Below are 144,179 nucleotides of genomic sequence, written 5' to 3'. Positions count from 1 at the left end.
CTGAACATGGCGCCAATGTAAGCTGAGGTTTTTGGATATAAATATTAACTTTAAATCGAACAAAACATATGTATTGTGTAACATGAAGTCCTATGAGTGTCATCTGATGAAGATCAAAGGTTAGTGATTAATTTTATCTCTTTCTGCTTTTTGTGACTCCTGTCTTTGGCTGGAAAAATGGTTGTGTTTTTCTGTTGATTTTGCGGTGACCTAACATAATCGTTTGTGGTGCTTTTGCTGTAAAGCCTATTTGAAATCGGACACTTGTGGGATTAACAACAAGATTACCTTTAAAATGGTATAAAATACATGTATGTTTGAGGAATTTTAATTATGAGATTTCTGTTTGAATTTGGCGCCCTGCACTTTCACTGGCTGTTGTCGTATCATCCCGTTAACGGGATTGCAGCCATAAGAAGTTAATCTTTAAACCTATGTATAACACTTGCATTTTTTCAGAATTTTTAATCAGTATTTCTGTTTTTGAATTTGGCACTCTGCAATTTCACTGGATGTTGGTCAGGTGGGACGCCGTCCCACGTACCCTAGAGAGGTTAAATCCCCCCCCCCCCCGTTTGGCGAAGTAGGCTGTGATTCGATGATAAATTAAAAGGCACCGCTTTGATTATACGCAACGCAGGACAAGCTAGTTAACTACACACATGGTTGATGATATTACTAGGTTAACTAGTGATTATGTGAAGAGAGATTGTTTTTTATAAGTGTAATGCTAGCTAGCAAGTTACCTTGGCTCCTTGCTGCACTCACGTAACAGGTGGTCAGCCTGCCACGCAGTCTCCTCGTGGATTGCAATGTAATCGGCCATAACCGGCGTCCAAAAATGCCGATTACCGATTGTTATGAAAACTTAAAATCTGCCATGCCGATTAATCGGTCAACCTCTAATCTGGGCATTCGTTATGAACCTCTTGTTTAGTTCCTCTCACAGATCAGACAGACATAGCTACCGATTTGTCTGATTCGTGGTCACAGACTTCCCAAAAGATAGAGAGTTACACAAGTTGCATGTGGGCTGCATCATCTGCTGCACTTAAGGTCATCTTTTTCTGGTCTTCATTTTGGTATTATTATATCAATTAGTTTAATCCTTTATCTACTAGGGAGAGATGCAAATGCAACATTGACACTGGGAGTCAGATGCATTGAGCTGTGATGCAATTAGCTGACGACTTATGCTAATTCCCAGTCCCTAATTAACATAAGCGTACCAGAACCAATGAGATGTATTACCTGCTGAAGTGGATAAACCTGACAAGATTCTTTACGTTTCCATCCAAGTGAGCCTCCATTGGCTGCTAGTAAGTGTACACAACACTTGTGCTTATGTAGCCCCAAAGATGATCTGTATCGACCATTGCAGGTCTCTTGCGGGCACTAGCTATAAACGTTGCCATATGTGCCACAGGGTTGCAAGGTTACTCTGCTACGCATCAAATGTGATCTAAATGGAACAGGGCCCGGAGTGGGTGCATACTGTTAATCGTAAACACATTTACAGGACACCAATGGAACCATTCCTTTTCTTGCTTCACCCTTACGAGTCAGGGCCATGGACTGATGTGTAGTTTGAGAAACTAAATGCATTAGCTGCTTCTCAAGAAATGTCTGTTTATGATTCATTCCTAGGGGACTATTATGTATAAGCTAAGCTGACCAAGGGTCATTTAATATGAAAGGAGCTGTAGAAAGTGAGCCATACTTTGATGTCCACTGAGAGCCATGTTCTCTTCACAAAGTGGTTACGAGTCAAGGTTGTTGTGTGAGAAACATTTTTCACTGTAGGCCTATATTTCAGCATTGCACCATATCTTGAAGATATTGCTATAACACTAATAATCAGTTCCTGGGAAGCAGAAGATGCTAGTAAAAGTATGCAACTGAAATTATCTGCAACGTTGAGGGCAATGCAACAAAAACAAAAAAAATCTGATACAAAGGAGTCCACTTAATTCAAATTAACAGCAAGCTATAGGTTAGCAAACAATTGATTAATGCCAAGTTCATTATTGAGCTCGTGGGGGCGGCAGCTAGCCTAGCGGGTAGGAGCATTGGGCCAGTAACCGGAAGGTTGCTGGATCGAATCCCCGAGTTGACATGGTAATTCTGCCCTTGAGCAAGGCATTAAGTTATTTTCATGCTATCCAGATGACTGCAGTGAAAGACACCGAGGAGCCACTTCTCTGTCAGCCAACAGTGGATTCTGTTTCCTTTCCTGGAAAGCAGGTAGAAGAACCAGAGGTTCTTTCTGTGGTGTTTTCTATTAATACCACTAAAACGCCAGCGTTTATGTGACAATGCGCGCACTGCCTGTACACAGCATTCCAGAAAGGTACATTAGCCCACCCCCACCAGCCCACCTCTTAGAAAGCCTCACTCCTTTCTCAGACCCCTTGGCGCTTGTTATGCAATTGTTGGGCCGGTTGAAAAGCCATGCAGTAATATGGGAAGCTTCAGTGAACTCCTCTCTCTTTCCCCTCGCTCAGTCTTTCACTCTCACCAGCCTGAGGGCTGTTAGTAGTAGTGCATTGCCTGCGGGCAACAATGGGCGGTCTTCTTTATGCCAATCTGATGGAAAGGGCTACATTTCCCCCCCCCAGGAGGTTAATTTTCTTCTGATTTATTATCATAATTTTTTGTAGCAAGACCAAAAGGTTTCATTTATGCACAGGAAGCAACTTTATACATCCCACAAAGTGATACAAAATGATGAGCTCTTGGACTTTAAAAAACACATTTCTCAAATCTTACCAACTCTGTCCTGCTTTTGATAAATATTTGATGAGGTTATTTCCATCTCAACATATACCTTTTAATATGTGGAGAGAGGCAGATATTTGGCAAATGCAGGACACACAAGTTTATCCATTACACTGAGTCAATGTGTGTGTGTGTGTGTGGGGGGGGGGGGGGGGGGGTATTAAAGCCAGTCAAGCTACTTTGACCTGGCCCAGACAAGTTGCAGTTGTCAGATAATCATCGACAAATGTCCAAGAGACTTGTCACCTGCATTTGGTCACATTACTCTGATACAGGCTCTCCTAGAAGATTTAGAAACAAACAAAAAGCAAATCCCCCCCCCCTCAACTTATTCCAAGCAGTCTTGAACAGTTATAATTTTCTTTAGGAATTCACAATGTTTCACTACATAGAACAGTGCCCTGATTCTTTCGACAGCAATATCAAGATTCTAATCATTAGCCTACTATTACACTGAACATTCAATAATATTCAAAGACAGTGATTTGCAATTTATTTTTCGGCATTACACAATGTCTTGTAATAGGGCACTTAACTGGATTGTAATGGAAATCGGCCCTGCTACTGCAGCTAAGAGGAAAGAGGACCCAGTTCTGTCAACTTGCATGTCTTCAAACCCCATTATCTTTCAGTGCAGTATTTTACAGTAAGTTGACAAACAAGTCGTTCTGGAATCAGACAATGAGTAAAGCACTCATTTCCCTTTTTCAATTGGCTTTCCCCTGACATAACCTGGTAATTTCAAATTTTCCATGGGAAGTTAAACCCGGGAAAATCTGGGAATTTTGATTAAATTAATTTTTAAAACCCGGGAAAATCTGGGAATTTTGATTAAATTAATTTTCAAAAAGTTGAGAAGTGATCCTTTTTTGTGGGATACACATAAGGCAATTCTAGGTCTTGTGGCATATTTTGGTTAAACTATCCCCAATTCAATGGAATTGCAACCCCTTCCATCACATGTGCAGCTGATTCTCAAGATCTTGCACACTAATGAGATGCTATTGAGCCCACACTACTACACTGTCTGAGCCAAGGACTACATACTTTCTGGTAAGTTTTGATTACAATACTGGGTGGGGTGAATATATTTTATATGGCACACCAATTTTTTTTGTTAACTAGTAAATAGTAGCCTACAGCAAAGTGTGTTTAAATCATTTCTAACTTGTTAACAATTTCTGCTGGTTAGTTTTTGCTACCATGTGGGTTTTAGCTGGCTTGAGGAGTATTAATTCACCTGTTTCCATACAAGTTTCATTTTAAAACATGTATCTTACAAAGGAGTTGTTTAATCTAACTGCTTAACTATTTATCTGTACGTGGAATTGTATTTGTTTGTGTTTTTACAATTTTTCCCCAAATCTTTACAGGGAAATGCCACTGGCACTATCTGATGTGTGGAGACATTTCACTGCAGCTAATGTAGAAGGAAAAACTGTGTACATTTGCAAATACTGTGCCAAATCATATGTGAAGAATGCAACAAAGATGCAGAATCATCTGGCCAAGTGCATAAAGTTCACTCAGCGCTCACAACAAGCAACCTCTGACAAAAGTCCCTCTACTTGTATTTGAGGTGAAAATGATGAATCAGACACCTTATCGATAGCAACTGCTCATGGTCCTCCTGGAATCAGAAGTTTTTTTGACTCAATGGAGAAACGTAGTCAGAGAATTGCTGATGAATGTCTTGCTCGAGCTATGTATGCAACTGGATGACGTCTGATGCTCACAGGCAATGTGTATTGAAGTAGAGGTCGACCGAATAAATCGGCATGGCCGATTAATTAGGGCCGATTTCATGTTTTCATAACAATCAGTAATCTGCATTTTTTGGACGTCGATTATGGCCGATTACATTCCACGAGGAAACTGCGTGGCAGGCTGACCACCTGTTACACGAGTGCAGCAAGGAGCCAAGGTAATGTGCTGGCTAGCATTAACCTTATCTTATGAAAAACAATCAATTTTCACATAATCACTAGTTAACTACACATGGTTGATGACATTACTAGGTTAACTAGCTTGTCCTGTGTTGCATATAATCAATGCATTGCCTGTTAATTTATCATCGAATCACAGCCTACATCGCCAAACGAGGACGATTTAACTTCTTATGGCTGCAGGGGCAGTATTGAGTAGCTTGGATGAAAGGTGGCCAGAGGTGCCCATAGTAAACTGCCTGCTCCTCAGTCCCAGTTGCTAATATATGCATATTATTAGTATTGGATAGAAAACACTCTGAAGTTTCTAAAACTATTTGAATGATGTCTGAGTATAACAGAACTCATATGGCAGGCAAAAACCTGAGAAAAAATCCAAACAGGAAGTGGGAATTCTGATTTTGGTCGATTTTCAACCAAGTCCCTATTGAATACACAGTGGGATATGGATGAGTTTGCACTTCCTAAGGCTTCCACTAGATGTCAACAGAACCTTGTCTGATGCCTCTACTGTGAAATGGGGCCGAAGGAGACAAGAATTAGTCAGGTCTATAATGACCTGACCATACTCTGACCATGCGCGTTCACATGAGAGGGAGCTCTGTTCCATCGCACATCTGAAGTCGATGTAATTCTCCGGCTGGAACGTTACTGAAGATTTATGTTAAAAACATTCTAAAGATTGATTCAATACAACGTTTGACATGTTTCTACTAACTGTTACGTAACTTTTTGACATTTCGTCTGCTTTTAGTGAACGCGCTTCCTGACTTTGGTTAACAAATCCAAACACGCTAACAAAAATAGCTATTTGGACATAAATGATGGACATTACCGAACAAAACGAACATTTCTTGCGGAAGTGGGAGTTCTGGGAGTGCATTCCGACGAAGATCAGCAAAGGTAAGTGAAGATTTATAATGCTTTTTATGAGTTTTGTTGGCTGCACAATTTGGCGGGTAACTGTATGGCTTCCTTTTGTGGCTGAACGCTGTTCTCAGATTATTGAATATTGTGCTTTTGCCATAAACCTTTTTGAAATCTGACACAGCGGTTGCATTAAGAACAAGTGTATCTTTAATTCTATGTAAAACATGTATCTTTAATCAAAGTTTATGATGAGTATTTATGCTATTTGACGTGGCTCTCTGCAATTTCTCCGGATATTTTGGAGGAATTTCTGAACATGGCGCCAATGTAAACTGAGGTTTTTGGATATAAATATGAACTTTATCGAACAACACATATATGTATTGTGTAACATGAAGTCCTATGAGTGTCATCTGATGAAGATCAAAGGTTAGTGATTCATTTTATCTCTATTTCTGCTTTTTGTGACTCCTGTCTTTGGCTGGGAAAATGACTGTTTTTCTGTGATTTTGCAGTGACCTAACATAATCGTTTGTGGTGCTTTCGCTGTAAAGCCTATTTGAAATCGGACACTTTGGTGGGATTAACAACAAGATCACCTTTAAAATGGTATAAGATACATGTATGTTTGAGGCATTATTATTATGGGATTTCTGTTGTTTGAATATGGCGCCCTGCACTTTCACTGGCTGTTGTCATATCATCCCGTTAACGGGATTGCAGCCATAAGAAGTTAACAAAAGCGCATTCGCATAAAAAGCATATTCGTTGCACGAATGTACCTAACCATAAACATCAGTGCTTTTCTTAAAATCAATACACAGAAGTACATTTTTTTTTTTAAACCTGCATATTTAGTTAAAATAAATTAATGTTATAAGGTAATATTAACTAGGGAAATAGTGTCACTTCTCTTGCGTTCATTGCACGCAGAGTCAGGGTATATGCAACAGTTTGGGCCGCCTGGCTCGTTTCAAACTAATTTGCCAGAATTTTACATAATTATGACATAACATTGAAGGTTGTGCAATGTAACAGCAATATTTAGACTTAAGGTTGCCACCCGTTCGATAAAATACGGAATGGTTCCGTATTTCACTGAAAGAATAAACGTTTTGTTTTCAAAATGACAGTTTCCGGATTTGACCATAATGACCAAAGGCTCGAATTTCTGTGTGTTTATTATATTATAATTAAGCCTATTATTTGATAGAGCAGTCTGACTGAGCGGTGGTAGGCAGCAGGAGGCTCGTAACCATTCATTCAAACTCTACTGCGTTTGCCAGCAGCTCTTAGCAATGCTTGAAGCACAGCGCTGTTTATGACTTCAAGCCTATCAACTCCTGAGATTAGGCTGACAATACTATAGTGCCCATAAGAACATCCAATAGTCAAAGGCATATGAAATACAAATCGTATAGAGAGAAATAGTCCAATAATTCCTATAATAACAACTACAATGTCTTACCTGGGAATATTGAAGACTCATGTTAAAAGGAACCACCAGCTTTCATATTTTCTCATGTTCTGAGCAAGGAACTTAAACGTTAGCTTTTTTACATGGCACATATTGCACTTTTACTTTCTTCTCAAACACTATGTTTTTGCATTATTTAAACTAAATTGATCATGTTTCATTATTTATTTGAGACTAAATAGATTTGATTTATGTATTATATTAAGTTAAAATAACAGTGTTCATTGTTCATTCAGATTTATAGTAATTGTCATTATTACAAATATACACTTCTCAAAAAAATAAAGGGAACACTAAAATAACACATCCTAGATCTGAATGAAATATTCTTATTAAATACTTTTTTCTTTACATAGTTGAATGTGCTGACAACAAAATCACACAAAAATGATCAATGTAAATCAAATTTATCAACCCATGGAGGTCTGGATTTGGAGTCACACTCAAAATTAAAGTGGAAAACCACACTACAGGCTGATCCAACTTTGATGTAATGTCCTTAAAACAAGTCAAAATGAGGCTCAGTAGTGTGTGTGGCCTCCACGTGCCTGTATGACCTCCCTACAACGCCTGGGCATGCTCCTGATGAGGTGGCGGATGGTCTCCTGAGGGATCTCCTCCCAGACCTGGACTAAAGCATCCGCCAACTCCTGGACAGTCTGTGATGCAACGTGGCGTTGGTGGATGGAGCGAGACATGATGTCCCAGATGTGCTCAATTGGATTCAGGTCTGGGGAACGGGCGGGCCAGTCCATAGCATCAATGCCTTCTTTTTGCAGGAACTGCTGACACACTCCAGCCATATGAGGTCTAGCATTGTCTTGCATTAGGAGGAACCCAGGGCCAACCGCACCAGCATATGGTCTCACAAGGGCTCTGAGAATCTCATCTCGGTACCTAATGGCAGTCAGGCTACCTCTGGCGAGCACATGGAGGGCTGTGCGGCCCCACAAAGAAATACCACCCCACACCATGACTGACCCACCGCCAAACCGGTCATGCTGGAGGATGTTGCAGGCAGCAGAACGTTCTCCACGGCGTCTCCAGACTCTGTCACGTCTGTCACATGTGCTCAGTGTGAACCTGCTTTCATCTGTGAAGAGCACAGGGCGCCAGTGGCGAATTTGCCAATCTTGGTGTTCTCTGGCAAATGCCAAACGTCCTGCACGGTGTTGGGCTGTAAGCACAACCCCCACCTGTGGACGTCAGGCCCTCATACCACCCTCATGGAGTCTGTTTCTGACCGTTTGAGTAGACACATGCACATTTGTGGCCTGCTGTAGGTCATTTTGCAGGGCTCTGGCAGTGCTCCTCCTTGCACAAAGGCGGAGGTAGCGGTCCTGCTGCTGGGTTGTTGCCCTCCTACGGCCTCCTCCACGTCTCCTGATGTACTGGCCTGTCTCCTGGTAGCGCCTCCATGCTCTGGACACTACGCTGACAGACACAGCAAACCTTCTTGCCACAGCTCGCATTGATGTGCCATCCTGGATGAGCTGCACTACCTGAGCCACTTGTGTGGGTTGTAGACTCCGTCTCATGCTACCACTAGAGTGAAAGCACCGCCAGCATTCAAAAGTGACCAAAACATCAGCCAGGAAGCATAGGAACTGAGAAGTGGTATGTGGTCACCACCTGCAGAACCACTCCTTTATTGGGGGGTGTCTTGCTAATTGCCTATAATTTCCACCTTTTGTCTATTCCATTTGCACACATATGTCAGAGTCAAGGCCCGCGGGCCACATCCGGCCCGCGAGAAGGTTTTTTACGGCCCCTGGGATGATCTTGATTTATTATTAGAACCGGCCCGCAGACCGCAGCAAGCCGGCAGCCCGCAGATCTTTTACACGCACCAATACTACATTTCCCACAATGCAACGGTGACGCACCGAGCAGTAGGCTGCTTCATTTCAATATTTATTGGCACAGCAGTCGTCAGCATCACAGTAAAATTAACTTTCAGATACCCATCAAAAATGGCAAAACGGAAGGTGGACACTGAGAACCGGGGGTTTCAAACAAGGTGGGAGTCGGAGTATATGTTCACGGAGGTAGCTGGAAAACCTGTGTGTCTTCTGTGTGGAGAAAGTGTGGCGGTACTGAAAGAGTATAATCTGAGACGACATTATGAAACGAAACACGCGGACAAAAACAAGAATATGGACATGGAACAAAGGCTACAAAAGGCAGAGGAATTAAAACGAGGCCTCAAATCTCGACAGGCTCTGTTCAAAAAAGCCAAATCACAAGGCCAGGCTGCTGTCAAGGCCAGTTTTATTTTGGCAGAAGAGATCGCTAAATCAGCCCGGCCATTTACGGAGGGGGATTTCATCAAAAACTGCATGATTAAAGTTTGTGACGAAGTTTGCCCAGAAAAAAGGCAACTCTTTTTAAATGTGAGTATGAGCAGAAACACCATTGCCGAGAGAGTAGACCAGTTGTCCATCAATCTAAAAGAGCAGCTTGTGAAAAAGGGAAAAGATTTCATTGCATATTCCTTGGCTGTGGATGAGAGCACCGACATTTCTGACATTGCCCAGTTGTCAATTTTCATCCGCGGAGTGGACTCCAGCCTAAGCGTGACAGAGGAGTTTTTGGCTTTACGTCCTATGCATGGCACAACTACGGGGCATGATTTGTATGAAGAGGTGTCAAGATGTGTAAATGAGATGGAGCTGCCTTGGGAAAAACTCGTGGGTTTGACAACCGACGGAGCACCTGCGATGTGTGGACACAGGAGCGGACTGGTGGCGAAGATACGGGAAAAGATGCAAGAGGAAAACGCGACAGGTGAGCTGACAGCTTATCATTGTATCATACACCAGGAAGCGTTGTGCGGTAAAGCCTTGAAAATGGAGCATGTAATGAGCATCATCACGCGCACAGTTAACTTTATCAGAGCCAAAGGTTTGAATCACCGCCAGTTCAAGGCATTTCTGACGGAGTTAGAAACGGAGCATGGTGATTTGCCTTATCACACAGAGGTGCGATGGCTAAGCCAGGGAAAGGTGCTTCAAAGATGTTTCGAGCTTCGTGAGGAGATTTGTCTGTTCTTGGACAGCAAAGGGAAAGACACAACACAACTCCGAGACGAAATGTTTCTGTGTGAAATGGCTTTTCTGTGTGACATTACGAGTCATCTGAATGCAATGAACTTGCAGCTGCAGGGTCGGGATCATGTCATCTCTGATATGTACAGTACAGTGAAGGCATTTAAAACCAAACTGACTCTGTGGGAGACGCAGATGCGGAAAGAAAATTTGAGCCACTTTCCCAGCTGCCAGACCATGAAAGAGAAGCTCTCTACCAGTGCGTTCCCGAGCGCACAGTTGGCTGATAAAATAGGTATGCTTGCCGCTGACTTTCGACGCCGATTTGCTGACTTTGAAGCACAAAAAAGCAGGTTGGAACTGCTCGGTAACCCATTTGCTGTTGACGTGGAAAGCTCACCACCAAACCTCCAAATGGAGTTGATTGACCTCCAATGCAATGATGCACTGAGGGCAAAATATGCGGCAGTGGGTGCTGCGGAGTTCGCCCGTTTCCTCCCCGACACAATGCCCCAGCTGCGCATCCAGGCTGCTCAAACGTTGTCTATGTTTGGCAGCACATACCTGTGTGAACAACTGTTTTCTTTGATGAACCTGAACAAAACATCACACAGAAGTCGACTTACTGCTGAACACCTCCACTCAATTCTGAGGATTTCCTCAGCTCAGAGCCTTACCCCGAACATTGATGAACTTGTGGAAAAGATGGGACACCACCAAGTATCACCCTCAACCTCAAACAAGTGAACATTACTGTGCAATCACATATTTAGAGTTTTTACTCAGTTCAAGTTTAAAAGTTAAAGTTTAATATTTGTTTTCACTGCATGTTACTTCTCCTTAAACAAAGTGTTGTTTTTGATTAATAGATTTTTGCACTTTATTTTATTTCAATCCAATTATATTTTAAAAATATTTCAGTTGAGTGGATGATAGAAAATTGCTATTATTGTTTTTTTCTTTGAAGTAAATTTAGCCCACTTTTGCTAAAATAGAAAATATAGGCTACTGATGGTGCCTTGAATACCGGTTTCTTTCATTTAATGTTCATGTTATGGGGATTTTTATATAAAGGAAATTTGTCTTTTGTGTCTGTTGAAAATTAAAGATTACTGACAGAGCCATAAGAAAATATTGCTTTATTTATCTGATCATATTGGAATATATTTGTTAGGTTTTCAGTAGGTTCAATTAGGTTCACTAGACTATATGCGTCATTTAAAAATTTTTCAATGAACATTCGAACAGTCCGGCCCTCGGCTTGTAGCTAAATTTTTTATTTGGCCCTCCGTCCATTTGACTTTGACACCCCTGCATTTGCACAACAGCATGTGAAATGTATTGTCAATCAGTGTTGCTTCCTAAGTGGACAGTTTGATTTCACAGAAGTGTGATTGACTTGGAGTTACATTGTGTTGTTTAAGTGTTCCCTTTATTTTTTTGAGCAGTGTATATAAATAGACATTGGCCGATAAATCGGTATCTGCTTTTTTTGTTCTTCCAATAAAATCGGTATCGGCGTTGAAAAATCATAATCGGTTGACCTCTAATTGGAAGAGATTTCTGAATGTTCTTCGCCCAGCATACACCCCTCCAACCAGACATGCTTCATCTACTCATTTGCTGAATGCAGAGGTCAACAGGGTTCCAGTGAAGGTCAAGCAAATCATAGAGAAAGCAAAATGTATTGCAATCATCTCTGATGGGTGCTCGAATGTTTGTGGGCAAGCAATAATTAACTACATCATCTCCACCCCTCAACCAGTGTTCTACAAGAGCACAGACACAAGGGAGAATAGACACACCAGTCTCTACATAGCAGATGAGCTGAAGGCAGTCATCAATGACCTTGGACCACATAAGATATTTTCACTGGTGACAGACAATGCTGAGAACATGAAGGATGCTTGGTCTAAAGTGGAGGAGTCCTACCCTCACATCACACCCATTGGCTGTGCTGCTCATGCATTGAAACCGCTCCTCAAGGACATCATGGCACTGAAAATAATGGATACACACTACAAGAGAGCCAAGGAAATGGTTATAGCAGTAATCTTCCTCACCAAGCAAAGTGAGAAGAATAAGAGCACCACATTGAAGCTGCCCAGCAACACCCGTTGGGTGGTGTTGTCATCATGTTTGACAGTCTCCTGAAGGGGAAGGAGTCTCTCCAAGAAATCGCCATATCACAGTCTGCCGAAATTGGACAGCCCCATCAAGAGGATTCCTCTGGGATGATGTATCTTGGGAGAGAGTGGTAAGAAGCCTGAAACCTATGGCAGTAGCCATTGCACAGATTGAGGGAGACGATGCCATCCTGTCTGATGTTCAGACTGCTTGCAGACGTAAGAGAAGAAATCCTTACTGCCCTGCCCACTTCACTGTTTTTATTTATCCATTATTTTACCAGGTAAGTTGACTGAGAACACGTTCTCATTTACAGCAAGGACAAATGAATGAGGGGGATGAATGAGCCAATTGTAAACTGGGGATTATTAAGTGACCGTGATGGTTTGAGGGCCAGATTTGGGAATTTAGCCAGGACACCGGGGTTAACACCCCTACTCTTACAATAAGTGCCATGGGATCATTAATGACCTCAGAGTCAGGACACCCGTTTAACGTCCCATCCGAAAGACAGCACCCTACACAGGGCAGTGTCCCCAATCACTGCCCTGGGGTATTGGGATATTTTTTAGACCAGAGGAAAGAGTGCCTCCTACTGGCCCTCCAACACCACTTCCAGCAGCACCTGGTCTCCCACACAGGGACTGACCAGGACCAACCCTGCTTAGCTTCAGAAGCAAGCCAGCCGTGGTATGCTGCTGGTTTGTTGCTCCAAGCAGAGGAAACTGAAGTTCTGAAATATATCAAAAAGCGTGAAGACTTCTGCCTGAAGCCCATACATGTTAGATCCCAAGTATGCTGGCAAGAGCATCCTGTCTGGTGCAGAGATCAACAAGGCCTATGGTGTCATCACTGCCATGTCTCGCCACCTTGGCCTGGATAAGGACAAGGTACTTGGCAGTCTGGCCAAGTACACCTCCAAGCAAGGGCTTTGGGATGGAGATGCAATCTCATCAGCCACCTGGTGGAAGGGACTTTGTGGATCTGAGGCTCTTTCCCCTGTTGCCTCCATCATCCTCCAAATCCCACCAACATCAGCCACCTCAGAGCGCAACTGGTCCTTGTTTGGGAACACACACACCAAAGCACGTAACAGGCTGATCAATACAAGGGTTGAAAAATTGGTGGCCATCCTGACAACGAGCCATCCTCAATAAGGTTGGAAAGTGACAGTGAAGATGAGGCCTCAGAGTCTGATGTTCAAGAGGTGGACATTGAGGAGGCCCAGAGAGAAGACATGGAAGCCTGAGAGGAAGACAACCAAAGCTTTAGTTTCTAGACTATCATTTTACAGATGTATGTTGAAAATGTTTTTGGGAGATGCGATTCAATATTCCCTTTCTTTTGTTGTTCAGTGAAATCATCCCATGTGAAGAGTCAGCTCATTTAATTAAAGTTCAATTCGTAAGTACATTTTTCTATTAGAAGGATTTAATCATTTGCAATTATGTCTACTTATGATAAGGTAAAAGATTTATTTTTCTGTCGCCATATGATATGGTAAATATTTCCAACGCAAAAAACATATACATTTAAATGGTATTCATATTAATTTGCATATATTTCCATTCATTCCCATATATTCCCACAGAAAGTATCCACCTCTGAATATTCCCCAAAACGAGCAACCCTAGTTGTAGGCCTATTAACCGTGTCATGTGACATTCCAAAAGAACGATAGAAGGGTTCAGAAAGTATAGAAAATCTCCACAATACCTATATTCTCACAAGTCAGTCTAGTGTTTATAAGGCAAGATTCACCCATTTTGAACGTTACTGTTTTTGTGCATCTCTGAGTGAAGTTCTATCGATTCCCTGGGTAATTTAATGTTTTCATGTGTATCTGAGCTATTCGCCGTTCAAGCAGGCAGAAATACAGCCGGTATGACGAGTTTTGCGTCATAAAATATATTTGACCATTGGCTTTCATACTTTACTAATTCTGCGCACTGCCCATTCAGATGAATAGAAGTTGCGTATGCGAAGCTGCATTGGTTGGGAATTTTGGAGAGGTGTGCATTCGGGCTGGGCATTCCCCACAGACAGTCTCAGAGGCACGTAGCTATGTCACAATGGGACGCCAGACTATCACCTCTCTGCGTCGGTGGACTCTGAATTACGCTTTACACGTGGTGCCAACAGTCATTCATTAACCTGCACAATCGCAAACCCTTTTCTCAGTGACAGTTTAAAAACTTGACTGGCTTCATTATTAAAGTCCAACTGAAAGCATTTTAGCAACATAAAATCTTGTTAAAAATCTGCTCATACACCCCCAGGAATAATGACACTTTTCTAAATTTTCTGACAAGCGAGCACTTTGTCATTTTCACGTTTTCATAGAATGTTTGGGAATGACGTATGGGAAAGGCATGATACATTTCTATAGATTCATAGAGTAGGAATCAAAGCAGCAGTGCTTTTGGACAATTAATAAACAATGCAGTAATTAAAACCTAATAAAAAAAGCATACGTCTTGTCCAAGACTGTAGTCTACATAGACCGGTGCACCATAGCCAATCATAGCTACACTAAGCCTATAAGCAAACAAGCCATTTGCCACATGGCCCTGCCATCATTCACCTTGAACTAGACTGTTTACAGGCAGTAGCAACAGCGCAACTTTAGATCATTACAAAGCAGTCGCCAAAAGCCACAAATACACCTGAGTGGATTTATGAAAATATATGAATACAACAGGAGTCCTCTTACATTAGGGAACTTTTACAGTCCTATCGATGAAACAACCATGAAAAGGTCGGCTCGCTCTCCCTCAGTTGCCTATCAACAACAAGAGCAACAACTAATGTTAGCCAGAGAGAGATGAGCTAAAATCTAAAAGAGGGAACATTAGATGAGCCCTCAAACTTTTCAGCTTGTAGTTGGCCGTCAAAATTGCACTGATAAATGATAGTTAATGGTAACCTGCTCGCCCTTCTGCAGCTTGCCTGACCTAGCGGTTAAGAGAGATGGGCCAGTAACTTAAAGGTTGCTGGTTCGAATCCCCGAGACGACTAGGTGAAAAATCAGTCTATGTGCCTTAACCTTAATCGCTCCTGTAAGTTTCTCTGGATAAGAGCATCATTTTAAATGACTTCAAATGTAAATGTCAATGCATGCTTGTTCCAACCAATGATTTTTATACACATTCGATGACTAACAGGTGGCACTGTGTTGATGCCACCATGCCTCCATCTTGCCACTCCCCCATCATTGTAAAAAAATATTTTGGAAGCTACAGAAACACATTTATAAATGTCTACATTGACACGTTTATTATATTACAGACACCTTAATGCATATGTTTAAATTATATTATGTGAGCTAAACTTCAAAATAAAAAATGATAATCTTAAAAAAACATGACATTCTACTGTCCACATCAAAAACGTTAAATATATGTAATTTTGCCTTTAAAACATTTCATTTAAATAATGTAGAATTCCATTCATTCCTATGGAGGACTGCGCCTACCGGGGAGTGTCAATATGGCCGACCGGTGGCTTCAAAGCCTGTCAATGGCCAATACATAGGATCAGCAATCCAGGGTTTATATACATCATTGGTCACACAACCTACGTTTTGACATCTGAATTTTCAAACTCATAGACAGCTTTGTGGATGCAGACTGACCATCGATGAGATCAAAATAATAGTTCCATGTTTTGAGTGTTTAACAATGACATTGTTACAAACAGGAGTAAAAGCTTATATTTGGGGGTAAGACAGTTGAACTAAACTCATGAGGCATTTAGGAGTTATATTCTTAAAGAATGAATGGGTATTTAGCCTATCATTAAATTACAAGTCAAAAAATTGATGTAAAAACTAGACCTACCTGTAACAACTACCTGAAAGCCATGTAAATTGTCTTAAATCAAAGCAAAATGCGTCATTAAAACGACAGTACGACAGACGATAATCATTCAAGGCACTTACACGGCCTGCTGAGCTAGATTTCTTCCCGCACGTAGGCCTACCATGATCTCAAAGTTGAGTCACAGCTTTTGAACATAGTCAAGATCTAATGTTGCAGTAAGCTAACAATAGCAATTGTCCTATGCTATTGCACATTTTAAAAGCGGCCTCCTCCAGAAATGGAGATACGTTGTAACTTTGGCTGTTATAAATCAGCGAGGACCGACAGACACAAGGTAACATTGTATCGGATTTGTAGGCTACGGTTTCCCATACATAGATAACCGAAAGCATCAGAACACATCCTTTAGGACGCAGTCTTCCACGCAGACATGGCCAAATTCTAGCTACAACTATGAATGTTTACGTGTAGTCTTATAGTCTACAATGGCATGCGTAAAAATTGATCCGACGAACGATTTCAAATGCTATAATGTTTAAAAAAATGACAATGGCAGAGGATGGGTAACGTTAGCTAATATCCCTATTGCCCCAGTGGGCTATGCGGCTAGCCTGCTGACCGATAGGTTACACAGACAAGCCCAATTTTAGCGTTATGATTCACACGTACCACCACACAAACTCAGCCAAAAATAATATCGTACTTAGAAAAATATAAGCCATAGGGAAGAAGGAACATTGGATACTTACATTCTCTGTATCACGCTCATTCACTGTGGGCAATGGCGTTCTGGTCGACATTTTGTGTGTACAGGCCGCTAAGCACCGAGCTTGGCAGCCGCCGAGAACAGTGCGACGAGTGAAAATATTAAATTGGACTTTTTTACACCACCGGCATTTCCTACCCGACGGTCCAAACAGCAGTATTCCAAACTACAGCATATCTACCTCAAGGCCCGCTCGGAGCCAGCGCAGGTCTATCTATGCTGATAGATGCGCCCCCGGGTACGAGGCAAGCGAGTGTAGCGGGCCGAAAGAACCGATAGGAGTTCGTATGAAGGAAAGAATCCAGCATTGATCCACCCTGATATATAGGCTGACACACACACTAGGAAAAGGAACGCGAGATGGGGGAGTAGTAGTAAAAGGAACACCCTACACAGGAGCGACCTTCATTCCCCCCCAAAGGCTTGGACGCATACATGCAGGGTAGCCTACGCGGGTACAACCAGTGTTCATGGAATATCTTTTATAGAACGCATGCAAGCAAAAACATTATATTCCTTCGCAACGCTGTACGACAAAAGAACGTGACAGTGGCAACGCCAGGTGGCGAGAGAAGGATCGAGCAACCTCGATCAAAGGGAGTTTTTTTCCCCCAATATGAATTGAAGAAAATGTTTATGAGGACGTATTTGTGGTAGCAGGAGGAGGTTCTTGATTGTTGACATATGCTGCCAAGGATATGCATGCATGCGCGAACTGTTTTGTTTGGAAAGCATCATCATGATCATCATTCTTTGGCGGTAAATCATCTCGAGATTTAAAGAATGACCTTCCTAAACATTCGAAGTACCCTATTTGTAAGCATACCATAATTTCTAAGCAAATTGGTCATTGATTCCTGGTCAAAATGCATCGACTTCGTATACATTCATTAAAAATAAAAGGAAATTATCACCTCGTTTAGTAATAGAACTAAAAAGCCATACCTAAGACTTTCGTCTATTATTTGCAATGTCAAAAACTAGTGAAATGTGCCAACGTTGCCATCTAGCGTTTATAATTCGGAATTGCATTATGTTAATTTGCCTTTACACTGTACCCTAACACGCCTGAGACTGAATCTATATGCTAGCGTTCAGTTATACAAGTGACTAGGTATCCTATTCCCTTTCCGCCAATGTCATCATCATATGTTATGCTACATTTCTGGTACCCCGTGTACATAGGCAAGTTATCGTTACTCATTGTTTTTCTATTATTTCATTTTTCCCCTCTGCATTTTGTAAGTAAGTAAGCATTTCACTGTTCGTCTACTTTACATCTAGTTGTTTAGGAAGCATGTGACACGATTTGATTTCAGGTCCTATGTGTAATTTGTAAGGTAATGAAATGCACTTACAGTTGTGCAATGGAGCAGAATGTTGTTTTCTCTTTTCAAAACTGGTTGAATGGCAATTGTTTACCCTGTAGGGTACGTTAGGCAGGGCTGGGGAGTAACGGATTTCATGGAATCCGTTACATGTAAGGGATTACAAAAACGGTAACTGTAATCCGTTACCAGCAGAAATATTGTAATCAGTTGAGACTTTTGAAAAACAAGATGATTACTTTGAAGATTACTTTTAAATTCAGTAAGGATGTTTGCGAGAAAACAGTAGTGTCAAATGTTTTTTTCTCAATGACATTCAAATCAGCATTGAAAAAGGCGCAAATGTAAATTTGAACCACCAGAGCGAGTCTGACCACAAGTCAGAGACCACTATGATGACACACCAAATGTGTTTGATGAATCGCGGGAGAAGAGCACGAATAGGCTTTTGTAGGCTACAGAACAAGTAATGTCTTCCAATGGTGTGACTGCTGTCGGCATCCACAGATTATCTAACTTTAATAATCGCTTGTAGGTAAAGGATGACAGCAGTGGTGTAGTCTATGGCGATACGAATATCACTTATTATTGATATCTACAAAGCGCATTGATGTGAATCACACTGCTGCTCTCTCATTTTGCTATTTGCGCCTTACGGATTGTGGTTGTTGTGGATGGCTATTCACAAATCTAAGTGTGTATTTGAACCCAATAATGATTGAATTCAAGAAGTTCAAGGTGCCTATCAATCATGGTCTTTGAAACCAATGGACAGCCAGTGAAAATTGCGCTCTTGCAACAGCTGCATAGCCTCCCAGCCTATGAGCAATAAAAGCCCCACTTTTATTCCAATCTAATTAATGCTGATAAGAAAATCCATAGGCCTAATGGATACATGCTCAAACTCACACACTTTTGACTGTCCCTCTAAGTCTATCTGTAGTTGGTACATCCATTTTTGGACTTCTAAATTATATATATTAATGTAAAGATATCATTTAATTGTATTATTGTATGTAGTAGAACGTGATGGGTTAGAAGAAGCCTACATAACCAACCATAAAGTAACATTTAACATTCATATATGGCCAGGTATGTAAACTTTAACATTGATTTATCCTGCAAGAGATGTTCAATTGGTAACATGCAAAAACTTAAACACCATTTGATTTTTGCCCAAAGTTTAGAAGAAAACTCAAACTAAATATTAAAGATAATACACTGAACAAAAATATAAAAACACAACATGTAAAGTGTTGGTCCCATGTTTCATGAGCTAAAATAAAAGATCCCAGAAATGTTCCATTTGCACAAAAAGCTTATTTCTCTCATTTGGTGCACAAAGTTGGTTACATCCCTTTTAGTGAACATTTCTCCTTTGCCAAGATAATCCATCCACCTGACAGGTTTGGCATATCAAGAATCTGATTAAAACCTCTACCAGATCGGTGTCCCTAAACCGGGACGGTTGTTGCTAATGTGACTAGAATGATCTAAGTAACAGCCAACATTCCAGGACATAGACGTGTCTTATATGGATAGGAAGCGTAAATTCTTGTTAATCCAACTGCAGTGCCCAATTTACAGTAGCTATCATTGAAAAAAGTGCATGCTGTTGTTTGAGTGCACAACAACTCAACACTTTTAGCACGGGAACTAGTTTACCTTCAGAGGTTGAATGTATCAATGTGCTTACGTTCAGTAATCTTGCTCTGATTTCTCAACCTGAGCATCCCAAGATGTAGGATAGTTTTGTTTGATAAAAATACATTTTTATATTCAAAATGTAGGAACTGGGTTCTACAGTTTGAACCCCTGCTGTCTCTGGCCCCACACCCACCACACCTGGCCATCTAGATGTGTGAAGGTTAGTGTCTTTTCTGTCGGGAGGTTAATTATCCATCATGTCTGACATTACTGGGTGTGTGTAAATACAACAACAACAAGGAAGCATAGGAACTGAGAAGTGGTCTGTGGTCACCACCTGCAGAACCACTCCTTTATTGGGGGTGTCTTGCTAATTGCCTATAATTTCCACCTGTTGTCTATTCCATTTGCACAACAGCATGTGAAATTTATTGTCAATCAGTGTTGCTTCCTAAGTGGACAGTTTGATTTCACAGAAGTGTGATTGACTTGGAGTTACATTGTGTTGTTTAAGTGTTCCCTTTATTTTTTTGAGCAGTGTATTTTATTTTAATACCATAGCATTTTTGTATATTCTATAGTTATGTACTTAAATGTATTAATTGACAAATTCGGCACATTTGGGCAAACTCCTGGCAGACTTGATACAAAATATAGTGTAGTAACGCTTCACTGGATCAGTCTGAAACTTTGCACACACTGCTGCCATCTGGTGGCAAATTTATTGTATGGCCTTTCTCTTGCATTTCAAAGATTGAAGTTTTTTTTAATTATCTTTTACCAGATCTAATGTGCTATTCTCCAAACGGTATCAAGAATATCATATCCTTGCTTCAGGTCCTGAGCTACAGGCAGTTAGATATGTCATTTTAGCTGGAAATTGAACAAAAAGGGTCCGATCCTTTAAACATCATAGTCATTACACAGGTGTGCCTTTTGCTGGAGACAAAAGGTCACTAAAATGTGCAGTTGTCACACAACACAATGTCACAAGTTTTGAGGGAGCATGCAATTGGCATGCTGACTGCAGGAATGTCCACCAGAGCTGTTGCCAGAATTTAATGTCGTTCCATGAAATGTTGTTTAATCCATTTAAAAGGTCATTTTTCTGTTTGCTTCAGTAATTGGAGATGAAAGGGAGTTCCATGTGATCATTGCTATGTGTAATACAGTGCGTTGCCGTGAATTCGTTTTGGACTTGGACTGTGAAGAGACCTCTGGTGGGATGTTTTGTAGGCTATGTATGAGTGTCTGTGCTGAATGTTATTTGATTATGCAGTAATATTTCCCATAACTAGGAGAATCAGTTAATCTGTTGTCAACCCTCAACCAGGAAAGACTGGCATGCATGTTGTTAGTTCTGTATTTGCAGTTAAGGGTAAGGCATGCTACTCACTTTTGAGCCAGCTGCAGCTTTGCTAGTTCTTTCTTTGCTGCACTTGACCATATTACCGGAGAGCAATCAAGATGGGACGAGAAAGACAGTTGATTTGTGTGCCAAAAATGCAGAACATCTTTTTATAACAGACCCAAACAACTTTGTGAATGTGATTTGACCATGATAATTGACCATCCAGCGTTATACCTAGGAATTTAGCTTCCTGAACGACATGAAATCGCAAAATTGTGCACCACACCATACACAATCGCCCTCTAGGCCACCATAACTACTCCATTCTTCAACTGGTCATTCAGTACAATACCGTTCCCGCTGAATTAAATCTTGAACACCATGTTGTCATACTGAATGCACCCCTGAACAATATGAGTGTGGCCAGTTGAAACCTCAATATGCAGTACAGTACCGTTTCCGTAGGTTACTGTTGATATAAAGCCACTTAACAGGCACAAGTTCAATCACATTCAAAGAATAAAGAGACAGGAAACTCTTTCCGAGGACAGGCTTGAAGCATATCGGTGCTCGGCTCTACATGTTGCAGATGTCAGAAGAGGTGCTCTGGCCACAGAAGGCTGGTACCAGTCTCCAGGTTCTGCAAGAGAGCAATGCAAGTAAGATTCTTTGTGATAATTAAATATCAAGTAATGTCTACATGCAAAGGTTGTCGAATACCTCCATCTGAAAAATAATCCAATACTCCCCTCGACTGGTATTTTGTAATCTTTCACAAATTCAAGAAGTACTACACTGAAACGTATTCATACAGTATAATCTATTCATCTTGCTTTAAGTTCTCTCTGCAGACCAGATAGCTGCAGTCTAAGGCAGGGACACTGTTGCTTTGGCTCTGCAGTCAGGCAACTACTACATGAAAGCTGGACTTAATCTACGACATGCAGGATTCAGGAGCAATTTTTTTGTTTTTACCTTTTATTTAACTAGGCAAGTCAGTTAAGAATAAATTCTTATTTACAATGACGGCCTAACCCGGACGACGCTGGACCAATTGTGCTCCGCCCTATGGGACTCCTAATCACAGCTGGTAGTGATACAGCCTGGAATTGAACCAGGGTCTGTAGTGACGCTGTAGTACTGAGATGCAGTGCCCTAGACCGCTGCGCCACTCGGGAGCACTCATCTTTGAAGGACTGATGAGTAAGAACTGCAAGCTGGAGAAAACAGATTGAGCATTGATCTTTAATATCATAAGGCCTTTACTAATTTTTCCAAGGTTGGAAGGGTGTAATCTCACAGAGAGTAGTTGCAAAGATCTAACTGAAGTCCTACAAATATCCATGCTCCTGTTGACAAACAACAACCTGCAGGACTCAGGGTTGAAGAAGCCCTCTGCTGGACTGGAAAAGCTACATTGTAAATTACAGATACTGGTCAAAACAGTTGACTATTCTCATAGGAATTACATTCTGGACAATGTCTGTCCTATATTGTTTTGTTGCGTCTATGTGTCTTGTCCTTTCACTCCAGGTTAAGAGTGTGCGGTTTCACAGAACTGGCATTGGTGCCGTGTTAGCATGTCTTAGGTCTCTTTATGTAGTGTTGTGATGTGTGTTTTGTCCTATATTTACATGTTTAATCCTAGCCCCCATCCCCGCAGGAGGACTTTTGGTAGGCCGTCATTTTAAATAAGAATTTGTTCTTAACTGCCTTGCTTCGTTAAATAAAAATGACATCGTTCTAAACAAGACCTGGTACACTACACGGGCAAAAGGCCAGTAACCGAAAGGTTGCTGGATCGAATACCTGAGCTGACAAGGTAAAAGTCCGTCGTTCTGCCCCTGAACAAGGCAGTTAACCCACTGTTCCCCGGGAGGCCGTCACTGTAAATAAGAATTTGTTCTTAGCTGACTTGCCTAGTTAAATATATTTTTTAAAGAATGTCAAACATCTCATTCCAAAATCATGGGCATTAATATGGAGTTGGTCCCTCCTTTGCTGCTACAACAGCCTCCACTCTTCTGGGAAGGCTTTCCAATAGATGTTGGAACATTGCTGCGGGGACTCACTTCCATTCAGCCACAAGAGCATCATCTAGGTCTGGCATTGATGATGGGCGATTAGGCTTGGCTCACAGTCAGTGTTCCAATTCATCCCAAAGGTGTTCGATGGGGTTGAGGTCAGGGCTCTATGCAGGCCAGTCAAGATCTTCCACACCGATCTCAACAAACCATTTCTTTATGGACTTCGCTTTGTGCACAGGGCCATTGTCATGCTGAAACAGGAAAGGGCCTTCCCCAAACTGTTGCCACAAAGCCCAGAATTGTCTAGAATGTCATTGTATGCTGCAGTGTTAAGATTTCCCTTCACTGGAACCAAGGAGCCTAGACCGAACCATGAAAAACAGCCCCATACCATTATTCTTCCTCCACCAAACTTCACAGTTGGCTCTATGCATTGGCCCAGGTAGTGTTCTCCTGGCATCCACCAAACCCAGATTCGTCCGTTGGACTGCCAGATAGTGAAGCGTTATTCATCACTCCAGAGAACGTGTTTCACTGCTCCAATGGCGGCGAGCTTCACACAACTCCAGCCAACGCTTGGCATTGTGATCTTAGGCTTTTGTGCGGTTGCTCGGCCACGGAAACCCATTTCATGAAGCACCTGGCGAACAGTTCTTGGTGCGGACGTTGCTTCCAGAGGCAGTTTGGAACTCGAGGCGATTTTCACGCGCTACGTGCTTCAACACTCGGTGGTCCCGTTCTGTGTGGCCTACCACTTTGCGTCTGAGCCATTGTTGCTCCAAGACGTTTCCACTGCACAATAACAGCACTTAGTTGACTAGGGCAGAAATGTTCAAACTGACTTTGAAAGGTGGCATCCTATGACTGTGCCACGTTGAAAGTCACTGAGCTCTTCAGTATAAGCCATTCTACTGCCAATGCTCGTCTATGGAGATTGCATGGCTGATTTTAAACACCTGTCAGTCAGCAACGGGTGTGGCTGAAATAGCAGAATCTACTAATTTGAAGGGGTGTCCACATTTTTGGCCATGTAGTGTAATCAAAATGAGCTGAAACGAGCCCCCTAAGATTCCCCACATGGCAGCAGCTTGTCATTGTTGCCAGCTATCTGACTGTTCAAAATCGTTAAAACAAATCACTTCTTCCGGCCACATCAATGCGCGCGGATCATTTGTGAAGTTCTCAGCCTATACGATCCTTAAAGAGATTGTCATAATGACCAACCGTCATGCCCACCGGCACAATCAGTTGAAATGGAATTCTATTTAACAACTGGCTTCCCGCAGACTTTCTGTGCAAAGTATTCAGACCCCTTGACTTTTTCCACATTGTTACGTTAGCCTTATTCTAAAATGTATTTAAGGTTTTTCCCCCTAATCAATATATTCATACACACACACACACACACACACAATACCCCATAATGACAAAGCAAAAACAGTTTACACATTTATTTAAAAAACAATCACATTTACATAAGTATTCAGACCCTCAGTACTTTTCTGTAATTGCTGCCTAAGGTGCTTCAGTCTTCTTGGGTATGACGCTACAAGCTTGGCACACCTGTATTTGGGGAGTTTCTCCCATTCTTCTCTGCAGATCCTCTCAAGCTCTGTCAGGTTGGATGGGGAGCGTCGCTGCATAGCTATTTTGAGGTCTCGCCAGAGATGTTCGATCGGGCTCTGGCTGGGCCACTCCAGGGCATTCAGAGACTTGTCCCGAAACCACTCCTGCATTGTCTTGGCTGTGTGCTTAGGGTCATTGTCCTGTTGGAAGGAGAACCTTCACCCCAGTCTGAGGTCCTAAGCGCATTTCACCAAGGATCGCTGTACTTTTCTTTCCCTCGATCCTGACCAGTCTCCCAATCCCTGCCGATTAAAAAAACATCCCCACAACAGGATGCTAACACCACCACCATGCATTACCGTAGGGATGGTTCCAGGTTTCATCCAGACGTGACGCTTGGCATTCCGGCCAAAGAGTTCAAGCCTGGTTTCATCAGACCAGAGATTTTTGTTTCTCATGGTCTGTGCCTTTTGGCAAAGTCCAAGCGGGGTGTCATGTGCCCTTTACTGAGGCGTGGCTTCCGTCTGGCCACTCTACCATAAAGGCCTGATTGGTGGAGTGCTGCAGAGATGGTTTTCCTTCTGGAAGGTTCTCCCATCTCCACAGAAGAACTCCCTGACCAAGGCCTTTCTCCCTCGACTGCGCAGTTTGGCCGGGCGGCCAGCTCTAGAAAAGAGTCTTGGTGGTTCCAAACTTCTTCCATTTAAGAATGGAGGCCATTGTGTTTTTGAGGACCTTCAATGCTGCAGACATTTTTTGGTACCCTTCCCCAGATCTGTGCCTCGACACAATCCTGTCTCGGAGCTCTGCGGATAATTCCATGGCTTGGTTTTTGCTCTGACATGTGTGCCTTTCCAAATCATGTCCAATCAATTGAATTTATCACAGGTGGACTCCAATCAAGTTGTAGATAAATGGAAAAAGGATGCATCTATGGTCAACTGAGTCGCATAGCAAAGGGTCTGAATACTTAAGGTGTTTTTTTTATTTGTAATAAATTTGCAAAATGTCTAAATCTTTGTGTAGATGAGTAATTTATTTGATTTTTATCCATTTTAGAATAAGGCTAACATAACAAAATGTGGGAAAAGTGAAGGGGTCTGAAAACTTTCCAAATGCACTGTAAATATACCAGCGTGGCTAAAAGCAGCTAGGACTGCAACTGCTCTCTGCTGTGCTGGACGATCCACACTAGACTGGAGACGCTGAAGTAACTGTGGGCTACAGCAGGGTTGGTCTTAATGCCTCGTCTGTCTTAGTCCTCTAGAACCATTGTGGAGAATTTTGCAACTCAGTAACGGTTAACATTTTTCCACCTTGTGGACCATTTGATGCTGGAACAAACCAGGGCTTATGGAACGTGAGTTCAAAACTTTGTCCTAATATAGCTGGGGGAAAACGTATTTCAATGAGCATAACTCTTCAAAAGAATGTTATGTATTGTTACAGATCATAGGGACAATCTGTCTTAGGCCTAGTTATGACAAATGATATTAGCAGTCTGATAGAGAAATCTGTCCCTCGGATGCCTATCGGCTGACACTGTAGGACAGAGGAAACCGACATCTCCCGTTGAACCTCAACAACCCAAAGGGATTCTATGTCAAGAGCAGCTATTGGGCCACTGCTACTGGGAGGGAGAGTGGACTGGAGGAGAGAAACCCAGAGCCATATCAGTGGGGGTGATGTCTAAACAGACTCAGAAGGAGGAGTAGTGAAGGAGTACATGGGGCAAAATGCAAAGGCTGGGGGATCAAGTTCGATCCTTCCTCTTGAGAGCTGGCCTGCGCTCATCAGTCAGTTTGGGGTGTATCTGAACTGGCCCAGAGACGGCCTGTGATTCTACCGAATCGATTCACGTGGGTCAAGTGTTCCTCTGCATGCATTCCACACCACGGAGCCACACAATGCTGGGTTTAGGATTCGCAGATCTTCATCCTCCACTCTCTGCAAGCTGGACTGACCCTCAAAGACAAAACAATACAGACTTGCCGAGTTTGATACCAATATTACCTTTGGATAAATATCAGATTTGGACAAAGCTTGAATATCCTTGCAGAGGGTTATTTTTTGTTCAACTGTTTGAAAAAAAAAAATAATAATATCTAAGGTGTACTCTTACTCAAGCCACACGTCACCAGTGAGATCTTATATTTCTTAATGATGCTATATGCACAATATTTCCCAAACGGCGTAAACAGAAAATGTACATTTACAACAAAAATATTTTATTGGACCAGCGGCATTATGTGTTTGTATAAACATACTTAAAATAGAACCAATATCCAAATTACTACAATTCAGATGATAGATGGATTTTGTACATAAAAACAAAGGGGAAAAACTGCAATGTATAAAAATGTTCAAGTAAAAAAGTAAATATTAAAACAATAGCAAGACTGATGCAAAGTCCTTCATTTGCCAGGCACTTAATTTTTTTAAATTTCAGGAGAACCTTAATTCCATATATTTTGGTTCAATAAATGACAAATGAACTATTCCACACAAATCCTAAAATGCCTTGCACATTAATAAAAAATGATATCAAAGAAGCTTAGTACCTTTCTATACAGTGAAAACATACAAAACAGGACCTTGAAAATAAGTTACAGGTCCCCGAAACAATCCTTCTAGAATACAAAAATGTATAGTTGTGATCAGTGCATGTTTTAAACATGTATACAAAGAAAGCTTTCTCCCACTCTGATTGGAAAAGCTCACGTCGCGGTCGGATGATTGATGGGCAAACGGAGCAGTAACATTCAGACATCTTTGATAGGAGTACAAAACTGTCCATGACAGGATGGCCTATAGCTAGCCTATAATGCTACAGCTCAGATGGCCTGTTACCTTAACTCAAATAGCATGTTGAAGCTAATTCAGGGTCCATACTCTCATGACTATACTTTAAATAAACCAAAGATTTACCTTCAAGGCGAGGAAAACTAGTGTTGTGAGCGTTGATTCCATCCACACTCCAGCCAAACGCCACACAAGTTTAATATTGCCACCGCTGGCCCTTTACCTTGTTCTGATCATATCTAACAGGGTGAGACACATTCGATTTTTACACCTGAAGAGGTTGTAAACTTAATGTCCCGTTTGGCTCTGGGCAGAAAATGTCCCTTTTGTCGTGTCCATTCGCAAACATGAGCAACAGAAAAGATCCAATTGGGGTGAAAACCGTGCCAACATTAACTGTCATTAGTTTCTAGATTAAAATGTTATAGACACCATTTGACCTGCTAAGGCACAATATAAGTCCTCATTGTAAAAAAAGAAAAAAGGTCATTTTAATCCATAGAGACGTGAAGGAGAAGCTCGTCGGATGTTGATCTCTTCTCGGCTGGGTCCTCATTTGGGACCAAAGTTCCTTGTTAAGAGACTCTTTCTGCTCTTGCAGACTCTAACTACAGAGGTCAACAAGGCAGAGTAGGAGAGTCCTGGAGTGCGACACACACAAATTCAAAAAGGCCAAAACATGCATGCTCACGCACACACACCAGCACCTCTATACGTCCTTCACATACACACTGATCCACCGGTTTGTGTGTGTATGGACTTAATCACATTTGTACACAACTGCTCTCACACACACACACTTGTCACCTCCCCCCATTCCTAACACATTTATACCCTTACACAAACAGTGCACCTGGGCCGTGTGTGTGTTACACCTTGCTCTCGGAGGGCAGTTCGCTGAGGGCAGAGACGATGTCGCTAAAGCAGGAGCGGTCCTTGGGGCTGGAGGCCCAACAGCGAGTCATCAGCTTGTACACCCGGGAAGGACAGCCCTGGGGCAGGGGCAGCTTCCCCCGGCCCTCTCTCAGCTCTGGTAGAGGGGAAGACGTGAGAGAAAGACACACACATGGGGTGAGCGAGCGAGATGCAGGGAAAGAGGTGAAAGATGGAGGGATAGAGAAATAAAAAGGACAGAACAGGAGAGAGCAATAAACCTTAAAAGGGGAATTTCACCACTTTTGAACCTTGTATTCATCTCCAGCATTACCGCAATGTCAACATATGTGAAAACAGCATGTTATGTACAAAGTATTTTTTTGGATAACATCTTCCAGTGACATTGGTGACGTCATCTGGTGTGCATTGTGTGGTTTTAAACAACTATGAGCAGGCAAAGGTTAGTAAACTAACCATTAGGAGGGTGACAATGTGTGATCCTAGAATAGTGGACTTCTACCCCCATCTGGGGTGAAGTAGCATCCTTCAATAACACTTCCAGGCTCCAGTTCGACTGGCCTCACCTTCGAGGACCTTGTCGTGGTCGAGGGCAGCGTGCGGCAGCTCGCCCAGGCTAAACACCTCCCACATGAGCACGCCGAACGACCACACGTCCGTCTTGGTGGAGTAGTCGTCCTCGAACACGGCCTCGCTTGGCAGCCAACGCAGGGGGATCCACGCCTGCCGGTAGTGATAGTACTCACTGGAGGGGGAGAGAGGACACACAGGTTAGCACCAGGACTAAGGTAACCTCCACTTTGGGTGTTTGGTAGTCAGGCCACTGGGTGACGCCACAATTTAATCTGTCAATTCATCAAATCAATCACATTTTATTGGTCACATTAACATGGTGAGCAAATGTTTATGCGAGTGTAGCGAAATGCTTGTGCTTCTAGTTCCGACCATGCAGTAATATCTAACAAGTAATAAGTAGTAGTCAGTATGTTGGCAGCAGCCACTCAATGTTAGTGATGGCTGTTAAACAGTCTGATGGCCTTGAGATAGAGGCTGTTTTTCAGTTTCTCGGTCCCAGCTTTGATGCACCTGTACTGACCTAGCCTTCTGGATGATAGCGGGGTGAACAGGCAGTGGCTCGGGTGGTTGTTGTCCTTGATGATCTTTTTGGCCTTCCTGTGACATCAGGTGGTGTAAGTGTCCTGGAGGACAGGTAGTTTGCCCCCGGTGATGCATTGTGCAGACCTCACTACCCTCTGGAGAGCCTTGCTCGGAGCAGTTGCCGCTCTCGATTGTGCATCTGTAAAAGTTTGAGTGTTTTTGGTGACAAGCCAAATTTCTTCAGCCTCCTGAGGTTAAAGAGGCGGTGTTGCGCCTTCTTCACCAGCTGTCTGTGTGGGTGGACCATTTCAGTTTGTCCGTGATGTGTACGCCGAGGAACTTAAAACTTTCCGCCTTCTCTACTACTGTCCCGTCGATGTGGATAGGGGGGTGCTCCCTCTGCTGTTCACTGAAGTCCACGACCATCTCCTTTGTTTTGTTGAGTGTGAGGTAATTTTCCTGACACCACACTCCGAGGGCCCTCACCTCCTCCCTGTAGGCCATCTCGTCGTTGTTGGTAATCAAGCCTACCACTGTAGTGTCGTCTGCAAACTTGATGCTTAAGTTGTTGAGGATCAGCGGGGTGGAGATGTTTCCTACCCTCACCACCTGGGGGCGGCCCGTCAGGAAGTCCAGGACCCAGTTGGCAGGGGTTAATGATGAGTTTGGAGGGTAGTATGGTGTTAAATGTTGAGCTGTAGACGAACAGCATTCTTACATAGGTATTCCTCTTGTCCAAATGGGTTAGGGCAGTGTGCAGTGTGATTGCGATTGCGTCGTCTGTGGACCTATTGGGGCGGTAAGCAAATTGGAGTGGGTCTAGGGTGTCAGGTAGGGTGGAGGTGATATGATCCTTGACTAGTCTCTCAAAGCACTTCATGATGACGGAAGTGAGTGCTACGGGGCGATAGTCGTTTAGCTCAGTTACCCTCGCTTTCTTGGGAACAGAAACAATGGTGGCCCTCTTGAAGCATGTGGGGACAGCCGACTGGGATAGGGATTGATATGTCCATAAACACATCAGCCAGCTGGTCTGCGCATGCGCTGAGGACACGGCTAGGGATGCCGTCTGGGCCGGCAGCCTTGCGAGAGTTAACACGTTTAAATGTTTTACTCACGTTGGCTGCGGTGAAGGAGAGCCTGCAGGTTTTGGTAGCGGGCCATGTCGGTGGCACTGTATTGTCCTCAAAGCGAGCAAAGAAATAGTTTAGTCTGTCTGGGAGCAAGACATCGGGGTCCGGGGCTGGTTTTCTTATTTAGTCCGTGACTGACTGTACAGTCGTGGCCAAAAGTTGAGAGAATGACACAAATATAAATTCATAAAGTCTGCTGCCTCAGTTTGTATGATGGCAATTTGCATATACTCCAGAATGTTATGAAGAGTGATCAGATGAATTGCAATTAATTGCAAAGTCCCTCTTTGCAATGCAAATAAACTGAATCACAAAATTACATTTCCACTGCATTTCAGTCCTGCCACAGGATTGAAATGCCAGCTGACATCATGTCAGTGATTCTCTCGTTAACACAGGTGTGAGTGTTGACGAGGACAAGGCTGGAGATCACTCTGTCATGCTGATTAAGTTTGAATAACAGACTGGAAGCTTCAAAAGGAGGGTGGTGCTTGGAATCATTGTTCTTCCTCAGTTAACCATGGTTACCTGCAAGGAAACACGTGCTGTCATCATTGCTTCACAGGCAAGGATATTCCTGCCAGTAAGATTGCACCTAAATCAACCATTTATCGGATAATGAAGAACTTCAAGGAGAGCGGTTCAATTGTTGTGAAGAAGGCTTCATGGCGTTCAAGAAAGTCCAGCAAGCGCCAGGACCGTCTCCTAAAGTTGATTCAGCTGCGGGATCGGGGCACCACCAGTACAGAGCTTGGTCAGGAATGGCAGCAGGCAGGTGTGAGTGCATCTGCACGCACAGTGAGGCGAAGACTTTTGGAGGATGGCCTGGTGTCAAGAAGGGCAGCAAAGAAGCCACTTCTCTCCAGGAAAAACATCAGGGACAGACTGATATTCTGCAAAAGGTACAGGGATTGGACTGCTGAGGACTGGGGTAAAGTCATTTTCTCTGATGAATCCCCTTTCCGATTGTTTGGGGCATTAGGAAAAAAGCTTGTCCGGAGAAGACAAGGTGAGCGCTACCATCAGTCCTGTGTCATGCCAACAGTAAAGCATCCTGAGACCATTCATGTGTGGGGTTGCGTCTCAGCCAAGGGAGTGGGCTCACTCACAATTTTGCATAAGAACACAACCATGAATAAAGAATGGTACCAACACATCCTCCGAGAGCAACTTCTCCCAACCATCCAGGAACAGTTTGGTGATGAACAATGCCTTTCCCAGCATGATGGAGCACCTTACCATAAGGCAAAAGTGATAACTAAGTGGCTCGGGGAACAAAACATCAATATTTTGGGTCCATGGCCAGGAAACTCCCCAGACCTTAATCCCATTGAGAATTTGTGGTCAATCCTCAAGAGGCGGATAGACAAACAAAACCCCACAAATTCTGACAAACTCCAAGCATTGATTATGCAAGAATGGGCTTCCATCAGTCAGGATGTGGCCCAGAAGTTAATTGACAGCATGCCAGGGCGGATTGCAGAGGTCTTGAAAAAGAAGGGTCAACACTGCAAATATTGACTCTTTGCATCAACTTCATGTAATTGTCAATAAAAGCCATTGACACTTATGAAATGCTTGTAATTATACTTCAGTATTCCATAGTAACATCTGACAAAAGTATCTAAAGACACTGAAGCAGCAAACTGTGAAAATTTATTTGTGTCATCCTCAAAACTTTTGGCCACGACTGTAGACCCTGCCACATACCTCTCGTGTCTGAGCCGTTGAATTGCGACTACTTTGTCTCTATCCTGACGCTTAGCGTATTTGATTGCCTTGCGGAGGGAATAGCTACACTTTGTATTCGGTCATGTTTCCGGACGCCTTATCCTGATTAAAAGCAGTGGTTCGCGCTTTCAGTTTTGGGCGAATGCTGCCATCAATCCACGGTTTCTGGTTGGGGAAGGTTTTAATAATCACTGATGCACTTGCTAATAAACTCGCTCACTGAATCAGCGTATACATCAATGTTGTTGTTTGACGCTATCCGGAACATATTCCAGTCCACGTGATCGAAGCAATCTTGAAGCGTGGAATCAGATTGGTCGGACCAGCGTTGAACAGACCTGAGCACTTTTAGTTTCTGTCTATAGGCTGGGAGCAACAAAATGGAGTCATGGTCAGAGTTGCCGAAAGGAGGGGGAGGGAGGGCTTTGTATGCGTAGGCAGAAGTTAGAGTAACAATGATCCAGAGTTGCCGGCCCGGGTCGCGCATTCGATATGCTGATAAAATTTAGGGAGCCTTGTTTTCAGATTAGTCTTGTTAAAATCCCCAGCTACAATAAATGCAGCCTCAGGATATGTGGTTTCCAGTTTACATAGAGTCCAATGAAGTTCTTTCAGGGCCATCGAGGTGTCTGCTTGGGGGGGGGGGGGGGGGGGGGGGGGGATATACACGACTGATTATAATCAAAGAGAATTCTCTTGGTAGATAATGCAGTCGGCATTTGATTGTAAGGAATTCTACGTCAGGTGAACAAAAGGACTTGAGTTCCTGTATGTTGTTATGATCACACCACGACTCGTTAATCATAAGGCATACACCCCCGCCCTTCTTCTTACCAGAGAGATGTTTGTTTCTGTCGGCGCGATGCGTGAAGAAACCAGGTGGCTGTACCGACTCTGATAACGTATCCCGAGTGAGCCATGTTTCCGTGAAACAGAGAATGTTACAATATCTGATGTCTCTCTGGAAGGCAACCCATGCTCGGATTTCTTCTACCTTGTTGTCAAGAGACTGGACATTGGCTAGTAGTATACTCGGGAGCGGTGGGCGATGTGCCCGTCTATGGAGCCTGACCAGAAGACCACTCCGTCTGCCCTCTGCGGCACCGTTGTTTTGGGTCGCCTGCTGGGATCCGATCCATTGTCCTGGGTGGTGGACCAAACAGAGAATCCGCTTCGGGAAAGTCGTATTCATGGTCGTAATGTTGGTAAGTTGACATTGCTCTTATATCCAATAGTTCCTCCCGGCTGTATGTAATAAGACTTAAGCTTTCCTGCTAGCTACTGCCCTCATTCAATGCCATTTTGACTATGCTAGTACTTCCTGGTTTGAGGGCTTATCTAAACTTATGAAGGGGAAGCTCCAGATAGCCCAGAATTAGCTGATCAGGGTAGTATTGAAGGTGAGTCCACGTACTCACATAGGCAGGAGCTGCTTTCAGGAACTAAACTGGCTGCCTGTTGAGGCTAGGGTGTCCCAGATTAGACTAGGTTTGGTTTACAGGAGTATTTATGGTCCTGCGCCCAGATATCTAAGTGATTACTTTCCTCGTGTTAGGGATGCACACAATCACAGCACCAGATCAGGTGTTGCTGATGTGTGCTTATACAGGTTCAGGAGTAATGCTGGGAAAGGTACTTTCTTGTATACTGGAGCCTCAGAATGGAATGAGTTGCCTCTGCCTATAAAAACAACGTCGTCTCTGGACAGCTTTAAAAAATAAAGTAAAAATATGTTTGATGTCCTCTGTGCCCATATGAATAACCCCTATGATGTAACTGGAATGATGAGATAGATGTTCTTCTATATTTTTTGTTTGATTATTTCACTGCCATACTGTGTTGGATCTTGTCTAGCCATCTTGTCTCAAGAGGACCACAATGGAAATAATTCCCAGACTTTGTGTGTTATCCTCAATTTTATTCATGTGTATGTATGGCTTTCTCAAAGTTTTATGTGTGCTTAAAAAAAAATGGTTGAATTAATAAACTCAACAGTGTAAGAAATAATACATAAAATAAAAAAAATACTGCATAGTATCCTAAGAGCGCGAAGAGAGGTGGCCATCTCTGTCAGTGCCTTTTTCACTATACATATCACAGGTCTCTTTAAATGGAGACTTTGGGAAATCTAAATTATCGATACAATTATGCTGTGACTGGATTCATTGAAATCGATAAAAACCTTAAATGTGGTTTTCAACCGCAAGGGATCAATCAAGATGAAATCAAATGTAATCTTACTCGTTGTAGACATCTTTGCTGAGCCCCAGTGCAGACACCTTGACCTGTCTCTTGGCGCTGATCAGACAGTTGCGGGTGGCTAGGTCCTTGTGGACGAAGCGCTGATTGGATAGATGCTCCATCCCCCGGGCAACCTGCAGACACACCCCCACCTGAGGGAGAGAGAGAGTGGAACATACGGAGCATTAAATCACTGTGTGTTTTCAAGCATATGTGTGCCTTCAAGTGAGTGAGTTAGTGCGTGTGTTTAAGCATTTGAATGGCTTTTTTTTTTATTACATCTTCTGGTTAATCTGTTTCTCCTTCTGAGTGGTCCAACAGACAGTGAAAGCCAGTGGCATGATGCCACAGGAGAGACTTACTGTAAGCACCAGCTACCAAATCATGGCCTACTGCACCGAAGCCAAGACCTGATTAAGATGCTAATTTATGCCTTCTTGTGTGTGTGTAAACTGACCTTCTGCTTGGTGCTGAGGTGATGGGACTTGGGTTTCTCCTCGTTCTTGGACATCTTGAGGTATTGCTTCAGGTCCCCCTAGGAACATATACACAGGTCTGGGGTCGATGCTAAATCATGGATGATTTTTTTTTAAAGTACACCCGCACACGTTTTTCAATGCACTGGGGTCAGTGTGTGCCTACGTAGCTCATATTTTAAATTGTCTTTATTGTATCAAGGCATTTGCCCTTAATACCCATGTATTTCAATGATGCAATTGACTGCCATGTAGGATACATAAATAAAGTGTGTGTGTGTGTAGGATGAAGTTAAGTTGCCCGAAGACACTGATCTTGGGTCAGTTTAGCATTTCCCCCACTAATGGTTAAGGTTTGGCGGAGGGGAAGCTGATCCTAGATCTGTACCTAGGGGAAACTTCACCCCGGAGCGTAAGCAGGTAGCTCCCTCCTTACCAATTCAGCGTACTCCAGTATGAGGTAGTGAGGCTCGGCTTCTCTACACATGCCCAGTAGGCACACCAGGTTGGGGTGGCCCAGCTTGCCGAACATCTCGATCTCACGACGGAACTCCAGGTGCAGGGTCTCGTCTCGCGTCTGCAGACTCTTCACCAGCACCACTGTCTCCTCCTCATCCTCACTGCCTCTTGCTCCTGCCGACATGATGCCCTTGGCTTTGGCCAGGAACACCTCGCCAAACTCACCTTTCCCTGTGTAGGAGAGGGGAATCAGTATCATTTTGTATAGCCTTTATTTATACAGGTAAGTCAACGAAGAACAAATTCTTATTTACAACGACGTGTGTGTGCGTGCACATGCATGCGATGCTCTATACCCAGAGTGGTGATGGTGGTCAGGTTGGCGCGGGGGTAGTGCCCTTTGTCGTGGCTGCTGTTGCGCTTGTTGTTGGCGCTGCTGGCCGTGGTGCCCATGTTGGTCAGTGCCACCTCCTCCTGGATCTCAGCGGTGGCCTGTCCGTTGGTCTGCACCGTGCCCCCTGTAGTGCCAGGACAAAATGGCATCCTTCAATACCGGTAACTAAACATGACTGCTTGTACATACTCCTCTTCTTATTTCTAGGTACAGAAATGTTTAAGAAATAGAGCCACGGAAATGAAATGAATCACTTGAAACGGTTCCGTTTTAGAGCCCAACTCAAGAGAATGTGATTTTAGTCATTTATTGATATCGTATAAATAAATAAAATGCTGACACCAATATTGACTTCACATATCGGTGCCTGTCACTAGTAATACATGTAAACGTATAGTTGTTGTACTGCATACCTGTAATGTTTTCAATACATTTCACACTACCAGGAAAACCAGACACTATTGAATTCAACTGAATGAAATGGACTGCGAACGCTGACCGTTGAGGTGCTCCGTCTCGGCCTCCTCTCCCTCGGGGCCCTTTAGTCTCTTGGCGTTGCGTCTCTTCTTGCAGTAGAACATCAGGCCCAAGACGATGATGATGTAGGCCACGGCGGCGCCCACCGATAGGCCGATTGTCTGGATCATCTTGTATGGCGCCTTTTCGTCGTCCTCCAACGAGTGGAGCACAGGCTTCTCTGTTGACACACACACGAAAGAGTCAGAGGTGACGTGATGTGCTTCTCTACTGAATTAAAGTCTTCTGTTGGAGTCTCCACTGAATCACCATCTCAACCTCAGATGCCAAGTGGACAGCTCAAGATGGCACCTCTCAATTACATTCTTTCAAAATGAGACGTTGCAGTGCTGAACTGTGATTCATTTGTCTTGACCCCGCTACTATCATTACACATTCAAGCGCCTAAAGAGGTATTTACAGTTTGGTCCCCCCCCCCCCCCCCCCCCCGGTGTCTTACCTACGACATAGAGCTCTGCCGACGTGTGGCCGATATTGCAGCTGTTGCCAGCGATGCACGTGTAGCTTCCCGTGTCCTCCACACTCACGTCGTGGACGACCAGAGAACCGTTGGGCATCTTCTGAAACCTGGAGAGCAAACGGCACAGGAGACAGGGGTGAGGCCGTGGCTGCATTCAATTCTTTTCCCCTCGTTTACGCCCATTCACAGTTGATCCGGTTCTATTTCACTTCCTACCCCTTCCCCCTGGCCTTAACCCTTTAATAATCAGAGGGGTCTCGAGGCATCAGCAGTGTAGTAAAAGCACTTCCACCATATTGCATTTGCCTTATTGTATTTACCAAACAATGAAGGGATAGGCCTACGGGAAGGGAATTGGGACTGATGGCAATATGGCAAAGGCTAGATATTTTTTTTTATCATGGTAGGGAAGATGTCACTATCCAAACATGCTGTTTAGCACGGTGTTCAGAACGAAAAACACACAAATGAGAAACCAAAATACTACAAAATGACTTTGGGCCTTAAAACAGACAGCTGTGGTTCTCCACCTGCTCTTGCGAGGCTCCAGGAACTTGTCTTTCTTTTTCCACTGGATAAAGGGCTGGGGGTCGCCGGTGGCCTGGCAGTGCAGAATGGCTGTGTGGCCCTGGTAAACAGTGGTGTGCTCCGGCTCCATATTAAACGTTATATACACTGGGAGAGAGAGAGAAGGAAATAAAGAAATAGTGGAAGTGTTGGTTAAGATGGATTTAGTTGTGTTGGGAGTCTAGAGATGGTGGCATTAGCACTGTTGAAATCAGATAACGTAGTTCTGCCGTTTTTGTTTCTAAACCTAACCCTGGAACCTAATCAATTACTGTCACAGGTTGGCTGGAGCACACACACACATTTTTCACAGGTAGAAATCAATCTCTGGTTAAAAGTAGAGGGCGACAACCGGAGGACCATTGGTCTGTGTGGTGTCTGGTTGTATAGGTGGCAGCTTTGTGGTGCGTCTGTGACCTGCATTGGTGTGGTTGGCATTAGTTCCACTAGTGTTAGTGAAGGGATACCTGCTACGGTGAGCTGCACAGCAGCTGTGATCTGGCCCTGCAGGCTGTTGGAAGCCAGGCAGGTGTAGTTGCCCGCATCGTCCCTCGTCACCTTTGCGAAGTGGAGCACGCCGCCGGTCTGTACTACATGCTCTGGCATCTCACTGCCATCTGCAAGGGGGGGGGGAATATTAGAGATTCAGATTCACATTTATTGTCCTACAAGTGGAGCACAGCTCACACATTAGATAGACAAAACTATTTAGAAAACACACCAGGAAGCAAAAAATGTAACAGTTGAGAGAGAGCAGTCCAATATCAACCCCCTAGCCCAGGCTTATTCAATTCCATTCCTGGAGGGTCGAATACTCTTCTGGATTTTATTCTAACCTTCATGTGTCGGAGACTGACTTATACATGGGATAACATGTACGTGCAACTTCCATGGAGAAGTGGAAGCCCTCTAGCACCTCGATTGAATAGCCCCTCGACCCTACCCCTAAAACACAAGCTAGGAAGTTATTACCATATTGCTTACACCCATGTTATCCTTTGAGATCAACTAGAAGCATCTAGGTACAAGGGGTAGGGGTTAAGAGTAGATTTTGGATTGGCTTGAGCAACATAGGACTCAGGCACACACGTACAAAAGGCAGGCAAGGAGGTCCGAACACCCACCTGCTTTGGTCCACTGGATGGTGGGGATCTCGCGGCCCTTGGCGGAGCACTGCACAGTGCCCTCCTTGTCCAACTCCAGACACTGGGAGGGCTGGGGGGTGGGGGTGAACTTCAGCTTCTCTGGAGGAAGGAGACAACCGTGTTGGTGACAGAACGTGGAGTAGAGTAGAGAGACACAAGCATACACATCATCTCCAAGCATTTACACACACCAGTGTTTCCGTTAGGCAAATTTGGCGCTGGCCAAATGACCAGGAAGAAATCATTTATCGGACATTTGATACATTTACCGATCATCCATATGCATTGGACGCGTAACCCATTAGGTCTTCCAGCCAGCGCCATCAATAAATTAGCGATATTGGCCAAAAGAAACACGTCGATGTCCTTAAACAGCCTATAACTAATTACAAAATATTATTTATTCCTTGTGTTGCGATGTGTAGCATATGCAAAACAGAATTTTTTTATACTTGTCAGAAAGGCGACTGTCTGCTGTACAGATATAGCCGTTCAGAAGGGGGCTAATTCGTTAATTTTCTAACAGATAAGCGTTTATTGTAGTAGTCTGGTAGGCCTAAAACATTCTTCCTCACCTCATATGTCGAAGTCAGTTGGAGCGCACTACCTTCATATTATAGGCCTGCAGTATAATAGGCTACACAACACCAAACCTTCACAAAAACTTCTAAACTTTATTAGGGTAATATCAAAAGTAAAAGAAAATGGCTCAACAGAATGAAACAAAACACTTGTCCAGAAAGTTTTAAAACAGGCTATATTGCAGCAATTACCAAGGCAGGCTAATGCCTACCGTACCCAACAAATGCAAGCAATAGGCTACTGATATTTATATTTATTTTACAACAGGCCTACTTAAAACTAAATACAGAGCACACCATTAAAAAAAAGACAGATCAAAATTAAATTTAGCCAACAAAAATGTCTCAACAGAATGAAACAAAACACGTTTTGCATATTTAAAGAACTGGTTTAGATTAATAAATAAGCCTACAATAAATACATATTTCAAAATTGCATCCTACCTGGTTATCAAGTTGCAGCCTGCATTTGGCCATGCCAACATTAATCTCATCTTTGTCCACTACAATATTAGAAGGGATCCAGACTAACATTTTCCCCTGGTGGCACTTGTGCCACTAAGTTTTTTCAGTTGGTGGCACCAACCCATGATTTGGTCACACCAAAAATGTTCACAGCATCATGCAATAGAAAAACAATTGTAGGCCTATCATCTTGTAAAGTAATTCAGTGCTTTATTAAAATGTGTATTAGACTACTGAGATGGTATTGAAGTAATAAGTTGTTTCATCTTTTCATGCGATTCAAAATATTTATGTCCAACCATACTCCAGTGATTGTCATGCATTTTGGGTAGAAAAATTATACTATTATATTTTACTGTTAATATTTTATCATTTTTGGGGGGTTCAAAAGAGATGACTTTGCCTGCATCTTTATGTAATCTAATATCAGACTAATTTATTTTGGGACAATTCACCACCTGAGTAAGTGGAAACTCAAAACACATGCTAGTAGCCATGTATCAAATCCAACAGTACATTTAATGTCCCCAAAAAACATTGCACTTGTAGCCTACTGCCCAATGAGGCCTATGCACTCACAATGGCCAATGCGCAGCTCGTGCGCTCCGTATCACACAGCCATATCAAATATCTTATTTGTAAAATAGTTGCTATTGAACTCAAAATTGAAAGTTGAGAAATAAAAAGTATATCTACAGAAAGCTGAGAACATCCCCTCTCCACCTGTGACAACAGGATAGCTGTGTTTTTAAAATGTTATACAATCAGAACACTTCATTCTCCTGGAGCATTTTTCCCCCCAGGAAAGGAAAGAGTGGCCCGCTCGACACAGCAGCAGGCTCCAGCGAAACCAGTACAGGGGCAGGAAAGCAGACACTTTCATTACAGGAATCATGAGGATAATGCACTTTACTGTTTGGAGTGAGGTAAATGAATGTGCAGCTCGCACCGATGCGACCAATAGATTTAAAAAAAACTCGTACAGCCAAGTCAAAGGTCCGCAATATGCGACTAAATGGTTGCAGTCTGGAGCCATGCCTTCTAACTTTCGTTTTACTTCAATGAAAAAGGCCCAAATCTTCATAATCAACAGTAGCCTAAGCCAAGTCTCCTCTCTCTCTCTCTCTCCTCAGCGGGGCAGCCCCAGGCACTTTGGCCGACTCCAATTTTATTTACCGGCATTTCATTTATTTGAAATCGGCCACAAGCCGGCAATTACCAGCCAACGGAAACCCTGATACACACATATATAACATGGCACTCCCACACAAAGTTTTTTCTCTCGCTCACATACATACACTCACACAGGGCACACCACAAACACATTACGGCACTAACCACACACTTGCATGCTGTCTCTCTTCTCTTACAAAGTCACACCTAGGCATGTGCGCGCACACACACACACACTCACCAAGAACGAAGACCCTGGCCCGGCCCTCCACCCTCCCGGCCTCCGTCTGGCTCCGACACATGTACAAGTGGTTATCATACACCTCCACGCTGTTGATCCTCAGGGTCCCGTTGGGGTACAGCTTAAAGCGAATGTCCTACAGTCAAAAGATAACAATGGGTTAACAATAGGTTTCATAGAAATGAAAGTTACAGATTGCACCTTTATGCATATTTATAGTTCTGGGCATTATAAAGTTCATCTGTATTGCAGCACAGTAAAAAGTTTATGTAAATGCACCGGCAGGGGCATATTTGAGAAATGCATTTCATGACATGGAAATTCGTTGATGATTCTTAAATGAACTTGACACTGCAAGAGAATATCACATTAACAATGTCCAGAACCGTATGTAAATATAAGGATATACACGCAGTGTACAAAACATAACATATTGAGCTGCACCTCCGTTTCCCTCAATTCATCGGGGCGTTGACTACAAGGTGTCGGAAGCGTTCCACGGGGGCGCCGGCCCATGTCGACTCCTGTGATTCCCCACAGTTGTGTCAAGTTGGCTGCATGTCCTTTTAAATATTTTGCCTTACCCATTTACCCTCTGAATGGAACGCACACACAATCTACGTCTCAAGGCTTAAAAGTACTTATCTCCTCCCCTTCATCTACACTGACTTAAGTCAATTTAACAAGCGACATCAATACAGGATCATAGCTTTCACCTGGATTTAACTGGTCAATCTATGTCATGGAAAGAGCAGGTGGTCCTAATGTTATGTACACTCGGTGTGTAGTAGTTCTTAAGTGTATATTCCCACTTCTTTTCAGAATGATCAGGACACACAGTTCGGACCACAGGACTGACCTCGGCGGTGAGGGGGATGAAGTTGCGGTACCAGGTAACCTCGGGCTGGGGCGTGGCGCGGGTGTGGCAATGCAGGTACCCAGGGAGGCCCTCCTCCAGTTGGCTGTCCTCTGGCTTCGTCACCCATTCCGGAGGGGCTAGGGGATACACACATTTAGCATCTCTTAAAAGTAGTGTCTACACCCAATACATTTCAGCAGGTGCAGGTCACAACGAATGCCACAATCCTTCCAAGTTTTGTCCAACTCCCGCCTCAGCAGTGAAACACCTGAGTCGTGTTCATTAGGGTACACTGTAACAAAATGTTACACAACGGAAAATGGAACTTAGGTTTTTATTTTTTATATATATATTTTTAAATCGGACAAGTTTACATACTGCTTCCCTCGATTTTAGACCGTTTTCATCCGTTTTGACCACAAATACCCTTTTCACACCATCTTGCTGACCTGGTCCAAACTGTGCTAGCTCCGATATTTTCATTTCACATTGTGCTTTTCATCAAAGTTCCAGAGACAATTGTGGATGTGTAACCAGACCAGCTTGGCTTGGTTCAGTAGTATGAAAAGCCTTTAGGGTCTTGAGGTCTATACTCACTGGCCACTGTGACGGTCAGCTCCTGTCTCCTGGTACCGGCCTTGTTCTGGCCCACGCAGGTATACAGTCCAGAGTCTTCCCCCTGGGTGGGGCTGAAGACCAGCTCCAGTCCGTCCTGGTATACCCTGCCCTCTGAGGGGACGCGTTCTCCGCCCCGCTCCCACCACACATCGGGCTCCGGGTGGCCGCGAGGGGGGCGGCAGGACACCCTCTCCAGGGAGTTTGCCAAGAAGACCCGGGTCTGGCTGGGGCCCATCTCCTCGATCTCTGTAAGGGGTGGGAGGAAGTATTTGAAGTGATAGTCCATCATGACATCAGTAATAGAAAACAAAAACCATGAATTAAGACTGCAAAACGAATATATTGTGTTCTAATCATGAAGGCAATGCAGTATACCACTCAACTGCAGAGTGGAACTGTTGACCATGCAGTGCAAATCCAGTTAAAAATAGTGCAGATTAGTGAGGAATAAAATGAATAAATGGCATTATACTCTGACAGGGTTCAGTGAGTTAGACACAAAGTGAAGGATTCAAACATCTGTCTTGAGACAGTGTGTCAAAACGGTGCATGTCTGTGTGTGCACTCCCTTACCTGCTAGGTTCACGGTGGCCTCCAGAGTGACAGGGAGTCCGCGGGACCATTTGGCTACACATTTGTAGAGCCCAGTGTTTCTGGGTTTCACCTGGGTTATGAGTAGGGAGCCATTGTTCAACATCACCAACCTAGGGAGGAAGAGAAAGAAACGCCAAAACAAAAAACACTGAATATTTTCTGGAAAGTTGGCCAACTCAGGAAAGAGGACTTGTTTGTTTGACTTTTTCTGTATATTTTTACATTTTAAAAAAAGGACTCTTGGAAGAGATACTAATAAACAATAAAAATTTAGCGGACTGCAGAATTAACCTGAATGTCGACATGCTTCCAAAACATTCATAAACAACATGCACACATCCGCATACGCACACACAGCCGTAGGGTGGATGTATATAGCGGAAACCGTACTTCACATCTAGGAGACGGTACTTAGTCTTCACGCATCTGGTGTGTGTAATTATATACGCATACACGTCTAACTCACTGAACCATGTCACAGTATAATGCCATTTATACATTTTTATCTCTCGCTAATCTGCATCTTTAGCTGGATTTGCACAGCAGGGTCTAATTATATATATAATATATAAAGTGGTGATCCTAACTGACCTAAGACAGGGAATTTTTACTAGGATTAAATGTCAGGAATTGTGAAAAACTGAGTGTAAATGTATTTGGGTAAGGTGTATGTAAATCGCTCTCACACTCTCACACCCTGTTCCTGGAGAGCTATATATAAATTAGACCCTGCTGTGCAAATCCAGGTATATATATATGGCCTGGCCAACCCTGTTCCTGGAGAGCTACCCTCCTGAAGGTTTTCGCTCCAACTCTAATCTAGCGCATCTGATTCTAATAATTAGCTGGTTGATAAACTGAGTCAGGTTAGTTACTACTGGGGTTGGAGCGAAAACCTTCAGGAGGGTAGCTCTCCAGGAACAGGGTGTGAGAGCGATTACATACACCTTAGCCAAATACATTTACACTCAGTTTCACAATTCCTGACATTTAATCCTAGTAAAAATGACCTGTCTTAGGTCAGTTAGGATCACCACTATTTTAATAATGCGAAATGTCAGAATAATAGTAGAGAGAATTATTTATTTCAGCTTTTATTTCTTTCATCACATTGCCAGTGGGTCAGAGGTTTACATACACTCAATTAGTATTTGGTAGCATTGCCTTTTAAATTGTTTAACTTGGGTCAAACGTTTTGGGTAGCCTTCCAAAAGCTTCCCACAATAAGTTGAGAGCTGGTGTAACTGACTCAGGTTTTTAGGCCTCCTTGCTCGCACATGCTTTTTCAGTTCTGCCCACACATTTTCTATAGGATTGAGGTCAGGGCTTTGCGATGGCCACTCCAATACCTTGACTTTGTTGTCCTTAAGCCATTTTGCCACAACTTTGGAAGTATGCTTGAGGTCATTGTCCATTTGGAAGACCCATTTGCGACCAAGCTTTAACTTCCTGACTGATGTCTTGAGATGTTGCTTCAATATATTCACATAATTTTCCTATCTCATGATGCCATCTATTTTGTGAAGTGTACCAGTCCCTCCTGTAGCAAGGCATCCCCACAACACGATGCTGCCACCCCCGTGCTTCACGGTTGGGATGGTGTTCTTCGGCTTGCAAGCCTCCCCCTTTTTCCTCCAAACATAACGATGGTCATTATGGCCAAACAGTTCTATTTTTGTTTCATCAGACCAGAGGACATTTCTCCAAAAAGTACGATCTTTGTCTCCATGTGCAGTTGCAAACCGTAGTCTGGCTTTTATGGTGGTTTTGGAGCAGTGGCTTCTTCCTTGCTGAGCGGCCTTTCAGGTTACGTCGAAATAGGACTCGTTTTACTGTGGATATAGATACTTTTGTACCCGTTTCCTCCAGCATCTTCACAATGTCCTTTGCTGTTGTTCTGGGATTGAGTTGCACTTTTCGCACATTCATCTCTAGGAGACAGAACGCGTCTCCTTCCTGAGCGGTATGACGGCTGCGTGGTCCCATGGTGTTTATACTTGCATACTACTGTTTGTATAGATGAACGTTGTACCTTCAGGCGTTTGGAAATTGCTTCCAAAGATGAACCAGACTTGTGGAGGTCTACAATTATTATTTTTCTGAGGTCTTGGCTGATTTCTTTTGATTTTCCCATGATGTCAAGCAACGAGGCACTGAGTTTGAAGGTAGGCCTTGGAATACATCCACAGGTACACCTCCAATTGACTCAAATTATGTCAATTAGCCTATCAGAAGCTTCTAAAGTCATGAAATCATTTTCTGGAGTTTCCCAAGCTGTTTAAAGGCACAGTCAACTTAGTGTATGTAAACTTCTGACCCACTGGAATTGTGATACAGTGAATTATAAGTGAAATAATCTGTCTGTAAACAATTGTTGGAAAAATTACTTGTCATGCACAAAGTAGATGTCCTAACCGACTTGCCAAAACTATAGTTTGTTAACAAGAAATGTGTGGAGTGGTTGAAAAACGAGTTAATGACTCCAACCTAAGTGTACGTAAACTTCCGACTTCAACTATATGTATGTATGTATGTATGTATGTATGTATGTATGTATGTATGTATGTATGTATGTATGTATGTAGTGCCAGTCAAAAGTTTAGACACACCTACTCATTCAAGGGTTTTCCTTTATTTTTACTATTTTCTACATTGTAAATTAATAGTGAAGACATCAAAACTTTGAAATAAAACATATGGAATCATGTAGTAACCAGAAAACAATTGTTAACAATTGTTAACAAATGTTAAAATATATTTTATATTTGAGATTCTTCAAAGCACTTGTTGTCTGCTTTTCCCCTCACTCTGCGGTCCAACTCATCCCAAACCATTCCAATTGGGTTGAGGTCGGATGATTGTGGAGGCCAGGTCATCTGATGCAGCACTCATCACTGTCATTGGTCAAATAACCCTTACACAGCCTGGAGGTGTGTTGGGTCATTGTCCTGTTGAAAAACACATGATAGTCCCACTGAGCCCAAACCAGATGGGATGGCGTATCGCTGCAGAATGCTGTGGTAGCAATGCTTGTTAAGTGTGCCTTGAATTCTAAATAAATCACTGACAGTATCCCCCAGCAAAGCACACCACCTCCTCCTCCATGCTTCACGGTGGGAATCCACACATGCGGAAATCATCCGCTCACCTACTCTGCGTCTCACAAAGACACGGCGGTTGAAACCAAAAATCTCAAATTTGGACTCAGACCAAAGGTCAGATTTCCTCCAGTCTAATGTCCATTGCTCGTGTTTTGGTAAGTCGACGCAGAGGGCAAATCACTTCTTATTGGTGTCTTTTAGTCGTGGTTTCCTCGCAGCAATTCGACCATGAAGTCCTGATTCACGCAGTCTCCTCTGAACAGTTGATGTTGAGATGTGTCCTTTACTTGAACTCTGAAGCATTTATTTGGGCTGCAATTTCTGAGGCTGGTAACTAATGAACTGCAGTAGAGGTAACTCGGTCTTCCTTTCCTGTGCGGGTCCTCATGAGAGCCAGCTTCATCATGGCGCTTGATGGTTTTTGCTACTGCACTGGAAGAAACTTTCAAAGTTATTGAAATGTTCTGGATTGACAGACCTTAACGTTTTGAAGTAATGATGGACTGTCATTTCCCTTTGCTTATTTGAGCTGTTCTTGCCACAATATGGACTTGGTCTTTTACCAAATAGGGCTATCTTCTGTATACCACCCCTACCATGTCACAACACAACTGATTGGCTCAAACGCATTAAGGAAAGATATCCCACAAATTAACAAGGCACACCTGTTAATTGAAATCCATTCCAGGTGACTACCTCATGAAGCTGGTTGAGAGAATGCCAAGAGTGTGCAAAGCTGTCATCAAGGCAATGGGTGGCTACTTTGAAGAATCTAAAATCAAATTTGTTTAACACTTTTTTGGTTACTACATGATTCCATGTGTATTATTTCATAGTTTTGATGTCTTCCCTATTATTCTACGAAGTAGAAAATAGTAAATATAAAGAAAAACCTTCGAATGTTGTCTTGGGTCTCTTTTTATGTAGTGTTGTCTCTTGTGATGTTTTTGTGTGTGATTTCTTGTGTGTTTTGTCCTAGATTTATATTTAATCCCAGCCCCCGTCCCCGCAGGAGGCCTTTTGGTAGGCTGTCATTGTAAATAAGAATTTCCTAGTTAAATAAAGGTTAAATAAAATGAGTAGGTGTGTCCAAACGTTTGACTGGTACTACATATTAGATATAGTACCAATCTCACACAAACACCAGTCTCAACGTCAACAGTGAGGAGGCGACTCCGGGATGCTGGCCTTCTAGGCAGAGTTGCAAAGAAAAAGCCATATCTCAGACTGGCCAATAAAAGAAAAAGATGAAGATGGGCAAAAGAACACAGACACTGGACAGAGAAACTCTGCCTAGAAGGCCAGCATCCCGGAGTCGCCTCTTCACTGTTGACGTTGAGACTGGTGTTTTGCGGGTACTATTTAATGAAGCTGCCAGTTGAAGACTTCTGGAGGCATCTGTTTTTCTACCTAGACACTAATGTACTTGTCCTCTTGCTCAGTTGAGTGGGAGGCCCCGGTGCACCTCTTTCTATTCTGGTTAGAGTCAGTTTGCACTGTTCTGTGAAGGGAGTAGTACACAGCGTCTGTAGTACACAGCGTCTGGCCTCTGTACGCCTATGTAGATATTCCATTAAAAAAAATTAAAATAAAGAAAATAAGCGGTTTCCAGCTACAATAGTCATTTATAAAATTAACAATGTCTACACTGTATTTCTGATAAATTTGATGTTATTTTAATGGACAATTTTTTTTTTGCTTTTCTTTCAAAAACAAGGACATTTCTATGTGACCCCAAACTTTAGAACAGTAGTGTATGTAGATAGATTTACACACACACACAAAATCCAGTCTTACCGGGACTTGTTGGTGATGAGCTCGTCCTGATGGTACCACTCTTGGGTGGGAGGGGGCTCGGCAGTGAACAGGCAGTTAAGGAGGGCCTCCTCGTTCCTCATCACCACCAGGTCCTCAGGAACCACCACGGGACGAGGGAAACTTTTATCTATACAGAGGGTAAGGGTGTGAGTGTGTGGTATGAAGAGACTGAGAAAGACAGCACAAAGAGTACATAAGAAAGGAAAGAGACAGGTCAAAGGGCTCTCGTCAGCTCTGGCTTCTAGTCAGGTGGGGCTGGGTGTTCAAATCAAATTTATTTATATAGCCCTTCTTACATCAGCTGATATCTTAAAGTGCTGTACAGAAACCCCAAACAGCAAGCAATGCAGGTGTAGAAGCACGGTGGCTAGGAAAAACTCCCTAGAAAGGCCATAACCTAGGAAGAAACCTAGAGAGGAACCAGGCTATGAGGGGTGGCCAGTCCTCTTCTGGCTGTGCCAGGTGGAGATGTTCATAAATGACCAGCATCAAATGTTCATAAATGACCAGCATGGTCAAATAATAATAATCACAGTAGTTGCCGAGGTTGCAACAAGTCAGAACCTCAGGACTAAATGTCAGTTGGCTTTTCATCATTGAGAGTATATCTCTACCGCTCCTGCTGTCTCTAGAGAGTTGAAAACAGCAGGTCTGGGACAGGTAGCATGTCCGGTTAACAGGTCAGGGTTCCATAGCCGCAGGCAGAAAGGTGTTGCTTTGCAATTAAACTATGGGGGAAAACTGCCATCCCTCCTCACCTCTTCTTTATTGAATCTTTGTCCATATACACACCTATGATATTGAGGGTGAAGTTGACATTGCTGCACACGTGCCCAGCTGGATTTTTGGCACAGCAATAGTAGAGGCCATTGTTGTCTGGGCTGGCACTGGGCAGGGTCAGAGTTCGCTCCTTGTTGTTTATCTGATGGCTCTTCTCCGGCAGGCGCACGCCGTCTCTGTACCAGTGGCATGTTGGTCTGGGGGAGGAATACATGACAACTTAATATGCATGAGTGAGTTGGCACATAAGAATAAGTGGAGAGACTGGTGAACGCTTTGAGGCCCCAAGGCGTCAGAATGCTTCAGTTCGGCTAGCTGAACGAGTAAGCTCACATACTCTCTTAAAAGATGTTCGCTTGAAAAAAATTCAAAAGCGGCAAGTACTCTTTGTCTATTTTAATATGCATGAACTCTTCCGAACAGTTTCGGCAGGGGAGCATGCGGACACCTTAAGGCCGTGGTTGTGTTTCTCACCGTGGGTGTCCATCAATGTTGCACCTGAACGTCACAGGGGCGGAGCTCTCGATGTCCTGCTCTGATGCAGGATCCTTCAGGGTCACCCCACCACTCTCTAGCCCTGTGTGACAGATGGGGGGGGGGAAGAGAAAAAAGAAAGAGAGAGAGAAATAGTTAGGGCAGAAAGGAGTAGAGAGTAGTAAGAGCGATGGAAGGTATATAGACAGAGAGGTAGGTAGGTTGAGTGAGTGTTAAAAAAAAGACAGAAGGTAGAGAGCGAACACACGAGGGTTAATAAAAAGGCTTGCAAATTTTTTAAAAAGGTGTCAAACCTCCTCTTGCTGTTCATTTACGCAAACAAACCAGCCATTCACACCCGGCCGGCTAACTTAGTGCCCGGCTACCAAAACGTCCCCTTTCCTTTCAGCTGACCTTCCTTGTTTTGTGACACAGCCAGCCAGACCAGCCGGACGCTGCAACTTCACAAGCGGTCCATCTTGGTAGAGGACATAAATGACAGCTTTGTCCGCCCCACACTCAAAATAACTTCTCACGCAGGCGTGATTTCGTTTTTTGAAAAGGAAAGCACTGGCTGGCTCTCGTAAGAGTCTTTATAAGTATGAGGCGGCGTTTTCTTAGCGCTTCAAGAGATGCGTTTGATGGTTGTAGAGACACACATGGGAGGACATACATATTGAGTTTCCATATGGAAGAATAAAACAATACGTTTGAATCTATGGCTGCAAAGGCAACTGTCAATATTCAAAACAGGTAGCTCCTCATAGGGTCTAATATGGTGTTAATTGCTGTGCAGCCAATTCAATGCATTTGGCAAAATTATTGCAGTAAAATAATTTTGGCCTATCATTTGCAATTACACTGCTTAGTTTGAGTGCTAGTTTGAGTCATATCAATATATATTAGAGGTCGACCGATTATGATTTTTCAACGCCGATATCGATTATTGGAGGACCAAAAAAAGCCGATACCGATTAAAATCGGACGATTTTTTAAAAATGTATTTGTAATAATGACAATTACAACAATACTGAATGAACACTTATTTTAACTTAATATAATACATCAATAAAATCTATTTAGCCTCAAATAAATAATGCAAAAACAAAGTGTTGGAGAAGAAAGTAAAAGTGCAATATGTGCCATGTAAGAAAGCTAACGTTTAAGTTCCTTGCTCAGAACATGAGAACATGTGAAAGCTGGTGGTTCCTTTTAACATGAGTCTTCAATATTCCCAGGTAAGAAGTTTTAGGTTGTCGTTATTATAGAAATTATAGGACTATTTCGCTCTATACAATTTGTATTTCATATACCTTTGACTATTGGATGTTCTTATAGGCACTTTAGTATTGCCAGTGTAACAGTATTGCTTCCGTCCCTCTCCTCGCCGCTACCTGGGCTCGAACCAGGAACACATTGACAACAGCCACCCTCGAAGCAGCGTTACCCATGCAGAGCAAGGGAAACAACCACTCCAAGTCTCAGAGCGAGTGATGTTTGAAACGCTATTAGAGAGCGCACCCCGCTAACTAGCTAGCCATTTCACATCGGTTACACCAGCCTCATCTCGGGAGTTGATAGGCTTGAAGTCATAAACAGCGCTTGAAGCATTGCGAAAAGCTGCTGGCAAAATGCACGAAAGTGCTGTTTGAATGAATGCTTACGAGCCTGCTGCTGCCTACCACCGCTCAGTCAGACTGCTCTATCAAATCAAAGACTTAATTATAACATAATAACACACAGAAATACGAGCGTTAGGTCATAAATATGGTCGAATCCGGAAACTATCATCTCGAAAACAAAACGTTTATTCTTTCAGTGAAATACGGAACCGTTCCGTATTTTATTTAACGGGTGGCATCCATAAGTCTAAATATTCCTGTTACATTGCACAACCTTCAATGTTATGTCATAATTACGTAAAATTCTGGCAAATTAGTTCGCAATGAGCCAGGCGACCCAAACTGTTGCATATACCCTGACTCTACGTGCAATGAACGCAAGAGAAGTGACACAATTTCACCTGGTTAATATTGCCTGCTAACCTGTATTTATTTTAGCTAAATATGCAGGTTTAAAAATATATACTTCTGTGTATTCATTTTAAGAAAGGCATTGATGTTTATGGTTAGGTACACGTTGGAGCAACAACAGTCCTTTCGCGAATGCGCACCGCATCGATTATATGCAACGCAGGACATGCTAGATAAACTAGTAATATCATCAACCATGTGTAGTTACAACTAGTGATTATGATTGATTGATTTTTATAAGATAAGTTTAATGCTAGCTAGCAACTTACCTTGGCTTCTTACTGCATTCGCGTAACAGGCAGGCTCCTCGTGAGGCAGGTGGTTAGAGTGTTGGACTAGTTAACCGTAATTGAATCCCTGAGCTGACAAGGTAAAAATCTGTCGTTCTGCTCCTGAACAAGGCAGTTAACCCACTGTTCCTAGGCCATCATTGAAAATAAGAATGTGTTAACTGACTTGCCTAGTTAAATAAAGGTGTAATTATTATTATATATATATTTTTGCAAAATCGTCGTCCAAAAATACCGATTTCCAATTGTTATGAAAACTTGAAATCGGCCCTAATTAAAAATCGGCCATTCCGATTAAATCGGTCGACCTCTAATATATATGTGTATGAATTCAACAACTGCACCTCTTTTTACAGTATTTTGGTTATGAGATCTCAAAACCTGATTTACGGGAAGGGCTTACATTGATGAGAAATAATGAAGTAAAATGAAGTAGTATTTAAGTAAACTCACATTTGATGTTGAAGGACGCCTCCATGGAGCGCTCTTCTCCTCCCGTGGCATTGTTGCTGGCCAGGCACAGGAAAGTCCCGGCATCCAGCACCCGGTCCACATAGGTGAACTTGAGGTTGCCGCCCTCCCGAAAGCGGCGCTCCGTGTCATTCACCGCATCGCCGTTTTGCAGCCAGCTGTAACTCACGCCCTCCGAGTCGCTGACCTCGCAGCGTAACATGGCGCTCCGGCCGTGCAAGGCATCCTGGGACTTGGGCTCCTTGGTGAAGTGGAAGGAGGCGGCGTGAAGGGTGAGAACTGGAAAGAAAAGAGAAAGAGAGAGGAATTAGTTGTTATGCTCTTACGTGTTACGCTAAACCAAAAATTATTCCGTTCACAAACCCTGCATTTGATGCACATACAAATTAATCTTATTTTTCTTCCTTGAAAAGATCAAGTCAAAGACTACTTTCAGCCATCCACACATCAACTCAGAGATCATTAAAAAGTAAAGAGGACAATGCTTTTTCCCCTTCCACCTTCTCCCCTCTATGCCCCTGGCTCTTTTGTCCACTGGCAGCTGGGAGTAGAGAGCGACAGACACCCAGGTGTGCTGCAGACAGACAAACAGACAGACAGACAGACACACCCAGGTGTGCTGCAGTAAGACAGAAAGACAGACACCCAGGTGTGCTGCAGACAGACAGAAAGACAGACACCCAGGTGTGCTGCAGACAGACGAACAGACAGACCATGGGCCCCAGCTTCTCTGGACATGGTTCCTAACTCCTTGGCCTCCCTCCCCTTGCTGAGTGACATGCCAGGTATGTACTCTCATCCCAAATAATAACCACGTCTCCTGCAAGACCATCCGTTTCCACTAGCATTGCTACATGCACAAAAAATACTGTCCAGGAGATTTGGGATGTTGCTAAACACCCAGCCAATGAACTTCAAAGTGGTTTGGCTGATACAACAACACTCTAGGTGAGCTGTAAATAAGCAAAACCTTCACAAAAGTGAACTATCCCTTTAAGGGTGCAGTATAAGCCATTAGAACACCCTACAGGACACAGCCATTCATTACATTAAAACAATACTAGGTTGTCCTTTCGGCTTGTTTAAGAGACATTCAAATGTCTAGATCCCAAATTGAGCGCATTGCAAATCAGACTTTCGCGCAACTCATTAATTGATGTCAATGGGAGATGTGACCGAAAATCCCAGTTACACAAGCGGATCAAGCCAAATTACTAGAATAATAAGTGTGCACCTTCAAATGAACAAATGCTAGTAATACTAAGTATGAATTTCAATGACGGATGCGTTTCTCTCTCTCTGTCCCAGACGTTGAATAGAGTGCCACTGATCCTCAGTGATTGGCAGGGCCTGTCTGGAACTCAGAGCTGCCCATTCATCCAGACAGACGACTGCCTGAGACCGAGACAGAGTAGGCTACACTTATAATGAGAAAAGGGGATGAATGACTGGCACTCATCAACTGAGCTGATATCAGTGTTTTCCCTCATATTGTCGTAGGTAGGCGGGCACTGTGCCATCACTCAGTTGACCCCCCCCCACTCCACCATGGAATGCATACCGCCTTACTTTGGCATTTTGCCTCTGTTGGGGTACAGGTTGCTGTGTTTTACAAAGGGAGTGGGTGACAATAACTGGCTATGACTGATACTATATCTGTGTTTTTGAGTACTGAATTCATCATAGTTATATTCATATTATGTTCCCGTTTCATAAGTCTATCGACAATAAAATGTGGTGTGATGGTGACATACGTGTGTGGAATCAAGAGACTGGTTGAAAGAACAACAACTAAACAAGAATGCATCCTGGACAGTTGGAACCGAAACGGTTCAACTGCGCCCAACGCGGCCACACCTGGTTCGGTCTCTTTCTAATACACACGGGACACAATGTCAACACGCCGCAGGTCGAGAGTGCATACCGGCGAAGGGGATGGAATGCGGAGTGGCATCTGCCCGGCTTCAAGAGGATGAGGTATTCATTCATACTCCTCCTCAGCCTTGGACGAATGGGACTCCTGGGTTACCCAGCAAATGTGCGACCGAGTAAAAGTGTCTGAACATCCATGCATTTTAGTTACCTGTATTCATTTCAAAAAAAGGTTAAGTCAATTAAGAGTAAATGTTTATTTACAATGATGACCTGTCCAATGACCTCTTTGTTCTGGTGGCCTATCAGGCTCCCCCCTCTTTCCATCCAAAATTAAAAGCTCAAAGCCTCGCTAGCTACACAACTCCAGTCAAATTACACACCGCTGTTCTCACTGTTTCCGAGAGTGGTTCCATCATTAGACGTACCTAGTGAGAGTCTAATTGAGACTACAGGAAGGAGAGTAGCCCTTCGTGCCCAATAACAATGCCCCCAGGACTCGTCTCTTTGGCTCTGTACTAGCTCGCACACGTCCTGTGGTCCACTAATAAATAAAATATATACACACACAGAGACTAGCTCTCTCCTCCACAGGGAAGGACACATTCCAAACTTAGCGCAGCCAGAGGGACAGGACAAGCCATTATCTGTGCCTGTTGCTGCTATGGAGACAGGATCCTCTCAGAGAATACTCTTGATTAAGAGGGTACCAAGACCTAGAAGAACTGAACGGACGAGAGAATAGGGAGTCATTGCTGCAATGTAGGCTATAGCTATTCTGTCTACTCACACCGCCATTATTCAAAACTACAAGTTACAACAAGTATAGAAACAGAGCCTGTTGGTGTCATTCAAGAACCATTGCAATTGATAAACAAACCTAAATCTAGGCTATTCAATAAATTACCTCTTCTATTTAAAGATAGAGTTCCATGTGCTCCCTGTCCCAGACCTGCTGTTTTCAACTCTCTAGAGACAGCAGGTACGGTAGAGATACTCTGAATGATCGGCTATGAAAAGCCAACTGACATTTACTCCTGAGGTGCTGACCTGTTGCACCCTCGACAACCACTGTGATTATTATTATTTGACCCTGCTGGTCATCTATGAACATCTTGGCCATGTTCTGTTATAATCTCCAGAAGAGGATTGGCCACCCCTCATAGCTTGAGTATTTCCTAGCCACCGTGCTCCTACACCTGCATTGCTTGCCGTTTAGGGTTTTAGGCTGGGTTTCTGTACAGCACTGTGACATCAGCTGATGTAAGAAGGGCTTCATAAATACATTTGCTTGATTGATTCAATCAGACGTTCCTCTCAGAAAACAAAAGAATGGTGACGCCTACTTTTATCATAAGCAGTGGTGAACGAGCAGCCACAGAGAACCCTAACATTTCCTGCAAGCCCCCCCCCCCCCCCCCCCTCCCCCCTCCACCACCACCGTTGGGTGTTGGCCTAAATCTGGAAAATGTGTTTTCTTTCCTCGCATGAATATGCAGTGGACAGTTCAGGGATTGTATGTGTACATCTTTCCTGCACTTTTCCCACAGGAAAATAAACAGGGTGAATGTTCGTGTGGCCTCCAGCGAGCGTCAGTCTGTCGCCTCTTCTGGGTGGACTCTGGGGAAATTTACTCGCCAAAGAAATTAAAACAACAGACATGTGGTGACTCGCCATGTTGCATGGCATCAATTGTGCAGAGTGTAGCTAAACTAGTTCGTGAGGATGATGCCTTGAACACATGTTTCATGTAAAGAATTGTTTGACCAGAGATGGTACATTTACCAGAGCATCATGATGGACCATTGGAGTCCAGTAGGCTTTATTTTATATTGAATTTCAAAATCATGAGATTCTCTGAGAAATCAGGAATGACAAGGGTCTTGCACATTTAAAAGAGTCTACAAAAATCAGTGTCTAGGTGAGGACCCTCTGAAGAAATGCCTGGCACTGGTACATTCCCAAACCTCTTCCTTGAGTCCAGGGCAGGAATTTAAAGTGACAAAAGGTGGCATTCATGGTTGCTGGAGCAGTGGAACTATACTAACCGAGTGTAAGCAAACCTGATTGGCCGAAACGTGAACCACAAATGGAACCTGTTGCTGCATAAAAAACGCTGTACATTACATCACAACTGGGACCTGCTCGACAAACATAACCTACCTCCCAAGACGGAGCTAAAATCAATATTCATGTGAACCTGAAGACGCAAATCGTGCACCAAACCGGGAAGCGAATAAGTTGAGGCATCAATTGTTATGATGTTACATGCGTTGTATCGGTCGAGTTGTAAACTCTTTCATTCGGTATAGGTTATGCACCCGGAGCTTTAGGGCACTGGTCTTTCTCTTCCAGCTCGTATAGTGGTACTCTACTTGGCTCTGTTAGTGCCAAAAAAACTCCTGTGGTTTCTCCCTCGCTCTCACAAAGGAGGGCTTTGATGCACAGCGGTCAATAACCCTTTGGTGTAAAGATACTGGGTCTGTGACTGGTTCGATTTGAAGATGCCTACAAGGCTTCGTTGCAGATGCAGGGACCTCCCACCAAGCGCTACTGACTGTAGGCAGGAAAGATGGGCACAGAAATATTTTCGGGTTTAATTCCAAAGATACAGAACGCTGTGGAATGTGAAGAAGGCTGGGAGAGACCACAACGGCAAACTGTAGAACAAAAATGAGAATGTCACCATATATTGTGGGCTTCCTCCGTTGTAACTTCAAACGGACCTATTTTGGTGCTATATATCAGGCGTTAGGATGACTCCATAGATGCGAGCAGACTCATATTTAACAATTGTGTCGAGTTGATTTGGACCACCTGTCCACTAAAAGGAGCCAAGCATTAAATTGAGCCATAAAACAAAACCACCCTGTGAAATATGACCTACCATAAGGGGTGTCCATAAATGACAACAGCATTGTACGTACGCTTGCCATAACTTTTACTGAGGTATGTTTCACCACCCCCGCGGTCCACAAGGCTGAGGAGTATCGTTATACAAATACACAACAGTGGAAACTGAATCTCCCATTGTCCTCATCTCATCCACTTGAGACAAAACGCCACGGGAGCATGCGAAAAGCCATTTAACTCATCAAGCTCCGTGGCTGGCAAGAAGGCAACATATTAAAGCACATCACATTCAGCTGCTGATTTCCCCGGGGTAACTTAATAGTCCGGAACGGCCTAATAGTCGGGCAAGGCAGTTGGGCCTGCGGTATCACTGGGCCTGGACCCCTCAGACAAACAGCCATTTAAGGGGCGTTGCAGTTGAAGGGAGTAGGTAGGCGTTCACGAGGCCAATCAGAGGGTCCGGGACAGCAGGAAGTTGGATGTTTGTGCAGCTGCTCCCACGTTGAGGGACAGCGTCAAGCTGGACATGACTAAACAGGTGCCCGCTCTGAAAATGCCCGCAGATACTGAGATGAACCAGTTGGGGACTGCAGTCCATTGGGACAGTGCAGTAGGAGCAAGTCACCCTCCATTTAATAACACAGTCCAGATTGAGACAACAGGCAAAAGGGGAGACGGTAAATCCACTCTCATAAGGGCCACGATGCAGAGGTGCAGGGTACCAGTGATTTGGTTTCTGGGAGACTCCTCCACGACTCACGTTCCTCAACCAGTCTGTCATGTAGGACGTGGAACTCATTTTAAAATACACTGCTCAAAAAAATAAAGGGAACACTTAAACAACACAATGTAACTCCAAGTCAATCACACTTCTGTGAAATCAAACTGTCCACTTAGGAAGCAACACTGATTGACAATAAATTTCACATGCTGTTGTGCAAATGGTTTAAACAAAAGGTGGAAATTATAGGCAATTAGCAAGACACCCCCAATAAAGGAATGGTTCTGCAGGTGGTGACCACAGACCACTTCTCAGTTCCTATGCTTCCTGGCTGATGTTTTGGTCACTTTTGAATGCTGGCGGTGCTTTCACTCTAGTGGTAGCATGAGACGGAGTCTACAACCCACACAAGTGGCTCAGGTAGTGCAGTTCATCCAGGATGGCACATCAATGCGAGCTGTGGCAAAAAGGTTTGCTGTGTCTGTCAGCGTAGTGTCCAGAGCATGGAGGCGCTACCAGGAGACAGGCCAGTACATCAGGAGACGTGGAGGAGGCCGTAGGAGGGCAACAACCCAGCAGCAGGACCGCTACCTCCGCCTTTGTGCAAGGAGGAGCACTGCCAGAGCCCTGCAAAATGACCTCCAGCAGGCCACAAATGTGCATGTGTCAGCATATGGTCTCACAAGGGGTCTGAGGATCTCATCTCGGTACCTAATGGCAGTCAGGCTACCTCTGGCGAGCACATGGAGGGCTGTGCGGCCCCACAAAGAAATGCCACCCCACACCATGACTGACTCACCGCCAAACCGGTCATGCTGGAGGATGTTGCAGGCAGCAGAACGTTCTCCACGGCGTCTCCAGACTCTGTCATGTCTGTCACGTGCTCATGTGCTCAGTGTGAACCTGCTTTCATCTGTGAAGAGCACAGGGCGCCAGTGGCGAATTTGCCAATCTTGGTGTTCTCTGGCAAATGCCAAACGTCCTGCACGGTGTTGGGCTGTAAGCACAACCCCCACCTGTGGACGTCGGGCCCTCATACCACCCTCATGGAGTCTGTTTCTGACCGTTTGAGCAGACACATGCACATTTGTGGCCTGCTGGAGGTCATTTTGCAGGGCTCTGGCAGTGCACCTCCTTGCACAAAGACGGAGGTAGCGGTCCTGCTGCTGGGTTGTTGCCCTCCTACGGCCTCCTCCACGTCTCCTGATGTACTGGCCTGTCTCCTGGTAGCGCCTCCATGCTCTGGACACTACGCTGACAGACACAGCAAACCTTTTTGCCACAGCTCGCATTGATGTGCCATCCTGGATGAACTGCACTACCTGAGCCACTTGTGTGGGTTGTAGACTCCGTCTCATGCTACCACTAGAGTGAGAGCACCGCCAGCATTCAAAAGTGACCAAAACATCAGCCAGGAAGCATAGGAACTGAGAAGTGGTCTGTGGTCACCACCTGCAGAATCACTCCTTTTTTGGGGGTGTCTTGCTAATTGCCTATAATTTCCACCTTTTGTCTATTCCATTTGCACAACAGCATGTGAAATTTATTGTCAATCAGTGTTGCTTCCTAAGTGGACAGTTTGATTTCATAGAAGTGTGATTGACTTGGAGTTACATTGTGTTGTTTAAGTGTTCCCTTTATTTTTTTGAGCAGTGTATGAATATTGAGCATCCGCCATTAAAATTCAAACATAGTCCCCAATTTGACATCACCGTGCTCTTGTATGACATGACATTCCATGAAAGACAGATTAACTAGCGAGCAAAATTATTACAAACTTTGACAGTGATTTAATAGTACGCAAAAATGTTTAAATAAACCAGTGGCTATCTCCTGCACAAAGGCTGCGCAAGGACGTTGGTTGCCATTGCAGTGACTTGATCAGCTGTGTAGCTAACTGTTGTAACTAGCTTACTGACATGAATGACACAAAAAGCTTGCATTAGCCTGTTTAAATTCCCCTGAAGTTGTAGACATGCAGCCCCACAATTCAAAAGAACTGATATCAGAAATCAGTCCGTAGGATCAGCATGTTTCTCCCCGTAATTGTATCATTGGGTCAGCTGAGCACAACAGCTGACTCGCGAGGCTACTGCAGTGACTCGTGGCGGATGAACAGCTGCTTCTTGAAAACTCAATGGAAGCACTAGCTAGCACTACCAGCTACAGTAACTTGCTAGCTAGCTTTTTTTGGAAGACGACATTGTGTGCAGTACTAGGTTAGCTGGTTAGTTAGCAGCACCGTTTCAGTCAAAGATGATTTCAGTGACTGGCTCAGCTAACGTTAGCAAGTTAACGTTGGACAAATGTGTTAGCTTTTGTGCTTATAGTCAAAACTTCAGAACCACTGCTAATTGAAGCACAATAATCCTTAGCTCACAAACAAAAAAAAACAAAAAAGACATTTGTTTTAGCTTAGATTAATTCAGACAATTTTGATGCAGAAATTGAGTTCCGCAGACGATGTCACGTAGGGAATATTTTCAACGTTATGGCAGCCCTTGGAGCCGAACTAATTTTGATCTATCCCATTACCATTTACGAAGATACGAGACAGATCAGTTCAGCTCAGGTGGAATCAACACGCCATCTGATGTAAGACAATGACACCGAGTAGGATGTTGCTTGAGGGATTTATCAGACACTGCTGTGCAAGACTCCTTTTCCCCATACTAGGGTAAAGGAAGTCAAGCGAGATTAGGATGAAGTAGGCATAGGAGTCAATTTAATCATAACTGCTAAATGTGTTTCCTGGATAAGTTGACAATAATGACAATGTTCCACTTAAAAGGAGGAGCACAGCAAAGAGCCCGGCAGTAGGATGGAATAGGGCTGGGCGATCTGGCCTAAAAATCACATCTCGATTTTTTTCAAACTTATGGGCGATTCACAAGATATTTTGTTTATGTTCTCTAAATAAGCATTGTTGTACAATTAAAAGGTCAAATACACCGCATTTCAAACAGTCAGCAATAATCTAATGAATTCACAGCGTGTGAAATTAGAGAAATTATATTATTATTTAGCCTAACTAGTTTCACCTGCTTTTTTTGTTGTTGCAATAATCGCTGATCTGGCTTTCAAGTCTATGAAAATGCCCTTTTTGTTCAAACATTTTACCAGAACAATGCATAATGTACATTCACCAATAATGACTAACTTCCTGTAGCAGGTATTACCATACAGAAAATTTGCACAGGTCTCAATCTCTCATGCAAAAGAACATGCTAGTGAGTAGCCAGTTAATGTTAAGATTTCAAGTTTAGCTAACTTAAATCTATTTGTTCGCTAACAAGGCAGAACAGTTGAATTGTTGTGAACACACCCTTCTGTCCGTCTCCAACTGTTTGAACAGCATGTTAGCCTGTCCACTTTGTTCAGATGTTAAAGATGTTAAAAATCAAGTGGCCTACCTTATTTCTGAATGAAAACGAGTTGCCAATTATGTTTGAATGCTTATGGCACATTTATTAAAATGAAAAAAGACCACACAGCTAGCATAACAGTCTATAGCTAAAATGCTGATAGAGGTACATGGTACCGCAATGCCGTGCGACAAACTGAGCATTCGTTTTCCAGAATCAATGTTCACTGATACTCCTGTTTTAGTAGCGTCTGCTCTGCGCGCAATTTGAGGAGTTGAGACATACAAAAAGGTATCGTTAGAAAGGTTAACTTCATGTATTACAGTAAAATGTGTTTCAGTGTCCATTTGACGGATTCCGTTGGACCGAACCTCAAATGCAAATTGCGAGTTGAAACTGCTTGTCAGAGGAAGAAGTGTTCTCTCAACTTTGTTGGTGTGGCAGGGGGAGGGGCTCGGTGTGAGTGTAAACAGAGAGGAAAAGGCGAAGCGAGGTTTCATTCTTGCCCAAATCCTGTCCAAAATAAGCTTGTCGCCTGCCTTACGGCGAAGGAGAACAAAAAGACAACATGAGAACAAGCAGACAAACGCTCATAAAAAAAGGTAATACAAAATAACTTCATGCGATACAAACATTTGGAATATCGCAGAAAAACATTCATTGGAATTGATTCGATATAAGAGACCAGACCTAGGACAGGTTTGCATTGCAGCTGTTCTCTTCTGCCCTGTCATCACAGAGAGCACGGCGTGAGATTGTATCGGAGGCCGATGAGACTTTAAAATCCTTGGTGAACCGTTCCCTTCATTTAACGCAGGGGCCCAGCTGTGAGATGGATACCCATCTGTGGCCAAAACATTTATATGAGAATCCCCTGCCCCGTCACTGCACATACAAGGGACAAAACAGCTGGAGGGGGGGTGGGCGCAGAGATGAGTGGGAGCTTACTATGGCCATACATGGTCATTTTCTTGGTGGAGATTATGAATGTAAAAAAAATATTTAATTACATGACTAAGACAAATACTACAGAAAAGACTAATGGATTAACCCACCTATATACAGTATTATAATACATTTTTCTGTACAGTACTATTGTACCGTACTCTATTTAGCCGACTAAACTCAACGATTTACGATGGAGTTGAACGGCGACTAGTGTGTGGGCAAACAGCAGCAGTATCACATGAATTGTCCTGTGTAAAAGTGGGATATTCTTTGGGTACTGAAATGTGTAGTTATACTCCACTGTGCTATCCAAACTTGTGAAATATAGGTTCAGATTTGGTCCAGTCCGTCTGCGGACGTTAAACATCAAGGCCAGGGTCGACTGACCAAATGTAAACTACTTTTCAACATCCATGGACGTCCGATGTCGGTCAGTGTGTTAGGATGCTTGTTAGAGTAAAATCCCTGCAGAGTTTGTTTTATTATAAGTAGGATATTGTAGATGTGGGTAGACGTCAGTGTGTGTGTGTGTGTGTGTGTGTGTGTCTGTGTGTGTGTGTGAGAGAGTGTGGGAGTGAGTGTGAGAGTGAGTGTGAGAGAGAGTGTGAGAGAGAGAGAGTCCAGACTCAGCCTGTTTTAACACTCTTGGTTTGACCATGAGGCAGACAAAGCTGTTCTGAGCTGAACATGACAGTGGAAGGGAGGACAGTAGCAGGTGAACCCAACTGTGATTTGTGACTATTATGATTTTCCATTGTAGCCAATTCAGTTGCAGTAATTCCATTAGTGATTTATTTGGTAATTTAGTTACCAATTTGGTAACGGAATTACGAGTTATATTCACTTAATAATTCAAGTAAAATTGATATCAGTAAAATCACTAACTAAAAAAATAAATAAATAAAAATCGGTACGTTTACCATTACCTATTACTTTGTGAAGTTTCATTATCCTCCCTCATGAGGGAGAGACATTTTAAAATATCTTAAAAGATATGTCGGTTTTTGGTTACGGAATTAAGAGGCCCAAGGCAATTTTTCTTTTTTTTTTTTAACTCAGAACGTAAACAATTCCTCCAAAACCAAATATAAAGTGTTGAAATTAGTTGGCAGGGGTTTTGATGCATTTCTGATAAGACATTTTCCTTGTAGATTCTAACATTTTCTATCTGATCCAGAAATCAAAGCCTTTACTTATGCCTAATTTGACATGCTCCTGGAGAAGAAAATAAAAGCTTTGTGTACCTCCATCGTTAGAGTCCAGAGCCAAGTTTACGGCCCTGGAAGAGTCAGGGGTTCAGCAACTTTTCTCATGTGAGCCTTGGGGCTTTAATTTTACTGTTGGCTCTGGCTTGAAGGTGATAAAGAAGCCTACTCTCTGTTTTCGTGGGGAAATAACAATTGATGCACCAAAGCCAGGTTACACCCCATGACATCTCAACTATGCCCCCTCATCCTCCGTGGTATGGCATCTGCCGCAGGCAGCTCAGACTTGGAAGTGTATCCAGAGTATGTGTTTTCGATGTGAGATTTAGAATGCGATGCAATTAGCTGTCCCCTGTGGGGGGGTTCATCCTCTCCACCCCCTGCTTCACCCCCTCCACGCCTGCCAGTTGGCAGTGTTGACCTCATGCTGCGAGAAGTGCAAGCGACTGATGCGTACCGCAGAAAGAGTGGGGCCCCTGACAAACAAACAATACCCCTACAGCACACAAGGAGGGACAAAATACAATAAACATTAAGGGAGCCCAACAGCAGAGGATGTTGAAAGTCAGAAAAATGTTTAGGAGACAAGGCTTGGGACTTTCACAGTTGCACAACCCAGCAGTTTTTTAGACCTCATATGTTGATAGTTAACCAAGTAATTATTTCTTCTCACAAACTAAATTGGCGGGAAGGGGTAATGTGTGTAGTACTGAAGATTAGTCTATCCTCCACAGTAAATTCCACACGCTTCTCTTTATAGTACATAAAATCTAAAAAGCCTTTGGTGCTCTGGGAATGTTGTGGTACTTCTAAATCCGGTTCTGGAAATAGATGGAGCTTAATGAAAAGCATATGGACTTCAATTTAATTACACAAATTCTGAACTCATAACAAGAACCACTTGTTCTCTCTGCAGAGCACTCAGGAGTTTCACCAGGCAACTTCACATTGGTTCCAGGCAGGTCAACAGACTAAAATTGTCCCTAAAACAAATCCCTCCAGACAGCCCTTGAGAGGACCGGGAAAGGGTTAATACGCAACAGAGGGCAAAAATCTGGCAAAACATCTAGCAATAAATATTGTTTTACCACAGAGGGACTCAAAAGGTACCAGCACTCATGTCCCTAGTTCTTCAAACGGTTCAGACTGAGCTTGTTCTTGGGTGGCGAAGTGTAAAAACATCTCTTCTCCCCTGCTCGTGACCTCTCTGCCCTGGATTCAGTCTGTGTGGGTTTCCCTTGATGATTGGAGCCTGTGGCTTTTGAGCAGCCTTTGGTTTACCTCATGTTCAACGAGAGCCATGCATAGCTGTGATTGGCTCTGTCAGACAGGGTTCTTTTCATCTCGAAGTTTTGCTGTCCATTTCACATGCCATCGTCATTTTAGAGGAGCATGAAGGGATGGCACGGACATAAACAGTTGGACCACTACTTTATACACTGCGTCAGTGATTACTCTTATTGAATTTACTTATCATTCACACAAAACCCAAGCAGTTCTGGGAGTGTGTTATTCAGGGTTTACACGCAAGTATTTTGATGGCATGCTATTTTCCACTCTATTTTATCTGCAAATAATCTTAGCAAAATATAATAATCATAATCAGTCTCCAATAAATTAAATACTTGTCACATGCGTCAGAAACGACAGGTGTAGACTAACAGTGAAATCCCGCTCTAAAAAATGGGAAAGAAATGCAGCCGAATCTCGATGTGGAATTGTGAATGACATCTGCCGGGCTTTCCTAGTGTACTTTACAACATGGAAACACTCTTATTCCCAGTCAGCAGCACTGAGGTTTGCCATGGTTACAAGGCTATGCACCTTGACGATGGTGCCAATGGCTCATATGTGGCTGAAAGACAAGCCTAGGTCCTAGCTTTGGCAGAAAGGCATGTCTAAAAAAAGGGTGACATTTTGATTAATCTATAAAGTGACAATGAAGTGTGTGCAACGGCAAAACTTTTAGTTTGACCTCATGCCCAACAGCCTACGTTAACGGAGAAGGATGAAATTAAGTAAAGACAATGGAATCATTAAACAATTGGGTCATCAACGTTATTCTGCAACTGATGACTCACACCGTCTTTGGGATTTATCTTCCACACAGTTTTTAATCCTTGTTGCAACCAGTGAAAGCGGTTGATTTCAACCCAACGTTTCCTGGCCACACAAAGGAAATTGGAGCCGTTTTCAGGAACAGATCCTCCTGAAATAGCCAAAGGAGCCTACTTCAAGTTCAAAGCTAAATATAGATCTCTTTTTTTAACCAACAAAGCCGTTTCCATCAAGGAGTGAAAAAAGGGATATTATATATATATTTTTTTTTTAAATAAGCACCTAAGTACGCCAGAGTAACAGATCCACACACAGATGTAGTTTCCTAAATTGGTTCTAAAGAATGTCCAATTTAGCAAGAATAACTATAGTTAAACCAAATGCTTTGAAATGTTTAAAAAACACACACTACCTACCATGAGTCTGGAGACCAAATAGTTCTGAGCTTTTTGTTGTTGAACAGTTCATCATTAGACACTTCAAAACGGACCCGTTCTCCCACCATTTTGTTCAGGCCATTCCTGCCAGACACTCCATATCAGACAACTTGACATCTTATGAGCAGAATATCTTCCTCCTTGCCAAGGCCCTGCTACTTCTCTGCCGGCGAGCGATCTCACGACGGGTGGCATGGTTTTACACGGGCATTTGTTTCAAACATCATTCGTTTCAAACATCCGCCAGGCTGTCATTTCAGGAGCTCATTAAGCGCCATCAGATCAAAACATCAGTTATGTCAGCCGCTGGCATCGTCTTTATGCGCAGGGTTGGGCGCCAAATACGGAGGGCATTGTGGAAACTAATTACAAGCGCCTCGTTTAAAACATGCTTTGGCACGACCCGGCTGGGTTGACCCAGGGTAGATTTACTCAACAAGAAAATAAAGTGGCATCAATCATCCTATGAGTTGGGCATAGAGGAGCATCTACCATATCAGAGGACTCAATTATAAAATGTTACCTTTACACCCCCCCCCCATGTAATTTTGAAACCTTTGACAGTGTAAATAGTGTCACTGCTGTTTTGCTTTAAATACTGTGCAGCAGTTAACAGTTACTCCTCTAAATTCTGAACGTCCACCATTACATTTAAAACTGTGCATATTTCATTTGTGTGTGTGACGTTGCAGAGGTCGAGGTCTTATTTTTACACTTCTAATAATAGTACGACAAATCTTTATACATCAACCCCCCTCTCAAATAAATGCCCTATATCAGGGCTGCCCACTGACTGCTAACACCATTTGCTTTGGCTGACTAAAAGGGCAATAGTGTTGAGATTGATTATCCCCCCCCCAAAAAAAACCTTCAAAACATATTTTCCAGATCTTAAAGTTCAGCTGTAATAAACACTTGTGTGTCTGATCAAACCGCAGCTGCCAGAGGTGTGCCAAAAGAGAATAGTGATGGTTACCCCTGACATTTAGCGGCACAGTCCCAAAGACCCATGAGACCTCAGAGGAGTTAGACAAGAGGGAAGAACATGCCATCACACCTAATCCAGAATGTGTTTCAAGAAAACAGTCAGCTGCTTATCCTCCATCCTCACATTTGTCATAGACCAGAATGGCCCTCTCTTTCATGCGAGTAGTTGCCATTGCTTTAACAAGACACACACAGTAGGAACAGATGGCAGTACCGGAAATAAGGACTGGGTTTTGATCGAAACAGGAAATTTGTACAAGCTCTGAAAGGACTACACAAATTGGATGAATGTTGGAAATTAAATTAGAATGCTATCGGCATAATTCAATGTTTCAGAAAATAATCCAGTTCCATTGCTGCAAATGGTGATGATTGATCTTATTGTAAACCGAGGAAGCTCAATTATCATTATTTCAGTATGCGTTTGGTTATCCTCGCTTCCTCATCTCTGTGATATAGCCGGCTGTAGCATCCCCTATGCCCTGTGTGATATAGCCTTCTGTAGCGTTGCCTATGTCCTTGTGTGGGTGCTGTTGGTTTAAGAGAGTTCACTCAACTTACAAATGTACCTCATGTGAAAGGTAATATTACCAAGAAAATAACCTATACTAGCGTCAGCAGCCCAGACACAGGCAATACAGCAAAGTAAACAAACCCAAATATTAGATCGCCCGGCTCTCCAGGTACATAGACCACTCTCCAAATAACTATAAAACAAGTTACATGTGCAATCAAACTGAAACCTCCTTGGACTCAGGCCATATTCCAGTACTTCAAGGCGAAGGATGTTTCACATTATACACTGTAGATCTTAATCACGACACAGGACCATCTTGTCAGGGGAAAAGGGCTCACAATAGGGTTTTGATGTAGAAGTATCTGAAGACATTTTTATCTCCCTCTCTGAAGCCCCAGAAATCAAAACGTTGATATTTCAAACAATACACGGAGCCTTGCATTTAAAAACAGTCCAATAAAACCGAGGGTTCTTTTCCACTTAATTACAGTGTCAAAACCATACTACAGCATAACATGCTTCTCAGTCCTCTTAGTTTAGAATAAACAAAAAAATGTGAGTCCAATTCAGAGCAAAGGGACTTGTCAAGTGAAATGATACTACCTCTGTCTTTGCAATTACAGTGAGCGCTTCTAAAAGTATTTCTCCCCAGACCAATCCTGATTTCCATAACAATGGAAGGAGATGGTCCCCCTCGCGTTCTAAAGATCAAGCAGGCCTCTCAACTACCTGTGAAGTCTCTTCAGGCTGCTTTTATCTCTTGGAAATTCCATGCAAATGTCGTCCCATTTCCTCCAGAGACCCTGAGGCCAACTACAACACCCCAACACACATTTTCTCCGTGTCTCCAAAAAGACTGTTTCTCGACACTTCCACTTACCTACAAGAAAAAATATATACTTTAGTCATACATTGGGGCATTGTGGAAGAAGGACCAAAGCAAAAGCATTGAGCTTTGAGCCATCCCACTTCTTTGCACACGCTTACCTTATACTTTTACAGGCGGCTTTAGCCTGCAGCATATGTAAAATACCCTTCTACACGCTGTACTACAGTATGTGCCTTACCAGCATATCCATAGGATCCTATAATTCAGCTATAGGATCTCTATGAACATATCATTCCTGACAACCTATAACAATCAGCCTGTGCTGCCCAATTAGAATTGGAGCTCTTGAGATGACTGGAAAAGGTTTGAGCAGTAAGAACGCCTGCTCTCCATGACAGAGTGACCAGGTGAATCCGGGTGAAAGCTATCGATTCCTTATTGATGTCACTTGTAAAAATCCACGTCAAATCAGTGTAGATGAAGGGAAGGAGACAAGTTAAATAAGGATTTTTAAGCATGGAGACAATTGAGACATGGATTGTGTATATGTGCCATTCAGAGGGTGAAAGGGCAAGACAAAAGTGCCTTTGAACGGGGTATGGTGGTAGGTGCCAGGCGCACCGGTTTGTCTCAAGAACTGCAATGCTGCTGGGTTTTTCATGCTCAACATTTTCCTGTGAGTATCAAAAATGCTCCACCACCCAAAGGACATCCAGCCAACTTGACACAACGGTAGGAAGCATTGGAGTCAACATGGGCCAGCATCCCTATGAAAAGCTTGACACCTTGTAGAGTTCATGCCCCCAACAAATTGAGGCTGTTCTGAGGGAAAGAGTGGTGCAACTCCTTAAGATGTTCTTAATGGTTTGCACACTCAGTGTAGGCACACTCACTTCCCCCACTCTCTTCAGCCCAGGTCTGGCCATATTCTATGAAAGAGCCTGTTGAATCAAGCTGAGCAGTAGGGAACCTTCTGAAGTCAGGCCATGCCTGACATGAATTATAATTATTCTGCCCAAAAACAGTTGTTAGTCATGGTCCTGTTATGAGCTCTACTACGCTCAAATGACATACTGTAAAATGCATATTGTTATGGAAATATTATGGAAATTGCAGCATTACCATGTGTGGCATTGGAAGACAGTTCTTTGTGTGCCCTGCAATGCTGTCAAGTCAAAGCCCAATGCTCAAGAGGATAGAATATGTGGTCATGACATTATCCAAACTAACCAACTGGACAGCAAAAAATACATAATGGGTAACACGATTTTCACTGATTATGTTTTTGGAATATGGAGTTTTTTGGGGAGTGGGTGACAACGAGTTTCCTGCCGTTAAATATTACACAAGACTTTTGTAAAATAAAGGTTTACATTTTTTTTTTAAACAAGACAACGTTGTTTCAACTTTGTTTGTGGGCGCTTACAACTTTTGCTATTGGATAACGTCCTATACTCTAGTCACCAACATTTTTCTGAAAGAAAGCTTGTTTGTTACATTGAAGTAGTAGTCTATAGTATAGTATAGAGTATTGTACCGAGTGGTAAGCACACTTTCAGATAACTTAACATGTATAACACCCGGCGGGCTTGTGGCCACTTGGTGTCTTCTTACCTTTGGTGAAAATAAGAAAGAGAGTCGTGGTGTGTATGGTCGGCATGACTCCTTGTCTACGCCTATTCGCCGAGTTCAGGTTACTCTCTTTGAAACCATTATTTTCTGTGGACGGTAACTCCATAATAGAACTCCAGAAAAGTAAGCCACGACTAAGTTAAATCATTCGCACAAGAAAACGAGACCCAAAAGCAAGGGAAGTCAGCGCGAAAACCTGAACTATCAGCGTTTCACAAGACCTAAAAGGTACTCCAACGAGGAACAACTGCTTTGTCTAGTGGTCGTCCGATGATACGACTGTTGCACGATCAATTCGTAAATGTGAAGACGTTACACATTTACGTTATTTCAAATAATGGCACAAAAAAAAAGAAAGGTGCCTACATGCCATTACTTCGACACTACTGAATGAAAGTAGCCTTTTTATTTTTCTCTCTCTCTCCTTAGCTCCCACTTTGGATGAGAGGCTTCCGGTGTTTGGAGAAGAGAGGGAGGGGTGAGGGGATGGTGGGCACTAAATAATACTTTTTTTAAAGGTAGCGTTAGTAGGTCAAACGTGTTTGCACTTTTCTATGCAAACATTTTATTATTATTTTTTATTTTACCAGGTAAATTGACTGAGAACACATTCTCATTTACAGCAACAACCTGGGGAATAGTTACAGGGGAGAGGAGGGGGGATGTTATTTTATTTGGATCCCTTTTAGTCCTCATTTGGACTAATCTTCCAAGAGTCCTTAAACATTAAAAAACTATTTGTAATAAGATCACATTTTCACATATAACACTGTTACAAACAGACATAATACACTTACATATTGACCCGATAAATACTCTAACAGTCTAAAAAGATAGATTGATTCTTCATCTAGTCAAGCACAACTTTCCTATGTATTATATTTAAATTGTTTTAAAGCATTGTTTAAATTTGTTTAAATTGGCAGACCAGGGGGTTTGATCAAGACGTTTACACAGATCAGACACGGACAGAGTATGATTAGCTCGGTTTCAAGGGTGTTTATTAAATAATAAATCAAAAGAAAAGGATCGGTCTCCCCCATGAGACCCTCTCTGAGATACCGTCTTCTGGGCTCCGTCTTGCTGTATCCTGTCGGGCACACAAACTCAACTCCCTCGTCTTAGCTCGGGCACGGTCTCCAACTACACGAAAGTCACCTTACTTCCCCCAGTCCTCTCCTGTGTGCTGCCCTTCTGGCAGCTTTATGGGGCTTCGCCAACTCCCCAATCAGCCCCAATTAGTCCTGGGCGGAGAGCCCGTTGAGACCTGGCACGTCCAGCAGATGGAGCCATCGCCTCGTGATGTATACTCCGTCTGTCACTAGGCCTCGACGAGTCTCCCGCCGGTGGCTGACCTGCTGTACGCCACACTCTACATCGAAATGTTATTTTGCCTATTTCTCTTTTCTGTCTGGATAACACATAGATGGTGGACAATCTATTCCTGGTATTTACTGAATGTCTGTCTCTTACCAACTGAATACCTTTTGTGAATAGAGTTTGGCTGTTTTAAATGTTATATAGTGTGATGAAACAGGCAGGGAGCAGGTCTCGAACCCTCAACCTTCTAGTCCGAAGTCCAGTGCGCTATCGACTGTGCCCCAAAAGCATGCTCGAGCGGCAGAGTCAATATCCCCGCTTATAAACCCAGGGTCGTTACACTACTCCCTGATATTTTCCAAATCTACTTGTAGAGCTTGCTGTACATGTTGAACCGATTGTCTTGCTGTATAAATTGTAGTATTATCTGCAAATATAGTAGCTTGAGTTTCAGATAAGGCATAAGGAAGGTCGTTGGTATATATTAAGTAAAGAAGTGGCCCAAGGCAGCTGCCCTGCGGTATTCCACAGTTTAAAGCACGAGGGGAAGAAAATGAACCATTGACATAGGTGGACTGTTTCCTGTCAGTTATATATGACTGACCCAATTCAGTGCTACCTCCTTAAAACCATAATGCATTAATTTTGTCAAAATTATTTAATGATCCACTAAATCAAATATTGCACTAAAATCTAAAAATTGAACACCCACAAACCTGCCATTATCCATAGCATTGAGCCACTGGTCAGTCATGTCAACCAATGCAGTTGTAGTGGAATGTTTTTTGCGATAAGTATGCTGATTGGCTGTAATCAGATCATTCTTTTCCATGTTCTCCCATATTTGTCTACTCACAATTACCCTCCAATATCTTACTGAGTGAAGGGAGTAGACTAATTGTGTCACGATCGTCGTCAGGGTGGAAATGACCGGACCAAGGTGCAGCGTGGTAAGCGTACATTTTCCTTTATTTTTTGAATGTCGCCAACAAAAACAACAAAAAACAAACATGAAGCTGACTAGGGCCATACAGGCCACTAACACAGACAACTACCCACAACTAAGGTGGAAAAACAGGCTGCCTAAGTATGATTCCCAATCAGAGACAACGATAGACAGCTGTCCCTGATTGAGAACCATACCCGGCCAAAACATAGAAACAGAAAACATTAGAAATAAAGAAACTAGAATGCCCACCCTAGTCACACCCTGGCCTAACCAAAATAGAGAATAAAAGCCTCTCTATGGCCAGGGCGTGACAAATTGGTCGACTATTGGCAGGAGTAATGGGTTCTTTGCTGTCTTTCGGAATAGAACACAGTTTAGCATGCTTCCATACATTTGCAAAAATCCCCTTTTCCACTGACCAATTAAATATGTATTTCAGTGGAGCTGCAATCTATGGAGCAGCATAGCGAAGTAAAAAATTGTCCATAAGATGATAACCTGTAGATTTCAATAGGTTTAACACCTCCTCTACTGACACCATTTGTAGACTAAAAGAGCAGGTTTTGTTACTCATAATATGATCATCAATCCATTGGACAATAGCTTGTTTGGAAGAATGTGTGTTTACATTATCACTCAGTAAATACATTTTCTTTGTAAAAACATTGTCAATATCAGCTGGTTTTGTTATTGTTCTCCCGCCAACCTCCACACTAGATGGGCATGATGAGATAGATGTACAAGTAAGCCCTTAACTGTATTCCACACCTTTTAAGAATAATTTTTACAATCAATAAAAGCATTTTTGTAAAAAAATAAAATAAAAAAAATCTTAAAAGATTCAATTTATCTGCATAATTACGCAATGTTCTATAATTCTGTTCATCAGTTTCTAGTTTAGATTTGGCTGCTAAGACTTTTACCATATTTCTTTGAGAAAAAGCCTCACCCAGTTCATCATCACTCCATGGAGATACACGAGCCCCAACTGTCCACTTTCTTACTGGGGCATGATGGTCTATTACCTCAGTGAGTAAATCAATAAAACATTATGTACTGTGATTTAAATCATCCTCTTGATAAATCAGCTCCCAGGGTACAGCAGCCAAATCATTTAGAAATAACTCATGATTTAATGTTTTACAATTTCTCTTGACCACAATCCTTGGGGGTTTCTTTGGAACCTTGGTGTTCATGGTTATGGTCACAATATTATGGCATTGATCTGGCTTTTAAGCATTGCAATGGTATATTACAGAAGATCAGATCAATGCATGTGTCTGAACGGTGACCCAACTTAGTTGAAGATCTAGTAGTATCATTATCCATTTGTTTCAAACCACAGTTCTCGGCATATCTCATCAATTTAGTTATATTTGAATTATTATGATCCTTACAATTTATATTAAAATCACCCAAGATAAACACATCTCTGTTACTATCTGTGGCCTGGTCAAACCCAGTGCATAAGTCATCCAGATAGGACACCTTAGAGCTAGGAGGTCTATACACACATCCTACCAATATGGGTGCCTGGTGAGGCAGATGTACTTGAGCCCATAGTGCCTCTATTTGACATACATTAAGGTCATCCCTCCTCTTAAAAGGTATATGATTCTGAATGTACAGTGCTACACCCCAACCATTCCTAATCCTGTCCCTTCTCAGTAGACTATATCTATGATTCCTGTCTCTTCTCAGTAGACTATATCCTTGAATGTTTATTTGCCCATCATTTTCAGATGCATCTAAATGTGTTTCGGTCAAGCCAAAATATGAATATTATTTATGTTGACCAAGTTAAAAACCTCATGTATTTTGTTAGGAAGGCTACATACATTAACCTGAGCTATATGCAGCCCTTTCCTTATCAAGTGGAGATCAATAGAGCATGTATTCATTATAGTGGAGATCAATAGAGCATGTATTCATTATAGTGGAGATCAATAGAGCATGTATTCATTATAGAGGAGATCAATAGAGCATGTATTCATTAGTGGAGATCAATAGAGCATGTATACATTATAGTGGAGATCAAAAGAGCATGTATTCATTATAGTGGAGATCAATAGAGCATGTATTCATTATAGTGGAGATCAATAGAGCATGTATTCATTATAGTGGAGATCAATAGAGCATGTATTCATTATAGTGGAGATCAATAGACCATGTATTTATTATAGTGGAGATCAATAGAGCATGTATACATTATAGAGGAGATCAATAGAGCATGTATTCATTATAGTGGAGATCAATAGAGCATGTATTCATTATAGAGGAGATATATATTATATATATTTTATTTTCATTTTACATAAAAATACAAATCGTACAGTGCAAAGATTATGAAATCTGTATACAGTGTCTTCAGTATGTATTCACACCCCTTTACTTTTTCCACATTTTGCTGTGTTACAAAGTGGGATTCAAATGGTTTTAATTGTAATTTTTTTGTAATTGATCTACACAAAATAGTTAGAATCACCTTCGGCAGCAAACACAGCTGTGAGTCTTTTGGGGTAAGTCTCAGAGCTTTGCACACCTGCATTGTACAATATTTGCCCATTATTCTTTTAAAAATTCTTCAAGCTCTGTCTAAGTCATTGCTGATAATTGCTAGTCAGCCATTTTCAAGTCTTAACATAGACTTTTAAGCAGATTTAAGTCAAAACTGTAACTAGGCCACTCAAACATTCTATGTCGTCTTGGTTAGCAACTCCAGAGTATATTTGGCATTGTGTTTTAGGTTATTATCCTGCTGAAAGGAGAATTTGTCTCCCAGTGTCTGTTGGAAAGCAGACTGAACCAGGTATCCTATAGGATTTAGCCTGTGCTTAGCTTTATTCCATTTATTTTTATCCCAAAAAACTCCCTAGTCCTTGCCGATGACAAGTATACCCATAACATTATCAATGTTATTATCAATGTTATTATCAAATCAAATTGTATTTGTCACATGCGCCGAATACAACAGGTGTAGATGACAACAAGGTGACCTTACAGTGAAATGCACACTTACAAGCCCTTAACCAACTGCAGTTTTAAGAAAAATAAGTGTTAAGTAAAAAATAGATTATATATTTTTTAAAGTAACAATTAAAGGGCAGCAGTAAAATAACAGTAGTGAGGCTATATACAGGTGGTACCAGTACAGAGTCAATGTGCGGCGGCACCGGTTAGTCGTGGTAATGGAGGTAATATGTACATGTAGGTAGATGCAGACAACACCATGCTTGAAAATATGACGAGTGGAACTCAGTGATGTGTTGTTGCTCCAAACATAATGCTTTGTATTCAGGCCAAAAAGTACATTTCTTTGCCACATTTTTTTGCAGTAAGTGCCTTGTTGCAAACAGGATGCATGTTTTGGAATATTTTTTAATTCTGTACAGGTGTCCTTCTTTTCACTCTGTAATTTAGGTTAGTATTGTGGAGTAACTACAATGTTGTCGATCCATCCTCAGTTCTCACATCACAACCATTAAACTCTGTAACTGTTTTAAATCCCTGAGCGGTTTCCGTCCTCTCCTCTCAAGTTAGGAAGGATGCCTGTATCTTTGTATTGACTATAGATACACCATCTAAAGCTTATTGAATAACGACACCATGCTCAAATAGGTAATTTTTCTTTTTCTTTCCCATGTACCAATCGGTGCCCTTCTTTGCAAGGCATTGGAAAACCTCCCTGGTCTTTGTGGTTGCATATGTAGTTGAAATTCATTACTCGATTGAGGGACCATACAGATAATTGTATGTGTAGGGTACAGAAACTGCGTAATCATTAAAAATGAATGTTAACCACTATTATTGAACACAGAATGAGTCCATGGAATTTATGTGATTTGTTAAGCAGATTTTTACTCCTGAATGTATTTAGGCTTGCCATAACAAAGGGGTTCAATACTTATTTACGCAAGGCATTTCAGCTTTTCATTTTTAATTAATTTGTCAAATCTGTGACAAAATCTAAATTTAACACAACAAAATGTGGGAAAAGTAAATGGGGTGTGAATACTTTCTGAAGGCACGGTACGTTTTTAAGTGTAAATGTATATCAAATCTCCATTAACTTACACTGGCAATCTTTTAAGTAGTTTAAAGATACACTATACAGAAATCTCTCTGTTTGCTAAAATTTCAAATTTTGGTATGTGACAAAACAAGCAAAAATAGTGTAGAGGGATCATTGTACCATCTAAACTGCTGTGAAATATATTTTCCATAACCAAAAATATAGTATTTTCATCTGTTTGAAGTTATTGTACAAAACAGAAAGTAAAAGAGGTCAAAACTAAACTTAAGAACAGAAAGCATAGAAAACACACATAGAACAGATCTACTACATCTTAGACTTGCTTTCAATGAGAATTAATGATCTATAACTCCTCACAATTCTACTTGAATTTGGTCAGGTTGCCCAAAAAGTTATATATTGCAGCTTCAAATTGAAGCAACCCACTACAATTCACACTGCAATTCTGAAATGTATGCTTTGAAAACAGTTGAAAACAGCATAGAAATACAAGGTCACAAAAGAGAGGCCGGGTGCAATTTTAACATATCAAAAGTATACCGTACTAATTATTGTAGAATACAAACAAATACACACTTATTCTGGGAAATATATATAAAAAAATAGGCAAGCACAGTAAGAGCACATCATTTGGCCGTGCTGAACAGACAGGTTCATAAGTCACTTAAATTAAACTTCCATTCCCCAACCATCATTAACTATAGCTATGAATCTTCAAAAAGCTTGAACCTTCCTCAAAATCTAAAGAGCCTGGTCCCAGTCTCAGCTCCATTTACAACTAACCTCACCAAAACCAATCTATTCATTTGTGAGATATTCACCAATAAGCAAATAAATAGACCAAAAAACATAATACAAACGTTACTGTTTGGTTGACACCTAGTGTCAACTAGTAGTAACTGAAGGTAACGAATGACCAATCTGTCTATCATTTTGTGGCTGGGGGAAGTCATTTACTTATTCGGACACCTATACCCAAAATCCCTACACCAGCCTCAAAATGTAGGTAAAGTAGCAGAGTGTGGGCAAAATTCACTAGCAGGATCAAATTCAATGGCAGTTAAGAGTAAGAGAACACCCACATATCATAGCAAGTAACTTTGAATGATAAAGTTGTGTCAGAATGACCTACGTATATGGATAATAATAGGTGAAACCTGGATGCCTACTCTAGTCAACTGCAAATACAACATTTTTGTAGTAAGTTACAGACCTATAAGACATAATCCTTATAGTTTAGAAAAAACATTATGGTATCAACATCATTAAGAAAAAAAGTATTCAAATGTATGCACTCACTGCTGTAAGTCGCTCTGGATAAGAGCGTCTGCTAAATGACTCAAATGTAAAACGGACTTTGACACTACGTGACACCAGTTTGCAATGATTAGATGATATTCCCAATTTTCTTTTACATAAAAAACAAGAAAAATAAAATAAAGATAAAACGTGATGGAAATATAAGACTAATGTAATGCCCAGACAGTTTTTCACAGAGATACAATATACTTGTATTTTAAACACCATATTTGTGGGATAGGGGGGTGTCGGGATGATACAGGAGGGGACAGGTGGATGTTATAAGAGATTTAGGGGTCTCGTCGAATTAACCAGATCTCGTTCCTGCGACAGGACACCCCAGGGTTGTCGTAGACAGCCACCATGTAGGAGTTGCGATGCATCTCCTCGCTGGGGCCCAGCATCTGCCACAACAGGTTAATCTGAGGCATGATTGTCTCCTCCGTGGTGGTGCCGAAGAACGTCCTACAGAAGACCGCATTTGTTATTCTTGTTTAAATAAATACTATCATTACTGCTATTATCTGATTATTTTTTACCTATAGTATTTTAGCCAGATATCTTACCAATGCAAAGTAGTGTGTGAGTCTAGCTAGTACGTATCCATTATCTATAGAAGTTAGCACTATTGTTTGGGTTGATTCCCCACACACAGATTATCGTATCGAAGTCAGCCAGAGGTCGGAGTGTCCTTACCGGGTGATGACTCGTAAATCCTCCCTTTGGAGTATGGTGATTTCTAGGTCAGTTGGCTGGGGCGGGTTCGCCTGGAACTCAGCAGGCAGGTAGTATGCGGTCAAGATGTCCTTCTGAAAGCCATTGCCGTCCTCCAGCATTTGGATACTGTTCACAATGGGTACAGTCATTCCCAAATAGCGTCCTGTCGATACAAGAGTGTGCTATTATAATGACTCACTGTTACCCTGTCTTACTATACACTATATTTAGGTCTATGGTAAGGATTAGGATTACTGATGTAAGTACAGTAAGAATGACTAATTAATATACAATAGAGTCTAGGCCCCAAATCAATAAATTGTAGATACACTGTACTTAAGGTTATGGTTAGGGTTACTGCTGTACGTACAGTGGAACAACGAGTGATTACAATATAGTTGTAACAATGAGTGATTACAATAGATTTTGCACTATACTTACATCAATAATTACACAGTAACATGAACACTAAGCCCTTACCGACAGAGTTCTCCTTGCAGATGAATTTCATGAGTTTCATGAAGCCCAAGGAGATGCTCTGCTCGTACAGCTTCTCCCCTTTAGTGATGCACGCCCACTTCCCTGCAGGGTACACCCTCTCCTCAAACAGCACCTCGCCCAGCTGCAGAAATAGACAAACACACACTTCGTTATCCAGGGAATATAAGAGATCTTTCACTTCACTCTGCACTCGAGCAATGGCATGGATGCTCAAGCTGAAACACACACGCGAGCACACACACACACACACACAACATACATTGCACTCAAGCAAATACATGGACGGTCATACGGCAACACGCACACAGATTTTACACACCACATTGCACTCAGGCATTTACACAAATCCGTTTGAACATACACACAGCTTTCATTATTTATTTACTTATTTATCATTCAAACACTCAAAAGTACATATTTTACTACAGACTTTCCTTCACTTCCTGCCATTACATGATGGATAGACGACCCAGAAAATGGAACAGCCAACATATCTGCCATTGTCATCCTGACCTAAGATTGGTAATAAGTGGAAGGGACACATACTGTACCTTTTCATGCTGAGAGATGGAGGCAAAGGGGACCTGCTCTCTTTCTTGGGTTTGGTTCCGTCGCGTCATCTCTTGAATTGGTCCTGTCATTTCTATCAAAACAACACAGAGGTCCTCTTCATTTATTTTAAAGTTTACAGAGAGCAGCCTGAACGCAAACCTCACTGGTAAAAACCTCACCGGAACCAAGTGAAGTGGGGGGATATTCGTCATTGGCTTATGCTTTATAAACGGTACCCAGGGCTAATGTCAAGTATTCAAGTCTCTAGGAAAATGGGCCTGCTCTAATATCTACAAGCTTCTTACTAGACCTCAAACTGATACCCATTTTGAGTACGCCATGATAGAGACTTCAGTACACACACTATAGCAATCAAGTGATACTGCTGTATTGCAGACGGTTTGGAATGTGGAAGATAAAACAATGTGCCGTAAAACAATGCACCGATATTGTTGAAATGTCATCATCATTATCTGGGACTTGGTTTCGCCGTCTTTGCTTATGGACAGGATGTAGCAACTAGAATCTGAGATTTTTAAATTTCAACTGTTGGAAGAAACCATGTCCTGTTGCAACGAGTTTGATTTCTCAGATTGATTGTCTCCAAATACACTGCTGCCAAGCAACTACCTCGAATGGGACTGTTTTACTCCACCGCCTATCTCGCTTACCTCGGGGGACGGACACCTGGTGTGTGCTGGCGATCGCCTGCCAATGGGTGTACAGCCTCTGCTGCTCGTCGTCCTCCATTGGATCAGGGTTGTCAGTGATGTCATTGTCCAGTTCCTCGTCCTCCAATCCGTCGAGATCCTCGAGGGAGATTAGTGCCATTGTTTTCGTCCACAGGCCGGGTAGATCTGCAAATACAAGACCAAGAAGACAAGTTTGTTACTTCTCCTAGAAATAGGGCCATTGTTAACGTGCATTTCCAGTTGACCTGGAAATAACTAGGCATTTAGGCCTACTAAGATATGACTTGGTTGTGGCCTGGCTGGTCTAGTGTTAATGCCGCAGCCTCCAGCACACCTCTACAGTCTGCATTGGTACGAATCGGGCCTACCGCCCTTTGACACAACCTCTCTCCGACTTTCCCCACTGTCACCCTCCTTCACTAATTGTTCAATAAAATCAGAAAATCCCATATATATATATATATATATATATATATATATATATATATATATATATACACTGCTCAAAAAAATAAAGGGAACACTTAAACAACACAATGTAACTCCAAGTCAATCACACTTCTGTGAAATCAAACTGTCCACTTAGGAAGCAACACTGATTGACAATAAATTTCACATGCTGTTGTGCAAATGGAATAGACAAAAGGGGGAAATTATAGGCAATTAGCAAGACACCCCCCAATAAAGGAGTGGTTCTGCAGGTGGTGACCACAGACCACTTCTCAGTTCCTATGCTTCCTGGCTGATGTTTTGGTCACTTTTGAATGCTGGCGGTGCTTTCACTCTAGTGGTAGCATGAGACGGAGTCTACAACCCACACAAGTGGCTCAGGTAGTGCAGCTCATCCAGGATGGCACATCAATGCGAGCTGTGGCAAAAAGGTTTGCTGTGTCTGTCAGCGTAGTGTCCAGAGCATGGAGGCGCTACCAGGAGACAGGCCAGTACATCAGGAGACGTGGAGGAGGCCGTAGGAGGGCAACAACCCAGCAGCAGGACCGCTACCTCCGCCTTTGTGCAAGGAGGAGCACTGCCAGAGCCCTGCAAAATGACCTCCAGCAGGCCACAAATGTGCATGTGTCTGCTCAAACGGTCAGAAACAGACTCCATGAGGGTGGTATGAGGGCCCGACGTCCACAGGTGGGGGTTGTGCTTACAGCCCAACACCGTGCAGGACGTTTGGCATTTGCCAGAGAACACCAAGATTGGCAAATTCGCCACTGGCGCCCTGTGCTCTTCACAGATGAAAGCAGGTTCACACTGAGCACATGTGACAGACGTGACAGAGTCTGGAGACGCCGTGGAGAACGTTCTGCTGCCTGCAACATCCTCCAGCATGACCGGTTTGGCGGTGGGTCAGTCATGGTGTGGGGTGGTATTTCTTTGTGGGGCCGCACAGCCCTCCATGTGCTCGCCAGAGGTAGCCTGACTGCCATTAGGTACCGAGATGAGATTCTCAGAGCCCTTGTGAGACCATATGCTGGTGCGGTTGGCCCTGGGTTCCTCCTAATGCAAGACAATGCTAGACCTCATGTGGCTGGAGTGTGTCAGCAGTTCCTGCAAGAAGAAGGCATTGATGCTATGGACTGGCCCGCCCGTTCCCCAGACCTGAATCCAATTGAGCACATCTGGGACATCATGTCTCGCTCCATCCACCAACGCCACGTTGCACCACAGACTGTCCAGGAGTTGGCGGATGCTTTAGTCCAGGTCTGGGAGGAGATCCCTCAGGAGACCATCCGCCACCTCATCAGGAGCATGCCCAGGCGTTGTAGGGAGGTCATACAGGCACGTGGAGGCCACACACACTACTGAGCCTCATTTTGACTTGTTTTAAGGACATTACATCAAAGTTGGATCAGCCTGTAGTGTGGTTTTCCACTTTAATTTTGAGTGTGACTCCAAATCCAGACCTCCATGGGTTGATAAATTTGATTTACATTGATCATTTTTGTGTGATTTTGTTGTCAGCACATTCAACTATGTAAAGAAAAAAGTATTTAATAAGAATATTTCATTCATTCAGATCTAGGATGTGTTATTTTAGTGTTCCCTTTATTTTTTTGAGCAGTGTATATATAAAATAGAAAAAAGACAAGGTCAAACTGTAACAATGTAATTGTAACGTTCGTCTGGTGGTGTATGAATGGACCAAGGCGCAGCGGGTGATGAATACATAACTATTTATTACAAACAGACGAAACACTGACAAAACACTAGAACAAACTACAAAACAATAAACGAAGGCAACAGACCTGAAACAAACGAACTTACATATAGACGAAGGACGCAAGAACAGGAACAGACTACCCAAAACGAACGAACAAACGAAACAGTCCCATGTGGATTACACAGACACAGGAACAATCACCCACAAACAAACAGTGAGAACAACCTACCTTAATATGACTCTCAATCAGAGGAAACGCCAAACACCTGCCTCTAATTGAGAGCCATACCAGGCAACCCATTAACCCAACATAGAAAACACATAACATAGACTACCCACCCAAACTCACGCCCTGACCAATTAAACACATACCAAACAACAGAAAACAGGTCAGGAACGTGACAGAACCCCCCCCTCAAGGTGCGAACTCCGGGCGCACCCCTACAACTCAAGGGGAGGGTCTGGGTGGGCATCTGTCCGCAGTGGCGGCTCCGGCGGTGGACGAGGACACCACTCCACCACTGTCTTTGTCCCTCTCCTTCGCGTCCTTTGAGTGGCGACCCTCGCCCCCGACCATGGTCCAGGAACCCTCACTAAGGCCCCTCCTACATAGAGGAGACAGCTCAGGACAGAGAGGTAGCTCAGGACAGAGAGGTAGCTCAGGACAGAGAGGTAGCTCAGGACAGAGGGACAACTCTGTACTAATGGCAGCTCCGGACTGGGTGGCAGCTCCGGACTGGGTGGCAGCTCCGGACTGAGTGGCAGCTCATGACTGAGTGGCAGCTCATGACTGAGTGGCAGCTCATGACTGAGTGGCAGCTCATGACTGAGTGGCAGCTCATGACTGGAGGGCAGCTCATGACTGGAGGGCAGCTCATGACTGGAGGGCAGCTCATGACTGGAGGGCAGCTCATGACTGGAGGGCAGCTCATGACTGTCTGGCGGTTCTGGCAGCTCCTGACTGGCTGGCGGCTCTGGCACCTCCTGACTGGCTGGCGGCTCTGGCACCTCCTGACTGGCTGGCGGCTCTGGCACCTCCTGACTGGCTGGCGGCTCTGGCACCTCCTGACTGGCTGGCGGCTCTGGCACCTCCTGACTGGCTGGCGGCTCTGGCACCTCCTGACTGGCTGGCGGCTCTGGCACCTCCTGACTGGCTGGCGGCTCTGGCACCTCCTGACTGGCTGGCGGCTCTGGCACCTCCTGACTGGCTGGCGGCTCTGGCACCTCCTGACTGGCTGGCGGCTCTGGCACCTCCTGACTGGCTGGCGGCTCTGGCACCTCCTGACTGGCTGGCGGCTCTGGCACCTCCTGACTGGCTGGCGGCTCTGGCACCTCCTGACTGGCTGGCGGCTCTGGCGGCTCCTGACTGGCTGGCGGCTCTGGCGGCTCCTGACTGGCTGGCGGCTCTGGCGGCTCCTGACTGGCTGGCGGCTCTGGCGGCTCCTGACTGACGGACAGCTCTAGCGGCTCCTGACTGACGGACGGCTCTAGCGGCTCGGGACAGACGGGCGGCTCTAATGGCTCGTGGCAGACGGACGGCTCAGAAGGCGCTGGGCAGACGGACGGCTCAGAAGGCGCTGGGCAGACGGATGGCTCAGACGGCGCTGGACAGACGGATGGCTCAGACGGCGCTGGACAGACGGATGGCTCAGACGGCGCTGGACAGACGGATGGCTCAGACGGCGCTGGGCAGACGGATGGCTCAGACGGCGCTGGGCAGACGGATGGCTCAGACGGCGCTGGGCAGACAGCCGACTCTGACCTGCTGAGGCCCACAGTAGGCCTGGTGCGTGGTGCCGGAACTGGTGGTACCGGACTGGAGACACGTACCTCAAGGCTAGTGCGGGGAGCAGGAACAGGGCACACTGGACTCTCGATGCGCACTATAGGCCTGGTGCGTGGTACCGGAACTGGAGGTACCGGGCTGAGGGCACGCACCTCAGGGCGAGTGCGGGGAGAAGGAACAGTGCGTACAGGGCTCTGGAGACGCACAGGAGGCTTGATGCGTGGTGCCGAAACTGGAGGCACTGAGCTTGAGACACGCACCACAGGGAGAGTGCGTGGAGGAGGAACAGGGCTCTGGAGACGCACTGGAAGCCTGGTGCGTGGTGTAGGCACTGGTGGTACTGAGCTGGGGCGGGAAGGTGGCGCCGGATATACCGGACCGTGTAGGCGTACTGGCTCCCTTGAGCACTGAACCTGCCCAACCTTACCTGGTTGTATGCTCCCCGTCGCCTGACCAGTGCGGGGAGGTGGAATAACCCGCACCGGGCTATGTAGGCGAACCGGGGACACCATGCGTAAGGCTGGTGCCATGTAAGCCGGCCCAAGGAGACGTACTGGTGGCCAGATATGTAGAGCCGGCTTCATGGCACTTGGCTCAATGCTCAATCTAGCCCTACCAGTGCGGGGAGGTGGAATAACCCGCACCGGGCTATGCACACGTACAGGAGACACCGTGCGCTCTACTGCGTAACACGGTGTCTGCCCGTACTCCCGCTCTCCACGGTTAGCCTGGGAAGTGGGCGCAGGTCTCCTACCTGCCCTAGACCCACTACCTCTTAGCCCCCCCCCCAAGAAATTTTTGGGTTGTACTTGCGGGCTTTTCGGGCTTCCGTGCTAGACGCGTCCCCTCATAACGCCGGTTCCTCTCTCCGGTTTCCTCCGCTCTCCGAGCTGCCTCCAGCTGTTCCCATGGGCGGCGATTCACTTCAACTTTAGCCCATGGTCCTTTTCCTTCCATGATTTCCTCCCAAGACCAGAAATCCTGCTTCGTGCGCTGTCCGTTAACCCGCTGCTTGATCCGGGTTTGGTGGGTGATTCTGTAACGTTCGTCTGGTGGTGTATGAATGGACCAAGGCGCAGCGGGTGATGAATACATAACTATTTATTACAAACAGACGAAACACTGACAAAACACTAGAACAAACTACAAAACAATAAACGAAGGCAACAGACCTGAAACAAACGAACTTACATATAGACGAAGGACGCAAGAACAGGAACAGACTACCCAAAACGAACGAACAAACGAAACAGTCCCATGTGGATTACACAGACACAGGAACAATCACCCACAAACAAACAGTGAGAACAACCTACCTTAATATGACTCTCAATCAGAGGAAACGCCAAACACCTGCCTCTAATTGAGAGCCATACCAGGCAACCCATTAACCCAACATAGAAAACACATAACATAGACTACCCACCCAAACTCACGCCCTGACCAATTAAACACATACCAAACAACAGAAAACAGGTCAGGAACGTGACAGTAATAACCAATTATTTTTAGTAAGTACCAAGAGCACCTATTGTTAAAATGTCCCATTAAAAACCAGGTGAAAACAATACCATAAAATAATGTGCTACCTTATTATTACCAGTAGAAAATAGAACCATGTGATATTATTCAGTCATTTATTCACTTGTTGAATGTAGGCTACACAGGATATTATGATCTGTACAGGATCATGGATACCATGTAGATACATGAAGCTGCTTTGACACAGACTTCACTATTTAAATCACAGTCACACTGGATCATATCAAAGCTGCTTGTCAGACCTTTTCGAAAAAAGCTTAAGGGGGATTGGTGCCTGTGGTAGGAGCTTTATCCTATCTCTGCAAATGACCAAACGGCCATATGGTAGACAAATGTGTGTGTTATTACAAATGGCCGATTATATCTGCTATCAGATCCAAGGCTATACATTTATTGTTCCAAAACATTTATTGCTGCAAAATAGGTCTTAGCCAAAAATGCATAACATTTAAAGTGAGGGCTCCAAATCAAGGTGGTTCCTTCAGAAAGTGTCAGCTACAGTCACAGAAATCCTATAATTCTATGTCTTGGGTAATGTGAACTAATCTTATTATACACCATATAAGTCATAGATGCTTATAACAAGGAATAAAGCATTTTACCTGTCAGCTTTTAGTATTAGCTCAAAGGGCAACCTTTACTTGGCTTTTGGAACAAACTTAACTAAACACAATAGCCTACACCATCGGGCTACTGTTGCGCCATCATGAGGACACAGGTTTGAAAATGTACAGTAAAGAATGGCATTGAAGACTATACCACCTCAGTCACTGGCTTCATCAATAAGTCTATCGGCGACGTCATCCACACAGTGACCGTACGTACATATCCCAACCAGAAGTCATGGATTAAAGGCAACATCCACACCGAGCTATAGGCTAGAGCTGCCGCTTTCAAGGAGCAGGAAACTAACCCGGACGCTTATAAGAAATCCCACGATGCCCTCAGCCGAACCATCAAACAGGAAAAGCGTCAATACAGGATTAAGATTGAATCCTACTACACCGGTTCTGACACTTGTCGGATGTGGCTGGCTTGCAAACTATTACAGACGACAAAGAGAAACCCACCGGCAAGCTGCCCAGTGATGCGACCTACTAGATGGGCTTAATGCCTTTTATGGTCGCTTCGAGGCAACCAACACTGAAGCATGCATGACAGCACCAGCTGTTCCGGACGACTGTGTGATCCCGCTCTCTGTAGCCGATGTGAGCAGGACCTTTAAACAGGTCAACATTCACAAGGCCGCAGGGCCAGATGGATTACCAGGACGTGTACTCAGAGCATGCGCGGACCAACTGGCAAGTGTCTCTACTGACATTTTCAACCTCTGCCTGACCGAATCTGTAATATCTACATGTTTCAAGCAGACCACCATAGTCCCTGTGCCCAAGAAAGTGAAGGTAACCTGCCTAAATGACTACCGCCCCATAGCACTCACATCAGTAGCCATGAAGTGCTTTGAAAGGCTGGTCATGGCTCACATCAACACCATCATACCGGAAAGCCTAGACCCACTTCAATTTGCATACCGCCCAGACAGATCCACAGATGACGCAATCTCAATCGAACTCCACACTGGCCTTTCCCACCTGGACAAAAGGAACACATATGTGAGAATGTTGTTCATTGACTACAGCTCAGCGTTCAACACCATAGCGCCCACAAAGCTCATGACTAAGCTAAGGACCCTGGGACTAAACACCCCCCTCTGCAACTGGACTGTGGACTTCCTGGCGGGCCGCCCCCAGGTAATCAGGGTAGGCAACAACACATCGGGTGAGCTGATCCCTAACATGGGGGCCCTTCATGGGTGCTTGCTTAGTCCCCTTCTGTACTCCCTGTTCACCCACGACTGCGTGGCCAAGGACGACTCCAACAGCGGTAGGCGGTAGACTGACAACGATGAGACAGCCTATAGGGAGGAGATGAGAGACCTGGCAATGTGGTGCCAGGACAACAACCTCTCCCACAACGTGAGCAAGACAAAGGAGCTGATCGTGGACTGCAGGAAAGGGAGGGCCGAACTCGCCCCTATTCACATCGACGGGGCTGTAGTGGAGTCAGTTGTAAAGAGGGCATGACAATGGGTCCCCAGATCCTCAAAAAGTTATACAGCTGCACCATCGAGAGCATCCTGACCGGTTGCATTACCACCTGGTATTGGCAACTGTTCGGCATCCGACCATAAGGCACTACAGAGGGTAGTGCGTACGGCCCAGTACATCCCTGGGGCCTAGCTTCCTGCCATCCAGGACCTATATAATAGGCGGTGTCAGAGGAAGGCCCAAAAAATTGTCAAAGACTCCAGTCACCTAATTCATACACTGTTCTCTCTGCTACCGCACGGCAAGCAGTACCGGAGCGACAAGTCTAGGTCCGAAAGGTTCCTTAACAGCTTCTACCCCCAAGCCATAAGACTGCTGAACAATATATCAAATGGCCACCCGGACTATTTACATTGCCCGCCCCACCCTTTGTTTTTACACTGCTGCTACCTGCTGTTCATTATCTATGCATAGTCACTTTACCCCTACCTACATGTACAAATTACCTAGACTAACCTGTAATCTGCACATTGACTTGGTACCTGTACCCCCTGAATATAGCCTCATTATTGTCCTTTTATTGTGTTACTTTTATATATTTTTTTACTTTAGTTTATTTAGTAAATATTTTCTTAACTCTATTTCTTTGACTGCAATGTTGGTTAAGGGCTTGTAAGTAAGAATTTCACAGTAAGGTTTACACCTGTTGTATTCGACGCATGTGACAAATACATTTTGATTTGAAAAGGTGATTAATGCTTCATCTGGTGTGATGCAATTGTGGAGCCTCTGGAGGCTTGTGTAGGCCAAATTGAGGTAGCAATGTGAAGGGCTCCGCATAGCTCTGTATTGGCATGTTGGTTGGCATTAGGTGGGGGCGGTACATCCTGTATAAACACAAACATGGAGAACTTTGATGAAAGTCTATCAGAACAAGTTCGCAAATAAAATACATATTTATGATACCTCATGTAGGGATTTCAAAGACACAAAAAGGAGTTAGAACTCCTGGAAGGAGATCAGGGAGGATTTGTACACATTCAACAAATCTTATCAAACAAAGTGGATATTTGTCAAATCCGTCATGATTTATGTATTGTAACAGGCCCACAATGTGGTTACTAAAATCAGATTTTTATAAATTTGGCTGTTTTCGCTGCATAACATTTAGAAGTTGTCCCTTTTCCGGTTTAGAAGAAGTGCGGCCATGCTCCCATTCGTATAAACTGTATTCAGTCACTTTTAACTGTAATGCAGTTGATTGATGACATGAACATGTATTGGGGTTGACATCCATACAAGGACTATACTCTTATGTTTACCTCAACATAGTGTGACATAAACAATAGCCTGAATGTAGTCTAATTTTGCTGGGGGGCATCGGGGAGATTCAGGTGGAAAACCGGTGCAGCATTTTTACTACTAGAATTGGCTGAGCTCCTACTCCAACATCTCAGAAGAGGTAAGGTCTTGTCATTTCGTTTGGCCAGTTGTTCGTAATTAGCTGAAAAGCTATCTCTACGAGTGGTGCACCGCAGACCAATTTATTGGATGCGTATGACAGCTCCCCAAAGCGCAAGCAGTATGAATGCTTTGACTTCTGCAGAGGTCGCATCTCAGTAAATGCTGTACTGCCGCTACAGCGATCGGATTAACCATAGGTGGGGCTTTTACCCCACACAATTAAACTCAGTTTACTACGGCAGCCGGGCTGCACATTACTCAACACAAAAACACTTTACCAGCGCGCGCTAACAAAACCACTAAAAGGAGTGCACAGCAGCACAGCCTTCATTTCGGATTTTAATACAACATCCGATTAATCATCGCTGGCGAGATAATTAAATGGGCAGTGAACTCACTACCGTGTTCGAGAGCGTCAAATCCATGATGCATTGTGGGTAAATGGTGACACTGGCTGATCAACAAATAATAATGAGTAGTTATTTGTGATGCAAGGTATTTGTAGATCGGTCCGTCGGCAAGTCGCCTGCAATGTCGAACAAACACCCTGACTGCAATGCATGACAGCAAAAGTAGGTCAACCCTAGGGAACCAGCACACCCAATAACGCGGCAAAAATGTCACTAGTGGTTGCTTGAACGCATGCCATGAAATTAATAGGCTTTAGGATAGACAGCTCGTCGTTTTTTTTGTTTGTTTTTTTTTTACAATCATTTATATTGGTTAAGCCCCAATCGGTTATTAATTGTGTAGAATCTGTGGACTTTTCGGACATTTAGCTATTCATTTGTTATATTCTTCCCTGTACACTAGTTTAGACCAACTCGTTTACCCGAATGTAACATTTAGTAATAAAGTCGGCGTTCTTACCTGGTCAACAAAGTTAAGGATCGTATTTGAGCACTACTTCTTCTGATCTACTGTACAATCAAACAGGACATATAAATTCAATGCCGCACGAGTATTCTGCCAGCAGCACAAACAATGACGGCAGTTCTGTATGCTAATAATAATTCCTTCAAAATAAAAGCCCGCATTTCAAAATATTAAAATGTGGATAACTATTTCAAAAGATACAGTATAACATTTTCATCAATGTCCCATTTTTATTGTGCATAAAGCAAACGCAAAAAGGACTTTATGAAAACAATTACAAATATGCTTCAAAAACCTTTTGTAAGACCACTATCAAAAAACACAATGTTCAGATCGATATGTTCACAACACTGGGCTGTAGAGAAAAAACTATTCTATGTGCTGAGTCAAAAGAGAGGTTGGTAATTCTCAGTAGAGTAGAATCGATATATGGTGTTATTTTTTGGGGGACTGAAGTCTAAATACCAAGCCGCACTTTCCACTCGACCTACAGACCCTACTGAGTATTCCCAACCCACTTTTACCTCAGCATATACAGCAGTTTATATGTATAAACCCATACAGTATGTAATTCATATGCAGTGTATTGGATTGTAATGAATGTAGCGGCTGGAGTAATGAGTCACCAGCACTCTGTATTAAACCCACTGCCCAGCACAAGAGACCAATTTAAGTTTTGCAGACTCTATATTGAGTAATTCCGATTACATATTGTATTTTGTTAAGTGTATAGTGACTGCCCCTGGAAAGCAACTAATCCCTTTGAAAATGGCCTATGTGGCTTCGATATGAGTCAGAAACATTTATTCTAGTGTGAAAATAGGATAATTTTTGTCATAAATGCAGTCTCGTCAAAAATGTGTTATTTTTTTTAATGTCTTTCTGTTTTGACTGTTGAGCAATACATCCTTGCCTAGTCATGTCGAGTTATGTAGATCTATGTATGTGGAAATGTTTAATTGTGGAAAAACTACACTTAAGAAAAATATAAACGCAACGTGTAAAGTGCTGATCCCAGGTTTCATGAACTGAAATAAAAAGAACCCTGAAATTTTCCATAAGCACAAAACCCTTATTTCGCTCAGATCTTTTTGCATCAATTAGTTTGCATCCCTGTTTGTGAGCATTTCTCCTTTGCCAAGATAATCCATCCACCTGACAGGTGAGGCATATGAAGAATCTGAATTAACAGCATGATCATTACACAGGTGTACCTTGTGCTGGGGACAATAAAAGGCCACTAACATGTGCAGTTTTGTCACAACACAATGCCACAGATGTATCAAGTTAAGGGAGCTTGCAATTGGCATGCTGACTGCAGGAATGTCCATCAGAGCTGTTGCCAGATAATTGAATATTAATTTCTCAACCAATGACGTTTTAGAGAATTTGGCAGTACATCCAACAGGCCTCACAACCGCAAACCACATGTATGGCGTTGTGTGGGCGAGCTGTTTGCTGATGTCAACGTTGTGAACGGAGTACCCCATGGTGGCGGTGGGGTTATGGTATGGGCAGGCATAAGCTACGGACATCAAACACAATTGCATTGTATCGATGGCAATTTGAATACAGAGATACCGTGACGAGATTCTGAGGCCCATTGTTGTGCCATTCATCCACCGCCATCACCTCCTGTTTTAACATGATAATGCACGGCCCCATGTCACAAGGATCTGTACACAATTCCTGGAAGCTGAAAATGTCCCAGTTCTTCCATGCCCAAAATTCTCACCAGACATGTTACCCATTGAGCATGTACAACAGTGTTCCAGTTCCCGCCAATATCCATCAACTTCGCGCAGCCATTGAAGAAGAGTGGGACAACATTCCACAGGCCACAATCAACAGCCTGATCAACTCTATGAGAAGAACATGTTGCGCTGTATGAGGCAAATGGTCACACCAGATACTTACTGGTTTTCTGATCCAAGGCCCTACCTTTTTTTTTTTATGTATCTGTGACCAACAGATGCATATCTGCATTCCCAGTCATGTGAAATCCATCGATTAGGGCCTTATGAATTTATTTCAATTGACTGATTTCCTTATATGAACTGTAACTCAGCAAAATCTTTGAAATTGTTGTGTCCCTTCATTGAATGGGACTCCATTGTGTCATCATCCCCAATGCATTCAAAGGATGGCAGACTGAAAAGCCCTATACGGATTGACCATGCCTCCACAGCCAAAGTTTTATGTCTTGCAATGCATGCCCTGCCAAAGGACCCTAGTATGCAGAATAGTTAGCCCTGCCAAAGGACCCTAGTATGCAGAATAGGTGGTTGGAGTTCGCTGGTCCCCAAGTCTGCACCAGTAACGCTAGCTTGGTGTGCAACGACTAGTGGTGGCGAGTATAACCAGAGAGACTTGAATATCCGATCGCTGCAGCTGTACATAGTCCATCTGTAAATAGCCCACCCAATCTACCTACCTCATCCCCATATTGTTTTTATTTACTTTGCTGCTCTTTTGCACACCAGTATCACTACTTACACACCATCATCTGCTCATCTATCACTCCAGTGTTAATCTGCTAAATTGTAATTACTTTACTACTATGGCCTATTTATTGCCTTACCCCCTCCTTTATTCCATGTGTAACTCTGTGTTGTTGTTTCTGTCGCACTGCTTTTCTTTATCTTGGCCAGGTCGCAGTTGTAAATGAGAACTTGTTCTCAACTGGCCTACCTGGTTAAATAAAGGTGAAAAAATATATATACAGTGGGGCAAAAAAGTATTTAGTCAGCCACCAATTGTGCAAGTTCTCCCACTTAAAAAGATGAGAGAGGCCTGTAATTTTCATCATAGGTACACTTCAACTATGACAGACAAAATGAGAAGAAAAAATCCAGAAAATCACATTGTAGGATTTTTAATGAATTTATTTGCAAATTATGGTGGAAAATAAGTATTTGGTCAATAACAAAAGTTTATCTCAATACTTTGTTATATACCCTTTGTTGGCAATGACAGAGGTCAAACGTTTTCTGTAAGTCTTCACAAGGTTTTCACACACTGTTGCTGGTATTTTGGCCCATTCCTCCATGCAGATCTCCTCTAGAGCAGTGATGTTTTGGGGCTGTTGCTGGGCAACACGGACTTTCAACTCCCTCCAAAGATTTTCTATGGGGTTGAGATCTGGAGACTGGCTAGGCCACTCCAGGACCTTGAAATGCTTCTTACGAAGCCACTCCTTCGTTGCCCGGGCGGTGTGTTTGGGATCATTGTCATGCTGAAAGACCCAGCCACGTTTCATCTTCAATGCCCTTGCTGATGGAAGGAGGTTTTCACTCAAAATCTCACGATACATGGCCCCATTCATTCTGTCCTTTACACGGATCAGTCGTCCTGGTCCCTTTGCAGAAAAACAGCCCCAAAGCATGATGTTTCCACCCCCATGCTTCACAGTAGGTATGGTGTTCTTTGGATGCAACTCAGCATTCTTTGTCCTCCAAACACGACGAGTTGAGTTTTTACCAAAAAGTTCTATTTTGGTTTCATCTGACCATATGACATTCTCCCAATCTTCTTCTGGATCATCCAAATGCTCTCTAGCAAACTTCAGACGGGCCTGGACATGTACTGGCTTAAGCAGGGGGACACGTCTGGCACTGCAGGATTTGAGTCCCTGGCGGCGTAGTGTGTTACTGATGGTAGGCTTTGTTACTTTGGTCCCAGCTCTCTGCAGGTCATTCACTAGGTCCCCCCGTGTGGTTCTGGGATTTTTGCTCACCGTTCTTGTGATCATTTTGACCCCACGGGGTGAGATCTTGCGTGGAGCCCCAGATCGAGGGAGATTATCAGTGGTCTTGTATGTCTTCCATTTCCTAATAATTGCTCCCACAGTTGATTTCTTCAAACCAAGCTGCTTACCTATTGCAGATTCAGTCTTCCCAGCCTGGTGCAGGTCTACAATTTTGTTTCTGGTGTCCTTTGACAGCTCTTTGGTCTTGGCCATAGTGGAGTTTGGAGTGTGACTGTTTGAGGTTGTGGACAGGTGTCTTTTATACTGATAACAAGTTCAAACAGGTGCCATTAATACAGGTAACGAGTGGAGGACAGAGGAGCCTCTTAAAGAAGAAGTTACAGGTCTGTGAGAGCCAGAAATCTTGCTTGTTTGTAGGTGACCAAATACTTATTTTCCACCATAATTTGCAAATAAATTCATTACAAATCCTACAATGTGATTTTCTGGATCTTGCTCCACGCAAGATCTCACCCCGTGGGGTCAGCCAGGAAGCATAGGAACTGAGAAGTGGTTTCCTCACCTGCAGAACCACTCCTTTATTGGGGGTGTCTTGCTAATTGCCTATAATTTCCACCTTTTGTCTATTCCATTTGCATGTGAAATTTATTGTCAATCAGTGCTGCTTCCTAAGTGGACAGTTTGATTTCACAGAAGTGTGATTGACTTGGAGTTACATTGTGTTGTTTAAGTGTTCCCTTTATTTTTTTGAGCAGTGTATATATTTTTATAGCTGTCTAAAACTGAAGTTTTGAGAAACTCACATACTGTACGCTCCTTTAACTCTCGTCCCCTTGGAACGATCGCAACCAAAACAATACTCATCTCCAAAATGGCAAAACGTGCAGTCAAAATCAATTGTGAGCCAGGGCTACACACTGGCTCAACACAAAAGACAAAAAACTTATTGACTGCCCTCTCTTGAAAGACAATCAGCAACCAAGTTGGCTCGACCACAGACATGTCTGATTTCAAGGGGGAACTGCTGCAATATCCGTAGTAACTTTCCTCTCTTGATTTTCCTCAGTGGAATGGCCTCAGGGAAACGAGTGGCAGCGCACATGGTCAAATGAAACTTGTTACCACTCTGCTTTGAGCAAAGGACCATCACAGCCCACCAGAACCCTGCTGAAAGGTATGTCAAAAGCATGAATATACTGCAAAAATGCAACCGGCACAGTTTGGTTCGGTTTACCCATCCGTTGGCAAACATGAAAGAATTTACAGTAAGCCACAACATCCTGTTTCAGACTAGGCCAGTAGAAGTTATACAAGATACAGTCATACATCTTGTTGACCCCAAGATGGCTTGCCGTACTACCATCATGAGCCAACCTCAGTATCTCTTATCGTGGTGTAACTATAACGACAATTTGAGATACACTACACTAGGCCAATCGTCTTGCCCCGAAGTGAAGCGAGGATGCCATTTCCTCATTAGAACATTTTACTGTTTCGCAATCAGCTTATTCCTGGACATCGAAGTGTCAACTGTAGGAACGCTCGCTCACCTTTGGGGTTTTCAAAGGAGAGATCAACTCAGGAGGTTTAGCGAAATCAGGATCACCCATAAACGTCTCGGACATATCGACCACGGTGGGATCGCTGACATCCTCCTCAACACTAGACTTGCTCCCAGCAACTTTCTTAGACGTAGCATGTGTAACGGCACACACTGAGAACACTAAGATCATTTTTTGATAACCCATCAGGTTACTTTACTCTGGGTTCCTTACCAACAACAGGATTTGGCACGACCATCCCTCCAGCCAAATCATTTCCCAAAATGAACGAGACCCCCCGTCACCGGTGGGCTAGGCCTCACTCCAACAACAACGGAACCAGAAATAAGATCAGACTCGAGTTCCACATTATACAAAGGAACTTCCATGCAGCCCATCTCCACGGCTTGTACTTACACATTGTAGCCAGTTGCTGAAGTGTCAGACAAAGGCAAAACACCCTCCAAAATGAAGGACTGGGCTGCCCCGGTATCTCACAGTATCTTCACCGGCTGCTTAACAGCATCCCAACTCCTCAGAGGCACGAACCCATCTGAAACAAAGGGTTATAACACATCTGATCCAAAATCTTGTTTACGAAATACACCAGTCCTAACCAGCGACTTGGGCTGGAGTGCTCCCACAAGAAGAAACTGCTTTTTCTCTAATTTTTCTGTTTCAACTTAGAACACTGATAGACAATGTGTACTTTCTCACGGCAGTATTGACAAACTGGCGGATACAAAAAAAAAAAAAAACAGTATTCTGCTGATCTTAATCTTTGGGCACTGTAGAAATGGACTGAAACCTCACAGTAGGTGACTTCTCTGGATTGCTTTTTGCACAAGGATACCTACTGGTTGATTTGTTTGTGAAGGTAGTTGTATGTGTCAACAAACTCATCTGCTAGAACTGCAGCTTTCTCAAGAGTGCGATCTTTGTGCTCATGAATCTAGGTTGCAACCCTTTCGTGAGGGCAATTCTTGAACTGCTCGAGAAGTATGAGTCTTGTTCCCTTGCGAACTCACATGGCTTTATTTTTTTTACATTTACAGAACTGATGTCTGTATGCCTCTGTGACCAACTCACAAGCCCGAAGGACAGTAACTTCAACAGTGCACAGTCCGATCTCCAGTCAAGAGACAAAGCAGTGCACACCCTCTTATTTAAAGCCTGTGTGTTTATTCAACTTTCAAATTGATTCCACCAATCTTATAACCCCTCAAGGTGGATGTCAGTGAAAGAAACTTTACCACAAAAGTTTATTTTGAACACTCAAATATCTGGGTATAGCAGAGCTTCAGAGTATGTGACTGGAGCGACCACCATACTCATGGGAAACAATATCCCAGACAAGCCCCCGTTTTGTTATGTTCCCTAGCAAGAAAACCAAATAATGTCACTCAAACAGAAGGGGGAAACTAACAAAAAGTCACTGACAACAACCAAAACGAAACAGGTGGGGTTTTAGGAGGGGTTCAAAAAGACACCCACCATGAGCACCCACTAAATTTGCCCAAGAGGCAAAACAAAAGAAAAACCCACACCAAAATTAAAGACAGGAAGCAAACCAAAAAATTTGGCGCAAACCAAATTCAGATACAGGATTGTTTGTCTAGAACTCAAAATGGGGAGTGCCAGCTAAATGTGTCAAACCTCTGTATCTATCAATGAAACTGACGCAGTGGGCCAGCCACTCTCAAATTGCACCTTGGCCAGCACAGGTGAAACACCTTTCCCACTAACGAGACGGCAACCAGCACAGGTGTAACACATACTATCTATGCAACACTAATCGCGTGTGCCCTACGGGCTAACGAGCTAAAGTCCAACCTCTAAACATAAATGGAAAAACCAAAGCCTGTAACACTAACGATTTCAGATAACGTTATTGCTGGTTATATAGGTAGCTATCTTTTGATAAAGTGAGGTAGGCCATCTAACGTTAGCTAGCAAAGCAGGCTAGATAACATTTTAGCTAGCTAATTAGCTATGTCATTAGAACTTAGGTCATAGCTCATACAAGTTTATTGTGTATTGTCTAGATGCTGCTGGTTTTGTAACGTTATCGTTTGATAATGCTAGTGAGGCAGGCTACCTAATGTTAGCATAGCTAGCTAGCTAACTACATAATTAGCTTGCTAAATACCTCATTACAATGTATCTAGGTCATCATAGCTCATACAAGTTTGTGTATTTTCTAGATACTGTTGGTTATGTAACGTTATCATTTGATAATGCTAGCTAACATTTGCTAAAGTGCTTATACAAGTGTATTGTCTAGGGCAAAATAATAGATGCCGCTATGGTCATACCTAACTCACTCACGTCTGAATCTGACTAATACAGTGAACTAGGAGCAAAAAAACATATAGGCGGCGTCATCGGTCTGAATCTAATCCAATCTGGAGCTACAGTCAGGCTACATCTGTCAAGCATAGAATAGAATTCGCTTGACCCGAGTTACTGCCCTGATGACACAGAAGGCTTCATCAACAACTGTAATGGGTGTTATATGAATATATATAAAATTAAAAGAAGTAAAAAAAAAAATTTCAAATGTGATCCTTTCTTTAGAACAAAATGCAATTTAGTACTTGGCTGTCTATTGTATCACCCTGTCACAGGCCCTCCCGATCAACACCACCTCATAAGATGAGGAAATATATTGTTTATGAGGATTGCCTGCTGCAGTTGTTCGAGATATGTTCAGCCGAACATGCAACAGAGAAGACCAGCAAGGGGACCGATGAGGGGCCAGGGGCTGATCTATACTGCCATACTTATCAATGGGGTGCTGGCAAAGACCTTACCTCCAGCCTCACCTCTTTCTCACTCACCAATGGTCGTCGATTAGGTAGGTTTAGTCTGACCTCTTCAAGCTTCAACATAGTGCATGTTTGTCAGATATCACCTATCCTAACTGCCATTGGTAATAGAACAGTGACTGTGTGTGCATGTGTTCACAGAAACATGTATGGAGTCAGCACATGGAGACTTGCAAGATGATGTGAAGTCCAGTCTGACAGATGGGCTTGATACTGATGTCTTTAAATGGAGAGAGACCTGTCACTTAGCATAAAAAAATGTACTAAACTTTTACTTGTATTGTATCAGTCATTATGGGGAGGGAGTAACCCTGTGTATTCTGCAAAAGGATCTAGGAACTCCTTTTGCATACAGGACATCACATAGGAAGGTATGACCACTGACATGTTTGCCAAGGTAGCCTCATTTCCATCAGACAAAATTATGAATAGGCACAGTATCTGTATCGGCTGGGAATGACAATAAAAGGTGCACATTGTTATATTAGTAGAACACTGCTTCTATGGTAATTATGTAAAGGCTTGTTTATTCTACATTGACCTGTTACTACATTTGAAAGTTATCAAAACACTTTGTTTAGAATAACTACATAAATTCAGCAATTGCATTCTCCTCAAATTACTCTGTAGGCTACTGACCTATTTAAAGCTTGCTCTGGCATCTCACCATACATGTATCTGCCTGTAGTTATTGAACTCAACATGCATGAGGTTTGTTTGTTGATTGAGTGGGGTGAAACAGCTGCAGGCAAGGTTCTGACAGATGGGTGTGTCTTGATGGTGGCAAGGACACACCCAAGAAACACCCGCATCAAAGTTTTGCTTCTGGCATGGCCACCAGGATTTCTTGAGCAACCCCAAAAAAACAAGGCCAAATCAGCCGCTGCAGTTCCCCTTGAAATATAACCTGCCCTATACAATAGCACAACAATAATACTTTCAACAAACCTGATTGGTGTAAACTTTTTAAAGAAATGGTGGTATAAATAATACATAAAAAAAAAAAAAAAGGTATGTCAAATTATCCTTTTATTTTTTCATAGGTGGTTGCGATCCTGTGAAAAACAGTTGTGCTGCACTAGAGTGCTAGAAAAAAAATCGATATGCCCAAAGTGTTGCATTAATTTGCAGGAGGACTCATAATTAAAAATAAATCCCCGATCGCGCTGCCAACATAATATCCTGCTGCTATGAGAACGGTACTCAATGCAGCTGCTGTATAGGAGACGGGGGTGTCATGTGCACGTCCTTGGGAAAGAACAAATGTGCTACATCAAACCGATGACAGTGCGAATAATAATAGGGTTTATACAGTATACGACATTGGTATATCAGCCAACAATGTTCCATGAAACGATGCCTACCATTGACTACACACTATACTTGACTCTTAAAATGATAGTTTATCATTAAGTCTCGATTCCTCGTCGGACTCTATTTTGTTCATTCTATTCAATATGCTGTTCTTGTTCTATTATGTTACATTCAATTTCCATTATTAGAAAAGCGATACCCCTTGATAAGTTATAGTTTGAGCCATTTTCTCAAGACAACTGCTGATGGCTTGCTATGATTACCCAGCACTGAAATGACTGCAGTTATGCATACAGCATTGTGTCTACATTATGTCCACAATCATCAAAGGCTATCAAAAGGTTAGTAATAACAATCAATACCAGGATATGATAGCAGCTATTTTATTAAGGGTTTGTTTACATTCAATGAAGGAATTCTGACTGAAAATGATTGCATGAGAAGAATATCATAAACTGAAAATGGTTAACAATCAGTTTTACACCACTAAAAGACCCTTTAAAACATTGAGTCATCTGAATATGAAAAACCTTCCGATCTACATATATATTAACACATATATAGCACCGAAGTGAAACATTTGAAATCTTAGTCATATTTAAACAAGTATTAAATATTAAAATATATTCACAATTCAAGCCTAATGATCTTTTTAGTGCAATACTATATTCATATGACTGATTCATAAACTCAATAAAACAACCATTTTTCATTATATAATTTGATTTCTGTGCTACAACTGGTAAATAGATCTAATGGAACGCATCTCTTGCATGGCTGAATGAAAACAAATGTTTTACTTTGTGTCTCTCCAACGTTCTTAGGGAGGAAAAGCTAAAGAGAAAATGAGCCTCCACTCTTCAACATTGGAACATTTTGACATCCATAGAAAGTTAGCCCGTGCCAGTATGTTTGTGTTATCATGCCAAACATGACAATTTTGCTGTGAGGCTAGACTGTTGGGCTTGACAATGTGCAATGGCGTGGGCAAGAGCACAAACAGATCAAGACCAGGGAAGACATGGCTTAGTTACACGCTTAGGAAAAAAGGTGCTATCTAGAACCTAAAAGGGTTCTTTGGCTGTCCCCATACGAGAACCCTTTCAAGAACCCTTTTTGGTTCTACATGGAACCCAAAAGGTTTCTTCTATGGAGACACCCGAAGAACCCTTTTTTCGAAGAGTGTATTGCATGAATTGATACAGCATTGGAAAGTATAGCTTTGGGAAACATTCGATCCCAGACCCTGAGATAAATAATTACCTGAATTGCCTGAAGAAATGTAAAATAACCAGGTCAATATGTGGTTACCATCTAACCTAAAAATGATAATTACATCATGGCATTTGGCCTTTACTGAGTAAGTACTTAGATTAAGGTTAATTTCTGTAGCTGCGCCCCCCCCCCCTCCCAAGAGTTATTTGTGTTCATATTGCCCCTTTACTTGAAAATCTCTGAGAACACCCTAACTAATAAACATGGTCAAAAAATAAGTCATTTGAAACAAGCAAAACAGGAGTCCTAGCACCACTTCAATTGTTTTACACTCAACAATGCTCAAGGCTAAGCTGTAGTAGCTATATAAACAAGAAATATCTGGTTCCATCAACTATTTTCTTCATGTACATTTTTATGAGGTGAGGTACCCCTTTAAAATTGCAGATATATTTGATTCTATATTCATGAATACCATCTTCATGACTTAATTACTATTTAACTACAGTACCGAGTATCTTCATGGTTATGGAAAGGGGAGAAAACAGTGTAAAAAGAAGCGTAATGGCTGAATTGGACAGCTCTTGAAAAGAATAATCCTCTCTGATTTGGGAAGAGTACTGACCCACCATGCATTCGGAATCTGCAGGTATAGTGAATAATAGCTAATAACCATGCTTGGTCTCCATGTGAAACACTATGGTCCACAATACACTGCCCTGAGTGTCTGTTTGCACAGAGCACCTTAAGGGGATTTGTATCAAACTAATCCAAGCAGTAAGGATTCTAGCTGTCTAATCTCACAATATATCAATGACATTAAAACCAAGCACATTTTTACAATATATTTTTTGAATTCTACAGAAAGTCTACAAAATTTGTACAATGTCTAGAAAGCAGCAATAACATTAAACAGTGTTTAAATGTAGGAATGGAAACTACAGAATTTAGATTCAGAATGGCACAAGTGAAAATTAAACATCATATTTGGAAAAACTGTTGGGAGAGTGTGTGTTCAGTTTCCAGTTCCACTGTAGAGGTCAACAGTACTGGAACTCAGGTTCCTGCTCTGCCTTAGCCTCCTGTCACCTGCTGGACTCTGTAGAGAGAAAGAGGAGGGGGAGAGAGAGAGACAGAGAGAGAGAAAATGAAAGAAATACAGAAGGAAAAAAAACAGAAAAATACAAGGTCATGCTTTATCGCTAAACTTGATTCTGATGAGAGAGAATAGTGGGGGTGTTTTTAGAACAGGTATCGTGGTCCTGGGTGAACTAAGGTGAACTATCCAGCAGGCAGCTGATAAGTTGCTACAAGGCCATAATGCAAACTAAGCAAGAAGTATGAATAACGGAATATATCCACTAGGAGACGTGTTACCTGAAAGGAGTCGTCGTCATCACTGCTCTTGTTCAAATAGTTCAGAGAGGCAGCTCGTTTCATACTGCAAAGGAAAAACAAAGCATTTTCATTGGAGTGGGTCTTAAGCCAATTTATATGAAATGTTTTATGCTTTGGCGAGTGTGTGCGTGCGTGAGGCCACTGAAGGGTACTGGACCAAGCATGAATAGAGGGGTGTCAAATGAATGTCACAACATTTTAATTTGTTTACACATTTATCAGGTGCATTTCATATTTTTTTAAATTATGATTCAGTAACACCGTTACTGAATATCTGCTCAGAATAGCATAGTTTCATGTGAGATTAATCATGAATATAACAGTACATTTAAGATTATTTTCGTGCTATTTATCTTCAACTGAATCTTATACAGAAGTGTTGGGTTGGTGGTCCTAATTAAGAGGAAGACAATAGCTGGGGGAAAAAACAGCAGCATTATCCTGAACCAAAAATGCAGGGTCAGACTTGATGCTGTAGTTGCAGAAACACAATTTTAAGATAGTGAAGATTAGAGTGGAAAGGGGATAAAAATATATATATTTTTTAGGCCAGGGTATTTTGACACTATTGAGACCGCATGGAAATCAGATAGGGAAACATTGTACTGAAATGAATCACGTTTTGACATAGGCTATTTTGGCATTTAAAGCCCCTTCAGCCTCCAAAGCACCTCATTTCCTGAGTCACTTTGTTATGCAAATATATATTTTTAAACCTTTCCCATATGCGGTCATCCCCCTCTTCAAAGGGGGGGGACACTCTTGACCCAAACTGCTCCAGACCTATATCTATCCTACCCTGCCTTTCTAAGGTCTTCGAAAGCCAAGTCAACAAACAGATTACCGACCATTTCGAATCCCACCGTACCTTCTCCGCTATGCAATCTGGTTTCAGAGCTGGTCATGGCTGCACCTCAGCCACGCTCATGGTCCTAAACGATATCTTAACCGCCATCGATAAGAAACAATACTGTGCAGCCGTATTCATTGACCTGGCCAAGGCTTTCGACTGTCAATCACCACATCCTCATCGGCAGACTCGATAGCCTTGGTTTCTCAAATGATTGCCTCGCCTGGTTCACCAACTACTTCTCTGATAGAGGTCAGTGTGTCAAATCGGAGGGCCTGTTGTCCGGGCCTCTGGCAGTCTCTATGGGGGTGCCACAGGGTTCAATTCTTGGGGCAACTCTCTTCTCTGTATACATCAATGATGTCGCTCTTGCTGCTGGTGAGTCTCTGATCCACCTCTACGCAGACGACACCATTCTGTATACTTCTGGCCCTTCTTTGGACACTGTTAACAACCCTCCAGACGAGCTTCAATGCCATACAACTCTCCTTCAGTGGCCTCCAACTGCTCTTAAAATACAAGTAAAACTAAATGCATGCTATTCAACCGATCGCTGCCTGCACCTGCCCGCCCGTCCAGCATCACTACTCTGGATGGTTTTGACTTCGAGTATGTGGACAACTACAAATATCTAGGTGTCTGGTTAGACTGTAAACTCTCCTTCCAGACTCACATCAAACATCTCCAATCCAAAGTTAAATCTAGAATTGGCTTCCTATTTCGCAACAAAGCATCCTTCACTCATGCTGCCAAACATACCTTTGTAAAACTGACCATCCTACCGATCCTTGACTTCGGCGATGTCATTTACAAAATAGCCTCCAATACCCTACTCAATAAATTGGATGCAGTCTATCACAGTGCCATCCGTTTTGTCACCAAAGCCCCATATACTACCCACCACTGCGACCTGTACGCTCTCGTTGGCTGGCCCTCGCTTCATACTCGTCGCCAAACCCACTGGCTCCAGGTCATCTACAAGACCCTGCTAGGTAAAGTCCCCCCTTATCTCAGCTCGCTGGTCACCATAGCAGCACCCACCTGTAGCACGCGCTCCAGCAGGTATATCTCTCTGGTCACCCCCAAAACCAATTCCTCCTTTGGAGTCATTGCTGCCAATGACTGGAACGAACTACAAAAGTCTCTGAAACTGGAAACACTTATCTCCCTCACTAGCTTTAAGCACCAGCTGTCAGAGCAACTGACAGATTACTGCACCTGTACATAGCCCATCTATAATTTAGCCCAAACAACTACCTCTTCCCCTACTGTATTTATTTATTTTGCTCCTTTGCACCCCATTATTTCTACTTTGCACATTCTTCCACTGCAAATCTACCATTCCAGTGTTTTACTTGCTATATTGTATTTACTTCGCCACCATGGCCTTTTTTTGCCTTTACCCCCCTTATCTCATCTGCTCACATTGTATATAGACTTATTTTTCTACTGTATTATTGACTGTATGTTTGTTTTACTCCATGTGTAACTCTGCGTTGTTGTATGTGTCGAACTGCTTTGCTTTATCTTGGCCAGGTCGCAATTGTAAATTAGAACTTGTTCTCAACTTGCCTACCTGGTTAAATAAAGGTGAAATAAAAAAAATAAAGATATTTAAGTCATTTCACAAATTGTCTTAATAGCCTTATGAACATAGCAACTTGGGTGCATCTTCTATCTGTGCTATAGTGGTTCAGAAGGCCATAAAATAAATGGATATTGGTAACAGTCCAGAATATCCATACCGGTCATCCCTAATTGAATGTCTAAAACCAGATAGAAAGTATTGTAGTCAGGTCCAAAATTATTGGCACCCTGATAAAGATCAGCAAAACATTTATATAATAATACAAATACTGAGCAATATATATTTTTGTTTTACAGTTATAGTATTTTATACTAATACAATTGCTCAGAGAAAGAGAGATTTTGTTTAACAAGTAATAAATACAAAATCGATAAAAGACAGGGGTCAAATATATTGGCACCCCTGTTTTTAATACCCCCCCCACTGCGAAGATAACGACACAGCCTTTTACTAAAATGTTTTATGAGATTGGCGAACACAATGGGAGGGATCTTAGACCATTTCTCCATACAGAATCTGTCCAGAACCTTGATATCCTTTGTCTGCACTTATGGACTGCCCTCTTCAAGCAGGTGGGAGAAACATTGGGATATATGAATGCGGGGATTGAACCCTGGTCTCAAGCGGGGAGATTTGTACATGTGACTTATGCTGGGAGTGTTACCACTCAACCATGGCTCTGACCTATAATGTCCATAATCACTTCACTATAGTGGCTTGGGAGTGTGAACACAACTAAAAGTATGCAAATAATTAGTAGGAAACCACTTCATCATAATGACGTCAAATTTACTTTAGACATGGCTGTGTTGCCACATTAGCGAGCAACTATAGTCATAAAAACCTAGCAATTCTAACAATAGCTTACAAAAATACAGCAGTTTTTATTAAATTTTTGACAGACAAAACCTTGACTTCAGAGTTACTTTAGATGTAGTATAATGTTGGCTAACTATTTGCTTACTTGAGAAATCTAATTGTATTTCCAGCCAATGTCAGTCAACCAATGCCAACTTTCAGTTGCTGATTGGTTGTTGGAAATAAAAAAAATTCCATGACAACATTTTGTAAAGAAGACGAACTAAGGGGCTTTATTTTCATGTGGCGCAAGTGTCCAACGTACGTTAGTTGGCTATTTCGGCATGTAAAAACAGGCGATCTGGCACTAACCACCCCTGTGCCTAACCCAACCTGGTCTCTGAGCATCTCGTATTATTCATTATCTAAATTTACACACTGCAAAAACTGAGCTTGGATATGAGGCTTCCACTATTATTTATTGTTCCTGCAGTGAGGGTTCAACCAACGATGTATACAAACCCTGGATTACTGATGCTATGTCTTGGCCAATGAAAGGCTTTGAAGCCGCCTTTGACCTTAAGGGCCCCAGGACCAGTGGAATCAAAATAACCCCATAACATCAAAGCCCCCCACCATATTTTACAGTAGGTATTTGTATTTATTATGGATCCCCATTAGCTGGTGCCAAGGCAGCAGCTACTCTTCCTGGGGTCGAGCAAAATTAAGGCAGTTCATACAATTTTAAACATAATACATTCACAGATTTCACAACACACTGTGTGGACTCAGGCCCCTACTCCACCATTACTACATATCTACAGTACTAAATCCATGTGTATGTATAGTGCGCATGTTATTGTGTGTATGTATACATGTGTCTGTGCCTACGGTTTGTGTTGCTTCACAGTCCCCTCTGTTCCATAAGGTGTATTTTTATCTGTTTTTTTAAATCTAATTTGACTGCTTACGTCATTTACTTGATGTGGAATAGAGTTCCATGTAGTCATGGCTCTATGTAGTACTGTGCGCCTCCCATAGTCTGTTCTGGACTTGGGGACTATGAAGAGACCTCTGGTGGCATGTTTTGTGGGGTATGCTTTGGTGTCCGAGCTGTGCGCCAGCAGTTCAAACAGACAGCTTGGTGCATTCAACATGTCAATACCTCTCATAAAAACAGATTGACATGCATATTATTAATATTAGCTCTCTGTGTACATCCAAGGGCCAGCCGTGCTGCCCTGTTCTGAGCCAATTGCAACTTTCCTAAGTCCTTTTCTGTTGCACCTGACCACACACCTTTACAGTAGTCCAGGGGCAACAAAACCAGGTCCTATAGGACCTGCCTGGTTGATAGTGCTGTTAAGGCAGAGCAGCGCCTTATTGATATACTCCTCTTAGCTACTGTTGTATCAATATGTTTTGACCATGACAGTTTACAATCCAGGGTTACGCCAAGCGGTTTAGTCACCTCAACTTGCTCAATTTCCACATTATTTATTACAAGACTTAGCTGAGGTTTAGTCAATTATTTGTCCCAAACAACAATGCTTTTACTAACTTATTCCTTGCCACCCACCTACTCTGAAACTAACTGCATTTTTTTGTTAAGTGTTAAAGCCAGTGGCATGTCATTAGTAAAGATTGAAAAAAGCAAATTGGCCTAGACAGCTGCCCTGGGGAATTCCTGATTCTACCTGGATTATGTTGGAGAAACTTCCATTAAAGAACACCCTCTGTGTTCTGTTAGACAAATAACTCTTTATCCACAATATAGCAGAGGGTATAAAAGCCATAACACATAAGACTATGATCAATAATGTCAAAAGCCACACTGAAGTCTAACAAAACAGCCCCCACAATCAATTTCTCTAAGCCAATCATCAGTCATTTGTGTAAGTGCTGTGCTTGTTGAATGTTCTTCCCATATACGCATGCTGAAAGTTTGTAGTCAATTTGATTACTGTAAAATAGCATTGTATCTGGTCAAACAATTTTTTCCAAAAGTTTACTAAGGGTTGGTAACAGGCTGATTGGTCAGCTATTTCAGCCAGTAAAGGGGGGCTTTACTATTCTTGGGTAGCGGAATGACCTTTGCTTCCCTCCAAGCCTGGGAGCACACACACATTCTAGTAGGCTTAGACTGAAGATATGGCAAATAGGAGTGGCAATATCATCCACTATTATCCTCAGTCATTTTCCATCCAAGTTGTCAGACCCCAGTGGCTTTTCATTGTTGTTAGACACCAATCATTTCCTCACCTCTTCCACACTCACTTTACAGAATGCAAAATTACAATGCTCGTCTTTCATAATTTGGTCAGATATACTTGGATGTGTAGTGTCAGCGTTTGTTGCGGACACCACATCCGTTTTTCGATGCCAAACTCACCACCGGTGTGTGTGTGTGGCCAAAGAGCTCTATTTCATGTCATCGGACCATAGCACCGGTTTCAATCCAGGTGCCAATGCTGTTTCGCAAACTCCAAGAACTGCTATTGTCAGATGGGTCTTGGGTCCTTCGAAAAGCAAGTGGCCACGCATCTTATGTGAGAGCACACAGGCCAAATTCTACAGCCAAATCGTACTCGAACACTGTTATACTAGCAGCTGCCAGAGGCGCAACACTGGGGTCTGAAGTTATGTAATCTTCAAAGCATTTTATTCTCTGATCCTTGCCACTTTATTATGGGCATTTAGAGCCATTTGAATGAAGAAGTATTACATATTGTACCTTTAAGGCAGCAAAATGTTATAACTGTGCATGGGGTGTGAGGACTCAATAAGCACTGTGTGTTTGGGCATGTTTCTCTTACTGGGGGTTGCGTGGGTCAGGGGGACCGTTCCCCTGTAGTTTCTTCACCAGCATCTCGCTGCTTCGCCGTAAGACGTCCCGGAGCCTCCCCATCGATCCTGCTCTCCTCAGGCTCCCACTGCCATCCTGAAACAACACCAGGGTCAGACAGTCCTGGAAACTCAGTCTCCCAATCCATTCCTGATAGACCCCGGGGGGTGTGCAGATTATTTTCCAGTCCAGCCCAAACATACCAGATTGCTTTGACAAATTGTGTCCAAAAAGCATCAGCAATAAATCTCAGCTGCCATCCTGAAACTTCCTTTCACAATACCCACTTGTTTTTTTTTGTGCTGGCCTCGAACAAAAGCCTGCAGACCTAAGGGCTCTCCAGGGGTGTATCAACAATCTAGTAAAGTGGCTTACTCATACTCACCTTGTCTCCTTTCCTTCATCTGCTATGATGGGTTAGGGTTAGTACTGAAAGACTAAAATCAAGTCCACAAATTTGTATCCACCCTATGGTTTTATACTGTTCAGTATTTTTCAGACCAGTACAAATGAAGGCGGCAGACGAGAAGCCACCAAACCTAACCCTGCCCTCGCTAAGGCATAGTCAAGGGCATTATTTCAAAATCAGTACTTCTCCAGTAGGGGGCAGGAGAGGAATTTACAGTGTGTCGAAGATAATACATTTCAAACAAAAATGTATGAATAGGATGAAGCTGTAGAAATGCTCTTTGCTTTGAGAAACTAGTCTTTCATGCCCTACCACAACTGAAGCAAACCTTCAGTACTTAGACACTAAGTGCACACTTCAGGTAGAAGGGGGTGAAATGTAATTGGATTAAATCTGCAGCCTGTGTACTACATTTTAGTACGGGAGTGAAGCTTTCATGCACCAGAGCTTCCGGGTTGTGAAACTAGGTCAATGGACTCCAGAGGGGGGAGATAAAGAGAGTGAGTGGGAGAGACCATATTGGATGTGCGGTTCCCCCTCAGGTCGGTTTACACAAGCATCCAGCCAAAGAAAAGCCCAAATGAAAGTCTTTATTTTCAGTCAATGTCAAACAAAGTTAAGAGACGCATTCATCACAATGCAACAAAAGGAGGGTGTATGTAGGCCTACACAATGCCAGGACAGGAGTATTAGTAATGGAGAGCATTCTACAGACAGACCAATGAAATAAAGTGGGACGTAGCTAAATTGCTCCACTACATAGGCCTACCAGCCGGACAGCCAGTGTGTTTCAGAATTGGCTAGCTCCACTATTACCGTTTATTATTATATTTATATTTTTAAAAATCGGTTAGCAACATTGGAGCCGTCTCTTTACACCGAGATACCAAAATGCCAGTTACACGGAATTGCATTTTCATATGGTATCAAGTGTAATTACCTTTAACTACACATGAACTAACTGAAGTAATAGTCTCATAGTACAGCATGTGTTTAGGTTTAGCACATGCACTTTAAAACATCTGTAGATGTACTATGATGTACTAGTATATACCTGCACTGATTGTGATACAGTTATTATATAATAGTTAAAGTGCTTATAGAGTAACTACATGGCATACAGGCAACTTCAATTTGGTGGTGTTGGCTAATGCTGAAACAACTGGCTAGCTAGGTTAGTTACTAGTACTACACTTATTCAGCCTAAAATACATCATATGAAGATAGTTTCCCTCATTCTAAACTAAAGTGACTGAAACATGGGAAATATAAAATAAAAACATGGGAAAGTTAGTGGACAACAAGGAGTACATTTCAAGCTACAGCGCTGTTTGAAAAATCTTTACATTCAGGTAACATAACTGTTCAACGATGCCTCACAATGCTCACGCCTAACTTAAATCCCCAATCTAAAGCCTATCTTTAAGCTGCTGTAAGCATAGCAATGTTGCCATCAGGAGCGTTCATAAAATCTGGTGTCAATTTATAACATATGTCTTATGAGCAGCCAGCTAGGTCACATGTCACTGTGTTCAAGGTAACTAGGTTGGTGGCTGACAAGATAGCTCACCTTGGTCGTTTCATGTGCGCCATGGCTGTTCATAGGTGTTATAAACTAACATAAGCTGTTACGACTGCCTTGCGTCATAGCAGGGTAAAGTAGGCTTTTAAGACGAGACGATAACAAGAGGGAAAGCTGTGCGAGGAACAACAAGAGGACCATTAGGCTAAAACCAAATAAGTGACCTCACGAAATGCCACTCAGAAGCTTACAAAGTCAAATACAACAACTTGGTGCAGCAGTGTACATTAAATGTGTGTGTTTCTGTGTCTCTGGTGTTTGTGTCCCTTTTCAATGGCTACTTGAAAATATGAAACAAGTTCTCTAGCTTGGAGCATAATTAGAGAGAACATTTTTTTCCCAAGCTATGGCCTTGGAGAAAGCAATTTGCACAATGCCATTCAATTCAAAAGACACTGATTCTACAGTTAGTAAGCTGTTCCTCTTTAAAACGTCAATACCATAGTCAGGAACCGGCACCATCATTACTAAACATATGGCTATATAATAATAATAATAATAATAATAATAATAATAATAATAATAAAGCAATTGCTTAGAGGTAAAATGCAAAGATAAATACTATCCTATATAAGAAAATATTTAAAAGTAAACAAAATAACAGGAGACAGATACAGTAATCTCAATAAAACATAAGTAATCGGTGTGTAAACTCAAAAGGTGCTTTTAAGTGGCGACGTGACTTGGAATCATAATAGCGTCACTATATATTTTTTTATTGTCTTACATTGGCTCCTATATAACATAACAGTACGCATAAATATTTTACAAGGGTCATGGTCACACTTAAAACAAGTTGCAAGTTAACAAAATTTGTGAAAAAAGGCACCAAGGTAGATCAATCCTGGTCAAATGTCAGGACAAAAAGCGGGCAGCAGCGAAACAAAAACCACTACTCTAGCTGGTTGCTCGTCAGTGGCCAATAAGGTCACAGCGATAACAAAACGAGATAACAATTCTGACTGGTCTCTTTTGGTAGTGGACCAATAATTGATGCCGTTATAACTGCGCGACTGTGCTTGGTGGAAATATCGAGATCAATTGAAAAACAACCATATTTGCATACAAGAAGAACAGAAAAGAGAAAATCAAACAACCACAGCTTTCTTTGATGGTTAAGTTTCCAGTGTTCAATTGGACTCTGGTGCCACTGTCCACCGTCTCTTATTGGTTAGAATATCATACATACTAGACAAGTGATGACACGGCAAGAGGAAGGGAGAGACGGGGGATAGAGGAAGAGAAAGGCTGGAAGATGTGACGCAGAATGATGAGAGGAATGAGTGGGCATGAACGAGAGCGCAAGACGGCTAGAGAGAGGGATAAAGACAACGCAAGAGGAAGAGGGCAAGAGACCAGGGGAAGAGGGGCAGAGTGTGGACAATGCAAGAAGATAGAGAGAACATGCGTGGGAGTGAGAGATCCCGAAAGGATGGGAGGTAAAAGGGATAATCAGTTTTGGGATAGAATTGGGAGTGGGGATGAAGGAGGAGTCCTCCATGAAAGATTAGAAGAGGCTTCACACAGAGGAAATGACAAGAGACATCCATTTTGATTCGATTGGCTTGATTGGTTGAGGAGAGTGAGGCGGAGGAAGGTCATCCTGCTGATTTAGGCCTAATGGAGGACAGAAAGAGAGAAGAGAACAAGAAAAGTGGAGAGCGAAAGAGACAGACAAGAGAAAGTGAGGAGAGAGAGAACCAGAACGGGGAGAAAGAGACACGGCAGAAAAGAGAAAGATGAGACAAAAACACAGGTAGAAAAACACAAGGTTAACACACCCTTCAAGAGAGGAATACAGCAAGATTAAAAGATCAAAGCTTAGAACATTATTTTATGACCAATATTAATCAATCTGTATCAAATGACTGCACATTTGCATTTTGCCATAAAGAATTAAAATGTATAAGACAATCATTTGTGGCCCTACAATGTGACAATTATATCACATTTGAAAAGGTTTAGAGAAGAAAGCTTTTGTAGTATTCGCTATGCTGCACTGAACGCAGTCAGCTAATGACATCAGTGTGAACCGCAGTGGGACTCTAGGGGCACCTTAGCAGTCTGCTCACCCTGCAATGCAGCGTGCTCCTAACCATCTACAGTTAGGGACCAGGGCTGTGGAGAATCTGCTTTAAAACCATTATACACTCAGTACACCAAACATTAGGAACACCTTCCTGATATTGAACAGCCTCAATTCGTCTAGGCATGGACTCTACAAGGTGTCGAAAAAGCGTTCCGCGTCGACTAATGCTTCCCACAAGCTTGTCAAGTTGGCTGGATGTCCTTTGGGTGGTGGACCGTTCTTGATACACACGGGAAACTGTTGAAAGCGAGAAGAACTGCAACGCTGCTGGGTTTGACAAACCGATGCGCCTGGCACCTACTACCATACCCCGTTCAAAAGGCACTTACATTTGTTTGTCTTGCCCATTCACCCTCAATGACACAATCCATGTCTCAATTGTCTCGAGGCTTAAAAACCCCTCAACCGGTCACCTCCCCTTCAACTACACTGCCTGAAGTGGATTTAACAAGTCGCATCAATAAGAGATCATAGCTTTCACCTGGCCAGTCTCATGTATACCTTGTATATATTAAACCCAGTAGAATATATAAAGACGTGATTAGAAGGTATTAAGTTATTAATAATATGTCTTCTGGATTGACAAGTTGCTGGCAAAGAACCAAATCTGTGTTAGAAATGCACTACACGAGCAAAAGTATTTAGACACCTGCTCGTCGAACATCTCATTCAAAAACCATGGGCACTTATATTGAGTTGGTCCCCGCTTTGCTGCTATAACAGCCTCCACTAGATGTTGGAACATTGCTGCAGGGACTTGCCTCCATTCAGCCACAAGAGCATTAGCGAGGTTGGGCATTAATGTTGGGCGATTAGGCCCACAGTCAGCGTTCCAATTCATCCCGAAGGCGTTTGATAGGGTTGAGGTCAGGGCTCTGTGCAGGCCAGTCAAGTTCTTCCACGCCGATATCAACAAACCATTTCTGTATGGACTTCGCTTTGTGCACGGGGGCATTGTCATGCTGAAACAGGAAAGGGCCTTCCCCAAACTGTTGCCACAAAGTTGGAAGCACAGAACCGTCTAAAATGTCATTGTATTCTGTAGCGTTAGGATTTCCCTTCACTGGAACTAAGGGTCCTAGCCCGAACCATGAAAAGCAGCCCCAGACCATTATTCCTCCTCCACCAAACTTTACAGTTGGCTCTATGCATTGGGGCAGGCAGAGTTCTCCTAGCATCCGCCAAACCAAGGTTAATCCGTCAGACTGCCAGATGATGAAGTGTGATTTATGACTTCAGAGAACACGTTTCCACTGCTGGAGAGTCCAATGGTGGCGCCCTTTACACCACTCCAGCCGACGCATGATGAGCTGAGGCTTGTGTGCGGCTGCTCGGCCACGGAAACCCATTTCATGAAGCTCCCAACGAACAGTTCTGCGCTGACGTTGTTTCCGGAGGCAGTTTGGAACTCGTTAGTGAGTGATGCAACCGAGGACAGACGATTTTTTACGCACTTCAGCGGTCCTGTTCCGTGAGCTTGTGTGGCCTACCACTTCGCCGCTGAGCCGTTGCTGCTCCTAGATGTTTCCACTTCACAATAACAGCATACAGTTGAGCGGGGCAGCTCTAGCTGGGCAGAAATTTGATAAGTGACTTGTTGGAAAGGTGGCATCCTATAACGGTGCCACGTTGAAAGTCAGGGAGCTCTTCAGTAAGGCCATTCTACTGCCAATGTTTTTCTATGTAGATTGCATTGCTGATTTTAAACAGCAATGGGTGAGGCTGAAATAGCTGAATACAATAATTTGAAGGGGTGTACACATACTTTTGTATATATAGTGTATATTTCACACTACATTTGCACTCTATGCCTTCCTAAATAATATATTAAGTCTTAGGTGTGCGTGTCTGTGCAGTGCACTCACCCCGTTCCAGTCCACGCTGCCGTCCTCCCCCGCTTCGGAGGCGCTCTCATATTTTACGCTGCTCAGACTCTCCCTGCTCCTCCTCCTGTCTCCGTCTCTCTGCAGCTCCACCACACCCTGAACAAAACACACAAAACCGTTCAATTTTGCAATATCATTTCACCTTTTGATCTAACATTATTATTATTGAAAGTAATTGGTGCAACTGATTGGTAAAATCAGTAAACCATGCAGTCACAAACACACAATCAAGCAAAATAGTCCATGAATATACAGATGTAAAACACTAATAACAAATATGCAACAATAGATCTTAAAGTCTCTGTGGATGTCTACCTTCAGTTCAAGCATTTCCATAACTGAATATACACAAGTTTGGATTTAAGCTTGAACGTGTGTGTGTGTATTTATAAATGTGAGAGAGAAGCTGACCTGTTTTCGGGACCTCAAGGCACACTCCTCCAGGGTCTCAGCGGCCTCTATCTTGCCTTGCCGGCGGTACAGAGCTCCCAGATTACGCAGGGTGGTGTTGACAGTGGGGCTGATGGACACACACACCAAGGTCACGTCAAAAATCACTGCAGTGACTAGAGATGCTAATCAGTGCCATTCCTTTGCTTCGGTAGTTCTAACAAGTCTTTAAGTGGACTTCTTACCTGTTCACCTTGCAATTTTTATACCAGCCGCCATAATCTCCATAGCCGTCTTTGCTCTGGTGATACAAGGATAGAGAAGGAGGGGGAGAGAGGAGCACAAAAATACATGTCACAAAAAGGGAAACCCCTCACATTTTCCAAAAAGTCCTTTCCGATTGACTCAGATATTTGACATCAAACACAGCGGGGACAACATCCTGCTTAGAGAAAACAGATTTGAAATCTGTCCAGACCACCACTACTGACTGTTAGCAATGTGCACCTTCGGTAAGAGCTTTTTGTTGCTGCGGATTTCAGTTAGCAGGATGTTGCTGCCTCGATGTGTATGGTGTCATATCGCTGAGTCTACAAAAGATAAGCATTTTTCCCCCTCATTTTTGACATTTAGCAGACGCTCTTATCCAAAGCAACTTACAACAGTGAGCGCATACATTTGAAATGTTTCTTACTGGTCCCCCATGAGAATCAAACTCACAACCCTGGTGTTTCAAGCGCCATGCTCTACCAACTGAGGAACACGGGACCAGACAGTTTTGACAAGTAAACAAAATAGGCACCTCTTATAAAAATGGGCACCCCTGCCACATGCCTGTGCTCTCGCTCACACACACTTTACATAGACTCACCTTGCACTCCTCCCGCTCCTCGGCATGCATCCAGATGGGCTTGTTCTCAGCTGCAGAGACAGAGGAGAAGGAGAAAGGGTGTGCTGTATGCTGGCAAAAACATCCTCAACAAGTAACACAGGCATTTAAACAAAACGGTAGGATACAGACGTAGACACCTGCACCTTGCCGACATGTAGGCAACATTAGTTAAACATGGTTCCTTTCTTTTGTGAGACGAGATCCTATCGCAACCTCTCAATCTCAGTAATGGTTTGAGATTGTTTAAACGCTGTTTCAACCTGAGACCAGAGTTCTAATAATCCCTCAAATTCATCCCCACCCCCTCACATAATCAATTGAGACCTATTTGTTAATTAACCGTGTATTATATATTGGCATAGTGAGAAACTCAAGAGAGAGACAAGGTCACAATTATGTCTCAAATTTATTGAGAATATGGAAAAGGAAATGTGAAAAAGTCAACCCATCATTTCACATGTTAAATCTTAAGAGAACTTTGATGAAAGGCATTTCATTTAATTATGGATCAAAAATAAATGAAGCATATTTAATGACATAAAAAAATATAAATCATTCAAAATAAAATCTAAAGAATATTGTCAACGTCAAAAACATTCAATACAAAATCAACATAACATGTGACTGAAAGACAACGGAAGCAAAGTAAAGAAAAATACATGAGAAATTAAAAGGATGTAGTAGCTTACTTGAAATATCTTGACATGGTAAGCCTGAATAACACTAATCATAATGAAGAAAACATGCCTATCAAAAAAAATAAGTTTGACAGTGTACAATAACCAACCTTTTCTTTACAGCGACATCATAAGTATTATGCTAGTAGTTACAAGAAAAGGTTGGCTGTAGTAAGTGGTCATGTATGCGATTCTATAACAGTGTTACGAAGGCATTGTGTCAAGACTACTTCAAGAAGGGATTTCCAAAGAAAGTTGGTGAAGTAAGAGACGTCATGACAGATGAACCCAAAAATACAATGAAACATAAAATGTGTCACCATCACAAAAATATATAAAAGTATGGAATTTTACACAAGACAAAAACAAGCAACACAAAACGAACAAAGTCTAGACTTAAATATCTTTGTTCACATTCTTTATATCGCAACTGGTAATAAATAATTAAAATGGTGGGCAATATAATAAGCATCACCTATGTAAACCAAGTTGGATTTTGTTCTTGTTTCAGAAATGTGCATATTTCACTCTGGGGGGGAAAAACCCCCATCAATGTTCCACTCACCTTCATTCTTGTGTATCATGTTGTGTTGTGTATCATGTTGTGTATCATGTGACTATCCTACAACGTGACATGGCATTTAGAGTGAAAGGTCAAGAAAACCTTACGGCACTTTGATCATCCATAACACCTCAAATGAAAAAGATCATTCATTGCGCATCAGAAACAGCTAGCAAATGCTAGAAAATAGGAAAAATGTTCACGTTCCCAATACACTCAATATGGGAAGAAGTTTTTTTCCCAAATACTTCTTTCAACTTAGGAATTTATCAAAACAGAATCTGTTAGTTAGCCAGCTAGCCCTTCAAATATCCTAAATCTTTACGTCTAAAAAAAAAAATATATAAAAATAAAAAAAATCTACAAAACAATCCTTTCATATACTCTATACTCCTAGTAACCAGTTGCTTTCTTTATGATCTAGAAAGTAAAACATTATTTTGAATTATTTACTGAACAGCTCTTAAAAAAAAATCTAGCCTGCACTATTCTGTAAGTGGTTGAAGTCAAATGTCGACTATGTTCTCATTAGCAATGAACCCTTACACTTCAAGTCGACTTGTCAACTACGTTGTCATTAACTGGGGCGTCATAACCTGTCGTAACAATTGATGGCAAAACTTAACAAATCAGTTAGCCAGTACAAAATGCTACGTGTGAAATAACGTGTTCTACGATGTCAGATCCACAGACTTACTGTATGTCTGTGGTCAGTACAGTCCAGCGCTCTATTGTTCATTCGAGAAACGTAAGACTTTGAATTCATGTGAAAGAAACCCTAGAACGTACTGTATCTGAGTAGATGAAGAACAGATTGAAAAAAAAAAAAGGTTTGCAAATAAGGAGGCAAAGTGACTACTACCCCCAAGTGTTTGTTGTGGCCCTTTCGAGTTTTGGACTAGTTTGCTCACCATCCACGGATCCAAATTCCTTCTCGTGAGCTTGGGTGAGAATCTCTTTGTAAAGGACTTCCGCCTCCTTGTACTTCCCCTGCTTCAAGTAACACGAAGCCTGGGAGACGAGAGAAAAGGTTCAGACATTTCACCTTTGAACTAAAAGTATGCACAACGCAAATCACCGAACCAGGTTCTATCTACACAAAGCAACAACCGTCACACTTAATGAGACTTAAAAAGGAAACAAAGTTCATTCCCTGCACCATCTTGTTTAGTCATCCACCAATATAAATAAGAACATAACAGGATCAAAGAGCTACGGCAAGGATGAGCAACTTTGGTTCTCATAGGACAGGGTTGTCAAACTCATTCCACGGAAGGCCTAGTGTCTTTCTAGAATATTTTTATTAAGCCCAAGACAAGTAGGTGTGGGGAGTTAGTTCATCAATTAAGTGCAAGGGAGGAGCGAAATCCCCCAGACACATGGCCCCTCTGTGGAATGAGTTTGACACCGGTGTCGCAGGGCCTTAGTGTCCGCAGGTTCTTGTTCTTAATTTGAAACCGCCGTCTGATTTAGACCTGGGAAACCAGGTGTCGGCACTTCTGTGCAATTAGTGTTAGATGAAAGAGAAAACCAGCAGACACAGAGTTGTTCACCCATGAGCAGCAATAGTCAAGAACGGCAGTCAAGACAGGCAGCCCCCTCACCAGGTTGTTTTTGGTCTTGGCCACGTTGGGGTCGTCAGGGCCCAGCTTGCGCTCGTAGATCTCCAGGGCACGGCAGTAGTAGTACTCCACCTCTTCGTACTTGCCCTGATTCTGGCACAGCAGGGCCAGGTTGTTCAGCTGCTTGGCCACATCAGGATGGTCCTTGCCCAGCACCTATATGGGAGGCAAGAGGACAGAAGCATCAACCAACACGAGTTGAGGTACAGCCAAATAATCATTGGAACACTTCTAAAGATGGCAACGCAACTCATTTTTTAAGATGTACTGTATAAAGTCTCAGTCAAAAGTGGACACCTACTCATTCCAGGGTTTTTCTTTATTTTTACTATTTTCTACATTGCCGAATAATAGTGAAGACATCAAAACTATGAAAAAAACATGGAATTACGTAGTAACCCAAAAAGTGTTCAATCAAAATATATTTGAGATTGTTCAAAGTAGCCACCCTTTGCCTTGATGACAGCTTTGCACACTCTTGGCATTCTCTCAACCAGCTTCATGAGGTTGTCACCTGGAATGCATTTCAATTAACAGGTGTGCCTTGTTAATTTGTGGAATTTCTTTCCTTCTTAATGCATTTCAGCCAATCAGTTGTGTTGTGACAAGGTAGGGGTGGTACACAGAAGATAGCCCTAAGTCCATATTATGGCAAGAACAGCTCAAATAAGCAAAGAGAAACAACAGTCCATCATTACTTTAAGACATGTAGGTCTGTCAATGCGGAAAACTTTGAAGTTTCTTCAAGCGCAGTCGCAAAAACCATCCAACGCTATGATGAAACTGGCTCTCATGAGGACTGCCATAGGAAAGGAAGACCCAGAGTTACCTCTGCTGCAGAGGATAAGTTAATTGTACCTCAGATTGCAGCCCAAATAAATGCTTCACAGAATTCAAATAACAGACACATCAACAGTTTAAAATATATATATATATATATATTTTTCACCTTTATTTAACCAGGTAGGCAACTGCGACCTAGCCAAGAAAAAGCACAGCAGTGCGACAAAAAACAAGAGTTACACGTGGGATAAACAAAAGTAGAGTCAATAACACAATAGAAAAATATATATACAGTGTGTGCAAATGGAGTAAGGAGGTAAGGCAATAAATAGGCCATAGTAGCGAAGTAATTACAATTTAGCAAATTAACACTGGAGTGATAGATGTGCAGATGATGTGCAAGAACATTTTTTTTTAACAAAAACAATATGGGGATGAGTTAGGTAGTTGGATGGGCTATTTACAGATGGGCTGTGTACAGCTGCAGCGATAGGTAAGCTGCTCAGATAGCTGATGCTTAAAGTTAGTGAGGGAAATAGAAGTCTCCAACTTCAGCGATTTTTGCAATTCATTCCAGTCCTTGGCAGCAGAGAACTGGAAGGAAAGGCAGCCAAAGAGGTGTTGGCTTTGGGGATGACCAGCGAGATATACCTGCTGGAGCGCGTGCTACGGGTGGGTGTTGCTAAGGTGACCAATGAGCTTAGATAAGGCGGAGCTTTACCTAGCAAAGACTTATAGATGACCTGGAGCCAGTGGGTTTGGCGACGAATATGTAGCGAGGGCCAGCCAACGAGAGCATACAGGTCGAAGTGGTGGGTGGTATATGGGGCTTTGGTGACAAAACGGATGGCACCGTGATCGACTTCATCCAGTTTGCTGAGTAGAGTGTTGGAGGCTATTTTGGAAATGACATCGCCCGCCGAAGTCAAGGATCGGTAGGCTAGTCAGTTTTACGAGGGTATGTTTGGCAGCATGAGTGAAGGAGGCTTTGTTGCGAAATAGGAAGCCGATTCTAGGTTTAACTTTGGATTGGAGATGCTTAACTTCTTTGGGGTAGGCGGCAGTATTTTCACGTCCGGATGAAAAGCATGCCCAGAGTAAACGGCCTGCTACAAAGCCATAAAAGCTAGAATATGCATATTATTAGTAGATTTGGATAGAAAACTCTGACATTTCTAAAACTGTTTGAATGATGTATGTGAGTATAACATAACTCATATGGCAGGCAAAAACCTGAGAAAAAATCCAACCAGGAAGTGGGAAATCTGAGGTTGGTCGATTTTCAACTCAGCTCCTATTGAAGATAGTGGTATATTGGTAATGTTGCAATTCCTAAGGCTTCCACTAGATGTCAACAGTCTTTAGAACCTTGTCTGATGCTTCTACTGTGAAGTGGGGCCGAAGGAGAGGGGAATGAGTAAGGTCTGCCATGAGCTGACCATGCTCTGACCATGCGCGTTCACATGAGAGGGAGCTCTGTTCCATTGCACTTCTGAAGACAATGGAATTCTCCGGTTGGAACATTATTGAAGATTTGTTAAAAACATCCTAAAAGATTGATTCAATACATCGTTTGACATGTTTCTACTGACTGTTACGGAACTTTGACATTTTGTCTAGCCCAGCTGATTTGTTCGGGTCCAGGTTTTGCAGCTCTTTCAGAACATCTGCTATCTGGATTTGGGTGAAGGAGAAGCTGGGGAGGCTTGGGCAAGTAGCTGCGGAGCTGTTGAGCCGTAGAGAAATGCTTATTGAAATTTGATTATTGTGGATTTATCGGTGGTGACAGTGTTTCCTAGCCTCAGTGCAGTGGGCAGCTGGGAGGAGGTACTCTTATTCTCCATGGACTTTACAGTGTCCCAGAATTTTTGAGTTAGAGCTACAGGATGCACATTTCTATTTAAAAAAGCTAGCCTTTGCTTTCCTAACTGTCTGTGTGTATTGGTTCCTGACTTCCCTGAAAAGTTACATATCGCGGGGACTATTCGATGCTAGTGCAGTACACCACAGGATGTTTTTGTGCTGGTTGAGGGCAGTCAGGTCTGGAGTGAACCAAGGCTATATCTGTTCTTAGTTCTACATTTCTTGAAAGGGGCATGCTTATTTAAGATGGTGAGGAAATTACTTTTATAGAACAACCAGGCATCTTCTACTGACAGGATGAGGTCAATATCCTTCCAGGATACCCAGGCCAGGTTGATTAGAAAGGCCTGCTCACAGAAGTGTTTTAGGGAGCGTTTGACAGTGATGAGGGGTGGTCGTTTGACCGCGGACCCATAACGGATGGAGGATATGAGGCAGTGATCGCTGAGATACTGATGGAAAACAGCAGAGGTGTATTTGGAGAGCAAGTTGGTCAGGATAATATCTATGAGGGTGCCCATGTTAACAGATTTAGGGTTGTACCTGGTGAGTTCCTTGATAGTTTGTGTGAGATTGAAGGCATCTAGCTTAGATTGTAGGACGGCCGGGGTGTTAAGCATGTTCAGAGGAGACTGCGTGAATCAGGCCTTCATGGTCGAATTGCTGCAAAGAAACTACTACTAAAGGACAACAATAAGAAGAGACTTGCTTGGGCCAAAAAACAAAAGCAATGGACATTAGACCAGTGGAAATCTGTCCTTTGGTCTGTTAAGTCCAAATGTGAGATTTTTGGTTCCAACCTCCGTGTCTTTGTGAGATGCAGAGTAGGTGAACGGATGATCGGCGCATGTGTGGTTCCCACCGTGAAGCATGGAGGAGGTGTGATGATGTTTTGCTGGTGACACTGTCTGTGATTTATTTAGAATTCAAGGCACACTTAACCAGCATGGCTACCACAGCATTCTGCAGTGATACGCCATCCCATCTGGTTTATGCTTAGTGGGACTATCATTTGTTTTTCAACCGGACTATGATCCTAAACACACCTCCAGGCTGTGTAAGGGTTATTTGACCAAGGAGAGTGATGAGTGCTGCATCAGATGACCTGGCCTCCACAATCACCCGACCGCAACCCAATTGAGATGGTTTGGGATGAGTTGGACTGCAGAGTGAGGGAAAAGCAGCCAACAAGTGCTCAGCATGTGTGGGAATTCCTTCAAGGCTGTTGAAAAAGCAATCCTCTTGAAGCTGGTTGAGAAACTGTCAAAGTTCTTGAAAGGTTCCAGATTGACTGACCTTCATGTCTTAAAGTAATGATGGACTGTCGTTTCTCTTTGCTTATTTGAGCTGTTCTTGCCATAATATGGACTTGGTATTTTACCAAATAGGGCTATATTCTGTATACCACCCCTACTTTGTCACAACACAACTGATTGGCTCAAACACATTAAGGAAAGAAATTCCACAAATTAACAAGGCACACCTGTTAATCGAAATGCATTCCAGGTGACTACCTCATGAAGCTGGTTGAGAGAATGCCAAGAGTGTGCAAAGCTGTCATCAAGGCAAAGGGTGGCTACTTTGAACAATCTCAAATATATTTTGATTTAACACTTTTTTTGGTTATTACATGATTCCTTGTGTTATTTCATAGTTTTGATGTCTTCACCATTCTACAATGTAGAAAATGGTACAAATAAAAACATCCTTGAATGTGTAGGAGTGTCGGAACTTTTGACTGGTACTGTATATATAAAACATTGATATTTTATGTCTGCCATGAAACCATTAGAAGTGTTAAAACCTCTGCCATCATCAAATCTATAAAAAATGTATTGTCATGTAATATAACCTCAATGTCTCGCCATGTCATAAATCATAATACTGAGCTGGTGATGAACTTCGGTTATAAGCACCACCTGTGTAAAGTTACATTTCAATTCCAGATTGCGACATTTGCAATTGTTGAGTATATTAATTAGTAATATTTCTAATTGAATGTAGCACAGTACAAATTAACTGACATTGTATCATTTTACCAAGTATGCACTGGATATGTACTGCACTAGACCTACCTTCTCTCTGATCTCCAGAGCCCTCTTGCAAAGGGGCTCAGCTTCCTTGTACTTCCCCCTCTTGCCATACAACACTGCCAGATTGTTCAGTGTCGCAGCCACCTGAGAAACAGAGATGGATTAGTGAGCAGCTTTCATCATGTTATGCAGCTGCTCTGTGCCTGCAATGCGGTGAGTCAAACAAGGGAGCCTGTACAGTTTAAATGCTCCCAAAAGTACAACTACAAATATGTCGTCTTATAAACCTCTAACACCACTACATATTGACATTAATATAAATTGACAATAGTTGTACAATGTGATAACGGACATTTCAACTTTGGGAGCATTTACATTACAGTGAGCGAGCACCTTTTGGAATCCTATTATGCCCATGTACTATCCAGGAGCCTGTGATGTGGATGCGTACGAATGGATATTAACTAACTTCTCTAGGCCTAGATGTCTGTTCAAGTGCTGACAACCAGATTTGCCATTAGGAACGTGCTAAATAGTACATTCCTGTATTCTATTAATGGCCAACATGCTTGAGGCTTTTCGAGCCCTTGGAGCCGCTGACGGCAGTTTCAACCTGACCTTCTCCAACCCATGTCCTTACGAATCCTTACATAAAAACACCGGCAGAAAAGTCCCCTTTGTCTAGTGAAAAAAAAAAAAAAAAAAGAGATTGCTCCATCTGGTAGACTAACTCACCGCAGGGTGGTCTTTCCCAAGGGTTTTCTCCCGGATAGACAGTGCATCATTGAGCAGGTGAGCCGCCTCCTTGTATTTGTTCTGGTCCCTGAAAAAAAGAAAAAATATATAATAGTCTAAAAGAAAAAGACCCTGAATAAACTCGGTACAGAAGGGAGAAGCAGCATGTAGATATGTGGTATTGATGGTGAAAAAGTGTGGTTACAGTATAATGATAAAGCATAGCAGCACATACGTGTGATAACCGTTTTCCTGCTGGAGCCGTGTTAATATGGTGGCTACAACAAAAAGACCAACGTAAAACACACACACACACCTGTAGACCAGGGCCAGGATGTTGAGCATGGTGGCCACGTCAGGGTGGTCGTGTCCGGATGTCTTCTCCAGGTCCTCCAGAGCCTGTTTGCAGAGGGGCACGGCCACCTCGTAGCGGCCCTGGGAGGCGTACTGGATCACCAGGTTGTGTAGGGTCCTCAGGCGGGCAGGGATCTCATAGCCACCCTGCTGGGCTGCGGCCACCGCTGCACTGTTATGCTGGTGTGGCACTGAAGGAGAGATGCGCTTTGTTCACAGGTAGAAGTTTTGGGCAGTTGCTGCAGAGTTTTATGTTCATATAATATGGATTTAAAATTCTATCTTTTGTATACAATCCATAGAATACATAAATATTTGAAGATTAGTAAAATGCCAGTTCTGTGCTGATAAAATTATCAGATGAGGGTCCTCAGCTCTATATTAGAGCTACTCAAGTTCAAATATGGGACCTTAAATATATATTTTTTAATATGACGCAACAGGTTGTTGTTTGACGTTATACACCAAAGCAATGAACATTCAACTAAAATAAATAAATCTATGCTAATCCGATACAGGATGATGACGCAGGATATGGTTGTAGGTAGACGGCTTACTTCCTTGACTGTTGTCCTCCTCATCATTGGGGAAGAGGTCGTCCAGTGTATCTTTAGGAGGCTCTCCATCTTTCTCCTCCTGGAAAAAAAACTATTTGTCACTTATTGGTTTAAGGAGTGGAATTCTAATTCTATACTCAGTGACAGTTACATTTGCCAAGACCCACCCCACAGTTTCAAAGAGCTGGGCAGCACTTCTGACTAGAATTTTAAGTTACATTGTGCCTTTCAATTCGATGGAAATTCTTGTGGCCATCTGGGATATAGAGTCAATGTTTGAGAGACAGCATATGAAAATCCATGCCGCAGGGTGCTCAAGGAGACTCATGTACCTCGTCACGGTTCCCTTCAGGCTGAACTAGAAATACCTCACCCCATCTTCCACATTCATACCCCTTGTCCTTGCATTCTCAAACATATACTACAATTAGAAATATGCAACAGCTGACATCATTTGAACGGTTCTAAATTCCAATGGACTACATTTGGTACATATTAACAAGCGCTCGTCAAAATGTCTAAATATTAATGACTAAATTAATTGCCTTAGCAGCCAAACGATAGTCCACCATAAACTTTAATCAGTTCATAATGGTTGGTGCGTCATTGTAAATTAGAATTTGTTTTTAACCGACATGCCAAGTTAAATATAGGGCAAATTAAAATTAAAGTAAATGAGACCAATTCATTCACCTTGGCAGCCTGCATTGCTCAGAGGGAAGAACAAAGAAGATTATAAGTGGAGTGATATGGCTCTGATGACAGAATATGGAGCTTGTCAGTCAGGCCTGGGCAACTCCAGTCCTCGGGGGCCTGATTTGTGTCACACTTTTGCCCCAGCTAACACACCGGACTCCAATAATCAACTAATCATGATCTTCAGTTAAAAATGAAATTAGTGTAAAATCAGGTGTGTTTGCTAGGGATGGGGTTAAAGTGTGACCAATCAGGCCTTCGAGGACTGGAATTGCCCAGGCGTTAACTAGGCTTTACAAAAGAGGTGCTCTCAGCTTTCATTTCATCTTGTAGGGAGAAATCCCTAGCCATCAATCCGCTCTAAAAATGATCTTGCACATTAATGGAGAGATCAAAATCCTGGTTGAGAATAGAGAATGTAGACTATAGGCAGAAGAAAAGAGGTCAAGTTTTATCGATAGGTCACAGTTGCAACCCGCCAGAAGGGGCTTCATCAGCTGAGGCTTATGCAAAGCCTGATTACTTGCATGATGATTACAGCTCTCGAGCTGGTTCAATTGTTTATGATCAGGGAGTGTGTGTGTATATATTACCTCAGAGAAGGAAATGTTCTCATCATAATTCATGAACTGAGCAGTGCGTTTGTGCTTGTGTGCAGCAATTGTGTTGTGCGAGTGCATAACTCACAGTAGGGGACACATCCTCGTCGTACTTCTTGAGCTGGTTCATGAACTCCAGGTGCTTCTTCTCCTCCTCCAGCTGGGCCACACTCTGCTCGCTCTTCTGCAGCTTTTGCTGGGTGCCCGCCAGCTCGTCTCGCAGCCACTGGTTCTCTTGGCACAGCCGACGTACCTGGGCACGCAGCTTCTGCTTCTCCGACTCCACAGCGTTCAGGTGGGCAGACAGGGCCATCATCACCTGACAGAGAAAGGTGCATACATGCAGAGGGATCAATTAATTATGCATCATTGTATGCGATTCAGCCCTAGGACCATGCCTCAGGACTACCTGGCCCGACGACTCCTGGCTGTACCCGTCCCCAGTCCACCTGGTCGTGCTGCTGCTCCAGTTTCTACTGTTCTGCCTGCGGCAATGGAACCCTGACCTGTTCACAAGTTTTACTACCTTGTCCCAGACCTCTCTTTCGCTCTCTCCAGAACCTGCCCTCTCAACCTCGGAATGCTTGGCTATAAAAAGCCAACTGACATTTACTCCTGAGGTGCTGACCTGTTGCCCCTCTCTACAACCACTGATTATTATTTGACCCAGCTGGTCATCTATGAATGTTTGAACATCTTGAAGAACGATCTGGCCTTAATGGCCATGTACTATCGCCACCCTGCACAGCCAGAAGAGGACTGGCCACCCCTCAGAGCCTAGTTCCTCTGGGTTTCTTCTTAGGTTCCTGGCTTTCGAGGGAGTTTTTCTAGCCACCGTACTTCTACATCTGCATTGCTTGTTCTTTGGGGTGTTAGGCTGGGTTTCTGTATAAGCACTTTGTGACATCTTTAAACACATTTGATTGACTGAAATACGATTGATTGATAAAGGTAATAATTTGTGGCAGCTGTGGATTCCTGTGGCCAGAGACAGGCAGGCTACATAAGCCAGAGAAAGACTAGTCAGCTTCAAAACATGAAACTGACACATGCAACATTATTTTCAGGTAATTTTACTTGATTTAATTTTTAGGCAAGTCAGATAAGAACAAGTTCTTATTTACAATAACGGCCTACCAAAAAGCAAAAGGCTTCCCGCGGGGACGGGGGCTGGGATTTCACATTTTTAAAATAATAATAATAATATAGGACAAAAACACGCATCACGACAAGAGACACCACACCACTACATAAAGAGACCTAAGACAACTCATGGGGATCCACCCCAAGAACGGATTGATTAACAGTGCTATAACCACCCCAAGACTCTCCCGTATGACTTACTCTCTCCATATCACCCGGGGACCATCAACCCTTACCTGCGCCTCGCCCAGCCCCAGCTCGATCATCTCCACTGACTTGCGCAGCAGGCTGGACTTCTCGTGCACCAAGTTGGCCTCCTCGTCCTTCTTCAGGCAGCGGATGGTCTCCAGCAGGCTGTGCAAGATGGAGTTGTGCTCGCTCTTCAGCGCCTCCAGGCCCTGGATCACCAGCTTGGTGCTGGAGATGATCTCCTCCTGGGACAGCTTCTCCAGACGGTCCTCCCTGGGGTACACCATCATTGACATTGCCTGGTGGACCTAGGACTTAGAGGCTGGTGGAGGGAGAGAAGTGGAAGAAAAGGAAGGTGGAGGTTAGGTCACTCTTGGGGCAGTGGTAATTTAATGCAATGACCTCACTTTTGGGGATTTTCTTTGGACCCATCAGAATAAAATAGCAGACTTCACGAGATTACAACATTGAGACTTCCACTGTCACTATCAGCAGAAAAAAAGGTTGTTCCGTTTACAATCCATGCTACATGTCTTTAATTAAACTGGATAGAGATGTACGAGAAAATGGAAGCCTTGGGATAAAAAAAATGACAGGGTAGGAGTCCAATCTAGCCCACACTCTCCACAGTCCCTGCAAATCGACAAAGCCAGAGTAATAAAACACTTGGCTCCCTCTGCCTTCACAAGACAGTCACATGATTAGGCTTGGCGTGGGCATAGCAGCAGAAAATTAGGCTAACCCCCGAGTAGTTAGCCCTGAGTTCACCATCAAAGCGCTTGTAGATAAATATGAGTAAACTGTTGTAGCCGACTTAATGTGTATTTCCGTTGTGGAATAATTCCGCTCTAGTCACTCGTATTGGTATTCTTATTCCAAAACATAAAACAGGCCGATAATCTCTAACTCTGTGGTGATTTTGGCATTTAAATATCCCATTAAAAAGGTCTGTTCAGAGCCATGGAAACAGACTGACAGAAATAGAGCACCAAGAGCCAAGAGCCAAATGAGAACTAGTCCTGCAACTGTGCCTACGTATCATTTCACCTGGATGCACACTTGCACAAGTGCGCACACACACACACAGCTTGCCAGAGTAGTACAGTACGCTACTAGCTTGTATGACATTCCTTTCATATTGAAAACACACACGGCATTGAGCCCCAATCCATTCTTTTCAGCAAGCCTTCTAAAAAAATAGGTTGACTAGAGCCAAAACCTATAGATTCAGAAGAATACAGAATTGCTTTTATGGGATTCGGCTGAATGTAATCTGGAAACAAACTAAAAGGATATCTAGACTCTAGATGTGCTGTAGACTACACTGAACACAGGGAAAACAACTAGTGCAAATGGTAGCACATAGGCAGTCACCAATGTTGATTCTAGGCATGACGGATTACAGAGGTCCAATTTCAAAGAGTAATGGCGCTTTTGCAGGAGCATGAGTCATACTTCATGAAAGCGGCTACGAAGTCCCAATTAGACTTCTCAAAGGACATCTGTAGGGAATTCCAAGTCAGATTAACCCCGAGGCACAGTCAACAGCGTTATTGCCCAGGGGGTGTTCCCTTTGGAGGACGCCGTGTTCCAAGAAAAAAAAACATGATTCTTTGAGCAAGCATAGACAAAGGAAAGACTATTTCAATACCATAACTCAGTTAGTCCATACGTTCAAAAGGTAATGAGATCTGGTATCAAAAACACTATAGATTTACTTTCATGGTAAAGCAAAGTAGTACAGCAATAATGCCCCACATGTGAGCCTAGCATACAGCAGTGATCGTCTTCACAGGGTCAAGTACCGTTAAGCTACAGTTGGTTAAGATGTAGGCTAGTAGATAGTCATTTTTTCTAATTATTCATCACAGTATGTTAGTTACCTGTGGGCAAAAAGGAAGCTTGAAATGAGTGCTCTTAATTATTTACACAATTGTGTGGGACAATTATTTGTCCCACACACAGAAGAAGCAGAAAAAGGCACAAAGCAGAAAAAAAATCATGATGTTAGCTCACATGAATAAGGGATATTGGGTTCCCTCAACAGAAAACACTAGCCAGTGTTGTAGTCATTTTCAGCCAGTCAATTTAGGGAAATTAATTGAAATTCAACAAATTAATTAACAATTGCTCATAATTCTTTACTATGGAGTTTTCAATTAATGAATTTAAATTAAGTTCCTTAATTGACATGGCACTGACCCCAATCCAGCTTCGAGCAAATATGACGATGGGCTCAAACTGATTTAAAATGGTGACCAGAGCACACTACCATTTAAAGGAGAAAGAAGCTGAAATATAAAATTGCCCGCCTTCTCGCTTCCTCTGCATAATAGACCACCACGAGTGACATAAAAATTTCATGAGAACAGTGTGGGTAATACAGACGCTGCCTCCATCGCCACACCCTGTCTCGTGGCATCCTGTCTCTTTGGTAGCATAAAGCCATTCCTCTCCAATCCCATCACGTCCAGATGGAATTATAGGGCCCATTGGAGAGCTATATTTTTGGTCTTGATGGCTATGGGAGTGCTTTATCACCTCCTGCCTCTGGTCTCTGCCGGTTACTAGTGGATAGGAGAGATTGCAGACTGATGTTTCGGGTTTAGGGACACGTGGGAAGGAGGCACAAGGTGGCTTTGGTTGGGGAGATGTAGGGACAGCTGGAAACCTACTGGGGATGTTAATTAAAAAAAGAATACAACTTCAAAATACCTAAAATAGCTTGGTATACACAGTCATCATAAAATCAAAAAAGCCTTCTTTGCAAAGTGGTGAAATATTGATGTAGCCTACTGTTTACATTTTGATCTTCCATAAACATGAGTATAGCGAAACAGGAAGATACTGCTGCTTATGCTGATGGTGGATTGGCTAAGCAACCATCTTTTGAAGAACCTGACTTTGTGCTCTTCACTTCTTCTACTGACATTTGCAAGTACAAATTTTACAGAAAGTAACTTTAAGATTGACAGCCTTACTTGAGTCTAGAGGTCGACCGATTATTATTTTTCAACGCCGATACCGATTGGAGGACCAAAAAAAGCCGATACCGATTAAATTGGACGATTTTTTAAATGTATTTGTAATAATGACAATTACAACAATACTGAATGAACACTTATTTTAACTTAATATAATACATCAATAAAATCTATTTAGTGTCAAATAAATAATGAAACATGTTCAATTTGGTTTAAATAATGCAAAAACAAAGTGTTGGAGAAGAAAGTAAAAGTGCAATATGTGCCATGTAAGAAAGCTAACGTTTAAGTTCCTTGCTCAGAACATGAGAACATGTGAAAGCTGGTGGTTCCTTTTAACATGAGTCTTCAATATTCCCAGGTAAGAAGTTTTAGGTTGTAGTTATTATAGGAATTATAGGACTATTTCTCTCTATACGATTTGTATTTCATATACCTTTGACTATTGGATGTTCTTATAGGCACTTTAGTATTGCCAGTGTAACAGTATAGCTTCCGTCCCGCTCCTCCCTGGGCTCAAACCAGGAACACAACAGCCACCCTCGAAGCAGCGTTACCCATGCAGAGCAAGGAAAACAACCACTCCAAGTCTCAGAGCGAGTGACGTTTGAAACGCTATTAGCGCGCACCCCGCTAACTAGCTAGCCATTTCACATCGGTTACACGAGCCTAATCTCAGGAGTTGATAGGCTTGAAGTCATAAACAGCAGAGCTGCTGGCAAAACGCACGAAAGTGCTGTTTGAATGAATGCTTACGAGCCTGCTGGTGCCTACCATCGCTCAGTCAGACTGCTCTATCAAATCATAGACTTAATTATAACATAACACACAGAAATACAAGCCTTAGGTCATTAATATGGTCGAATCCGGAAACTATCATCTCGAAAACAAAACGTTAATACTTTCAGTGAAATACGGAACCATTACGTATTTTATCTAACGGGTGGCATCCATAAGTCTAAATATTCCTGTTACATTGCACAACCTTCAATGTTATGTCATAATTACGTAAAATTCTGGCAAATTAGTTCGCAATGAGCCAGGCGGCTCATACCGATTTCCGAAAATACCGATTTCTGATTGTTATCAAAACTTGAAAATCGGCCATTCCGATTAACTTCTCTAGGACAGGGGGCAGCATTTTCACGTTTGGATGAAAAGCATACCCAAATTAAACTGCCAGCTACTCATCCCCAGAAGATAAGATATGCATAGTGTTAGTAGATTTGGATAGAAAACACTCTGACGTTTCTAAAACTGTTTGAATCATGTCTGTGAGTATAACAGAACTTATTTAGCAGGCAAAACCCAGAGGACCACCCATTCAGATTTGTATTTTTTGAGGTCACTCTTTTCAATGGATTTTCATTGAGAATACAGATTTCTAATTGACCTTCTTGCAGTTCCTACCGCTTCCACTGGATGTCAACAAGCTTTAGAAATTGGTTGAGAGTTTTTCCTTTGTGTAATGAAGAAGTACGGCCATTTTGAATTAGGGTCACTTGTTGTGTCCTGTTTGTTAGGGGCGCATGACCAGAAGGCTGGCTACAGTTTGTTTTAATCCTGTATTGAACACAGATCATCCGCCTTCAATTTGATCGATTATTTACGTTAAGATACCTAAAGTTGTATTACAAAAGTAGTTTGAAATGTTTTGGCAAAGTTTACAGGTAACTTTTGAGATATTTTGTAGTCACGTTTCACAAGTTGGAACCGGTGTTTTTCTGGATCAAACGCGCCAAATAAATTGACATTTTGGATATATATCGACGGAATTAATCCAACAAAAGGACCATTTGTGATGTTTATGGGACATATTGGAGTGCCAACAACAGAAGCTCGTCAAAGGTAAGGCATGAATTATATTTTTATTTCTGCGTTTTGTCGCGCCTGCAGGGTTGAAATATGCTTCTCTCTTTGTTTACTATGGTGCTAACTCAGATAATAGCATCGTTTGCTTTCGCCGTAAATCCTTTTTGAAATCAGACGTGTTGGCTGGATTCACAACAACTGTAGCTTTAACTTGGTGTCTTTCATGTGTGATTTCATGAAAGTTTGATTTTTATAGTAATTTATTTGAATTTGGCGCTCCGCATTTTTACTGGCTTTTGGCCAAGTGGGACGTCCCACATATCCCAGAGAGGTTAATCGGTCGAACTCTACTTGAGTCTTGAACGAATGCATCTGCAGCCTTCTAATGTATCCATTAACTCATTCAACAATCAATAACATAGCCTCTCACAAGTTGACTGCAAGGATCAAGATATACAAGACTGTGCAAAGTGCACATTCAATAACATAAGCTACCTAACAGTGGTGTTCGCTAAAATTACCACATGCTTACAGGCCTAGGTCACACATGCATGCCATTAAGTCTTGCTCTGGACTAGACATCATAGGCTTGGCTCAGCATTTCGTGTCTGGTTCCTCTCAGGGTTTCTTCCTGTGTTTATTCGTAAGTCTACACTTTCCCATAACGTTTCCGCCCAACTGTGGCGGAATGGTTGATTTACTGCATGTGAACATAGGTAGGCCTATTTGTACACAATATAAAATGAAAATAATGCATTGATGCTCACAGAACTCTTCTTGCTTTGATACACTGAAGGCCTTTAGACTATAACGGACACATGCGTGGACTTGAGATCCACGCATATAACTTCACATTTCTCAGAACTCTCTTTTCGAAATCAACACTTTACATTTTACATTTTCCAACCAGTCTGACTATGGTGAGTCATAGCAATGAATCATTGATGCTGGTTCAAATGCCATGCTGCCTCTTTCACAGTGAGGCAGAAGGAAAGGGAAAGAGGGATACCTACCTAGTCAGATGTACCTAGTCAACTGAAATGTCTTCTGCATTTAACCCAACCCCTCTGAATTAGAGAGGTGCGGGGGGCTGCCTTAAAATAAATAAAAATATCGGCACTCGGGGAACAGTGGGCCTTGCTCAGGGACAGAACGACAGCTTTTTTACCTTGACAGCTTGGGGATTCGATCCAGCAACCTTTCATTTGCTGGCCCAACGCACCTACTTGCCACAGCGAGGCAAAAGGAGCGAATAACTAGCACAAGTAGAGATCTGAGATAATTGTCTCTCTTCAGTCTCTTGGTTGTGTCTTCTTGTTACTCATCTCCATTACTAGAATATCAATAGAAATCCCAACCCGTCTGGTTTGAGAGCAGTAATCAGATAGTGGTATTAATAGGATGCGTTTTATGAAAAAACAAGCTTGAAATTTACAACACACAATTTCTCTCTCTCTCAAGTGAGCTACATGAGGAAATAAGCATAAGAACTCCAAATCAATATGGCCCTGAACATGTATTGATTCAACATGACGCCTAAATTCAGTCCTGAAGAACATGATTCCCTATTTGTGCAAGGCTAGTACCTTTTTTTATACATATAGGCTATTGCAGTAAATGGAGGTTTTATGATTTTACAGCATTTCTCTCCGATTCATTCATTTCCTCCTTCCTCTAATACAGGGGTGGGCAACTCCAGTCCTCGAGGGCCTGATTGGTGTCACACTTTTTCTCCATCCCTAGAAAACACAGCTGATTAATCAAATTGTATTCTATACTGAAGATCATGATAATGTGATTATTGGAATCAGGTGTGTTAGCTGGGGCAAAACTGACACCAATCAGGCCCTCGAGGACTGGAATTGCCCACCCCTGCTCCAATAGGTCAGACACACAAGAAATCTGACGGACGATAGGTGCTTAGCACAGTATGAGGCCGTTCCTTCTCTTGCTAGACCTGGTACTGTCGAACCTGCAGTTTCTATTTGTAGAATCGCAATGCTCGGCAGTGGCCGACTGAGCCAATCAGAGAGCATGAACCTCCACGTGAAGGAGCTGACAGTGACAAGAAAAAGGAAAAACAGTCTTTACATCTAGCTCAGGAATTTTGTGCTTGAAGGATTTTTTTGTTAAGTTTGATATGCACTAGCTCGTTAGCTAGCCAACTGAGAAAGGCAGTCACACACTTCACATGAAACTAAACGGGGTGGTAAGTGCAGCACAATGTACACAACACAAATGTATTTACTAAGCGAGCTATCTAGCAAGATGAGGAAATAATAAAATTCACTATCCATTATCCCATACTGCCAGTGCCAGTTCACTTGCTAGCTTAACGGTTAGTATCACCACTTGCCAGTAGCACAGCATAGCTAGCTTCTCCACTGAATCTCAGAGGTTTACAGGCAGCGGCTTCATTCAAAAACGAATCCATTGTGATTTAATTATAAAATGTTGAGCTACGCTAGTTATGGCCATCTGGCTAGTATCAAGGGCTTACTACCAATACTAGTTAGCTAACATTAGCAATCTACAGCAGGCACAAACCAAACAAACTACTGCCACCTTGCGGTCTGGAGTATTTACGTTGACAAGAGACAATGAAAAGTATTTCCCCCGAGTGTTGCGAACCATTCAACTGGAGATAAAAGCACAACCTTATTCATGCTTCAATTCCCTGCACTGGGAAAATTGTTATGAGACATGGGTAATGACAGGAATACATAGGGAATGTTCTCTTCAAAGTGTAGTAGCTATTAAATGTTTCAGATATTGTCGGTTTCGTAGGCCTCTTTGTTTGTACATTTGTCTGACGAAGAGAGCAAGGGCCCAACATGATTTCAAAAGTCGTAGTCCAAGAGTGCACATTTTACAGCATCACGAGGGTCAATTATAGGCCTATTACTGTTTGCCAGCCTGCCTCAAGGTTTCACCACCAGAGCATACATTTATTTAACAGAGCACGCTGAGAGGAATCTTCATTGCAAACTACTATGAAAATATTTACAGAGGAACAAAAGATTTCATACAGTACTGTATGTCTTCTGGGTGTGTGCATTTGAGCACCTGTCTGGTAAAACTAACTAGGGGACCAATTTCTTCCTTTTATCTCACTCTTTCAGATCCAGTGACATATTTGACTGCTGTTATGAGCTGTCTGCAGTCCAAAGGTCACTATTTCTTCACTGGCCTTGATTTAACTTCTCCACTCCAGTAAATAAAAGGCAAAGTGGACTGGACACGCATCTCTGCTCAAATCGTTTGATGCCTGTTATTAGGAAAAACCGGCACTGTTATTTGTAGCACTGGTGCTCCCAACTTAAATTCTAGATACTTTGGAAGCACATGTTGTGCCCTAGAAACTAACATGGAAATCTGTAAAAGAAAAAAAAAGAAAAAAGAAGCTTGATAAGAATACCCATCATTGAAATTAAAGTCATTTGTGGAATATTAGGTTTCTACATTGTGTAAAAGCACTACTTTCCTATTGAGATGCATTACATTGAGAGAAAAAAACCCGGCAGGTTTGTGATGAGGACATGCAAGAGATCTGTCATTCAATGATGATCATTGATCTCCTGAAGGAGCTATCCCTTTTCCTTTCTGTGCCCCCAAAATGTGTGGATATACTGGTAAAGTTGCCAGGTTATTAGCCAACGAGGTAACATGACTGAAGTGTAAACAAATGGTTATCGACGTTGACGAGCGAGTAGTTTTAGAACAGCCCACGACATGGTTTATGTAAAATGCGGTCCCGCCGATATACTGTAAGACCTAGTTGGGCTACAAGCAAGCCGTTTTCGCTGCAGTGATGGTGACACCATGACAAACAAATCTACACTCCCTTGTTTCTCTAGGGGAATTAAACAACGGTACAGCAAACTGTTATCATTACAATAATTCTGGGAGATTTTGTTTTCATAGTCACAGTGCTCCCAAAATAAAACTCCTGGTCCCATGAGAAGGGTGAAATTGCGGCCCCCTTCATACTTCGATTGGTCCATTTTTACGCTAGGACTCCAGTACACAGGCGCGAAGCGGGGACGCTCCAGTACAATAGGTGGCGGTAACGTTGAATGCCAATCACCATTAAACACCAAAGAAGAAGAGGCGGGGGTGACAATGTTGGCTAGTTAGCTAGGACACCAGTATATGCAAAACCGATGATTCCAACAAGTAGGTGTAGACATCCCCATAGACAACTTTGGGCCATTTGGTAGGATTGTATCCCCAGCTATGGGTAAACAAACAGTGACTTAAGAATACTGCAACAGCTTTACTGTTAGTCTTAGCATGTCATCTAACAAATTAGTGGCAGAATAAGTATCATGCAAATCTTGTTTTGAAAGCCAAGTATGTTAATAACGACGAGGCTGCTGAAAACCTTTATTGAAACGACAAGTGTCAGCAGTCTGCTTAGGATGCCGCCAAACTGAAGTGAATTAACTGGAACAAGGAGTACCCTACGGCTATATTCTACTCGGGGGCGTGGTCACGTCAAACCACGCCTCGCCGTGTATCTAGACCAGGGGTGTCAAACATACGGCCCGCGGGCCGGAACCGGCCCCCAAGGAGGTTCGATCAGGCCCGCAGGATAATTTGAAAGTGGAAAAAATGCATAAAAGACATGGAATTAATATTTTTAATTCGCTGCAATTCATGGATTATCCGCTAAGGGGCGCACTCTTTCCATCAGAGTAGAAGACAAGCCGCATCACTGAGACAGACTGAAAACAGCAGACGGTATCAATGCGCCATCTGCTGCTTGTTACGACGTTGTTAATACCTTGGTCTCTACCTCTCCGCTACACCCTCATTAGCCAAAATGTCGTTATCCAAACGGAGAAAAGTAGATAAGGAGTGTAGAATTTTCAAAGAAAAATGGACCACGTCCTATTTATTTACAGAGATGCACGGAAAACCTTCGTGCTTGGTGTGTTTGCAACAAGTTTCGGTATTGAAGGAATATAATATTCGACGCCACTACGAGACTCATCACAGCGAAAAATATGACGGCTTGCAAGGACAACTGAGAAGAGATAAGATTAACGAATTGCTGGCGGGTCTGAGGAAACAGCAGTCAACTTTCATCCAGAGCCGAGAAGTCAGTGAAGCAGCGGTAAAAGCCAGCTACCTAATTGCTAGCGAAATAGCATTAGCATCGAAGCCGTATTCCGACGGTGACTTTGTTAAACGATGCATGATGAAGGCGGCTGAACTTGTATGTCCCGAGAAGCGACAAGCTTTTGCCAATATTAGCCTGACGAGGAATACTATAGCAGAGAGGATTTCGGAACTATCGGCAGATTTAGACAGTCAATTGAAACAGAGAGTCAAGTCATTTATTGCATTTTCCGTGGCAATTGACGAGAGCACTGACATCACAGACGTGGCCCAACTGGCCATATTTATTCGAGGAGTTGATGAGACATTGACTGTTACTGAAGAGTTTCTTGAGTTGGTGCCAATGATGGACACCACAACAGCCGAGGACATTTTCGGCTCTGTCGTTGCTGCATTGGACAGAGTTGGAGTGGACTGGTCCCGCGCTGTCAGCCTGGCTACAGACGGCGCGCCATCCATGGTCGGAAAGAAAGCAGGTGTCGCGACAAAGTTCAAAGACAAAGTACAAGCCCTTAATGGAGGAGATCGTTTCTGGACATTTCACTGTATTTTGCACCAGGAGGCATTGTGTTGCAAGTCGCTGAAAATGGACCACGTCATGGAGGTGGTTGTTCGCACTGTAAATTTCATCCGGTCCAGAGGTCTGAACCATCGTCAGTTTGACAAACTTCTCAGCGACAGCAACATTACCCACAGCCTGCCATACCACACTGAAGTGAGATGGTTAAGCCGAGGCGCTGTGCTGAGGCATTTCTTTGATCTACGAGAGGAAATCGGACAGTTCATGGAGAAAAAAGGAAAACCGGTGTTGGAATTACAATCTCAGGAATGGCTACGGGACCTTGCATTCTTGGTTGATATTACTGAACACTTGAACAATCTGAACAAAATGTTGCAAGGCCGCAAAAAAGTTGTCACACAGTTTTCTGACAACATACATGCATTTAAGTTGAAGCTGACTTTGTGGGAGATGCAACTGGCAAATGGCAACCCTGCTCATTTCCCCTGTCTGAGAGATGTGTGTGTGACCAGACCTGATGCGGACATGAAACGGTACAAAGACAAAATTGCAGGACTACTGCGGGAGTTTGAGAAACGTTTTCAGGTATTTGGTGAACTTGAGACAGAATTTTCAGTTTTTCGCTCACCTTTCACAGTTAAAGCTTCTGATCTGCCGGTCGAAATTCAGCTAGAGATAATTGATTTGCAGTGTGATGCAGATTTGAAGGGCAAATTTGCCTCTGTAGGTCTGGACAGATTTTATCAGTATCTACTACCAGGGTACCCCAAATTAACAGCCCTGGCTGCTAAAATTTTGTGCATGTTTGGGACAACCTACCTTTGTGAACAAATTTTCTCAGTGATGAATATCAATAAAACAAAAATGCGTTCAAGGCTCACAAACAAGCACTTAAATGACATTCTGAAAGTGACAGCTAGTCAGGACATGACACCTGGTGTTGATGCACTTGTACAGGCCAAAAGATGCCAAGTTTCAGGAACAAATACAAGTCCAGACTAGACTAACACCTTTAAAATGCTGCCTTAGATACTGTTTGCATTGAAAGAATACAGCTCTGTGAAGATGAATCCTTACTGTGGTGATTTAAAAAATGTGCACTTTAATGTTAGTCAGCAGCTTCAAAACAAAAGTTGTGTGATGGAATTCTACTGTTCATACAACTCCATAAATTTTCAGTATGTATTGTATGTGTATGTATGTTTCATGTATGAAGTTTACAGATTTACAGGACAGGCGAACACTTTCTTCATTACACATTTAAAATCACTCTCCTTAGTTTGTAAGGTGTACGCAGGGATTACATTTAGATTTTATATGCGTATGTGTAAGTGGTTTAAAAATTCCTTTCTTTAAAAGTCTCATTTAATCTTAAAGTGCATTACTATATTTTTCAGTACCAATTAAAGTTTTGTGCCTTTGTACAATCAGTGGGATCAGTTGCAATGCATATTTGTGAATGATAAAAGTAAATTGCACATTTGTCTAAGGAAATATGAGGTGTTTCATGAAATGTTTTGTAAAAGGATAGTTCATTAAATTTCAATATTTTCCTAATGTTCTTGTGCTTCTTTACACCAAAACAAAGGAAAGACATGATATTTTGGTTATTTATAGCAGAGTATGGTATAATTTTAATGGTCCGGCCCACTTGACATCTCCCTAGGCCGTATGTGGCCCACGATGCGAAATGAGTTTGACACCCCTGATCTAGACAATAGCATGAAGATAGCGGGGGCGTTCGTGCATCAATCAATGGGATGCACCCCTGCCCAGTCATGAGGGCCTAAAGAATTTTTCAATTGACTGATTTCCTTAAATGAACTGTAACTCAGTGAAATGGTGCGTTTATTTTTTCCAGTATAAATAAAATAGGCCTTTACAAGGAATGTTATTATAGGTTACTTACTGTCTGTAGCTGTGTAACGTAAGTCAATACGGCAAGAACAATCACACTGCCTCTGTGTTCTTTCTTATGCAAAGTGTTGAATTCTGTGAGCCAAGACAAAAACAGATGCTCCTATATGCATGTGGTTACATACCTAAATTGGTTATTTCCTCGTAGGACAGCCAGGAACTATAGGAGCCTTCTCGATGTACATACACACAGCTGAGCCAGCAAGAAACCTATCCCAACAGAATTCGCAGATGAGCGCGGCGATATGGTTTGGGATAAATGCGTGGAATTTTTCACAACGACGCCATTTCATTGCGCACAACTGACAAACCCATTTGACGATACATTCTGACTAAATATCATGGTGACAGCAATGATAAATGGTGTTGCCAACGGAGCATATTTTCGTCAACCACTAAGTGAGCTCGTTTTAAATCCAAAATGTCTTCCTTGGTTATTGATCTCCCAGCATCCACAGCGAAAGTTCTTAATGACGTTGCCATGTATTGGATTTTTTTTCGGGTGTGGCTGCACAGAGTGTGTATGGCACTGACTGACGGTATGAATAACAAATCCAAATGCATAATTTCCAAAAATACATCATTGGTCATAAAGATAAATAAATCCCCCATTTATTTTATACATTTGAATGTACACTTGCCTTCAACTAGTCTACATAGCAAATACATAACGTGTTGATTTGATTAATAACCTAGTTGTAAAATAAATAAATAGGCCTAACCAAAAAATATGGTAAAAAATTATAATAATTCAGTATTTCACAACTTAATGTCAACTATCATCAGCAGACCTGTCTTTAAACAATGCCACTTTATATAATGTTTACATACCCTACATTACTCATCTCATATGTATATACTGTACTCTATACCATCTACTGCATCTTGCCTATGCCGTTCGGCCATCACTCATTCATATATTTTTATGTACATATTCTTATTCATTCCTTTACACTTGTGTGTATAAGGTAGTTGTTAGATATTACTGCATGGTCAGAACTAGAAGCACAAGCATTTCGCTACTCGCATTAACATCTGCTAACCATGTGTATGTGACAAATACATTTTGATTTGACTCTGAGCGGCACAGAGGTAGGGTGTAGGCTTCATATTTGACAACCAAAGTTGGATCGGATTTAATTAGTATGAAATTAAGCTCTGGTGTGTGGAATATCTGACATTATTAACATTAAATTGAAAGATTCATATCATGATTCAGATGTGTACAATGACACTGCCATCTGCTGTTGGTAAGGAAAATACAACACCATGTAACACTCTCCAGCCTCAAATATGAGCTCATATTCTGTGTGTGTGTGTGTTCTGTATGCAAAGACAACTCTCAGTATGGTTAATAGCTACATGGTATTATGACAACATGAGTATCTTTCCCACTAATAAAACAACGCAAAGGAGACAAGACGACTGCACCGTATTGAGGGGAGGATGGATGGGGCCATGTATCGCGAGATCTTGGCCAACAACCTCCTTCCCTCAGTAAGAGCATTGAAGATGGGTCGTGGCTGGGTCTTCCAGCATGACAACGACCCGAAACACACAGCCAGGGCAACTAAGGAGTGGCTCCGTAAGAAGCATCTCAAGGTCCTGGAGTGGCCTAGCCAGTCTCCAGACCTGAACCCAATAGAAAATCTTTGGAGGGAGCTGAAAGTCCATATTGCCCAGCGACAGCCCCGAAACCTGAATGATCTGGAGAAGGTCTGTATGGAGGAGTGGGCCAAAATCCCTGCTGCAGTGTGTGCAAACCTGGTCAAGAACTACAGGAAACGTATGATCTCTGTAATTGCAAACAAAGGTTTCTGTACCAAATATTAAGTTCTGCTTTTCTGATGTATCAAATACTTATGTCATGCAATAAAATGCAAATTAATTACTTAATCATACAATGTGATTTTCTGGATTTTTTTTGATTCTGTCTCTCACAGTTGAAGTGTACCTATGATAAATTACAGACCTCTACATGCTTTGTAAGTAGGAAAACCTGCAAAATCGGCAGTGTATCAAATACTTGTTCTCCCCACTGTATATAGAGGACTATCGTCAGCAGACCTGGGTTCCTATATATGCCTTTAAGAGCCAAATTTTTGACAGTGCTTTGCAATGTGTGATCAAATTGAATCCCGGCCTTCGCCTTCTTTGGAATATGTATCCGACACGGAGGGTGGGGCTGGACGTTTGCCCAAGTCAGCTATTGCTGATTGTGCTTATGAGATGACCATGCCTTTATACATTTGAATGTACACTTGCCTTCAACTATCATCAGCAGACCTGTCTTTAAACAATGCCACTTTATATAATGTTTACATACCCTACATTACTCATCTCATATGTATATACTGTACTCTATACCATCTACTGCATCTTGCCTGTGCCGTTCGGCTATCACTCATTCATATATTTTTATGTACATATTCTTATTCATTCCATTACACTTGTGTGTATAAGGTAGCTGCTAGATATTACTGCATGGTCAGAACTAGAAGCACAAGCATTTCGCTACTCGCATTAACATCTGCTAACCATGTGTATGTGACAAATACATTTTGATTTGATTTGCCTCTGAGCGGCACAGATGGCAGAGAGGTAGGGTGCATGCTTCATATTTGACAACCAAAGTTGGATCGGATTTAATTAGTATGAAATTAAGTTCTTGTTAATAATGTCAGATATTCCACACACATTAAATTGAAAGATTCATATCATGATTCAGATGTGTACAATGACACTGCCATCTGCTGTTGGTAAGGAAAATACAACACCATGTAACACTCTCCAGCCTCAGATATGAGCTCATATTCTGTGTGTGTGTGTTCTGTATGCAAAGACAACTCTCAGTATGGTTAATAGCTACATGGTATTATGACAACATGAATATCTTTCCCACTAATAAAACAACGCAAATTCTCTCAACACTCCTTTAATAGCCTGTTTTTCACTTACAACACTTCAAAACCCAATTTCCAAACATAATTTCTTTACAAAAGAGCTCAACTCTTTTCTTAAAAAGGGTTAGAATAATAAAATGGCCATACAAAAACTTAATAAAGAGTAAGATGTAAATAAAACATATTTCAATAAACAAAAACTGATATGAAACATGACATCATAAAAACAAGAGATTTTACCTTGTATTCTTTTAGTGGCTCATTTAAAAAAGAAAAACTGTCTCTCACATCATTTTAAATAATGTTTGTGCAAAAACATATGCAAACTTTAACTATACTTAAAAGAGCTGTAAAACTCAATGTTGGAGTTATTAGACTGTCCAGTTTTTCCTAGGTATTACTTGGTGCCGCTTGACTTCCCAAAAGTAGTGCTATAATATAAATATGTATTATGAAGTTGTGGAACATATTTAAGTATCAGTTATGTATACATACACTACATGACCAAAAGTATGTGGACACCTGGTCATCGAACATCTCATTCCAAAATCATGGGCATGAATATGCAGTTGACCAGGGCAGCTCTAGCTGGGCAGAAATTTGACAAAATGACTTGTTGGAAAGGTGGCATCCTATGACAGTGCCACGTTGAAAGTCACTGAGCTCTTCAGTAAGGCCATTCTACTGCCAATGTTTGACTATGGAGATTACTCGGCTCTGCTTGATTTTATACACCTGTCAGCAATGGGTGTGGCTGAAATAGCCGAATCCACTAATTTGAAGGGGTGTCCACATACTTTTATATATATATATATATATAGTGTATATTTGTATCATGAAATAGTGGAACATTATACAGTCAAATGAGTGGGATTGACCGAAGACTTTTCCTCTTTCCGAGGCAAAACATGAGACACCTTGACGGTCAGCAATGCATGAGGATAAAATATACTGTAACATACACTGTTGTTAAAATCAGCTACCACTGAAGATGAACAAAAAATACATAAAATGTAATACCATAGATGTAGCATCTAATCGCAAGTGAAGCCATAGTTTTCAAAGGGTTGAAATTGACAAATGGGGTTACACAGTATCCCTTATCAGCGCATGCACACACAAACTTAAGTCTCCAAAACACACTTTCATCCAAATGAAATGCATTTTCGTGTCAAGTCACATTAGACAACACGAACATACTTGGTCAAAAGACGGAGGCGAAATAACTAAGGAAGGAATCTGATGTTTTGACTTCCAAGTTCCTTCCGGTGTCCTGCATAGCCTCGACTGACGAGGCACAGGGCGTTATTTCCCTCATAGGTCTACGAGAAAACACACCTCATGAAAAAAAACATCAACACACAATACAGAAACATTGCTGACATGAAAACGGTCCCTCACAATGCACCCAGGGTCAATCCTGGCAATTCCCTAAAAACCAATGAAGCCCGTGGCCCTTTTTGACTCAACGCTATGAGTGGGTCTATCTTTAAAGAGAGTATAAAAACAGAGAACAGTCGACAGCAATTTGTTCATCGCTGAATACCGGCACGCTAGTTTCGTAAAGGGATTGCTGTCTTTCAGAATGGATGAAGTTAGAAAAAAGAACCACTTCAAAGTCACCGGTAAATAGTTTTAAGAACCGAGCAACGCACTGGGGAATTCTTATACCCTTTTCACACTACTGTACCAAGCCAAACTGTACTATGTGTTCAACTGCATTTTCTTTTCACCTGGTCATTTTGAACACAGTTCCAGCAACTATAATGGATGCTTAACCAGGCCAGTGCAGTACAGCTTGGATCAACTCAGTAGTAGTGTGAGAAGGGTATTACTGAAAACTGCATTGCTGAGCCCTTTGCAGAGACAGTAGGCTAATCAGGTGTGTTAGAGCAGGGCACTGGGAACAAGACATTTGTTTCCTTCTTTCCTTGTCCTCCCCCTCTCTCTCACTCTTCTCTCTCCTATTCACGTTTGTGTCCAGAAATTCTTGCATGCACCTACGGCCCTCTTCACAAATTCACAAGTGAAGTCCCTGCATTGAACTCGTCTAAGGATACATGCCACTCTCTGATGAACGCCTCTCGTTATACAGTGCCAAGTTTCTTGGTAACTGATTGTCCCTATTCTGTTTCCGTAAAATGCGCTTCGAAATCAAAAAGGCAAGTATAGTAGCTTGAAAGTAGTGTATCAAAAACTTAAGTCACTTTTCTCAA

At 42.6% G+C, this 144,179-nt stretch overlaps 4 protein-coding genes and 1 long non-coding RNA gene across 10 annotated transcripts in view; 1 reads left to right on the top strand and 4 right to left on the bottom strand.

Annotated features, from left to right (window-relative positions):
- LOC120032578 (serine/threonine-protein kinase MARK1-like) overlaps window positions 1–17,365 on the bottom strand; it is a 99,564-nt gene extending 82,199 nt beyond the window's left edge. For all 5 annotated transcript variants that reach the window (XM_038978722.1, XM_038978717.1, XM_038978719.1 and 2 more), the window contains exon 1: window positions 16,816–17,365. In XM_038978722.1, coding sequence (XP_038834650.1) covers window positions 16,816–16,866 — 51 coding nt within the window. In that variant the 5' untranslated portion in view covers window positions 16,867–17,365. The remainder of the gene's footprint in view (window positions 1–16,815) is intronic.
- Window positions 17,366–26,997: 9,632 nt separating this feature from the next.
- On the bottom strand, window positions 26,998–69,878 carry LOC120032799 (inactive tyrosine-protein kinase 7-like). The gene is made up of 20 exons (XM_038978980.1): window positions 69,593–69,878; window positions 52,169–52,465; window positions 49,393–49,495; window positions 48,931–49,115; window positions 48,118–48,265; window positions 43,199–43,329; window positions 42,605–42,871; window positions 42,008–42,144; window positions 41,149–41,284; window positions 38,668–38,787; window positions 38,011–38,160; window positions 37,507–37,651; window positions 36,956–37,083; window positions 36,479–36,676; window positions 35,942–36,103; window positions 35,563–35,816; window positions 35,108–35,185; window positions 34,651–34,802; window positions 29,014–29,192; window positions 26,998–28,583 (listed from the first exon to the last, which is right to left on the bottom strand). Exons 1-20 carry the CDS (start codon window positions 69,714–69,716, stop codon window positions 28,423–28,425), a joined length of 3,255 nt encoding a protein of 1,084 aa, XP_038834908.1. The 5' UTR covers window positions 69,717–69,878; the 3' UTR covers window positions 26,998–28,422.
- A 5,934-nt stretch (window positions 69,879–75,812) lies between these two features.
- Window positions 75,813–89,642, bottom strand: LOC120032615 (heme-binding protein 1-like). The gene is made up of 6 exons (XM_038978785.1): window positions 89,551–89,642; window positions 79,653–79,838; window positions 78,981–79,072; window positions 78,409–78,550; window positions 77,908–78,091; window positions 75,813–77,676 (listed from the first exon to the last, which is right to left on the bottom strand). The coding sequence occupies exons 2-6, from the start codon at window positions 79,810–79,812 to the stop codon at window positions 77,502–77,504; spliced, it is 753 nt and encodes a 250-aa protein (XP_038834713.1). The 5' UTR covers window positions 79,813–79,838; window positions 89,551–89,642; the 3' UTR covers window positions 75,813–77,501.
- LOC120032616 lies at window positions 89,171–98,082 on the top strand. The gene is made up of 3 exons (XR_005473842.1): window positions 89,171–89,252; window positions 97,434–97,663; window positions 97,776–98,082. It is a non-coding gene; the product is annotated as an uncharacterized LOC120032616 (long non-coding RNA).
- A 2,269-nt stretch (window positions 98,083–100,351) lies between these two features.
- Window positions 100,352–139,502, bottom strand: LOC120033001 (kinesin light chain 1-like). Of its 2 annotated transcripts, XM_038979287.1 has the most exons (16): window positions 139,186–139,502; window positions 126,751–127,025; window positions 125,460–125,690; window positions 124,077–124,155; window positions 123,482–123,710; window positions 123,166–123,253; window positions 122,473–122,574; window positions 117,734–117,907; window positions 117,041–117,140; window positions 114,870–114,919; window positions 114,244–114,299; window positions 114,020–114,128; window positions 113,588–113,704; window positions 107,614–107,738; window positions 101,541–101,604; window positions 100,352–101,262 (listed from the first exon to the last, which is right to left on the bottom strand). In XM_038979287.1, exons 2-16 carry the CDS (start codon window positions 126,997–126,999, stop codon window positions 101,179–101,181), a joined length of 1,857 nt encoding a protein of 618 aa, XP_038835215.1. In that variant the 5' UTR covers window positions 127,000–127,025; window positions 139,186–139,502; the 3' UTR covers window positions 100,352–101,178. The 2 variants fall into 2 exon arrangements, with proteins under 2 accessions (XP_038835215.1, XP_038835216.1); XM_038979288.1 differs by lacking the exons at window positions 100,352–101,262; window positions 101,541–101,604; window positions 107,614–107,738 and adding an exon at window positions 108,623–111,250.
- Between the last annotated feature and the right edge of the window lie 4,677 nt (window positions 139,503–144,179).

The sequence above is a fragment of the Salvelinus namaycush genome, chromosome 39 (genome assembly GCF_016432855.1).
Source record: "Salvelinus namaycush isolate Seneca chromosome 39, SaNama_1.0, whole genome shotgun sequence".
Lineage (NCBI taxonomy): Eukaryota > Metazoa > Chordata > Actinopteri > Salmoniformes > Salmonidae > Salvelinus > Salvelinus namaycush.
The sequence above is the reverse complement of the archived record's forward strand: the minus strand, read 5'-3'. Positions and strand labels throughout refer to the sequence as shown.

Excerpts from the sequence above, each read along its gene's own strand:
- LOC120032799 (XM_038978980.1), bottom strand. The coding sequence starts at position 69,716 with ATGGAGTTACCGTCCACAGAAAATAATGGTTTCAAAGAGAGTAACCTG. Across the intron at positions 52,466-69,592 it reads CTTTCTTATTTTCACCAAAG|TTCTCACCCTTCACGCCGCC; the intron begins GTAAGAAGACAC and ends TTTTCTTTCCAG. Across the intron at positions 49,496-52,168 it reads GGCGTCCTTCAACATCAAAT|GGCTAGAGAGTGGTGGGGTG; the intron begins GTGAGTTTACTT and ends TCTGTCACACAG.
- LOC120032615 (XM_038978785.1), bottom strand. The coding sequence starts at position 79,812 with ATGGCACTAATCTCCCTCGAGGATCTCGACGGATTGGAGGACGAGGAA. Across the intron at positions 79,073-79,652 it reads CCAGGTGTCCGTCCCCCGAG|AAATGACAGGACCAATTCAA; the intron begins GTAAGCGAGATA and ends TTGTTTTGATAG. Across the intron at positions 78,551-78,980 it reads CCATCTCTCAGCATGAAAAG|CTGGGCGAGGTGCTGTTTGA; the intron begins GTACAGTATGTG and ends CTATTTCTGCAG.
- LOC120033001 (XM_038979287.1), bottom strand. The coding sequence starts at position 126,999 with ATGTCAATGATGGTGTACCCCAGGGAGGACCGTCTGGAGAAGCTGTCC. Across the intron at positions 125,691-126,750 it reads TGGGGCTGGGCGAGGCGCAG|GTGATGATGGCCCTGTCTGC; the intron begins GTAAGGGTTGAT and ends TTTCTCTGTCAG. Across the intron at positions 114,920-117,040 it reads GGAATTTGGATCCGTGGATG|CTGAGAACAAGCCCATCTGG; the intron begins GTGAGCAAACTA and ends CTGTCTCTGCAG.